At 36.9% G+C, this 144179-nt stretch overlaps 1 long non-coding RNA gene and 2 pseudogenes across 1 annotated transcript; 2 read left to right on the top strand and 1 right to left on the bottom strand.

Moving 5' to 3' along the window:
* The first annotated feature begins 47685 nt into the window (after positions 1 to 47685).
* On the top strand, positions 47686 to 49211 carry LOC149164538 (uncharacterized; annotated as a pseudogene).
* A 6485-nt stretch (positions 49212 to 55696) lies between these two features.
* On the bottom strand, positions 55697 to 108119 carry LOC149164536 (uncharacterized). The gene is made up of 3 exons (XR_016260265.1): positions 107922 to 108119; positions 107565 to 107646; positions 55697 to 55802 (listed from the first exon to the last, which is right to left on the bottom strand). It is a non-coding gene; the product is annotated as an uncharacterized LOC149164536 (long non-coding RNA).
* On the top strand, positions 79940 to 81537 carry LOC149164537 (uncharacterized; annotated as a pseudogene).
* Positions 108120 to 144179: the final 36060 nt, after the last annotated feature.

Genomic DNA, 144179 nt, shown 5'->3' with positions numbered 1-144179 from the left:
GAGAATTTCTCAGGTTGATAGGGAATTATTGCAAGTTTGTTAAGAATTATGGGAGAATAGTGGCACCTCTAAGCTCATTACTGAAGAGAAATGTATTTTCTTGGACTCCAGAAGCAACGAAGGCCTTTGAACATCTTAAAGAGACAATGTGCTAAGCACCGGTCTTAGTTACAATAGACTTCACAAAAACTTTTATTGTGGAATGTGATGCTTCAAGAAATGGAATTGGTGTTGTTTTAATGCAAGAAGGAAGACCCATTTCTTTTGAAAGTCATCCAATCAAAGGAAAATATTTACACAAACCTATTTATGAGAAGGAAATGTTGGCAATACTACATGCACTAAAGCAATGGTGACCTTACTTAATGGGAAGACACTTCAAGGTAAAAACAGATCATGATAGTCTTAAATACTTTTTGGAACAAAGATTATCTTCATAAGAGTAGAAAAAATGGGTGACAAAGATGTTTGGTTATGACTTTGAAATCATCTACAAAAAAGGGAAGAAAAATGTTGTTGTAGATGCACTCTCAAGAAAGGATGAGGATGTGGAAGTATTGATTTGTTCCATTTCTATTATCCAACCTGAGTGGATAACCGAAGCAAGGGATGAATGGAAGAATGATGAAGAGCTATGGTCACTCATTCAAAAGTTGTAGCAAGATCCAAGCACATCTGATACATTTAGCTAGAAAAATAATTCATTATGGTACAAATATCACTTATATCTTTGTAAGAATTCCCAACTCAAACAAAATATTCTTTTGGAATTGCACACCTCTCCCTTAGGAGGGCACTCAGGATTTTTAAAAACTTACCATAGGTTCAAGAAGGAATTTTTTTGGGATGGCCTTAAATCTAATATTCAGAAATTTGTGGCAAAATGTTTGGTTTTCCAACAAAATAAAGTTGAGACAGTTAAGACCCTGAGTATGCTACAACCTTTAGCCATTCCAAGTCAGCGTTGGGAAGAGGTATCAATGGATTTTATCACAGGTTTACCCAAGTCTGAAGGAAAGAATGTCATCATGGTGGTAGTTGATAGACTTACCAAGTATGCACACTTTTGTGCATTATCTCATCCTTTTAAAGCCAGCATAGTTGCTATTACATTTATGGAAACAATTCAAAAGCTTCATGGAAATCCAAATATTATAGTAAGTGATAGAGATCCCATTTTCACTAGAAATTTTTGGATGGAATTATTTTCTTGTCTTGGTACTCAATTAGCTCATAGCTCATCTTATCATCCTTAATCTGATGGGAAAACTGAGATAGTGAATGAATGTTTGGAAGGATATCCTCGTTGCTTTGTATCTAAAAAAAGCCACAATGGGTCAAGTGGTTACCTCTAGTTGAATGGTGGTTTAACACTTCCTTCCATACTAAAACAAAAATAATCCCATTTATGGAACTTTATGGATATCATCCACCATCCATCACATCATCTTTAAGAGAAAATTATAAGGTTCAAGCAGTGGAAGATCACATCGAGCATCAAAAAAAATTTATCCAAGTCTTAAAGGATAACCTCACTCTGATGCAGAATCAAATGAAACAACATGCAGATCAACATCACAATGAAAAAAGTTTTGATGTAGGTGATTAGGTATTTTTGCAGCTACAACCATAAAAACAAATGTCTCTCAAACAAGCTAATAAGGATAATAAATTATCACCCAAATACTACAATATTTACAAGGTGTTGCAAGAGATTGGTACTATGGCATACCAATTGGAGCTACCTACATCTTCTCGAGTACACCCAATTTTCCATGTTTTATTCTTAAATAAGGTTATAGGTGACAAGCTTCCAATTCAAACAATGTTGCAATGAACTTGATGAAGAAGGAAAAATCATATTTGAGCCTAAAGTGTTTACGAAAACAAGAACTCGACATCTATGGAATTGATTAATTTCAGAGTATCTCATTAAGTGGAAGAACTTACCCGCTGAAGATTCCACATGGGAGGATGAGAATTTTATATAGAAGCATCTAGAACAACTCAAGCGTTGAGGAAAACACTTTTTTGAAGGAGAGGGGCATGTTAGGTCCTTATAATACTAGCGTATCACCCTTATTATTATGGTTGTACCCATGTAGCCCCCATATTGTTATTGTTGTACCCAATAGAAGCCCACTATTGCGATTGTTGTGCCCTTATATTATTATTGTTATGTAGGCTCTGATTATATTGTGAGCCCTTAGACCCCTATATATACAAAGGAGGTCTTATCATTTGTACCATCCAACAATTGTTCATTTATGTAATGTAAAGGAGGGTTCCCCCTTGAAGAGGATAATTTTTAATTTGTTGATCTATCTATTCGTGAGTTGGTTGCATAACAATATCTTATGCGTGCCAATTTAGGATTGATTAGTGATACAATCAAATATAGGATTTTGACTTCTTTGTATGTATGAAAATGTGATATGATTAAAACCATGTGCTATAATTTGTGCATTCAGAAAGTTAAATGCAAAGGGTCACGTACCCTAAAGGTTCTGTTTAACTACAAGAAAACAAGTTTGGAGTCAAGGAACACATGCAGGTGACTGATGCCTAGGTGGGAGGCATCAACCAAGAGGCCAATGAAGACATCATATTTAGCTTGATTATTGATGGATGATCTAATTCAAAGCTGATTCTAGTGGAGGGACATCAGGATAGGGGAGTATATGGCCCAGGTTGTTGCAGCGATATTTTGCAACCATTGAGAAGCACCATCAACAAACCTGTGGTGGTAAGCTAGATAATGATCCATTTGTGACACATGATGAAAATGAGGTTTTAGAATAAATTTGTGATGAGGTTATCATCATAAAAAATAATTCAAGGTGCATGCTTCTACATCATAATGCTGAATTAAGATTTATGGGTAGAATTTTTGAGGAAGAGCCCGTTGATGGGGTCCTTGAGACAAGTCCCATCTAGCTATGCTAACATATAGACACCTTTGAGAAGGAAACGTTCAATTATGTATGGGCCTTTCCATAAAGTTTTGAACTTTATTGGTCCTAAATCTTCTTTGGCGACATCATAGTGAAAGATTACGTCCTCATAGATGAATGAACAAGGGGTGATGTTGCAATCAAAGGATCCTTTTTTCCTCTTTTTTTGGGCTTCATTATGTTGGAGAGATTCTTGCCGACTTTCATCGATGTTTTCCAATTGTGCTAGCCTCTGTTCTAAAGGTGAGGTATTTTGGAGAATCTTGATGGTTGTGCGTAAGGTAGGGATCTCGCACTTAATAGGAAGTACGACCTTGAACCCGTAAACTAAATGGAAAGGTGTGAACACCGTGGATGCCTTGACCAATTTGTGGTATGCCCACAAGGTTGAGAAGACCATGTGATGCTAATTGGTTTTGTGATTGTTCACCATATACTGCAACATTGTTTTGAGGACTTTATTGACAACTTCTACCTGGTCATTATACTAGGGGTATTATAGAGAAGAGAACTCATAGGAGAAGCCCACGAGTTGGGAAAATTCTTGGAAAATCACGTTCTCGAAGTGTTTACCATGATCCAAGACCAACTACTTAGGGACACTAAAACAGGTGGTAACATGGTTAAAGAAGAACCATGTAGCGGTATCAATGGTGTTGTTATAAGTAGGCATGGGTTCTTCCTACTTGGTAAAGTAGTTGAATGTGACCACAATGTACTTATGCCCACCTTGAAAATGTGAGAAGGGTCCTTTTGTGATTACCTGATGCAAAGGAGCTGGTGGCACTCATTCTTAATGGGTATAATGTTCGCATCGCTCTCACCACTTGATGGCATCAATGCAATCATAGAAGCGAGTAGGCCAAAAATATCCAACACGAAGGATCTTTTGGGTAGTGGCGATACTTGAGAGGTTGCCACTACATGCTCCGTTATGGCAGTCATTTAGGACCTATTTGAATTCATCAATTGCAAGGAAAGAACGTAATATGGTTTACAGTCCACAATGATGTAAAACATCTCCTATGAGGAGATAATGAGGGGCTTGATAGCAAATGGGTGATCAATCAGTTCACAAGAGGTTTGGATTGAGCTTCTAAGTTCGAAGAAAGAGGAGGATATCCTCATACCAGGGGTCATTTTTGGATATGACGAATAGGTATTCATTGGGGAAAGCATCGTTGATAGGATACCCTTGAGAATCTGAGGGGAGGTACGTAATTTTTTTTGCAAGAATAAGAGATTTTTTACTTTTAGGGGAAGCAAATTTTAAGATGAACTCTTGCAAAATGACTACCCATATAACATACTTATGGTTCATCATAAGATGAGTGAGCAAGTATCTCATTGTATTAATTCTCACGATTACGGTGGTAGTCCGCAAGATTATGTAATATCGAAGCTTCTATACTAAGTGTACAAGGGCTAAGGCAATTTTTTATATGGGCTCCTACTTTAAAGCAAGCCTAGAGAAGCCCTTGATTATGTAATAGATGACGTGTTCCCTATCATTTCCTTCTTGGACTAATACCCCCATGATGGTGACCTTTGATGATGAGAGGTAGAGGGTACAGTCCTTGGCGTGGTCAGGTGGCTAATAAGTGGTTCTTGTGATAATGTATATTTCAAGACCTCAAATGATTTTTGAGCTTCTTAATCCCACTGTAAGGGAATGTGTTGATGAAGAAGGCACAAAAAACCATGCACACAAGTTGCATAATTAGGGAGAAAGTAGCGTAAGAAGTTAACCTTACCTTGCAAGATATGTAATTGCTTTAAATTTCTTAGAGGTGGGACTTCTTGGATGGCCTGGAACTTTAAACGGTCAACCCTAATGCATTGTTGAGAAGAAATTAATCCTCGTAGTCATCCTACACTTATGCAGAAGACACACTTGAGGGGGTTCAAGTGTAGGTTATATTGTTGACACCTTTGAAAAATTAGGCAGAGATCTTTCAAATGTTCTAAGAATTTTTTGGATCGTGCCATGAGGCCATCCAAATAGGCTAGTATTAGTTGAGACAAGTCATGGAAAATATAATTCATGGCCTTTTGGAAGGTGGTGCCAACATTGTTAAGGCTAGAGGGCATGATACAATAGGAAAACGTGGCCCATGGGGTAGTAAACATTGTTTTGTACCAATTAGTATGTCGTATATGAATCTAGTTATACCCTGAGAAGCCATAGATAAAGGATAAGGCTTTGTGCCCAATGCAAGCATCGACTACGTGATCCATGAAGGGCATAGAGTAATTGTCTTTAGGACATGCTCTGTTCAGATCTCTGAAGTCAGTAAAAACCTAAATAGTGCCCTGTTTCTTAATGACAGGTACAGGTTTAGAAACCGAATATGTGTAAGTGATAGGGTAGATGAAACATACATTATGAATTTTGTCAATTTCTTGTTTAATTGCTTCTAACTTGGAAGGGTGGAGCTAATGTTGCATTTTCCTAACTAGGTAAGGATCAGGCCATGCGTTGATGTGGTGGTCCATGAGTGTAGGACTAGTTCCTAGAATTTTTGAATAAGACCATGCAAAAATGTCCCTATATTCTTGAAATAAGGCTTTGTAAGAAGCCCCTTCTTTTAGAGAGAAATTTTCCCTAAGATAGATTTCTTTTACCATACCGGGCTTGGTGGAAATATCTACCTTGACTGTAGGTGAGATATTTCACCTGTTCCCTTCCTCAAATGCATGTGGTGTGGGGATGGGATTTTTTAACCAATCTACCTATCCTGGTGGTAGGAAGTCCTTTGTTTCTACTGTGCAAATATTGTGATTTGATTTTGTAGTAGGTGTGAACACTTTTTTGGGTAAAAAGAAAGATCAATGATGCATGGAATCCCAATATTCAGGTTTTGTCATAGGCTCTAAAATATCTTCATCTAAATGAAAAAGACAGTGTAATGGTGCTAGAGGTTATGGGAGGTCATGAGGATGAGATTAGGACCTGGAGGTGTTGGTTTACCAACAAGACAATGATTCAATTTTTGTTGTCGTAGAGCCCGGTGACGTTGAAAATGCATAGAATGCATGGGTCTACACAGTCAGGGGTGGTGCAACCTTCATAATTGGTGAAGCGATCTAGAAACTAAGAAATTATGAGAAGACAACAAGAATTAGGGTTCCTATGGACAAGAAAATGGATCATATGTGGTGTTTGGTGTCATCAACACCAAGTAGTAGGGGAATTTCCCTTATGGTAGCTTGATCATGAGTGGGAGAAGATTCAAGAGAGGGTGTTGGCATCCTTAGGAGCCAAGGAATATTCCTTTGTGGGAGGAGGTATTTCAGGAATTATATGAAGCAAACGTCATTGGATGCTACGCAGTCCAAATATTTGCAACATTGGACATGTCTTTGAATTATGAAAGGTGTTGGTACAAATGTTGCAAGGGTGTGCTTCATGTAATGCAGGTCCCATGCCAATGAAATACATGGTTTTGTGTAACAACATCTCCCGTGGTTCATGACGATGATGGGTGGTTGTTGCCATCTGGTGGGGCATTTTTTAAAGGTGTGTGCCACCTATTGATCTTAGTAGCAGCGGTATGGGAAGGGTTTGTGGTCTTGACGTGAGTTTTCCACAAAGCTTCCCTTGCTTCTTGAAATTGAGGGAGGTATTGGCAGTCCTGTGTATGATGGACTTGGGAAAAAATGTAACAATGGTTGCACTTACGTCAAGACTGGTTTGAACAAACAGGATAGGAAGGTGGACCAATGAGAGAAAAGGGTCCCTGTTTCTATTCAACTCTCAGCATTGATTAATCTGATGGCCTGATCTGTTACATAGGCCATAGGAGTGGGAAGGATTTAGCAAGGCTAATGTGGGAAGCTTTCCCATCCTATTGGAGACTAACAATAGGTGAGAGGTAGAATTACAATGGGCACAAGGATGAACCGAGTGCAAATCTTCTACCTCAAAGGCACAATAAATGGTTTTATATACCTTGTCAATAGTTGAATTGGTATGAAATGATGGTGTGGCAGTGTTGGTCTAATAGAGGGCCACCAATGCATCCTGATAACGAGGGAGATTAGGGCAATTGTGGGTGCAGTGACCATGTGCGTAAATAGTGCATGGTTGGTTGGTCTGTAAGCCTTTATTACACGATGAGGTGGCTTTGTCTCCTAGAGGTGGAGGTGGGGCCACTGTCTTTTGTGGGGCATGAAGAAGAGCCTTTAACTCCTCTAGTTTTAGGCACTATTTGGTGGGGTTCCTAGACATATCACGTAATGCACAGGGCAGGGGTACCCTGGGAGAGGAAGTGGCTAGGATTTCAACCTTCTTAAGTTTATTCTTGTCCTTTTTGTTGGCACCTGCAGGTGCCATACAGTTAGCCGGACAAAATATATAATGGTTGGAGGGGTACCAATAGGGATCAATCCAGATGAGGCAATGTTTGAACTTGTTGATATGGCTTGTGGGGCGATGGATATCTCGAGATCCATGTTTGGAAATGTAAGTGTTTCCATGATTTTGTGTGAGACAAAACCAAGTGGGGGATACAAGAAAGGTGTTTGAGTGATTTCATATGGAAAGAACATTGAGTCAGTAGTTAATGTGCTAAGTGTGTCCTGAGTTGCTTCGTGAGAATGGGGTGTGCTTGAAAAAATCATCATACATAAAGGGCCTATGGGCATAGGCTAGATTACATATGGGTCTCCTAGATATGTGCTTAGGAGTGATGATGCCTTGAACTTCCTTAGGCCTACTTCAATCAAAGATGGGATCAAATATTTGTGGGACCCTACGAAGGGTAATATACCATCAAGGGTGGTGAATTCCCTTTTCTCATAGTATCTAAGTTGATCTATTGTGATGATATTCCCATCATGTGTGAACATCATGATGTGAAACAACAATGATGCTACCATTTTCATGGCATACATATAACTATGACCCAACAGGATGTTGTAATCTAGTTAGGCATCGAGGACTTCGATATCGATAAGAATTGTTTTGCTGGTGAGCTATACCGGGATGTTCTAAAAGGTCCTACAGGGGCTGAGGGTTGCCCGTTGTATGCCCTATGTGTAATGGGTGAAGAAGTTAGCTTGGGAGATCCTATTTTGTGACAAACTAAATTTAACATGATATAGGTAGATTCCCCCCATCAATGATGCAATAATGGATGGTGATGATCTAGATGGTGTCTAGGATCAAGAAAGAAACTATAGATGGAAGTCATGGTGTAGAATTATCCAAATAAAAATCCATCAAACATGAATTAGAGGGGTGGATTACGACTAATGCATAAATAATGGCTTTTTGTTAGGTTGGGTAGGTTTGCAAAACCTATAACGATGACATGGTAGAAGGTGACTATGTTAAGTCAGTAATGATGCTATAGTTGTGATTTTCCTTTCAATTATGGCCCACATAACGTACTGGAAGTTTGATCATCTATGTGATGGTTTCGAAAGGGGGTCGCGGCAATCTCAACAGTGTCATGGTGGTAGCATTAGTTGAGGTGGAAGGATTGGTTTCTGGAGGGGTTAAATAATCTCAGTTTCGTGTTTGTAGGAGAACATCCTCTCTAGCTACAAAAATGCCATGATTGGTTGGGTCACTCGAACTGCCCCCAATTGGAATTTGATACCAGTGGAGGGTGGGATCTTGTTGGGTGGCTACTACTCCCTAGTGTAGGAAGGATTCTACATGACTACAGGTTGTTGGTTTAGACCTCCCTACCCTATGGTTTCTCTCATCCTCTTCAACTCTAGGAGTTGAGGGCAATGATGGGTGTAATGCCCATATTCCCCACAAATAGCACAAGAATGATTAGTCCTTAAACTAGTGGTTATGTTTTTCTTTTGGGGTTTTTTGTTATTCTGTCCTTGGTTCTAGTTTTGATTAGGGGGATTTCCTCCAGCCGGTACCCGCAAAGATCGTTATTAGTTGTTTCCCCCTACTTAGGTTCCCCTTTTTGTTTTTTCTTTCATTTCTTCTTGTTGGAATTTGAAGGGTTTGTTGTGTTCAACTATTCAAATCATTGTTGTTGTTGTGGGAAAGAAGGTTGCAAAAAATTAACCCTGACATTAGGCTGAGCCATGGGGTTGGTCTGCTGGGATGCTAAAAAAGGGTAATAAGGGTTCCCTTATCTTGGGTTAGCATAAGTGGTTTGGGAGGTGGACACCACCTATGAAACCCATGGAAGGTACTAACGAACCTGCATGGGAGGATATTGGTTACCCTGAATGTTAGAGTATTGGTTACTCTACATGGTAGGGTTCTGAGAGGGCATAAGATGATTAAAATGATATCACATGTTGGGTGGAATTTGAGTTGTAAGTTGAGACCCATATGATGGGAAATGGGTTTGTCCATTATACATGTTTCGAGACTATTAGAAAATGTTTTCATGTAATCGAGGGGCATTGGGTAGGACGTAGTCAAGGTACCCTCACTAAGTATAAATGAGCTCAAATTTGTTGAGATTTACTGATAGCTTCCTTTTCTATTTGGGGAATGGTGGTGGCCACATCTTTTTCTATTGCTGGCACAAGAGATTTTAGAAAAAAGTTGAGGGGGAGGCCTTTTGTTATGTTCACTTTACATAGGCTATGAAAATTTTGCCACTTATATAAATGTTCTGAAATATGTGTGAAACGCATTTGCCAAAAGTGGGTGAGTAGCTCTAACCTAGTACCATAGCAAACTGGGAGCTAATAAAAGGTGAGAAATGACCTAGCTAAGGAGTCAAAGGTTCTATGGGAACCTGAGGCCTCGCTTACATACCATTTCCTCGTAGGACTAGTGAGGGTGTGTTGAAAGAGTCTCAAGTGAACTGAGTCACCTATGATGCTATTGGATGAGCTCCAAATGAAAGGTCATGATATGGTTTCTAAGATCCTCCCCCTGTTTTCCTTTAAATTATGGTATATGAGAAGACAGCGTGGTTGGCATAGGGAGCCATTATAGATTATGTGCAATGGGATTGTTTGTAAGTTTGCTTAAATATGGGATATTCAAGGAAGAAATAAATGAGATTTAATTTTTATTCACCATGGTAAAACAATTTTGAAATGCGGTGTGAAAGGGGTCCATTGTGGGGAAGTATGCATGGGAATACCCAGGAGGGTAGTGTTTGGACTCCCCTTACGGGTAGTAAAGGGGGTACCTTGGGGGGTAGGGGTCCAAATCAAGGTCTCTCCAAGAAATATGAACCAATCATAGTGGCTAAATGATGTCTTGTCTACCAAAATGGTCAAAGAACTGGCACAACTCTCTACAATGGGGAGAGGTTTTGAAAATGGCTAGAGTGATGGGGTATTGTGGGGTCCCCTATGGTGTCTGATGGAGTGTGTGACACTGATATGGTGAGAGAGGATTTTTTACAAAATCAAGTAAATCACATACATAAAATAAATCCAAAATAAATGGTTAAATGTCCCTTTAACTTTATGTTATGTAATCAATCAAACAAGAAAAAGGTTTTTGTTCATTTGTGTATGATTAAAAATCATAAGAGACCTATGCGTCCTTTCCACATAAAAGTAACTAGGCATTGTGATGATATATTTTGGACAGGTACTGGGGCTACATCTTAAAAGTACTAGCGATGCTTCGAGTAGCGAAGAAGAAACCAAGGTATCAAGAGGTTTTAGTGCTTCCCACACCTTAACCTATTGGGAAAATATGCCCTAAAATTTTGGCCACTAAGGTTACCTTCATCCCATGGGGGTAGTTGAGTCTTGAGATTCTTGGTAGTCAATCAATAATGTGGAGCCCTAGACGAGTTGAGTATCCTCGTTTGGAACCGCACACATTGAGACCTTAGCTTAACCCCCTCTGAACCGGGTTTCTGGCTTGCCTGGATATTATTTTTCGTGGGATTATGAAGTATATTAAGCACCCTAAAATACAACTTCTATGTTTCAAAGATGTAAAATTACCATGATGGCTTATGGAATGCCTACCCCTAAAGGTACTAACCTGAACTATTCATTCTTTTGGGGTCCCTGTGGGGAATTTAATGTGTTCATGTTACGGTTGCTTTTAGAGAGTCTTAATTCACTTAGGGTGTGAAAATGTAAGCTAGAATAAACTAAGGACAAAAGCTCCAGAAAGTGGATACCTTTTGTGCAATTAAAATAGATTAGTGTTGTAGTGTAAAGTGTGTGCAAATGAAATAGTGAGAATACAAAGTGTGGAGTGATGTGGATATGCAATGATAATTTACAAACTGCCCTAATTACACTATGATATGCTTGTTCCTTGCAAGAAAATAAATAATGTGTTGATGATGGGCCACTTAATTCCTTCCTAATTATACTATGTGGGCCTAAAGGGAGATGGAAACCTAGTTCTTTGAGAAATATTTTAGATGCAAGCGCTCAATCATCACAAGGATGAAAAGGAAGAAGGGGCTACTCCCTTTCTTTAATAACACTTGGTCCTAGTCTCAATACTAATTTTAAATGAAGTAAAATATTTGGTTAGTAAAATGATACATGGATTTAATGCCACTTACATTCCGCCTAATTAAGCTATGCGATGTGAGTTGTTAAATGAGAAAAAAAAAGTTAAAAATATATGTGGATTAGGGCTACTTACTTTGCTCCTAATTAAGCTATGTTGGAATGAGAAAAATAAGTTGAAACGATATGTGGATTATGGCCACTTACTTTCCTCATAATTAAGCTATGTATGATAATTGTTGTTGGACACCTAATCCTCTAAAGGTTGGTGTGGAAGCTGAATAGTTTAAGGAAGTCCAAGAGAACTTGGAATACGAAACCAAAGGTCATATGAATGTACTATAAATGTATATTCTTGTCAATAATAGATACACTCTCATGCTTATCATTCATCTTCTGTTTCTGCCATGTATGTGTTTAACATGGTATCAGAGCAGACGTACTCCTATCCTGCTTCAATTTGAGCCACTAGTTTTGTGTCATTTCTCTGTGTGTCACTTCTACCCTCTACTCATTAGAATTGATGCCATACCCTCTCTGCTACTCAGAATTATTATCAGCAACCGTTTATCTTTTAGATTCTGCCTTGAAGAGCGATCTATCTGATCATTTGCGTGTTGGCCTGACAAAAACGCCTCTGTTGATTCTTTGAATGCTCAACGCTCATTATGGTAGCTTTGCGCTCAAATAAGGCCTGGTATGATTGTCCTCTCTACAAAATATCTACTGCTTGGCATGAAATGCGCTGCTCTGTAAACCAACGCTCCTATCTTCAATAATGTTGGTATGACTACTGCGAACTAGACAGGTTTGCATAACTCGGCATCTACGATCGACAATTGTATTTCCTTTTACTATTGCTTGTGTGCTCTTCACCTAAATCTCTTTTGTAGAATAAAAAATGCATGAAGAAAGGCTCAACTGAATTCATAGAGAGTTGAGGAAGATATGATACATTTAAAATGTCGATGGAGTGTTGTCCCCCAAAAATAGGTTATCTCTAGCGAAGAAGTGAAGCGTCATTCATATATATATTAAAGCTTCATTCATATATTGAGATTGAGAGCCTCGTAGGTTGTGAAGAAGTCACACTCTGTCAATATTTGAGGTTGAAATAAAGAGTCATAAAAAGGGAATTTCAGATGCATAGCGTCTCCGCTCTTAGAGAAAACTATAACAAATAGGAGTCGGCATGTGTTTGGTCAATTTAGTGATGTCTAAATTGCTACTTTTAATTGTCAACCCGGGGCTCGTAAGCTGATGAAGTGAGGTGTACTATATGTACTTAGATAACCTTTTCTAAGTCTTTTGTCATTTTTATCTTTTTAGTGTGTTTTTGATTATATTTTTCCTAATGTGATGGAGATGTAATGAAGTGAGTGAATGTGTGTGTTTGTGGCGACTTCTAAATGATTTCTTGGAACTTAAAGAGTATTCTAAAGAAAGCTTGAACAATAACTGAAATGAAATCAAAGCTTTAAAGGAAAGTCAAGGCATCAAATAAAAGACCAATGGCATTGGCCCAGTACCTTTACTGCTGATGAAAATGAAAATGAAAATGACATCTATATTAACTCAATTAAAAACAAGAACAACTACTTTAACTCTGCAATTAAATCTTAAGTAATGTAAAATCTTGGTGACAAATCACACCACTTAATTTTCCCTTAACCTTTCTGCCTTCAGCTGGATTGATCATGTAAGAAAGAGTTATGAGCAAGTTAGCAATGTGAGTCTTAAAACAAAATAAACCAAGCTGCACTAAGTGATATTTTGGCTCCACTTAAAGTTAGTTGATTATGACAAAAAGAGCCATCAAAAGATGAACAACTTGATAAGCTATGAGCAGAAAGTAAAGTGCAAACTAAAGTAATGATACTAATGAAAATCAAAAGTAAAGATCAGCAGTCTAGATAAGATGATCACAAATGCCACTAGTTGTAAAAAGATAAGAAAGAAAATTGTCCTGGGCTCCTAAGAAATCTGCAAAAACACACTGATCAGTCATGAACAAAAGTGCAGAAATGTAAATCAGCAGAATTCAAAGTTTATGTACAGCTATTATACATGTTTGAAAAGAAATAACATTGCAGCAAATGAAAAGACATATATACAGCTATTATACATGAAATCAGAAAACAAAATGCAAGGGATTAAACTACTATACAGTGGCTGTAGCAAACAGGGGCCCTCTGCCCACTTCAGCCAATCCAAAGAATAGTTATACACTTAGAAAAAGAACAATCTTCTCATGTATTGATTGCAAGTTTGAAAATACAGTGGGGAGCTCAAAATGATTACAAAAAACAACTAACTATCCAGCGTTCAAAGACGCTTTATTTATACAGAGGAAATCAAACTACTTAATCGAAATTTCAGCTATTCAAGAAGCTATGTCAAAACACGTAATCTGGCTGCGTCCTCAGATTTAGGCAATGGTCATTGTGGGCATTCAATCCGCTTTTGGATTGGTGTCTCCCACTGTCTTCGTGCCTGAGGAAGGTACCACGTGCTCCAAAACAGAACACGCAGAGCCGTGCCACCGCCAATGACCTCTAGTTGACCGGATTTGCCTCTGCGTTGACTACGGGTTTTTATGACCAGTTTGGGTGAGCTGGAGGGACACACACCATGTCCTTGGTTCCACCAACTTGCCCATGTGTCTCTTCTTCCTGGAGGACACCTGGAACATACCGTTTAAGAAAACAGCTGCAGAAACCTTGTGTGAGCTGCGGAAACCCTGTGTGAGCTGCGGAATCGCAGCACTTTGAACCAAAATTCTAAACCAACAACAAGTCATTAGCATAATTAGCAAACCATGTAAAAAGTCCTAAAATACAATGATTTAAGCAATTTGATGGAGGGAATGAGAGACAAAAGGAGGAAATGAATAGGAAAAGGAGGCTGAGAGGATGTGTGAAGAAGTGCAGGTCTGGGGCTCAACATACCCCCACTGTGAAGGTGTTGCATGTCCTCATGCAACCAAAACTTTGTCATTGTTTTTCAGTCCATGTGCTCAGATGCTTCTGCCAAAACATCCAGCCTTCTTCTCTTTCTCCTTGATGCCAAAATGGTCCTCGGTTTCTTGACTAAACACCTGAATTTCAAATTGATTAGTGCCCTGCTCAGCTTCTTGCACTTTTTGTTCAACTTTTTATTCTTCTTCTACCACAGTCCTAAGTGAAGCATGGTATTGTCATGGACAATCTTGTCCACCTTGCTTTGTTCTTTCAATGCTTCGTTTTCTTGTTTAATATGCCGGTTCAGGACTTCTAGCTCAAACACCTCCTCTTTTAAAGATTGGACTTGTTCCTTAAGAGGCAATACAGTGCTTGGACCTGCAACTAATTGCTCCAAGGTCTCCAAATAATTGTATGGCTCCTGCTGGTCAGGGTCAGTTTCAGGTGTTCTTCTCGGCCTAAACTCGAATTCTTGAGGATTGTTTTCTCTCTCTTACTGAAAGGGACTTTCCTCTCGTGGAGGACTTGGCTCAATAACTAGCTGAATTGGAGTCTTTTCAGGTGTGCCTTCTCCCAAATCAATGAAATGTGATTGTTTTTCCTTAGTCACACTCATTTTTTCTTTAAGTCTACCGCTTCTTCTCACTTGTACATTAGTGCTCTTTTGCTGACTACTCTGTTTTTCTTTTTGTTTCTTCTTTGAGAGGGCAGTAGCTTGGAGTTGTACTAGTCTATCAACCAAGGTTTGATAATCTTCTTCTATTGAAGGTTCAGGTGATGGATATGATTCTTGAACAATTGTTTTCCCTTTATCCTTTTTCTGTTTCTTAGTTTTATCTCTCTTTTCCTCTTCTTCTTGAGCAGTTTCTTCAGTTTCTTCTGTAGGAGGATCTTGGGCTGTAGCACCCCTTTCTCTTCTCCTACTTCTTTTTGGGACTCTAGGGGAACTGCTAGAGGCTTCATTTACCTCTTGGAAAATGGTTTCTGGTTAGAAACTTTTCCCATGTATCCTTGTTACTCTTTAACTGCTCTTCTATGAGGATTCTAATTAACCCGTGATGATACAAGTGAGATTCAATATGGCCTACATGCTTTTGGACAGTTAAACTCATTTTCTTTAGGCTTGCTAACATAAAATAGGGTAAATTGAGGGCATGGCCATCCATGAAATTCATCATAATTCTTGCATGGTACACATACATAGTGCCAAAGCGGCCCTCACATGTGATAAAATTTTGAACAAGTAACAATAATGCAGTCCATTCTTCCTTAATGACATGTACAGGAATTCCCTTAGTGAATATTGAAGTGTCCATACCTGGGTTCTTAAGCATGTCTTTCCATCCTTGGTCTTCCACTGTTCTGTTCTTAAACCATCTTTCTCCTTTTTGAGGTAGAATGATTGTTGTGGCTATGGTGTTCTCTGTTACTGTGAACTTCAGGTCTCCCACTTCCACGGTATTTCCATTGAATGATCGAGCAAATGCCTTCGTTACCTCCTTATTATACCCTCTGAATTTCTGGATAAACTTCAGTCATTGTGCTTTCTTTAATGCTTCCTTTGTCTGTGGATACCCTTCTAAATACTTCGGACCCTCAGGTTCAGCTCTAAGCAGCTTCCCCATCTTCGGCTTTTCAACTTCGGCTGAAGCTTTGACTGCGTGAGAATGGTCAAGGATGATGCTCATAGGAAAAACAGGTGGATTACGGCTGTAAGTGGATAGCCGTAATGTAATGCGAGGTGTATTGCATAACAGTAGTCGGGGTTTGAAACAGAGAACAGAGCTGTGGAGTTTGCAGCGTAAATGAGAGTGGAAGTGGTGTGAGTACGAGAGAGTAGAAGACAAACACGAGAAATGAGTTTGATGCATGCGGAGATGGAGTGATAAGTGAACGGAATAACGGCCGAATCCTTGAGAGTCAGGTGGCTTACACACATGTTTAAACATTGGCTGCGGAAATGACAGTAAGGAGAGCCGTGGTACATTGGGTTACGTCACAGAGGTACGGCCAGTAATGGAGGAGCAGCCCCAACTCGAGTTTTGAATTAATGATGATGAGGGAACCGTTAGAAAGGTATGAGGTGGATGAGGCATGATCGTGGAGAAGGAGTGGGATGATCTTGCCGAATCATTGCATTTAGTGGCTCTTTCCACGATTTAATAACTGTACGTAAAATGACATTAAATTGTTGTTGGGAAAAAATTTTGATCATACCTTCATAGATTTGCCTTTTGTTGATTAAGGTTGCTGACCTCTTATTGCTTTCTTATCTTGCAGGTGCCTCCTATCCTTGCTGCCCTTGGTGATGTTGATACCTCTGACCGTGATTTTGAAAACAGAGTACTGCTGCTATAGAGATAGAGTGATGTTGGCTGCGGAAACTGGTGCGAGCTACGGAAACTAGTGCGAGCTGCGGAAACTGAAACAACACCCTTCTGTCTATACCAAAAAGTAGTTAGAGAAGACTTAACTAAATGAAATAGTCCTGAGAGGGACTTTATTGGTGAAAATGAAATGAGATGAATGAAATGGAATGAAAATGAAGTGGAATGGAGATGGAGATGGAAGTGAAGTGGATGAACTGAAATGGCAAATGAAATGGAAAGAGAGAGAGAGATTTTTTTTTTTATTTGGAAAATATAAAGTGTCAGGTGCCCCTGATTTTCACCTTATATTTGTTGTATAAGACTGCCATTTCAAGATTGGTTTTCAGGCTTATACAAAATATTTTTTTATTTTTTTATTTTTTTCAACTGAAAGAAAAAAAGATTAGGCTGATGGAGGAGAAGGGCTCTTCTCCACCAGCCTCATTGCAGAATTTTCTTGAAATACTTTGACAAAGTCCTCTTTTGAGAGTGGCTTATGATAAATTTTCAATCGGTGGCCATTCACAATGAGAGGAGTTTGAAGATCATCAATAGTCTTGACTCGAACTGCTCCATTGCTAAAGACTTCATCAATCTCATATGGTCCAAGCCAATGAGTCTGAAATTTTCCTTTGAAGTCTTTAAACATGGAATCAAACAGTAATGCCCAATATCCCTTTTGAAACTTTTTCTCTTTGATATATTTATCATGCCACTTAGCTTTTTGGTGCTGAACTAGATCGGTCCTTAAAATTTCATCTTGTCTTATTTCATCTAGCTCATTCAGCTGCTCCATTCTGTGCTTTTGGGCTTCTGATAGATTCATCCCCAATTGAACTGCCATCTTGAAGGTCTTGACTTGAAACTCAATGGGGAGCAAGACTTCTTTCCCATAAACAAGTTCATAGGGAGAATGTCCTGTTGTGTTCCTCGATGTAGTTCTATAGGCCCATAAGGCTTCAGGAAGCCTTTCTGCCCAATCTCTTCTGTGGAGATGAACAGTTTTGGTGATGATGCTCTCAAGAACTTTGTTTGTAGATTCCACTTGACTATTTGCTTGCGGATGGTATGGAGTAGATGTTCTATGCTTGATTTTGTATTCTTCCATCAGCTTCTTCATCAAGTTAGATGTAAATTGACTTCCCTAATCTGTCACAATTTCTCTTGGGACACCAAAACGAGTAAAAATATCCTCAAAAAGAAATTGAACAACTGAATTTTCAGTGGCAGAAGGCAATGCCTTTGCTTCTACCCATTTAGTAACATAATCAGTACAAACCAATATATACTTCTTTTGCTTAGATGGTGGGTTAATGGGTCCAATGAAATCTAAAGCCCATTTTTCAAAGGGTTCGATGCATACCTGTGGCTGTAATGGCATTTCATTTGAAGGAGTTGGTCTCCCAACTCTTTGGCAGTTGTCACACCTTTTGACATATTGTTTTGCATCTTTGAAGAGAGAAGGCCAATAATATCCTAAAGAAAGGATTTTATAGGCCGTCCTCTTGTCAGCAAAGTGTCCGTCGCATGGTTCATCATGACATGCCTTAAGGATGTCAGGCATTTCATCTTCCCGAACACATCTTCTGATCACACAATCTAGCCTTGTTTTGAACAATTCATTAGAAATCCATGAATAATGTGAACTCTCCTGAATAATTTTCCTTTTCTCATTAGGAAATAAGTGTGGAGGTAGCTTCCCTGTAACCAAATAGTTAGCAATATCTGCATACCAAGGAGTTTTAATAGTTACTGCAAACAAGTATTCATCTGGAAACTTATCCTCTACAGGAGAATCTTCGTTAGTATTTTGGATTCTAGACAAGAAATCAGCTACTGTATTTTGTTTCCCTGGTCTATCTAACACAGTAATATTGAATTCTTGTAAAAGTAAAAGCCATCTTGTAACTCTGCCATTAGTAACAGGTTTGTTCATAAGATATCTAATTGCAGAATGATTAGTATGGACAAAAGTTTCATAGCCAGTTATATAGTGTCTAAACTTGTTGATTGCATGAACAACGGCTAAGAACTCTTTTTCAGTCACAGTATAATTTAACTCAGTAGGAGTCAAATTTTTAATGGTGTAGTAAATGGCATAAGGCACTAAATCCTTTTGACCCAACACAGCTCCTAGAGCTATATTTGAAGCATCTGTAGAAATATGGAAAGGAAGTTTCCAATTTGGCCCTCTCAAAATGGGTGCTTCAGATATCCTTGTTTTCAAAGTTTCAAATGCAGATTGACAATCAGGATCCCAATTGAATTCACAGTATTTTGTAAGTAATTTGAAGAGCGGAGATGCTATCTTGGTGAAGTTTTCAATAAATCTTCTATAATATCCAGTAAATCTAAGAAAACTTCTAACATCTTTTTGACAATTTGGAATAGGTAACTTGGAGATGACTTCAACATTTGATCTATCAACTTTAATTCCATCTCCTGAAATATGATGTCCTAAAACAATCCCTTCAGTAAACATCATAAAACATTTTTCATGACTCAATGAAATATTTGTTTCTTTACATCGTATAAGGACTTTTTCCAAATTTTCTAATGCCTCTTCAAATGAATTACCATAAACTGTAAAATCATCCATATAGACCTCTACACAATCATGAATTAGATCAGAAAAGATTCCTAGTACTGCCCTTTGAAATGTTGCAGGTGCATTACATAATCCAAAAGGGAGTACTCGGTAAGCAAAAGTTCCCCATGGACAGGTAAATGTGGTCTTATACTGATCTTCAGGTGCTACCTGAATTTGATTGTAACCACTAAAACCATCCAAAAATGAGAAATACTTTTTGCCTGCTAAAGTATCTAATGCTTGATCAATAAAGGGCAAAGGAAAGTGATCCTTCAAGGTTGCTTTGTTCAATTCCCTGTAATCAATGCAAACCCTCCATTTACTGTCCTTTTTAGGTACTATAACCAAAGGAGAAACCCATCGGCTATCTGAAATGGGGTAAATGAAGTTGACATTAAGTAACTTTTGGAGTTCTTCTTTCTCTATCTCCCTAAGGTTTGGATTCATCCTTCTTTGAGGTTGTCTGATTGGTCTACTATTTTACTCAATGTAGATGTGATGAATGCAAGTCTTAGGGTGATGAATTGAAGTAGAGCACAGCTGATATTCAATCCAAATTCATCGAACCTTTTAATGACCTCCTCATATCTTATCTAACACTTGGTCAACCATTCACTTTCAACGTGTTCATACATGTGGTTTTTCAACATAGAGACCCCGTGGGTGTTGGTCATTACTCATGACCTAGAAACTTTGGTCTTTATATCCTAGAGGTGCCATCATGATCTTTGTGATGTGGGACATAACCTCCTTTATGGCCGAGCCAACATAGAGGTAATATTAGGTGTTGATAATATTATATGTCACAAACAAAAACCTTTGCACACTCCAATGTTAAGACCTAAAAGTGTAATGAACATGGGCCATGCCTTAAAATACTTGTTAAAAAAATGTTAAAGGCATTTTGAATGATGATATAAATACCACTAAGGTAAATGAACTTCTCAAAAGCGTGATCCATTGTGTGCATGAGTAACTTCCAAGACTTTAATCTTAGGTATGTGAATGACACTTTCTCAAATGTATTTAAAAGCTTAGCATGCAAATTGCCTCAATTTCATAATGACTATGCAGTTGTCATGCCTAGAATTGAAATTATGATTGCATCTTAGAGAGAGAAGAGATCAACATTATGCTATGGAAATCACAGAAATCCATCCAAACCTATTGCAATCAAATAAATATGACCCAATAATGCCAAAATGATCTTATGGTGTGTTATCAATTCCGCAACATGTTTGTGGCAATGTATCTAGAGGGTAAGATAATGTTAAACAACGTTGGGGCTTTATTCAACAATCTAGGGTTTTAGGTGTGCATGATTGTAGGTTTTAACCCTGTACAAAAATTACCTGCATACGAATTCTAAAACACAAAAAATAAAAATGCGAGAGCATAACACATAAAACACATATACACAGAGATTTCCCACTGGATCCCAAAACCGGGATTACCAGCTTGATTTTTCATTATGTTCCTTTCAATGTTACAATACATATTTATATATGTTGAAGCATCTAATACCATGGACCGAAAATCCATCACGTCCAAAACCATGGACCAAAAACCATAGGTAGGTTCGCCCAACCTAATATAGGGTCCAAAATTTTTTTTCCTGGGGCGCTGCCCCATACCCCGAAGAGGGGGCTACCCCCCCCCCCCCCCCCCCCCCCCTCAAACCCCCCAATGACCCCACTACTACGCAATCGGTACAATGAAGGGGGGGCTCTGCCCCCCCTCTAACCCTTCGGTTCATTACGTAGGTTAGTCGTGGAAAGAATATAACACAACCCAACATTCTTCCACTTGTTGTTTTCTTTCCACAGGGGGCCACAAGAGAGCTTAGTCATTTTTCTAGCCCTGAAAAAGCCCATTGTTTCTCTACACCAAGAGAACTTCTCAGAGTTCACAGATTTTGTCAATGCATCTGCAGTATTCTTCAAAGTTTCCACCTTTACCAGCAACACCTTTTTCTCTTCTATCATATCCCTCACAAAGTGATATTGAACATCAATTTGCTTTGTCTTTGAATGATAAGCAAGGTTCTTTGCCAAGAAAATTGCACTTTGGCTATCACAATCTATCCTTATAGCTCCCTGTACTAACCCCATACTTGAACACAATCTCTGCAACCAAAATTCTTCCTTACTTGCATGAGCGGCTACCATGTATTCTGACTTTGTAGTTGATAGTGCCACTACAGATTGTTTCTTACTCATCCAACTGACTGCACCTCCAAATAGGTTAAAAACATACCCACTTGTAGACCTTCTTTGATCCAGATCTCCAGCCTAGTCCACATCAACAAAGCCATGAATATCCAACACTCTGTCCAATCCTGGTCTTCCTTGGTAGCACAAACCATAATCATTAGTGCCACGCAAATACCTGAAAACCCGCTTCACTGCCGTCTAGTGTTCCTTCCCTGGTTTTGACATAAACCTGCTCAATACTCCCACAACATGTGCAATGTCTAGTCTAGTACAAACCATTGCGTACATCAGGCTACTGATTGCACTTGCATATGGAACACGGGACATGTCCTCTTCCTCTTCTTGTGTCTTGGGACACTGTCCAGCAGATAACTTTACACCTATAGGAATAGAAACCTTCACCGGTTTACAATCCTGCATATTAAACCTATGCAGTATTGGCTCGACATACTTCCTCTGGTTTAACCAGAGCTTCCTCTTTGCCCGATCTCTTTTAATTTCCATGCCCAAAATATAGTTTGTAGCACCAAGATCTTTCATGTCGAATTTGGAGGACAATTGGGTCTTCAAATCCTAGATAATTTCTTTGTCATTTCCAACCAGCAACATATCATCCACATACAAGACAAAATAAATAACACGGTCACCAGTTAATTTAAAATACACACAATGATCTGCTTTGCTTTTGGTGAAGCCAAGTCCCCATATAAATGTATCAAATTTCTGATACCACATCCTTGGTGATTGTTTTAACCCATATAGTGACTTCTTTAACTTGCATACCAATTCTTTCTTACCCTTCACCATAAAGCCTTCAGGTTGTTTCATGTAGATCTCCTCTTCCAAATCCCCGTGAAGAAATGTTGTCTTCACATCCACCTGTTCTACCTCAAAATCAAAAGCAGCAGCAACATATAAAAGTAATATAATAGAAGTTACCTTGGCAATAGGAGAAAAAATATCACCAAAATCAATTCCCGACACCTAGGAATAACCTTTTGCTACCAACCGAGCTTTGTATTTCTCCACTTTTCCTTCTGCATTTGTTTTCTTCTTGAACACCCATTTGCTACCAATGGGTTTCCTCCCAGCGGGAAACTCCACCAGATCCCAAGCCTCATTTTTGTGCAAAGATGCCATTTCATCAACCATGGCCTCTTTCCAGAGTTTTCCATCCTCTGAATCTACGGCTTCCTTCACAGTTCTGGGATCAGCATCAGTAATAGATAAAGCAAAATTTAAACAAAAAGCAGATGGACTATACCTTTCTGGCTGCCTTCTTTCTTGAACTAATCTTTTTACACCTGGAGTTTGTGGCTCTTCATCTTCTGATTCCTCCTCTGTTGTAGAGTCTGATTCTTCCTCCTTTAGCTCAAACTCTATCTTCTCAGGTTCCTTTACTTGGACTTCATGTTTAATAACATCTTTCAAATCTCTGAACACCACATCTTAGTTGTACACAACCTTCCTTGTTTCTGGGTTCCAAAGCTTATAACCCTTTAAACCATCCTTATACCCAATAAAGATGCACTTTTCAGATTTACTATCCAACTTGGTTCATTTCTCCTTTTGAACATCTACATATGCATCACATCCAAATACCCTCAGATGTGAAAGAGAGGGTTTCTTACCAGTCCATACCTCTTGTGGAGTCTTATTCTCCAACGCTGATGAAGGTGATCTGTTGACCAGGTGACATGTTGTCTCCACCGCCTCTGCCCAGAATTCTTATACTAACCCAACACCATTTTGCATGCTTATTACCCTTTCCATCAACATCTTGTTCATTCTTTCTGCAACTCCATTTCGCTGAGGTGTATATGGAGTAGTCTTCTGTCGTGCTATACCACACTTTTTACATAATTCTTCAAATTCCTTAGTGCAAAACTCTCCACTGTTATCTATCCTCAACACTTTTATCTTCTTCTCTGTTTGGTTTTCCACCAGAGCCTTAAATTCTTTAAACCTGTCAAAGAATTCAGATTTCTTCTTAAGGAAATATGTCCATGTATTCCTTGAGAAGTCATCTATAAATGATACATAATACACAGACTTACCCAGTGATGGAACCTTCATAGGTCCAAACACATCATTGTGCACAAGCTCTAATATCTGTTTCGCCCTCTTACCACTAGAGGGGAAACTCACCCGATTATGCTTCCCATATACACAATTTTCACATAAATCAAAATCCAGAGAGCTATTACTCATACCTTTACCATGAAGTATTCAAAGGCCCTTCTCTCCAATATGTCCAAGCCTTTGATGCCACAACATGGTCTTCTCTCTAGAGACCACTAGGTTTTCTGCTCCACTTTCAGGAACCACAGAACTGTTGCACCCATCAACAACAGTGCTACCTTGTAGCTTGTACAGTGTTCCAATCCGAACTCCCCGCATCAATACCAGTGCTCCCCAAACCATCTTGCGGGTATCCTTCTCGAACACTGTTTTTACACCTGCATCATCCAGCTTGCTTACAGAAATTAGATTTATGGCCAATGCAGGAATATGCAAAACACCCGGAAGTGTTCTAACCCTTCCACCTTGCAACTTCAACTTTACTTTTCCGTGACCAACGATTCTAGCCTTCCTATCATCCCCTAAGAAGACATCACCACCATCGTATTTCTCATACTCGCAGAACCACTCTCTATGGGGAGTGAAGTGAAAGGATGCACCTGAGTCAATCAACCATGCCTCATGATCTACATTTATACTTGAAGAAGCCAAGTACACATTCCCACCTTCATTTGAGGTGGTTTTCGCCTCTACAGAAGGAGCATCATCAGATCCATTTCCTTTATTAGGAGCTTTAGATTTACAGTCCCTTTTGTAGTGCCCTTCCTTTCCGCATTTCTAGCACACCACCTTTATAGGTTTTCCTGGAGATTTAGATCTCCCTCTAGATTTAGATCTCCCACTCGATGACTTATTTTTGTTTCTGTTCTGAGATTGTCCTTGTACAGACAAGGCATTACCATTCTAGCTCTCTATATTTTTCCGTCTCATCTCCTCCATCAGCAAGGATGAGACTATTGCAATAACCAGACTATCCCACGAATCTGGTAGAGAACACAACAAACTGATGCAGTTATCTTCATCTAAAATTTTAATATCAACAGACGCTAACTGATGTACCACAGTATTAAATGCGTTCATATGCTCTTTCACTAAGTCTCCATCTTTCATCCTCAGGTTATACAACTTTTTCTGCAGGAACAGTTTATTCACCAAAGACTTAGATTGGTACAAAGTCCCTAACTTGTCCCACAAAGCCTTTTTCGTAGCTGCCCTTGATACATTCAGAAATATTGAATCTAAGACACACAATCATATTGTGCTCTTTACCTTCCGATCCAACTTCTTCCATTCTTCATTGGACACTCCCGTTGGTTTAGTACCCAGATCTACCGTGATCCACTGATCTTTATCCACTAACAGATCCTCCATCTTGAGTTTCCACAACTGAAAACTCTGACCATTAAATTTCTCAATCTCTATCTTTCCACTACTCTCCATATTCTTTCACCACCAGAATCGATCCCACAGATCTCCCACTAAACAAGGTCTACCACAGGCCCGAGCAAAACCCCTCAGCAACAAAGGCGTCCCCTTGAAGCCAAAAAACTCTGATACCAAATGTAGGTTTTAACCTTCTACAGAAATTACCTAGATACGAATTCTAAAACACAAAAAATAAACAATGTGAGAGCATAACACATAAAACACATATACACAAAGATTTCCCACTAGATCCCAAAACTAGGACTACCAGCTTGATTTTTCATTATGTTCCTTTCAATGTTAAAATACATATTTATACATGCTGAAACATCTAATACCATGGACTGAAAAACCATCGCGTCCAAAAACATGGACCAAAAACCATAGGTAGGTTCGCCCAACCTAATATAGGGTACAAATTTTTTTTCCCAAGGTGCCACCTCGAATCCCGTAGAGGGGGCTACCGCCCCCCTTGTCACCCCCCCCCCCCCCCCCCCCCGCTGCGCAATCGATGCAACGAAGGGGGGCTCCACCCCCCCTCTAACCCCCTGGTTAGTCGTGGAAAGAATATAACACAACCCAACAATGATGAGGATAAAAATGCATAAACCCTAATGAATTTGAAAGAGATGAGGATGATGGTGAGACGAAGTCATCGCCAAAAGGTAATCCCATAAATCCTAATGCTACTATTGTGATCATGCTTTGAGATAACATGAGAAGGTGAAGATGATAAGAAACCTAGGAAGTGTTTATTAATTCAAAGTAGGGATGGACCTTCAATCACATATGTCTAGGGTTACAAGGATGCAAAGGGAGCATACAATTTCCGCAAACCCTAATGCCCATGCTAAGGTGTAGGACCAATCAAGAACCTAGCGGAATATGTTCTACATTGACTCTCACCATGATTTCATGTGATGCTAATGAGAATGTGCCCCTAGAGGCATGTGAATTAGGTTAAACCAGGAAGGGGATCACTCTTTTGACAATCTAGGGTTTCTCCCAATCCCTAATATGGTCAATCATAAGGAAAGCCAAATTGAATTCATGCTCTTCCAAATATAGGGCCTTTACTAATCACGGTGCATATTGTGGAAATATAAGTTTCAAAATCATGGGAGACTCTTAATACATCAATGAAGAAACAAACTATTATGAAACTAGCTCAAGAAAAGATAGAAAATATAGATCAATGCCTTAGAATTCAGCCTCTTCGAGGGGGAAACCTCCTTTACATTACATAAATGAACAATTCTTAGATGATTCAAATGACAAAACCTCCTTTCTATATATAGGAGTCTAAGGAGTCACAATATAACCCAGCCGACCTAACAATAATAATATAAAGCCACAAAAATAACAATAGAGGGATTCTATGGGGCACAGTAATAACAATATGGGTATAATAGGGGCATAACAATATTAATAAGGGATGCAACTACAATATTAATGGGGTAATCACTAGTATTATAGGGACCCAACATGCCCCTCTCCTTCAAAAAAGTGTTGTCCTCAACGCTTGAGTAGTTCTGGATGCTTCTGTATAAAATTCTCATCCTCCCATGTGGAATCTTCAGCGGATAAGTTCTTCCACTTGATAAGATACTCCGAAATTGATCGATTTCATAGCTGTCGAGTTCTTATTTCTGTGACTGCTTCCGGTTCCAATATAATTTTTCCTTCCTCATCAAGTTCTAGCAATATTGTTTGAACTAGGAGCTTGTTGCCTATAACCTTCTTTAAACATGAAACATGGAAAACTGGGTGCAATCGAGAAGCTGCAGGAAGCTCTTAGCTTGCTTGAGGGACATTTGCTTATATGGTTGTAGCCGTAGGAATACCCAATCACCTACATCAAAACTTCTTTCACTGCGATGTTGATATGCCTATTGTTTCATTCTATTCTGTGCCAACACGAGGTTATCCTTTAAGAGTTGCAGTACTTGTTGTTGATGTTCGATGTGATGTTCCACTGCTTGAACCTTATAATTTTATCTTAAATATGATGTGATGGATGGTGGCTGATATCCATAAAGTGCCATAAATGGGGTCATTTTTGTTGCTGTATGGAAGGAAGTGTTATACCACCATTCAGCCAGAGGCAACGATTTGACTGATTGTGTCTGTTTATTAGATACAAAGCAACAAAGATATCCTTCCAAACATTTGTTTACTATCTCAGTTTGCCCATCAGATTGAGGATGATAAGATGAGCTATGAGCTAACTAAATACCAAGACAAGAAAATAATTCTGTCCAAAAATTTCCAGTGAAAATGGGATCTCTGTCACTTACAATAATCTTTGGGTTTCCATGTAGCTTTTGAACTGTTTCCATAAATGCAGTAGATACTGTACTCGCTTTAAATGGATGTGATAATGCACAAAAGTGTGCATACTTAGTAAGTTTGTCAACTACCACCATGATGACACTCTTTCCCTCAGACTTGGGTAAACCTATGATAAAATCCATTGAAACCTCCTCCCAACGTTGGCTTGGAATGGATAAAGGTTGTAATAGACCCAGTGTCTTAATTGTTTCAACTTTATTTTGTTGGCAAACCAAACATTCCACCACAAATTTTTGAATATCCGATTTAAGGCCATCCCGAAAAAATTCCTTCTTAACCTTGTGGTAAGTTTTTAAAAATCCTGAGTGCCCTCCTAAGGGAGAAGTGTGCAATTCCATAAGAATATTTTGTTTTAGTTGGGAATTCTTACAGAGGTATAAGCGATCTTTGTACCATAAAGAATCATTTTGCCAGCTAAATGTATCAGACGTACTGTAATCTTGTTGTAACTTTTGAATAAGTGCCCACACTTCTTCGTCATTCTTCCATTCCTCCCTTGCTTTGTTTATCCAATCTAGTTGGATAATAGAATGGCACATAACAATGCTTCCACATCCTCATCCTTTCTTGAGAGTGCATCTGCCACCACATTTTGCTTCCCTTTTCTATAGATGATTTCAAAGTCATAACCCAACATCTTTGTGACCCACTTTTTTTGCTCTTCAGAGGATAATCTTTGTTCTAAAAAGTATTTAAGGTTATCATGATCTGTTTTTACCTCGAAGTGTCTTCCCATTAGGTAGGGTCGCCATTACTTAAGTGCATGGAGTATTGTCAAAATTTCCTTCTCATAAATAGCTTTGTGTAAAAACTTTCCCTTGATTGGACGACTTTCAAAAGCAATGGGTTTTTCATCTTGCATTAAAACAGCACCAATTCCATTTCCTGAAGCATCACATTCCACAATAAAGGTTTTTGTGAAGTCTGGTGTAGCTAAGACCGGTTCTTGGCACATTGCCTCTTTAAGATGTTCGAAGGCCTTTGTTGCTTCTGGAGTCCATGAAAATGCATCTTTCTTCAATAATGTTGTTAGAGGTGCTACTATTCTCCCATAATTCTTAACAAACTTGCGATAATACCCTGTCAACTCGAGAAATCCTCGCAGATGCTTTATGGATGTGGGGATTTTCCATTCCTTAATGGCTTTAATTTTGCTAGGGTCTACCTTAACTCCTTCATGAGATACAATATGACCCAAATATTCCACCTCTTGTTCTCCAAAGAAACATTTGGATCTTTTTGCATATAATTGTTTCTCCTCCAATAGTTGTAGCACCCTGTCAACATGTTCATCATGATCCTTCCAAGACTTGCTGTAGATTAGTATATCATCAAAAAATACTAACACAAATTTTCTAAGGAATGGTTTGAAAATGAAATTCATCAAACCTTGAAATTTTGAAGGTGCATTGGTAAGGCCAAAAGGCATGACCAAAAATTCATAATGACCCTCATGAGTTCTAAATGTTGTTTTTGGAATGTCTACAATCTTCATTCTGATTTGATGATATCCTGAATGAAGATCCAACTTGGTGAAGTAAATTGATCCATGCAATTCATCCAGTGATTCATCAATTACAGGAATGGGAAACTTATCTTTAATAGTTAGCTTGTTGAGCTCCCTATAATCTGGACACATCCGCCATGATCCATCCTTCTTGTGCACTAATACTACTAGAGCAGAGAAAGAACATTGACTCGGTTAAATTATACCAGCCTCTAGCATTTCTGCAGCCATACGTTCAATTTCACTCTTTTGGGCAAAGGGATATCTATACGGCCTTATGTTTGGAGGAACACTTCCTGGAATCAGATGAATAGCATGATCATGATCACGAATAGGTGGGAGACCTTTGGGAGTCTCAAATACCTTGGAATGATTATTCAATACTTTTTGGAGATCTGGAGAAATAGATGATTCCAATGTGGAAACATCTAGCAAACATAATTGTGCAATTACACCCCTTTGTTCCTTTTTTATAAGCTTTGTCATACCATTACAGCTGATTATCTTTCCCAGTTTCCCTGCAATACCCCTTAATTCAACTTATTTTCCTTCCATAGAAAATTTCATGAAAAGTTCTTGAAAATTAAAAGCTATTGTACCCAAGGATTGTAACCATTGGACTCCTAGTACAACATCAGCACCTCCAATTGGAATGGAAAGCATTGGGCTAGTGAATACATATTCTCCCATGGATAACTTGATATTATGGCACTTTCCAGAGAAATTTATTGTTCCTCCATCTGCAACCATCACTTGACACTCTAGTGCTAGATATAAGAAGCAATTCAATTATTTTGCTACCTTACAATCAATAAAATTGTGGGTACTTCCTGAATCAATCAACACTATTACCTTTTTCTTCTTGATTTGTCCTTCTATCTTGATGGTTTGAGGAGTGGTAATTCCAGCCAATGCATTACAAGATATGGTTAGATTCATTTCTTCTTTATCTAGGCTTTGTTACTGGAGTATATCCTCTTCTTTTGACCTTTCTTGCTCCTTTTCTTCTTCCTCTTCACAATCTATGTAGAATAATTTCTTCTCAGCACACTTATGACCTTTAGTGTATTTGCTATCACAACTGTAACAAAGCCCTTTTGCTTTTCTTCCAATTGTTGTGGTGTCAACCTTATAGGTTGTGGAAGACTAGGGGCAACAACACTTCCATCTTTATAGTTGTGAGTGGTATGCTTCCTGGTTGCCATAATTTTACTTTCCATTTTTCTTGCTAACTCGAATGCCTTCTCTAATGAATCAGGTTCCCAAAGGCGAACATCATGTTGGATATTATCCTTTAAAGTCCCTATGAACACATCAATCCTATGCTCCTCTGGAATATTTTTTACCCTTATGTTCAATTTTTGGAACTCCTCAATGTGCTCCATTATTGAACCCTTTTGTTTGAGACTTATCAATTGGCTAAAAAAAGTGTTGCTTTTTGTATCCTCATAATGTGCTATCAATTCTTCCGTGAAAATTGCCCAGGTGATAATTTGTTTATGATATCAAGGCCATTGATACCATACAAACTGATTTGGTTCCAAATATAAAGTTTCAATACGTACCTTTTGTGTGTTTTGCACATTATTGAGATCGAAAAATTGCTCCATCTATAATATCCATGTTGCGGGATCCTTGCCATCAAACTTCCTCATATTGATTTTTAGAATATGGTGGGTCTTTGATCCCACATTAGAGTCTATGAAATCATGATTAACATTTCTTTTGTTCGCATCATGAGTTTCCTTTACAACCTTTTCACCATTAGTAAGTATTTCTTGTAGAAAATTTGCCAAAACTGTCTTCAAATCTGCCATGTCTGTCTTCAAATCGGCCATGTCTCTCTTCAAATCTATTTTCAAATCATCCATCTTAGCTTCCATTCCCTTTATCTTAGATTCCACACCATTTATCTTAGCTTCTATTAGCTTTTGTGAGCGTGACATTTGTTGCACTTGTTCTTGTAATTTTGATATATCATGTAGCGTTTCTTCCTCTTCTTCATGATTCATGCTAGAGCTTTCAGGTTGCTTACTAGGTGTTTGCATTTTCTTTCCTCGGGGCATCAGTTATTGATAATAATGCTCTACTATGCCCTTTGAATTCCTTCAAAACAAATTTTCAAACCAATCTTAAGCAAAAATTTAAAAGAATCTACACACCTTTTTTCACTTTGTATGAGCTAGATATTGCCTCTGATGTATCTCTGTACTTTTGGATCATCCAGTTCTGGAATTGCAACCTGCAGTAGCCCTCTATGTCCTCTTTGCAATGCCACCAATTTGATCCAAATTAGATTTTCCAAGGAAGAGTTATGCAAAATCTCCCACAGTGACCTGATTATAGACTAGTTCAGTAGAGCTAACTTGTATGACAGGCCACGAGTCACTGTTTCAACCTCTGGCTTTGAAAAACATATACAAGAAGATAAAATCCATCCTCTTTTTGTACCTTCTTACGAAATTTCAATCTGATTCCCAGAGCGAAAGTTATGACAATTTTCCCCAGGTCACCTATTTGGAATGTAATTCAGGAGTGTGCAGAAAGACCAACTTCCTCAGATCATATCTCCACAAATATAGCACGAAAATCTCTAAAATTCGGACCCGAGATATAGCGTGATTTCTTCTCAAATGGGGTTTTTTTTTAGCTTTTGAAACTTCGCAGAAAAAATGTTATAGCGAAAATTCCACGATGACCTGTTTGGAGCAGTGAAACCCTAGAATCCAAAGCTCTGATACCAAATGTTATGAAACCAGCTCAAGAAAAGATAGAAAAGATAGATCAACGCCTTAGAATTCAGCCTCTTTGAGGGGAAACCTCCTTTACATTACATAAATGAACAATTCTTGGATGATTCAAATGAAAAAACCTCCTTTCTATATATAGGAGTCTAAGGAGTCACAATATAACCCAGCCGACCTAACAATAATAATATAAAGCCACAAAAATAACAATAAATGGATTCTATGGGGCATAGTAATAACAATATGGGGATAATTGGGGCACAACAATATTAATAAGGGATGCAACTACAATATTAATGGGGTAATCACTAGTATTATAGGGACCCAACACAAACCTTCAAAACCTTAATGCAATCATAAGCTCATTATCTGAGACAATACATTATGTGTGAATTCAATATGTGAAGCGTGAATCAGTACATCAACATGATTTGATAAGAAGGGTCATGGTGAGAGTAACCAGTTGAAGGCCTCATCAAAACCCTAATAGCTTGGGGCGAGGAATGGGGGTCCCAAAATTTTCGATATGGCCAAAAATTTTGTTTGTTGTTGTAGCAGATACAACAATTGGTGAACCACTAGCAGATTCCATCATCTCTGCCAACATCCCTATAATAGATCAATTCTAGATAATAATGTAAGAGAATATTGAATAGTTACTATGGGCACCTCTTGTGTTACCTTGACCTTTACAGATATGCCTTCCCTTTCTGTCTCAGTTAGGTCTTTCTAGTCAGTAAACACCCAATTAGAAGTTCATGCATGCCAGTAGTTAGTGATGATGTAGAGAATAAAATAGAGGGTTGTATCTAGAGTTTTAAAATCGGTTTCTGGTGTTGCTTCATTGCCAGCAGGCTTGGACAGTACCCTAGTGGAGTCACTTCAAGAAATCACAAGCATTGCCCCACTTCCAGCGAGCATGGTGAGTACCCCGACGGAGACGTTGCATTACATTTCGTTAGGTATTGTGAGTCTTGAGATGATTGACACAGATATCTTGTAACTTGAGTAACTAGGATCCAAGTGCTTCTAAGCCTTCAAAATCACTTGGGATTACAACTAGCCTCGGCCACAGCAACCCTTAACATGATTGGCTTTTTACCCACAAGGTTTTGAACCGATAACATTTTCATCATTGAGTGCCTTAACAGAACACCCTGTCATTGTTTATTCTATACCCATGATCATGTAGGTGACCATTTTAATTAATTGAATGTTCCGTTCTTTTTAAGTATAGCAACTCTACATTATACTACTCTATAATTATTTGCACAAAAATTATATTGCTATCAAATACTTTTTTGCATAATAAACAGGTACTAAGGAACAACATTCTATATTACGCTTGTTATATTTTAAATATTTTTCTTAACTTTTATTATAATTTATTTTTTATATTTTTCTAATGTATTTTCATTTTTTTTAATTGATTTTTTATATGTATTTTTTTTAATCATTTTCTATATTTTTTAACTTTTGAGTTAGTGAGATTTTGTTTGGAACAATAAGATGGTTAGATTTTTTATTTGTTTGGAACCTACCATGTAGAAATTTTGTTTGTAAGTTAACCCGATAATGCAATATAAATCAAAGCAAAATACTATAACCTACTTCTACTATCAAAGTTTTCTTTGCGGAAGCTTAAAGATCGAGTTGAACACATATAACCATAAGAAGAAGAATCAATGCACATAAACACATGAAAATACTTTGGGGAAAGCCTCAGCTAAAAACCCCACTATATGTATTATCATACAAGGTGGAAATACAACCAATTAAATTTTTTAATTATTTATATATTTATTTGGTCCCTTATTACAACTAACTTCCTATTAAATTAAATTATTTATATATTTATTTTCGAGGTTAGAACCCTAGTCCATTTTAGCCATTGGCCTAGCTAGCCATTGGAGGCTTTGCTCAAGCTATTTAACATGCAAAGCTGGATGTGGTTCTTCAACTTGTCCTGACGATGAACCACATTGGCTGGTTCAAAACGCGTCAACAAATGATAGATCTTGTGATTTACGCCGAAAAATCTCTCATAAAGGTGGAAATACATAAGAATTATACAAAGCCTTAGCTCTCACAGCTAGCCAGCTCTCAGTACAATCCTCACAAATGCTCACAGGAAATCCTGGCTTCTCACAAGCCTTCCTCTCTACCCTCCAAGCTCCTATTTCCTTGCGATGTTCCTAGTGGAGGATTCTCACCTCACCAAGTGGAACACTACTCTCACACACTATCAGAACTACGCAATCCTCTAGTGATTATCTCTTCTGCATGCTTGTGGTTTATCAACTAATAGTACACTATCCTTGACATTAATCTCAACTCGGTCTTTCTCTGAATAGACATGCATGAGTTTCTGATTAGGGAATCTTTAGTTATCTGGAGTACACTAGTTGAGTGCATGCATGCATCAATTGACTGTTAACTCTCTATTAGTTCCTCAAATAGTTTGGAACTAATTTAACTGGACTTAACTCAGTAAACTGAGTTAATTAATTACATATCAATCTTATGTCCTTAATTTAAGGCTTATCTCCTCAATTTAAGGGATAACTCTTGCATGACTTCAGAAAGACTTCTAACTTGAATTTCTCCAACTAATTAAGTCAAAATAACTTAATTGATTATTTCCAAGTAGTTGGTAAGACTAAATTTGATTTTTAATTCACTTTTTTAATTCAATGACAAATTAAAATTGGAATATCTGGATTCTATTTTTATCATATCTTATTTCTATTTTCAACACCCCCTCTCAACAAGAAAGGAATTCAACTCGATCTTGATCGTGAACCTTTGGAATGTTATGCATGCAACACTTCTCTCTAGTGTTGTTGCTCCAGCAACTCCAGAAACAAAAGAACATCCAACCTAAATCAGTATGATGCATCTGTCATCAAAGTCTCTGACTGCTATTGCTTCTGTCAATTGAAAACTTTGCGCTTCTACTGACTCTGTCTTTCTGCACTGTTTTCAATCCTTCTTTGCGCTTTTCAATATCTGACTGCTCTAGCCTCTGTCACTTTGATCTTTGACTGCATCAATCCCACTAATTCCTCCCTCTACTATGTACTTTGGGCTCCTGTAGCAAGGTACAATCCATGAGATAAAACCTCTCAATGGACCCTGCACAATTTCAACCTTCTTGGGACTATCACTTCACATCGCTCCACTTCACACCTAGAAGTAGGCTGCATGTGATCCCTCTACCCACTTGGATCGAAATTCCCCCCTAATGGAGGTATCTACATGAGTGGATCTCTTCACCCGGTCTCCTCTTTGCTTTTCCAATTGTGGCTCCTCTACAATTTTCTGAGACTTCTTCTAGGATTGCATGTCGAGGTAATTTACTCTCCCTCTCAACCACCAAGTCTCTAACATTTGCTTTGCTCCTCAAGGCTTTGCATGCATCTTGAACTTCAAGAGCATACAGGTCTTGACTCATGAACCGATCTGTTTCACTTGTCGCATGGTGATATGTCTAAGGAAAACCTTTCCCTTACTAAAGACAATATCATAGCCTTTTTCCTCCAACATCGTGACCGATACCAAGTTCTTCTTCAATCCAGGCACATACTTCACATCTATCAAGGTGATAGGAGCTCCATGCTCCCTTCGAAAAGCAGTCGTTCCCACTCCTGAAACACTATACCTTTTGTTGTCACCCATCTCTATGCGCATCTTGAGGTCTTTCTCCTCCAAGGTACTGAATAAACTTTTATCACCGGTCATGTGGAATGAGGCTTCACTATCAAGATACCAAACACAACCCATCATTGATGACACCATGCATGTGATGAGGGTAAAGTCCATTTTGAATTGAGAGGCTAATGCCTCACCTTCTGATCGTACCGAGGATTCCTTCTTGGACTTCTTTGATGGGCAATTAGTCGCATAATGTCCCATCTCAATTGAAGTATGATATGAATTCGATTTGCACCTACAACCCCGAACTTCAAACTTTGAATTCTCTTCTCAGTATACTGTTCACAGCTCCGATAAACTTGGCTCTAATACCATGTAGAAATTTTGTCTATAGGTTAACCCGATAATGTAATATAAATCAAAGAAAAATACTATAGCCTACTTCTACTATCAAAGTTTTCTTTTCGAAAGCTTAAAGATCAAGCTAAACACATATAACCATAAGAAGAAGAATCAATGCACATGAACACATGAAAATACTTTGGGGAAAGCCTTAGCTAAAAACCCCACTATCTGTATTATCATACAAGGTGGAAATACATAAGAATTATACAAAGCCTTAGCTCTCAGTAAAATCCTCACAGATGCTCATAGGAAATCCTGGATTCTCACAAGCCTTCCTCTTTGCCCTCCAAGCTCCTATTTCCTTGCGTTGTTCCTAGTGGATGATTCCCACCTCACCAAGTGGAACACTGCTCTCACACACTGTCAGAACTGCACAATCTCTAGTGATTATTCCTTCTACATGCTTGTGTTTTATCCATGAGAAAAACACATGCAACTGATAGGACATTGTCCTTGACATTAATCTCAACTGGGTCTTTCTCTGAATAGACATGCATGAGTTTCTGATGAGGGAATCTTCAGTTATCTAGAGTACACTAGTTGAGTGCATGCATGCATCAACTGATTGTTAACTCTCTATTAGTTCCTCAAACAATTTTGAACTAATTTAACTGGACTAAACTTAGTAAACTAAGTTAACTAATTACAACTCAATCTTATCTCCTTAATTTAAGGCTTATCTCCTTAATTTAAGGGATAACTCTTGCATGACTTCAGAAAGACTTCTAACTTGAATTTCTCCAACTAATTAAGTCAAAATAACTTAATTAATTATTTCCAAATAGTTGGTAAGACTAAATTCAATTTTTAATTCACAATTTTAATTCAAGGAAAAATTAAAATTGGAATATCTGGATTCTATTTTTATCATTTCTTGTTGTTATTTTCAACATGGATTACATGTCGGGCCTTCCTTCTACTAAGCATGGCAATGGCTGCCTTTTCATGGTCTTCGATAGATTCTCTAAGACGCCATTATGGCGGCCTGTAAGAAGAGTATCATAGCAAAGGCCATTGTTAAGCTCTTCTTTTAGAGAGTGTGGGTACACTTTGGGATCCCACAGTCCATCGTCTCTGATCGAGATAGCAGATTCCTAAGTGAATTTTGGTCAAGTCTCTGGTTGATGCTAGATACAAAACTCACTAAGTCCACAACTTTCCATCCAAAAACTGATGGCCAAACATAATTCGTCAATAGGATGACCGTACACATTTTGCGCATGTACAACTAGAAGAATCCATGCACATGGGATGAAAGCCTCTCCTATTTCTAGCACATCTACAACAGAGCTCTCCACAGCTCAACGGGCCACGTCCTCTTTCAAGTAGGGCTGGGATTTCAGCCACTATGTCTCATTGATGTGGCCATACCATTTGCAGCTACTTAAGGCAGATTTGGCTCATGTCGATTCCAAAGCCGACAGGGCTAACAACTTCATTGAGTGCATTCAACACATCCTCTAGTAGCTCCATGATATATTGGATAGAGCCAATGCTAAGTACAAGAAGTGCCATGATCAGCATCAGGTGCCACACAAGTTCCAGGTGGGCGACAAAGTTTGGCTACATTTGCAGAAGGAGAACCGCATTGGACCCTAACGCAAGCTTTGCCTGCTCTGATATGGGCCATACACCATTAACAAGGCTATAAGGGACAATGCCTTTGAGCTTACAATTCCACCATTCCTTGGTCTACACCCAATGTTCAATGTTGACTTCCTTCAGCCATACTTTCCACCATTGCTGGACACATCCAATGTTGCAGAACAACTCACACCAATAGAGCTAAACCCATACTGCATGGAATATGCCACAACTGGACTAATCATGGACACACAGATCAAGAACACTTGCCAACAGAAGATCCAACTATATCAAGTTGTTAAAGCTGGCCAACTCCTTCACCAAGGTAAGTGGCTCACCACTGACGAAGTTCAGCAGAAATTTCCCCAACTCATGGAGGCACTCAACGCAACGAGGACCATTGCTTCCTAAGGCGGGAGGAATGATCTACATGGATATTAGTGGCCACACACTTATTTCACTTGGACCCCCAACACTATCTCTTTCAGTTTTTCAGTTTCTTTAATTGTAACACAATTTACCATTTTTGCCAGTTTTTCGGGTCCTAGCCTACCAGAGCCATTTTGATGCCCTAAACGACATTTTTAGGGAAAAAAGAGAGACCAAAAATATCCCAAATTGACTTGCCACTTTATTTCAGCCTCCTCTTTGAAACGAGGTATGATGATAGCCAAATGGAGATCGTATGCCAAAGTTATGACCCCGGGAAGTTGATGTGCCAATTTACCCAAACGAGGCCCACAGTTTTAGCACTTCATCTCCTAGGGTTAAGTTTTTGGATGTTTAGGGTTTTCCATTGTTTCTCAATAATAAATAGGCCTTTGAGCCTCATTGTAACATAGTTCAGAGGCATGTAGCCACCACATCTCTTCTCAGAGATAAGCTACCATCGCCCGAGCTAGTTTATTTCCATTCTATTTGTAAGAATATTTCAGTGTTCTGATATTAATGAAATGAAGTGTTATTTCTGCTGCATTATTTTTTATTTATGGTTATATGTGTATTTGTTGCATTCTTTTTTAAGTTCGTATCAAAATCGATGATTGGAAGCTTTCTTTAGTTACCCACATGAAGACAAAATATCATGCATGCAGTAGGTTTGCTATGAATATTTAAGTCAAGCCCAAAAGAAACTCATGTGAATGTAGTCCAAATGATACTTAGATATCTACAGGGAACCATAGATTATGTCTTATGGAATCCAAAGGAAAAAATCCTACTGTCATAGCTTATGCAGATGCAAATTGGGTTGGAAGAGTTGACATTAAGAAGAGCACCAATGGGGTGGGCCTAATTAGTTAGTTGTCTAGTCTCCTAGCTTAGAGAGAAACAAACATTCATTTCTCTATCCAAAACTAAGGCACAATATATTGCAGTAGTATCATGTCATACCCAAGTCTTATGGATGGACCGAAATCTCAAGGATCTTTAATAAAATGGTAATTAGGCTATACCCATCATTCGTGACAATAATAGTGTTATCAATATCTCAAAAAAATCATGTTAGCATTATAAAACAAAGCACATTCCTATCACATACCATTTTCTTCAAGAAAAAGTTGATCAAATTGTTCAATTGGAATACATTCCAACAAAAGTAAAATTTGTAGAAATATCTACCAAATGTCTAGCTAGAGAAAGTTTTGAATATCTTAGACATAAAAAGGCCATAATTTCTTCCTCACAAAGGGGGATGATTCACTAATTTCAGTTAAGAAGAATGTTGATAACAAATAGAGTTCATCGAAAGACTCCACATTAGCATAGGGGGAGGATATTCCCTTCACCATTGATGTTAAAGGGTGATAATAAGAAGATATAAGGAGAAGATCACTCAACATCCAAAGAGAAAATAATTACATAAATTTTGAGGTCAAAAATGGGCCTCAAAACAAAAATGTACAACCAAAATAAACTTTATAAGAAATAATAGGATTCAAGATGATGATGTCAACCATGAGGGATGATTCTCCATTTTTGGAGTAATAAATTAAAAGTATTAAAAAGATTAAAAAATAAAAAAATAAAAAAACTATATTTTCAACTTGTATTTCCAGCTTATCTCCCCTACGATTTTAATTAAATTTCAAGCAATAGCACTTGTTGGATGCATAATTTATTTTCTTGGCCAATGAGTACCCATGTTGCATACTTTCAATGGACCCTACTACACAAAAAATGAGAAATACATGAAAAACGTGATTGCAATTACGTTTTTCATGTATTTCTAATTTTTCGTGTAGCAGGGTTTATCAAAAGTATGCAACATAGGTACTCCTTGAATGAGGAATTAAATTATGCATCCAATTTGGGTGTTCCCTCTAAAATTTTATGATGTAATCTAATCTTATTTTATTATTTCCACTATTATTTTATAATATTCTTTATGAGACCCATTTTATACCTCAACATTTCTTTTAATGAGGGGGAGTACATTCTCCAAATAGATAGAAGGTGTCTAGCCCAAGATCATTAATGACTAATAGACATCTGATGGTATTTGAATCAATGCCAAAGGGGGATATTGTTTGATTTTTCATTGATGTTAGTTGCAATTTCATTGATGTCATAGTCCAGTAGAATGGGATATTAGTGTCAAGTTCAAGGAGATCTTGTTGAACATTCATGATTGAAGTAAAAGTAGTCTATTGGTCAACCTATCTTTGCATGAATTTATTTCAATTATTGTGATAAGATAAGCATGAAAATGGTTGGATATATATGCCTTTCAAATTGCTTGTATGGCTGTTACAAAACCTCCCAAGAAATGAAGTCAAAAGCAACTTTGAAGTGAAGACAATTTAGTAACGACTTCAAGGCAATTGGGCATATAGATTCATCAAAGGATTCATTGAGGCATCTATGCATTTGGTAATCCCAGATGCATCAAAACATTTATTGGGTGAATGAGGCGAATGTGAGATTAGTTGTATTTATCCAGGCTTTGAGGTCATCTAGGCATTTGGGCCTCTAAGGTTGTGCTCACTATTCATATATTTGGATCAAAGGGATGTTGATTTAGGTAGATTTATTTTGGCTTTGAGGTCCCTAGTACAGATAATACCTACATCTGGTAGGTGAGGATGGCATGGAGATAGTTGGTAGGTACACATGGTGGAAGTGGAAGTGATGATGTGGCACCCTAAGGTGAGGACACTTGATACGTGGATTTGAGATTTTTGGGTGGTCAAGTGACCCTTTTTTGAGTGAGACATGGAAATTATGTGTTATTGATGTAGCATGATAGGTGTAGAGGAACTGAAATGAAAATAGGGTGGCAGTGTTTTGAGACTTGTGCTAGGGAGCAATTTTCCAAGGCTCTGTAGTTTTAGCAATTTTGGTTGATAAATGAAAGAGTTCATGTTTTCTTATTATTGTCTATCATACTTCTAGTTAAGGTTAGACAACGTTCATGATTAGGTAGTAAGTGGTGAGAAGTAAATGTAGATTTCCTCATCATATGCAATAGGAAAATTTGACAACATGTAATGGTTCCATCCCTTGGATCATCGTTGAGGGAAGTTGTAACCAATGAGCAGTGAACAATAATAGATTGCATAATCCCATCAACAAGGGAACATTTCATTTTGAATTCTCGATCTAGCGGAAACTGATAGAAAAAGATTTGAGAACATCAATTTTTATTCATTAAATGACAGAAAGTTGACCCCCTAGTCTTTATTATAGTTCATATGGTCAATGGGGACTAATGTCGTTTCATCGTCATCAATTTTAGCTAGATCATGATATCTATTAGTGTGCATTAACAAGTTGTGAGTTATTTAATTACATATACAATAAATTGTAACCCCCATCACACCCCCCCCCCCCCCCCCCCCCCCCCACCCATCCCTCTTTTATTAAAGTTTTGATAGTTAGATGTACCCCAAAGTGTCTTCATTTTTGTTGATGTTAATCAAATCATTTAGTGAACTTTAGAAGTTGGTGGTTGTTTAACCTCATAACCTAAGCACCTTTGGGGCTTTAGCACCCAGTCCCAACCCTAAGTTGTGAAGTGCATAGTGTCAAAGTATTCGGTGCTGAAGTCAAATGAAAAGATACTTAGGCATCCAGGGATTAGCCCATAAATAGCGTCGACTACTACACTAGAGAGGCAACATAATAAGAATTTGATCTCAACACTCAATCTTATAGAATGATGGTGAATCCCCTAGAATTGGGGATAGTCTTAAAAGCAATCCAAGTATCTGAATATCTAGTAATACACTCAAGTGGACCTAGACCCAAATTCACTGAAGCATTCAGAAAGGTGGTCACACCGCGTGGTTTCGTGAATATAAAGTTAATCCCCTGAGGTTCCAAGCAGCTATTAATTTTAATCCTATCCGAGCTATCTAGATCAGATCTCTAATAGAAGATATTGAAGTAATACTCAAGGTTTTATGGATGGTCCTATATGGAATTTCATCCTTACTATGAATTTGTTGATATAGTTTAGCATAAATAAGCCAAAAAAAATTGGAAGTTGAGTGTGAACTCGATCAATTGAGATAGAAGTATTTTTTTCTTGTGTAATTGTTTGTTGTGGTTCCATGGTATGGAAGATGGAAATAAGTCTAAGACATAAATTTTATGGAAGACATGTGATCACGGAAGAGGTTAAAAGATAAAGTCAAGGAATACATGTGAAGCAATTCAATCCAAGTGCAACTAAATGCTATGTAATCTAGGAGCAACATACAAGGATTGTGGATGAAACTAATTTGAGGATATATAACGTGGAGTGATGTGCAACACAAAAGAGTAGCATAAAACAAAGCTAATGACGTAAACGAAGAATTTAGTTAAGCCCTTTTAGTTGGTTTGAGTAAAACATTTCAAGGGGTTAGTTCTTCCTTATTGTCGGTGATAATAAAACATTTCAAGGGGTTGGTGCCTCTTTCTAGTCAATGGCAGTGAAACATTTTAGGGGGTTGGTACCTCCTTCTAGTTAGTGCAAGCATAGCATTTCAAGAGGTTGGTGTATTCTTCTAGTTGGGGTTAAAAAACCAATGTAACAATAGATTAATGCCAACAAGACCATTCATAATAAAAAAAAGTTTTGATATATATTTTCATGTTGTTATCGTGATTGATATTATATGTGCATTCAAGTGTTTTGATTGGTTAAATTTGTCCATTATACTAATTCACCCCCTCCCCTCTCTTAGTATAATCATATTTCCAACATTATGTTCAACTTGTTTTAGATTTGGAATCACCATAATCAATCTCATTTACATTTTAGTATCTATGTTCACCATTTTGATCACTAGAATCTCATAATTTTTGTTGAATGTAACATGTATCCAATACATTTTAGTTAGAATTAATGCTTAAATGTTTGTTACATATTGTTAATTGTTGTGAGTCTTTAGGTTAGTTATTTTTAGTTAATTTGTTAAATGTAACCTGTATCCAATTCATTCATTTTAGTTAGAACTAATGCTTATATGTTTGTTACATGTTGTTAATTGTAGTGAATTTTTAGATTAGTTATTTTTAGTTGATCAAATCCAGTTCTATCCGATCTAGTTTAGTCTGTAATCCATTCTCATATATACTCATATATAATCATTGTATGATCAATACAAATATAGGGAGATTTATGTTTAATTTCACTTAGTACGAGAGCTAGAAGGTCGTATATTTGATAAGCTCGATCCCAGATCTTAGTTGAACTTATGTCTCGGATCTATGTATGATTGTTAACACAAAAGTGCTTTTAAGAAGATTTTTTCTGTAAAATAAATAATATAGATGCTAAAATACTTTTCTCCATTTTTATGTGATATGGAAGGTGGTCGGTAACATTTTTCATGTTCGCACATTGTCTCATGGCCACTTTTGATTACCATGACGAATGTTTTTCAATTTGATTACCATGACACGTTTCTTAAACTGTTACAGAGACGACGGCTGAAGATTGGAGTTTAGTATTGGAAGGGTTGCTGGCCTTGCTTGCAATCATTGCAGTGGACATAACTCTATCAGTTTTACTGGTCAATAGATGCCTAAAACTTATATATCTGATGCTCACTTTGATCTGTGAATTTATTCTACTAGCCTTTTGCATTTGTCTTCCTTTACGGCGTCTTGAAGAACGGAACCAAGGAAATGAAATTCCAGACATCGGCAATCGTGGACTCACCAAGATAATGATTTCGTGGGCTATCTAGCTTTGTTGGTCGTAGTGGTGGCTAAAGTCATTGCATTGTGCGCAGCATGTAGAAGTCAGGACAGAAGTTGAGAGGTACGTTTTGGACTAATGTTTTTACAAGTTTGATATAATTAACCTCCCTACGATATATTGATAATTAAGAGTTGAGATTTGATATTTTTTATTTTATTATATATAATATATATATATATATATATATATATATATATATATATATATATATATATATTGTGAGATAGAGATTTGTTTTAATTAAAATTTATCCCCATAGAAGTTTAAAAAAATAACCTTTTTGTGCTTCATAGTTTTTAACATGAGATCATTTTCTTACCGAATTTCGTTATTATGATATCTCTTAAATTTTATTTAGCTCAATTATGATTATGTAATTATATTGATAGATATGATTATTTGGAGATTTTTATAATTTTAATTATTGATAGATGTGATTATTTTGGAGATTTTCATAATTTTAGTTTAATTATCAATAATTATTAAATAGATAATAAAGATATTATTTTTTTGGGATTTGACTACATTAAGTAAGTCATTTATCTATGGCCATTTCCATGAGAGGTAGTCGTAACTGACTAATTTCTCATGATTTTTTGAATAATTCACTCAACACTCATTGCATCAGGTCATCTATGACCATTTCCATGAGAGGTAGTTGTAACTGACTAATTTCTCATGATTTTTTGAATAGTTGACTCAGCGCTCATTGCATCGGGTGATGCTCACAGGGGTGAAGAAGTGGGATTGAAACTAGTGAAATGAATCACATAGCGTCAATCATCACTTTCGGGGCTTGCACCCAGTAACCAGGACTTCCCGGGAGGTCAACCATCTCAGATCGCCTCTGGCTCAAGCGTGCGCTTAACTGTGGAGTTTTCCACATAATCAAGCCCACTTAGCTTGTTACCCCATTTGCAAAACCTTAGCAAGTATTGTGCCTCATGAACCATTCAAGTAGAGTTCCGTTCACTCTTTTTGAATTTAAGTATAGGGGTTTTCGTAGTGCATTATATTAGATATCATTTTTTTGGGATTCAGCTGCATTAAGTAAGTCATTCATCTATGACCATTTCCATAAGAGGTAGTCGTAACTGACTAATTTCTCATGATTTTTTGAATAGTTCACTCAACACTCATTGCATCAGGTGATGCTCAAGGGTGAATCACAAAAAAATGATATCTAATATAATGCACTCGAAAACCCCTATACTTAAATGGATAATAAAGATTTAATCTCCACATAATATTCTAGAATATTCGTAGTAATATACACAATCAAAAGTTGAGATTTATATTTAAATTAGTTTTACTCTTTTCACCCTTTTAATTAAATTAATTAATTAAAAAATGTCATATGAACACGTCATGAAATGAATTATAGATTTTTACATCGATATACTATAATATTAACCTATAATATTATAACAAAACCTATTTATAAATTAAAAATTTATATAAAAAATAAAATGCTAATAAATTTTTATGATTAATTTTTTTTTCCATATTTTTAAAAATATATATATTTAACTTATATTAATTCTTTTTATTCATATAGTAAATTTTATAATTCTTATTATAAATCCTAATTTACTGGCCATTTAATTTTTATATTCAAATTAACATCACCTAATTCTTATTATAAATCCTAATTTACTGGCCATTTAATTTTTATATTCAAATTAACATCACCTCAAATTAGTTATCGTGATTTTCCTAACCGTTTGTGCTAGTTTTTATATGGAAATTGGCATTCCTTCAAAGATGTATTTTGTTAGTTACTTATCATGCCTTTCCTAAACTCCGTTCTTCATGTAATTAGGATTATGCAAATTTTATGTTGAAATTGGCATTGTTGTGCTCAACAATCCCTAACATTGAATGCCAAGTAAGTAGATGTCTCGAATATTGAATGCTAAGAGAGCAGATGTCCCTTCAATGAGATATTTGTTACATATTTTAAATATGATCTTTCAAATATAATTTTTCCCTTTAAGAATTACCTCGAACATAAGTTTTTCTCAATAACCTGTCCCAACCATAATAACTCTCATAATTCGATCTAAAATGTGAAATATGTCAAACCTTACGTGTTTAGATTTACACACCGCAAACTCTCATATCTCGTTGTCAATTGTATCATTTATGTAAAATTCATAAATATTGATTGTATACGCTTAAGATCATTACATTCTACACTTAAAACCTTCACCTTTACCCTATTTGTCAAGAAACCTAAGTGCACATTCAATGTGAACCAAAATTTTAAAATAGCTATTACTCTTTCTACGATGATACAAACAAAAGTTATAAAAAAGAAATGTGTTAGAATTGGTAAAAAACAAGGCCCATTAAATGGAAGGTGGTGTTGGAATTAATGGAGAAAGCTAAATTTAGATTACTATTATGATGATGATAGGATTGAGACTCTAATCTTAGATCTTAGATCCTACTATCTAGGGAGTGGTTGAAACCACCCTGATTGTGTGAAAGCCTATATGTACTAGGATGTTGAAGATAGATTGTGTATTGTGTATAGTGCTTGGGCACTCTCCATGTATCTCACCTAAAGAGCCATTTAATTAATAGAATATTCAATTTTTATCATGGTATCAGAGCTTCAGGGTTGTCAATCTTGTAAGCCGAGTGGAGAGCGTGACTGAGGCAAAATCATCGCTTGGATTGGAGGGCTAAACGCGCCAATCCCACTGTGGAACTATGCACTTTTTTATTTTGTCAGTCGTCGCAGATGTGAAGTGTACAGTTGCGAAGATCTTCTCGAGACCGTGGTGTATAAGAGCGCCGACTGTGCAAACAGAAAACAAGGCTGCATGTTCAAGGAAGGCGGTGACTGTGCTATCGCCGATGATTGAAGACCAAATCTGTGGGGAGTGCATGGAGAAACAAAGCCGCACGGAGCTTCTGATCCGTTGTTTACTTCTGAAGTGTTTTGGATTAAGTAGCAGCCCGATTTCTTAGCTGCGTGATAAGTTTTTTCAAGAAGATTTGCATCTTCCATCGAACTTCTACAACGCATTCTCCCCAGCAAGGCCCACACCTGTTTTTCCTGGTAGCCTCCATAACCTGTCTCAGGATCCCCTCCGGACTGCACCGTGTGTGCTGTGGCTGCTCTTCATCTTTCATCTCGAAGCAGGTGAAGTTCACAACTGTTCAATGTTTCTTTGACATGCGTGCATGACTGTGTGGGCAAGCACTTTAACCTGAGGCACCCAACTTACAAGCAATCCCGGATCTTTGATTCGTTCTTCAAAGCTACCAAGTAAAACTGTAGGCTTCCCATCCTTGATGTCTGAGTGGAGAACCCACAAAGAATGTGATGAAAAATCCACGTATAGCCAGCAGCTGCGCCAACTTCATGAGAGCGTTAACATGACCTTGCACAGGAAATGGCAAAATCATTGTGTGGTAGTTGTGGTGTGGTCAAAGTGAGAAACCTCTGATCTGCACCCTAGGCTGAGGTTGCTACGGTCTACCAAGAAAGTTTTGTCTTGATTGAGGCCAAACAGTCTGAGACCGGCACTGCGTTGATCATGGATTGGTGGTGCCGCATGGATTCAATTAATGGTGCCTTCGATCATTGTAGATTCATGGTGTCATGGATTGGTAGATCTGCCTCTGGGTGTAGCGTAAAAGAGTGAAAATCACTGCAGGATCGAAGGAGGGCGGTCGATTGCAGAACGTTGGTTTATGTTTCAGTGGTAGCTTGCTCATCCATGTGGCAATGTTTCTCTCGTAGAAAATTTTTCCTCAAAATTTAAGTGTTTGAGAAACTTAAGTTGCAAGTTGTGGAGATCCCAAAACTAATTCAGTAAATTTTCTTGTAAGTTATTATATACCGCAGAAAATGAATTTTTTTTTTTTCGGTGATTTGAACCCATCTTTAGAAATATGTGCATCAGAATTAGATATTGAGAAAGCTTGTTAGAGGTCGTTTAGTTGCTCGTCGCCAGAGCTGAGGGCACTAAAACCTATGTGGCACAGAAGCCACAGCCTACAAGGTTCTATAGTTGAAGAGCTTCCAAAGGGAGAATTTTCCCCCCTACATGGTAACCGGGTTGTTGGAGCTCATTAGAGGACTGTGTGGAGCCGAAAAAATAATCTCGAAGCGAGATAAGATGGACTTTAACAACATGTCTATATTTTTAGATATTTTTGATTCTAATGATGATGATTTTTTCATGTGGGCATTCGGAGGCATTAGCATGGGCAGTATGTTTGAGTCAGAAGAAATTTTAGAAAAACAATGTGGTTCTGTTGATGACCACGAGAATCAAGAGGCACAATCTGTTGTGCAAGATCCTAAGCTTGAAGACACACGAGCTGACCTTCAGGAAGGGTGTAAAGAGGAACAAAGTGTTGAAGATCAATGGGACGAGCCACATGAAGCTGATTACAAAGACGTGGCAGAAGAAGACAAAGCTGGAGAGAATTTAGATTATGATGATCTCATTAATATTTCTGTGTGTGCAGGTGTTACATCAATGAATGATGAAGACATCATAGCTGACTTTCAGATGGTTGACACCGGAAATAGTGAGGGGGAAAATTCTCCTATCCAACCTGTCACAATCTTGTGAAGGGCGAGAATAAGAATTCAAGCTTTCCATCACTGGGGAAGAAATGAGGTGAAGAGATATCACTACCTCATGGCGAGGAAAGCAAAGATGAAGCCTCGACTCGAGATGAACAAGTATGGGCTCTGTTGCAAGAAGACAAAAATGAAAACCTTTATTACCAAGTTGTTTCATTTTTTAATTGTGAGCATAGGTGAGACTAGACCAACAGGCATATGTTATTGTTCAGTACCCTTTCTCCATTAAGCAGGAGTGTTCGAATGAATGGAGAAAGCTAAACTTAGATTACTTTTATGATGATGATAGGATTGAGACTCTAATATTAGATCTCAGATCCTACTATCTAGGGAGTGGTTGAAACCACCTTGATTGTGTGAAAGCCTATATGTACAGAGGTGATTGGATTGCAATATTGTGCAACAGTCTCATAGGGTGAAGGAAAAAGAAAGATTGATTGTATAATGAGGGATTTTGGCATCTATTATCTCAAGGTACGACAAGAAGTCCCCACTCTCTGATTTAAGTAATCCTCTCAACAACACCATCACCGTAGTTTATGGAGATGCAGATCAGTGTAGAGATTTCAGTCAATTTGAGAAAAGTAGAAGCAGAAGAAGCCTATATAGGTCTAGTATAGAATACCGGAGTGACAAGGCATGGGAAATGAAAAGATATCAAGCTATATTAAAGGAATTTTCTTGCGATTCTAATTATTTCAGTGATTTCCAATCCTCTAAGACAACTTCTGACTTAACCAACAAAGAGGCCAAAGTTGATTGTCCTTATTTAACTTTGACACATACTTCTAGCACTCCCAGAGTTAAGATGCTTACAAACATTGAATTAGATGATTTGAATGGGTATCTTTATCTGGGATTCAGTTTCAATTATGAAGAAATGCCTGAGCTCTCAATACCTTGCTAGCCTTGGAGTTATGTTATGCAATCGGCAAACAGTTTCAAGATGACCACCATCAGAAATTTTGTCTTGTGTCTACTCTTGATAAAAGGAAATATCCAAACAATGAGGGATATTCATAATCTCCTATTGCCAAGTGGAAAATCTCCATCACAAGAGATGATCCCTAACAAGTGAAGGAACAATTGAAATTTTGGGCTCAAGTTGTGGCCGATATTGTTCATCTTTGTGGCTAATACTTAAAAAATGAAAGCAAAATCTCTATTTGAGGCTTAATCTGTGAGAGATTGTCATATTTTGTTGGAGAGTGATGAAGTCTAGTGATTTCCATTTCATAGATATATCTATGGTGCTGCTAGAAAACTATATGACCTTTACATTTGCAACAATTTATTCTTCTTCTTGTATCAGGAATCCTCCTTTACTCCCGCCCTTTATTACTATATCAATTGACTTGTAAATGTGTTCCTATAATTTTTTGTGAAAAAAAAATTAACATTTCAAAAATCAAATATTTAGTGATATGATGCTTATTCCCAAGAAAGTTAATTGTTTTGAATCTTGCACGTTCTTCCAATTCAACAATAATGATAGAATAGCTAATTTTTTTCCTATTTAAGATATTGCTACAATTCATATTTCAATTAACTCTTCTTTTGGACACTGTGCAGATGACTTTCCTGGAAAAACACCTCAATACCTATCTAATTCTCCCGAATTTAAGATGTTCAATATATAGTTGATGTGAAATTTCAACCACCGCCATCCTATCCATTTCATCTTGGAAACCCTCTTGAAGCTCCATCATCACCTCATGTATCTCTGCCACATCTTCTAACTTCCCAACCTGATCACATAATTCTTTAAAGAGTGCTAGCTCAATGGAAGAGCACCTAATTTATATGTAGGAGGTTGGTGGTTTGATTCCATTGTGCCCTAATATGAATTAATCAATGATATTGTTGTTTATTTTTAATTAAAAACATTTTATATTGATTTATATCAATGGTGAGATATTTTTCTGGATTCATTGTTTTATATTGTCTTTAAAAAGACGAACGACATATTGTCTCTATAAAGACAATATGTCTTTAATCCAAATTATTGTCTCTGAAAACAGAAAAATGAAATTGTCTCCTAAGAGACAATAACACTTGTGCTATATATTGTCTTTTTAAAAACAATTTTTTAAGACATTAATTTGAGACACTCGCTTAAAAGCAATATTTAAGACAATATACAAGTTTCTTTTTGTCTCAAGTTAAAACAATTTACCAAAAAATTGTCTCAAATATTGTCTTAAAACCCCTTGTTGTAGTATCCACACCTCACACTCTACTTTACACAAATCGAACGCTTTTTGAAATGAAAAGAATTATTATTGCCCCTTGTTATTATTATTAAGTGTCTTACCGAAACCTGGTGGGTCATTCACGCACAAGTGCACAAGTTCATCAATAGGATGGAATGCTTTTTTTTATAAGTGAGCCTTCATGCACATAAATGCTATATTGCTTAATTCTAAGACATAGCCAGCCCATGTATGCCATCTCGTCGCAAGTCCTAAAGGTTTAGGTCTCGAGAATCATTCGGTTCGGTGTTTTGACTTCACAAATAAACGATCAACCATGTGCTTCTCACAGACATTGGAATTCACATTTTCTCCCTTTTATGATCTTGTGTACTAAACATTTTTATGGCATATTAAAAAGTTTGCATTGGTTTTTGTTTGTGGTAGCCTTGAATTTGTTACTCTTTGATTATTATTTTTTGTGATGGTCACGTATTCATTATCCTTGGGTAGTTATTGGCCTTTTTAATTAAGCAAGAATATTGAATTGTGCAGGACTTCGGTGGATATTGGGGCAACCACGATTAATTTTACGTTAAACCAAGTGGGTGGACCAGCAGCGGCAGCATAGAAGCAGCAGAGAAGCAGCATAATTTCCTTTTACGATTAAAGTCACATGACTTAAAATAATGGACAAACGGAAACTAAAGTCACGTGACATGAAAAATAATGGAGAAACAGATTGTTATTTAGATGTTTGATTAAATAATGGGAGAAACGGATTGTTATTTAGATGTTTGATGTAATTAGAGATTAGTTTTTTTTATTTCTGTGAATTAGTTCTAATTATCTTAGTCTTATTCATATTTATAAAGATTTAATTAATTATGTTAATTCAACTAATGTATTCTTAGCTGTGAGAAGCTTCTGGGTCTACAATCCTGAAGTTTGCCAATTTTTATCTTCTTTTCTTTCTGGACATAAACATAGAAGATAGTCAGGACATTTTGCAGGAGAAGCCCTGAATTTTGATCTCAAAAATCTCAAGTTATTTGTGTCTATTGTTGCGTTGTCTACTGAAATGGATGATGCTAATACATGGTTTGTGGACTTTGAAGTGTCGATTCATATGACATGCAATAAGGACTCGTACAAAAACTTCAAGGAAATTAGAAATGGTGTAAACATCTACCTTGGAGATGATCATGCATATAAGACTATGGGATATGGAGATATACCCATGACTTTACCAAATGGTAGCATTAGATGCATCTATAATGTTATGTATGTACCTGGGATCAAGAAAAAAATGATCTCTATGTCTACAATTACATATCAGAACCTGAAGGTTGAATTCTTTAAAGCACATTGCATAGTGAAAGATTAGTTGGATCACTGCAAACCAGTTGCTTCAAGAGTCAGAGTCGGAGGCTTGTACAAGTTTGATGTTAACAGCAAAAGTCATCATGCAGTGACTTCTACAACTATGTCAATAGAAATTCTTTGGCATCACAGGTATGGTCACATCAATTATCATGATTTATTGTTGCTGCAGAAACAAAATATGGTTGAAGGTCTCCCTATGCTAAAAATAATATGTTGCTTGTGAAGGCGGTGCGTTAGGTAAAATTCACAAAGATGAATTCCCTTCTAATTCTGGTAGGAGAATAAGACATGTATTAGAACTTGTGCATTATGATGTTTGTGGACCAATGCAGACTAGATATTTAGGAGGAGCCTGTTATTTTCTGTTGTTTATTGATGATTGCATAAGGTACACATAGGTGTACTTCCTCAAGAAAAAGAGTGATGTTTTTTAGTACTTCAAAGAATTAAAAAAAAAGGAGAGAAGCATACAGGGAATTTTATAAAGATTCTCTGCTCAAATCAAGGGGGAGAATACATATTAGGGAACTCCATCAATTACTGAAAGGATCATGGACTAGTGCGACAATTCACAATATCGTACAGTCCAAAGTAGAACGATGTTGCAGAAAGGAAAAACATGACATTGGTGGAGTGTACATGGAGTATGATCAAAGGTAAGAACCTCTCAAATAATTTTTGGGCAGAAGCCATTAGTGTTGTTGTTTATCGAAATAATAGAAGTACGACGAGGTATCTTGATTTCAAGGCTCCATTCGAAGCCCTGTATGGTTTTAAACCAACGATTGATCATTTGAGGATATTTGGGTGTAATGCCTTTGCACATATTCCAAAGGAGAACAGAAAGAAACTTTATGCTAAAGGTATCAAATGTATTTTTGTAGGATACTGTTTAGAATTTAAAGCATATAAAATGTTTGATCCATCTACTGACAAGTAGAGATGTAATTTTCCATGAACAGGTAGATGAAGGCAATAAGGATAACGACTATGAAATATGACACATTCTTCCTGAAGTTGATGACAATAAAGCAAAATAAAAAGCAGAAGACAGTGAGAAACAAAATCTTGGGGAGGAATCTAGTGATGTGGACATCATCACCAGTCATATCCTAATCATAAATGGAGAAGTACTTTCAGAGAATACAGGTGAAAGTAGTGAAGCACGCAGGAAATCTATTCGGCAGATTCGACTACCTGAAAGGTACAAGGACTATGCTCTCATGACCAATGATTTGAATGTCATAGAACCCATGCATTTTAATGAAGCTATTGAATATGAAGAGTGGAGAAAATTTATGGATGAAGAATATGAATCTATAATTAAAAATAAAACCTCGGAATTGACTGAAATTCCTAAAGGAAAAGAGCCCATAGGATGAAAATGGCTATACAAACCCAAGTTTAAAGAAGATGGAAGTATAGATAAATATAAAGCTAGATTGGTCGCAAAAGGGTACTCTTAGAAAGAGGGTATTGATTATGAAGAAACACTTGAACCTGTATCTAAATTGAACACTATTAATTTGTTAATTACGTTAGCTACAAAGTATCATTGGAATTTGCACCAACTAGATGTAAAATCTTTTTTTTTTAATGTTGACTTAAAGAAGGAGGTGTATTTGATACAACTTGAAGGGTTTGTCAAAAAAGGGCAGGATCATTTAGTTTGTAGATTAAGGAAAGCTTTGTATGGGCTGAAACATGCAACTAGGTCATGGTATCAAAAGATAGATTCTTTATTTTTCCAGTAGGGTTTTATGAGAAGTCAAAGTGATCCAAATTCGTATACCAAATTTGATGCAAAGGGGTATGTGGTGCTGATTACTTTATATGTTGATGACTTAATCATTACAGGAAATTCAGTGAATTTAATTAATGAAATTAACATGCAGATGTCACAAGTATTCGAGATGAAAGATCTCAGTGAGTTGCATTACTGTTTAGGCCTTGAAGTTTGACGAGATGTTGGTCAGGCTTTTGTTTCATAGGGAAAATTTGCTAGAGAAGTGTTTAAAATGTTTAATATGGATTAGTGCAAAGATACTTTTGTTCCTATGCAATAGAATGTGAAGTTTCATCTTGATGATGGTTCAAAAGAGGTTGATGGTACATTTGACACACATGTAGTTGGAAGTCTGAATTATCTTACTACCACTAGACCTGATATTGCATATTCAGTTAATGTGCTGAGTCAATTTATGACCAGACCTTTAAAAATCCATTGGATAGCAACGAAAGAAGTACTCAGGTATCTTAAAGGTACAATTGGTTTTGGTCTTAAATATACCCATTCATTTGGTGTTAAGAGGATAGGTTACTTATATTTAGATTGGGCCAGTAATCCGGATGATAGAAGATCTACTGCAGGTTATGCATTCAGTGTTGGATATAAGATTATTTCATGGAGCAGCAAGAATAACCCAACTATATCTTTTTCATCTACAGAGAGAGAATATAAAGCTTTTTGCGCAACAACTTGTGAAGTTGTTTGGTTGAGGCGAGTTCTTCAAGATGTTGGAGAAGAACAAAAGCATACTATAGTGATCAAGTGTGAAAACCAGAGCTCAATCAAGTTGGAAAATAATTTGATTTTTCATGCAAGGACAAAGCATGTTGATGCCCAAATTCATTTTATTAGAGAAAAGATATAGTCTAAGGAAATTTTTATTGAATATTGTAATACTTGTGAAAATGTTGCTGACATTTTCACAAAACATTTGAATCGTTTAGAGAGGCGCTAGGTTTGGAAATCAATCCTTTCTCCATTAAGGGGGGAACTTGAAAATCACGGAGAAACAGATTTTTGTGTACATGTTTTCTTCAATTACGAATTAATTCCTAATTTCTAGAAATTAGTTCTAACTATCCTAGTCCTATGCATATTTATAAAGATGTAATTGATTATGTTAATTCAATGAATGTATTCACAGTTGCGAGCAACCTCAGGCCTCGACTCTTAAAGTTTACCAATTTCATTTATCTCTTAGTCTTCCTTTCTTTCTAGTACATGAAGGTTGTTAAGGTTGATGGACAATTTTGTGGGGGATTGCAGAAGGCATGCAACTTGATCATTTCTGCTATTTTGAAATAATATCATCTCCCCCAAAATGCCCCATGTGTTCAAATATTCCCCCAAGAGAATGAATACCCAATAATATGGTACATAATGCAAAATTTATCGACCGTTCATCAATCTTGTTAACTTGCATCAATCTTGTTCACTTGGAATCATGTAATAACTTTCATTTCAAGTTTTTGGGTAGTTTAAAATATTCATGTAAGTTTATAAGGCATGGCTCGGTTTGAGAATCACGTAATAACTTTCATTTCAAGTTTTTGGGTACTTTAAAATATTCATCTAAGTTTTCCTTTTCAATTAGATGCACGTGGTAAGGGTGGAATGCAGTGGATATATCTCCTTCGCATTACTATCCAATGCATCCACATTGCCATTTCGGACGAAGTTCAACACGCGGAGGTACTTCGCACTCATCACAATGAATGAATTTCCTCTGAAATGGAAATTCGAGCACTACAGAGAGAAATGTGAACAAAATGGCTTTAAATGGATCTCGACCCCCACACCCTTACGTGTATTAGAAAAATATGTGACAGTATTTTATTAGAGCAATGTTTAAATATTAGAGCATTTGAGATGTTTTCTTCTATTTCAAAGCTAATAGCTCGAGCGAAACAACGAAGCCAATCGATATAACAAACCCCCAATTCTTTTATTAGATATCATTTTGGGATTCAACTGCGTTAAGTAAGTCATTCATGTATGACCATTTCCATGAGAGGTAGTCGTAACTGACTAATTTCTCATGATTTTTGAATAGTTCACTTAGCACTCATTGCATCGGGTGATGCTCACAGGGGTGAAGAAGTGGGATTGAAACTAGTGAAATAAATCACATAGCATCAATCATCACTTCCGGGGCTTGCACCCGGTAACCAGGACTTCCCAGGAGGTCACCCATCCCAGAACTCCTCTGGCTCAAGCGCGCTTAAACCCCCAATTCAACAGGGAAACCTGAAACCATACCCGCAATGAAGCTTTCAGAAAAATCTGATGGCACAGGACTTGTAAGGAATCCATCTCACCCTGATTTGATATTGAACGAGCGCCCGCCATTGTTGCCTCTCACTGCAAAAATGATAACCAAGGAAAAATATGATAAAGCATGTAGAGATAAAGAAGCAAAAATGATGGAATGCCATAACAGAGAGCTCAAATCCGGAATCCATTCTTTACAGGTAGGTTCTTCTCATTCTCATCCTAAACAAATTCCTTGAAAAAAACAGAAACAATATTAATATAGTTGAAAATGCGATGTGGTTGAAAATGATGATATGAAAGTGATTTATTGTGTGCTCTTAAAGAAAAGTTGAAAATGGTACACTAAATGAGGTATATCCAAGCAGCCACCAACTCGCAATTGGTTCATATTGTACTTTTTTTACACCTAGATAAATAGTTTTATGGCCCATACCGAATGGGCAGCTGCATATTTGTTATGTAACTTTTACTTAGTCTCTTTGAGCTAATTCTTTAACCAAATGCATCTGTGCTTATATAAAGGTATGGAACTAGTTTTCTCCATAAGCCTTTGGTGTTACATAGTAGTGGAAATAACATGTAACTCTTTTTCTTCGCATCTATATTGCCATTTTGGAGGAAATTCATTGTGTAGAATGTGGAGCTTGAACAACGTTGATATAGTTGAAAAGTTGAAAATGTTATAGGGTTGAAAACGATTAGTGTGAAAGTGATTTTTTTGTGTGTTATTGAAGAAAAATTGAAACCAACACACTACAAGAGGTTTATCCAAGAAATGACCAAATAGCAATTTGATCATATTGTATCTTTTGACACCTACATAAATAGCTTTATGGCCCATAGAAAATGTGCGGCTGCATATTTGTTAGGTAACTTTTACTTTGTCTCGTTGAGCTCCTTCTTTAAAAAAATGCATTTGTGCATATATTAAAGGTATGGAACCAATTTTCTCCATAAGCCTTTGGCATTATTTAGTAGTGGAAATAACATGTAACTCTTATTGTCTAGATCTGCATTGTCATTATGAGGGAAGTTCATTGTGCGGAGCATGGAGGTCCTCCACACTCCACACAATGAACTTCCTTCAAAATGGAAATAAAAAGTTTGAGCAATGTAGAGGGGTGTAATGTGAAGGAATGTTATCCTCCACATACTCCACACTCTGCACAATTAACTTCCTAGTTTGAGCATTGAAGAGGAGTGAAATCAGGAGGAGATCTATCCTCCACATTCCAAAAGATAAAAAATAATGTTGAAATATTTGAAAATGTGAACTAGTTCAAAACAATGAGTATGGAAGTGATTTCTTGTGTGTTCTTGATGAAAATTTGAAAACGATACACTACAAGAGGTCTGTCCAAGGAGTGACCAACTTTCATTTTGATCATATATATATATCTATCTATATATATATATATATATATATATATATATATATATATATATATATATATATATTTACATCTACATAAATATTGTTATGGCCCATACCAAATGGGTGGCTGCATATTTCTTAGGTAACTTTTACTTTGTCTTTTTTAGCTCATTCTTTAACAAAATTCTTTTGTTCTTGTATAAAAGTATGGAGCCAATTTTCTCCATATGCCTTGGCATTATATAGTAGTGGAAATAATGTGTAACTCTTACGATGTGGATAAAGGGAATATGTTATTTATGAGTGGAAATAACTTGTAACTCGTACAATGAGGAGAAAGGGAGTGCGGGGAAAGTCAAGGTCATTGGATTTCTATGTAAAAATTCATGAATCCAGCATAGTACAGAGGTGCATAGGTTAACTTCATGAGTTTAGAAGTGCGAAGCTTTGCACAACTAGAGAAGCTAACTCTCTTCCACACAATTATTGTAACACATAAATTGAGGTTATTGATTGTTATTTCTTATCTATGATTTTGGGAATATTGAGGTTATTACCATGAATAGGTGGAAGGCACACATTTTGTTTACAAAAATGCAGAGTGCATAGGTGTGGAGAAGTGTGTTTAGCGATACCTCTATAGATGAATTTTATTATGCAGAGCGCGAAGTTGGTGTGGAAGCGAGAATAATGAAAGATTATGGAAACAAAACATCCTTGAATAAAGATAAAATGCAAACCTCACATTGTCTTAATCAATTACTTAGTGGTAGAGGTATGGACTATGTTGCATTGTAGCTATTAATATTTCTATCCATTGCTCTCGCTAGAATTCGTATTATATAAACACATTATACCATTACAAATAAAAACTTGAAGTATATGAAGAGGCTAAATTTTAATTTTTATCATGCCTTGAGTTCATGATGCAAAAACTAAGTGGCCAATTATACACTAGTACCTTTGGAAAAAGTGTGATGATGTGGACCAAATAAAAAAGAAATTTGAAATCATTTAAATTTTATTAAAAAAATGAAAAAGTTTAAATGCTTGCTCTAAACATGAGAAGGGACAACAACTATTTCATGTGATCTGTTGTCAACTATTTCATGTGATGTGTTGACTCCAATATAAGTGTAAGTAGGTCAGACATTGTAGGCCATTTCTTCTCTGGAAATGGAGGTATTTGTTCTACTAAATTTAGATTACATTAGTATTTGGATTCAAATAAAATTTATAAAATTGGTATAACCATGTGAAGAATATGATCAACAGAGGAGAAAAAATGATTTTTTTAGTATTTAAACACTAAAAAATAATTCACAATAAAGGACAATAATATACACAATAGTATATATTAGAGTTGCGGAATTGTAACTCAAATTCTCATTCCTTGAATGCCTTGAGGGTAAAAGAATAAATGGACCCAAAACAATCATGGAGTATCCTCTAGAAAGATCATGGATAATTATCTAATATGATCACATATAATTTTCTAGAAGGACCTTTGAGAATGATAATTATGGTTATGCTAATTTTAGCTTACACGTGCACCAATAATTTTACTAAATTTAGGCTCTATTGGAAACTTCTAGAAACTATCAGCCAACTAGGAGTATTTACCACACTCCAAGACTCCCCCTTAATTACAAACACTACCAACTAGGAGTATTTAACACACTCCAAGACTCCCCCTTACTTACAAACACTACTACATGTTGGTCTAAGTCTTCGCTAGGATTACACGTAATCAAATTTTGTTTTTTATTTATTAATTATTTTATACTTTTACATGCTAGTGCACATTTTTTTCATATCTATGTTGTATAAATGTTTTCTCCAAACTTTGTATTCTATAGAAACTTTTTTATTCTTTTTTTTCTTTTCAGTCTTATTCTAGTCTTCTTCTTCAATATTTATTCTTCTTCAATGTTATTTCCATCTGGTTATTCTTATATATCTACTTTTACTTCAACTACTATTGATTGAATTGTTTAATAAACCTTTCTAAGATAAAAGAAAACATCATTTTCTTTCATCTTCTCTTCTATTGTTGTAATAGCTTCAACAACTCTCATTGTTACTTTAATTTTTTTATTCCTTTTTTTTATGGTCTTTATGATGGATTTTCCATACTCACTTTCCTTCTCATCATAATTGGGCTTTCTGTTGAAACTATAACTAGGTTTGGTATTCATAATGATTGTACTTGTATAAATATTTATTTTCATATAAAAGCAAAAAGACGATACTTTTTACTATTATTTTTATTATCAAGCATGTTCTTCATGCTTTGTTTTGGTAAAAAAAAAGTTTTAAAGGGTGTGCTTATTGTGACCCTTGTGAAAAAGAAGAAAAATTGAATTTTTGTAAGTGTTATTTGTCCTTCCTAGTTGCCAATTTTTCCCATGAGGAAGGTAAGTCCGCCTACCCAAAATACATGTCCTTTCAGATGCAAGAACAACTATATATTGGAACCTATCCTCCAACAATTGGTAACCAATTCAGTGATCTTTTGTGGAAAAGTAATTCAGGTTTGTCGTAGATCTTGAGGTACATATGCAAGCTACCTATGGAAGATTATGAGGCACATATATTCAATTTTCTGACGCACATATATGCAATATTCATGAGGCACTTGATTGAGCATTTTGTAGCATATGAACAAAATTCTAAGGCACAAATATATGAGCTTTCTAAGGAACCATACTTCTGAAGTATCCAAGTTATTTGTGGTAGCATTTTTCTGTGATTATACAAGCTTCCAAAGAGACAAAACTTATGGGAAAACTTATGGAATCTTGATATACCTCATGTGGACACTTATTTGGAGGGTTGACTTGGAAATTGGATTTTCTAGTAAGTTAGATGTGACATGGAATTCTCTTTTCGATGAAGAATATATAAGGAAAGGATTAATGGGTTTTAGCCTTGTGGTTTTTCCCTTAGCCTCTAGGATAAACTCTTGTGTTTCTTGTGTCTTATATTTGAATGATATTTCTTGATGAGTATTAAATAAAAACTAAGAAGAACACTAAACATATTCACAATCAATTACCATGTTTAGAAATTTTCTCTTATATTATAATTTCAACATGGTATGAGAGCTAGTGAAATGATTTGAATATTGAATCTATGGTCTGAGTAGAAGCTTGAAGTTTTGAATAGTTTTGAAGGGCCAATATTACAACTCTATGGTGTGATGTTTTGTGAAATCTATAAATCTAAATAGTATTTCTCTATGAAAACTAGAAATATATCTAAGTTTGTAAAAGAACCATAAAAGGAATATAGTAGTGTTCCTTACTTAAGTTCCTTGTTTATGAAGTAAGGTTTTGTATAAATATGACTTTATAAATAAGACATTCATCTTCTCTCAAGAAGAACTTGTGTATGCAACATATGAATTATCCATCTCTAAAATGCATGAAGTACCCAAGCAAGATAAGAAGGTCGAAGTATAGTAAGATAAACAGACATTTGTATCCCCTTGTTGAAGGAACAAATGAAGGACGAAGTATAGTAATAGTTTCTATAATGTATTCTTTTGTTTATTGTAGAAAATGCTAGAAATGATGTGAAGGAAATTGATATTCAAGTTTTATATGTGAACCCTCTAGTATACTACACATTGCTACATAATTTTTTCATCCATAAATTGATATCAAAGCACAACTATTGTACTCTATTATTTGGTGGAGTATAGGAACATGACACATGTTGATGTGTATGAATATCAATATTGATTGTGAAAAATTGGAGTGCAAGGATCAATCAGTGACTATTACTAGACATGATTTTTGGATAGAGAAGGTTGCTAAGAGGGTGTTTATTGGAGAATATTCACGCATCTTATTTTATATGACTGTTATATATAATTTTGTTTAGAACAAGTTCAAATTGTAATTTCGATGGTGGGGTGAGAGAGGTCCTCTTGATTTTTCATCTTCAATCTATGGATATGAGATTGAAGCCTTCTTTTGAGTGAGATATCTCACTCTCTTTTTCTCCCTTCATTTAATACGATGAAAGAAATCCAACACTTTGAAACTTTATGGGTTTAGACATTTAAATGTTTCCAACATTGTGATAAATTTGGCCATGTGAAAGATCGCTATTTTAATCTTCACCCTCATAAGAATTGTGGAAAACACATTGATCATTCAGATAAATTCTCTAGAAATAAGACTCCTACAAGAAAATAATTCACCTTGGATCAATTTCTTCTTGGCAATGGTATTCAACCACCAAGAAGAAATATCGGTCATACCTTAGAGTTCAATCTCAAGTATTGACACGTCTTGTAGTGGATATATCTTCATCTTCTAACATTGTATCTAACAAGGGGGGAATTTATGATGAACTACTAGATTTGAATATATGTCAAGCAAGCTCAAGCCATAGACTTAACCAGAGCCAATTGCCAAAGCCTAGAGCCAAAATTAGTCATAGTCATATTTAAAGTTATAACCAAAAATAAATCATGCTCCATGAGTGTGTTTTTGGTTGGTGGTCATCCCTAAAACACCATTGGCAGAAAACTTATGTTTCTGCTACATCAGTTTCGGGTCATCTTTCAATCATCACCAAACAACCCTTCCACTTCACATAAGACTTCGGTTTCTAATTAGATTCAGAACTATTCTAGAAATTGCTTCAAGTTTTAGCTCCAAAGTTGGTGGTCATCCTTAAACCACCACCGATGAAAACCTTGAGTTCCTCTACCTCATTTGTTTTGTATTCTTCCTTAAACCACCATTTCAGAGATCACATTTAGTCATTAGCTACCATGCATTTTTGTATTTTAGCTCTCTTATTGGACTTACATATGCCCCTTTGGATTAAGGGGGGAATGTTGGGCATGTTATATGTTAGGGTTTGTGTGGAGGAATTCCAACAGTCACAAAAGTCCAAGAGACATATTAAATCACAAGATTTATCCTAATTCTTCCTATTAATTTTGTGTGTTTCAACAACAAAAACAATTTACTGCAAATGAATGATCTCATTGCAAAGTTCTTTGGCTTCTTTCTTATCACAAAGTTCCTACAACCTTCTACAAATATTGATAACACCAAGTTGAAAAATGTATTTGTACTGGCCACAAAAACAAATTGCTATAAAACAAGGCTAATGATAACAAAAACAACATTACATATCCAGCTACTATACAAAGGAGACCAATACTCGCGAGTTTGAATGCCCAACCAATAAGCAATCTTTTCATAGCCGCCAATTATAAAGACACTAAATACATTACACTTTGAACCAAATAAACATGTGATCATTCTTCAATCATTTTAATAGAATTTTATTTTTTTTAAATCCTTAAAACCTTAAAATTTTAAGAATTATTATTATTATTATTAAAAAAAAACATTTTAATTAAAATAACTTTTCATCCTGAATTTTTGGGAAATGTGAATACCGCATCCACATAAACCTCCAATGTCAACTCTAATAAACAATTAAAATGTATACCATGATGCTCCAAAAAAAAAATTGAGTGACTACTTATATAAATGATAGCAAAGTGTTGTTCTAACAAAACAATGGAGATGCCCACAATGAGAGGGCATATCTTTATATGTCAAGGAGCATTGCTACTTGTACCCACCGAACAGGTCCCCCAAATGTCATCTCTTTTCAGTATGTAGTCAAGAGGCTCTTAAGTTCCCTCGAAACAACAAAATTGACCCAATATCTCAACGTGTTCATAATCGTGAAGGGTTGACGCTAACCTATCCTTTGGCATTCACAGTGAAAATTTTGCTACAGTTCTCCATGGAAATCGTTGAGCCAAATCGATGTATGTCTAGTCGAGGGCATACCAAATGAGCCAATTCTTGGAGCTATGTCTGTACAGTAAGGAACCACTAAGAGTGTAACCTAATTTTCAATGGGAGGGACTAACCTATCATAGAGCTCGAATAATTGCATCGATAGAATGTTGATATTTCTTAACAGAGACTTCCCAGAGATTTGAAATTCTTCAGCCAAGCCAAAAACTAATGAGGGAATACATTATTAATTTGCAAATAGTACTCCAGCCTAACTATTTTCCAACACGATGTCCATAGCCTACAACGTTGAGTTTCAAACAAGCCTATGATGTTATCATTAAGACAACAATAATATCCTCAACCATTGGCGCTAGTAATAGGCTCGAGACTAAGATCTCGATTGTTCCTTGTGGAGTCTAAGGATCAATACAATGTGATAACAAAGGTTCATGCAGGAATGGTGCTTAATGAGCACATAACGATAAAAAGCTACATAGGTGAAACTGGTCGCTCCCTCCAGACAAGGCTCAAAGAACATGGCGCTGATATCAGAAATGGAAGATCTCGTACCTCAACATTGGCGGAACACTCTTTGAAGGCTAAACACCATATTTGCCTAGAAAGCGCATCCATTATCGCAAAAGAGGAACATTATCAAAGACGAAAGATCAGAGAAGCTCTTGAGATTATTAAGCATCCTCAGAATCTGAACAGAGACAATGGTATGGAAATTAGCGGAAGCTGGCTCCCCTTGATAAAAGAAATTGGAAGTCGCCATCCCATCCCCAGGTAATGTATCCCTCTGGTATGTTGTCCCCTCTCCTTTCCTTTTCTTATTCTATTTTTACATCATTAGACTTTAATAATAATTTAATTAATATTTTATATTAGTTAACTATAAATATTAACTATTTATAATTACTAATATAATTTAAATATATTAATTAAAAATTTAATTTAATTTATTTAATAATTAATATATTAATTATTATATTAATTAACTATTATATTATTTATTTAATTTTCATTTTATATTAAGTATTAATTAATTATCATATAACAATTGATTAGTCTTATATTAGTATTATATTAATTCTATTAGCTATTATATTAATTAAAATTTGAATATTAGTTAGCTATAAATATTAATTATTAATTTATTAATATATTAATTAATTATTATGATTAAAAATATTATTTAGTTAATAATTATTATTTTACGAGTCATCTATAGATACTAATCTCCTATAATTTAATTTATTTAATAATTTTAATTAATACATTAATTAATATATTAATTAATTAATTAATTATTATAATATTTTTAATCCTCATTATATAAGAATAATTAATTAATAACAATTGATCATTATTATGTTAATATTATCTAATTGATATTTGAATTATTATATTAGTTAGCTATAAATATTAATTATTAATTATTAATTATTAATTATTAATTATTAATTTGATTATTATATTAATTAGTTAATATGACTTAAACCTATTAATTAGTTAATTATTATATTTGTTACCTATTATCCTAGTCATTTAAATTTACTAATATCATTTGTATTATTTACTTTATATAATAATTATATTAATATATCAATTAGTATATTATTAATTAATTATTATTATATTTAATTATTAATATACAATAATAATTAAGTATTTATTATACAATATTAAATAATTATTTATTTATAACAATTAATTTATTATAAAAATTAATTATTTATAATAATTAAGATGAATAAAATTAAAATAAAATTTATAAAAATTAAAAATAATAAAATTAAATTAAAAATTAGAGCCGACTCTTTGTTCTTCCTTATTCTTCCTCATTAGTATTTATTAGGGTTTCTTGCTCTTCTTGCTTCATCATTCTTCAACCCTGATGATGGATCCCACTTGGGATTTGAAACGTTGGTATAAAGATGTTCAAACTGTGGATTCTCCGATCACTGATTCAAAAAACAAAAGCCACAGATCTCTTAAATCCAAAATTATCGTGGTGTTGAAGATCATAGACGTTCAGAAATCCCAATGCAACTAGCAATGCAAAGTGGATTTATTGAACCAAAATTTGACGGAAAGGTAAAGGAGAGGAAACTTAAAATTTGCACTAAAAACAATAGCACTAGTTGCGACTCTTCAATTGATCACACAAATTTAGCTTTTCACATACAACTATCCATAGAGTTTCGACTCTTTCCTTTTAAATACACTTGATTTGACTTGACTTGACACGATTACAATTAACCCACATAGGGTATTTATGATTTTCAACTAGCAACTCACTCAAAATAACTTCAACATGCAAACACACACTATATTCTTTTTTTCACAAAATAAGGCTGAACTCAAAATCACTCAACTCGACTCAGTTAAATCACACTCTAAATTTGGACTGCATTTAACTCAACTTATCTCTTCATGCATCACTCAAATTGGATCTTACTAGATCTTCATGCGGAAGTAATTATTATTTCCAACACTCCCCCTTAATTACGACCGTATGACTCAACATAACTCAACAATAGGCTTACAATATAAATTACCTCAATCATCAGTCAAACATGCATGCTAATCTAAGTCTCAACCATGTTTACAAAGTCTTAAAACTTTAACTATTTTTTTTTTTTCTTCTAAATTCTATATCCTTGAAATTGCTTCATTCTTTGTTGCACTTTCTTGCTGTAGGATTTCTTCACTTGATGTTGCTAAAATCTGTCTTTGACTTGTCTTGAATTTGTTCTGAAAAACAATCTAATCATGTCGTCTACACCTTCCTCTTCAAATATTCGTTCAATCATGGACTGTTGTCACAACTCTTCATCTTCAAATTGTCTTGTTTCCACTGTTTTTTGTGCTTCATATTCCTAACTTTCTTTCTGCCATATTTCTTGATATTGGAATCTTATCTCTTCTGGACTCCATCACTCAAAAATTGTTTCAATGCTTTCATCTTTATCTTCGAAAACATCCATCTCTTTCACTTCACTTTTATCATATGGTACTTTTTCTTTTCTTGTACTTTGCACACTCAAGATCAATGTTAGAAATACCTTCTTTATGCTCTACATTGAGAGCTTCCTTTTCTTTATCTTCTTTCTCTCAATTCGTTTGTTTTGTCATTGCATCATAATCTTCATTTTCTGCCTTTTTACCAACCTTTGTTGCTGCAAACATGTTGTCTTCCACTTGGTTTCTAAACACAAGTGGGCTTCTCACCACATAACAACATATCAATAAGCTTTTTTTTGTTGTACTATATGTAACCACTCATCACTAGTTAATGGTTCTTCATCAAATTTAACATCAACATAATTTTCATCCACTTTATTGTGGGATATACGAGCATGCATTTTCTCATTAAAAATTTCAACTTAACTAAATTCATCAGTGGCGGCTAGATTCACCAATTCACATCTCACTTTGCAGTCATCATCCACATGTATTTTATCACTGTAGGATTCACAATGATCTGCACCTTTCACATTACAATGGAGTCCTTGAGAATTAGGATGATCTTGCTCTGCTTCAGACATAGAGGCTTCGACTTCCCTCTCTATAATTTTTGTTACACATTCTTCTTCCATATGCATGCCTGCATAATGGGTTTTAGTTTTATAGTCTTCATGACCATCATCCACTTTTGAGTGAGATTCTTCAAGCTTTGTTATCTTCTTAAATCCTTTCTCATCTACTCTAAGATCTGCCACTGACTTAACAAATTGTGACACATCTTACTGTTGCATGTCACTCACCCTTGCACCAAATTCTTCTTCCAGGATCTTCCATGCTTCCTCCAAAGTTGTAGCTTTTGTTACCTTGCAAAAAAGCTTCTCACCCAATCTCTGTTTTATAAAATCCAGTGCTAAAGCATCACATACTTCATCACATGGGCTATTAGACTAGTACTCAATTAACTCTTTAATTCGAAGAAAAGTTAGCATTTTGATAACCCAAAAATTGAAATATTTATTAGTAAACATAAGAAGTGCTAGCAGATCCACGCTACACCAATCACCCTTGATCTCTCTTTTGTCTTCTACTACACTTTTCAGTTCCTCGGCTCAGGCCTGAAATTTTGTAATTATGACAAGGATCTTTGTCTCTTCTTTTTTCTAATCTGCTTCAGTTACGCCTTGCGACTAGTGATTGTTGTCTTTCCTCTATCTTATAGCTACTTTCTTGATTGCATGAGGTTATCTTCCATATTCCCCCCCAAAGAAATATGATTTTTAATATGTGCCCCCATAAAACATAATATTCAGCTAAAAACCTATGTCATACTTGGCAAAACAAGAAAATTTGCAAATGAACAAACTTTTCAAATCCATAAACTCTCTTTTCAATAAAACCACGTTGATTTTTAATGCTCCAAAAATAACCACTTTCTAGAAAATACTACTAAACTCTTTAATCAGATCGATGCCAAACCTTTAAAATTTTCTTGAAAAACCCTTGATAAATTTTCTATTTTTCGAAAAACCCTTCTTTTAAAAACTTTATAAACTCCCTTTTAACAAAGCGCTTTTATAATAATCGTAGTGTAACTACAATTTTTTTTGCCCTGAAAATCATGGAAATTCTGGCAAGATTTTGATAAAATCCGGAGGGATATTTGTAAATCCACTTTACGCTCTCAAACTTCAAAGTTTTGGGTGTCCCAGAGGTTTTTGATGATGTTGAACCCATTTCCACCATCAAAAACATGATTCAAACATTGTAAGTGCAAGATTTTTGGAAACTATTTTGCCCGGATTCCAGTCACTTTTGGCTAGCCGAGCAATTCCTCCACCTTGGTAGACAATTCTTTTATAAAAAAATTTCAAAAAACTTAAAATATTTTTTTATTATCACTTCATAGATCTTTTGAAATGTTCAAAGAACAATACATGTATTCTATTTTGCTACCATTTTTTACCTCCTAGAAGTAGTGTTTTTGAAACAAATCCACCCCCTTTTTCGCTAATGCCCAAATAGATGATTTTGGGATTGAGTTATTTTCTCAAATTAGGTCATGCTAAGTTGTATGAGAGGAATAATTATATTTCCAAATTATCTTCCAAATATTCAACCCTCCTTTGAGCAACCACCACCAAATCTTTGCTTTGAGAGTTGTAGTCATAGTAGCTGGATCATGGAGCCCCAACTTTCCCTTGAGCATAGGCCGGCATTAAGTATCTCAAGCCATCAAGGACCACTTATTTTCTAGACAAGTTCCAACCCAAAGAAAAGATCATTGAATTCTACAAAACTCTTGTATTATAGAGGATGGTGCCATCATTATAGAGCACATGTAGGTAGCTAAAGCTTCTAGGACCGATTTCAAGAGCACTAATCTTCCAGCTATGTTAAGGGATCTAAATATCCAACTTGTTCTGAAACTTTGATAGGAGCTCCTCCTATATATTCCATTTAGTTGTGGTTGCTCAAAGGAGAGCCTAATATTTGAAAGATAATTTGGAAATATAAGTATTCCCCTCATGCAACTTAGCATAACTTAATTTGAAAAAATAAATAATAAGATCTCTTACTTCCCCATCAATAATTTATTAATAAATTATTGATGGGAAAGTAAGAAATCTTCTTCAAAAATAATTTAAAATTATTTAAAATCATATAATATATATTGATTATTAAAAATTTTAATGCTATGTAAAAAAATTATAGATAATTTTTTTTTTTTTTGGTATAAATGTGAGCAGAATTTTGAAGTAAAAATTATTAATTAAAATTTAAACAATTAAATCAGAAACAAATTTGTTTGAAAAATAAGCATTTTATTATTATATTAGAGTGTGTGTAAAAGTATTATTTAAAAGACAAAAGTTGAATATTTATTTTATTAATTTTGATAAACTTAAATATTTTTTATTAAAACATAAAAGTTGCGTTCATTAAAGAAAAAAAATATCATCAAATTATAATGATTTATATAATTTAAATTAGGAAAAAATAAATTATAATGAAAAAGTTGAATCTACAATTCAATAATAAGTGTGGTTATTGTAGGGTTATTTTAGTTTTAGAAAATGAAGTATTTTGTGGAGCTATCTAGTATTTTATGGTTATTTTATTTCTAGAGAATGAATTTTTTTTAGGATTATTTGGTATGGACTATGGAAAGGAAAGGAAAAGGGTCATCTATGGAGAGGAAAAGAAGAGCAATTAGTTTATTATTTTATATATTTATAATTTATTATTATATAAAAATAAAAAATTATTATTTGCAATTAAAATATTTGCAATCTAAGTAGATTTGGTTTTGTGAACAGGGGATTTGAGAAGAGGGCTTTTCATACATCATAAAACAGTGATTATAACAAACAATTTCAATCTACAGAGAATCAAGAACAGGTTACCGAGTTGATATTTTGGTGCATTTGGGGATGTTTTTGTGTGTTGGGTTAATGTTATACTGTTTGCAGCCAAAGCTTGTGTTAGACTTTATTCTATCAAAGGAATGATAGCCAAGGACAATTAGTAGCCATGGTCTTGATTCAAATTTTATAATAGAGTATATCAAATAAATATATAAATGCGGTATTAGATATTTGAAAAGTTCAGTTCAAATTATATATTCTATTGTAATGTAAATGTTTTTTTCTATATTGGAGTAAGTTTGATTAAACATATTATTAGAGATTATAATTTTTAAAAATGGGTTTTGGATAAAAATTGTGTATTACCTATCCATATTATTTACATTACTTCACTTATACTACATATTGTAAATTATTTTTTCTTAACCAGGCAAATAAATTTGGGATGAAAATACAAGAATATGTTAGTGAAATTAGCCTATAACCAAATTTTTTTTGCCATCAAAATTAACTTTGTAAGATATGGCCACCTTGAAGTCTCGTGCCCATAGGAGTCGAGCACAATGATCAATGTCATGACTGGTGGTCTGCTGATGTAGTTTGAAACATTATTGGTGCTTCCCTTCTTGTACTTAATATTCAAAAGGAACTGTTGGAAGTATGTGGACCATTTCTAATGGCAATCATCTTGCAATTTCCCTTTTGTCTGTATGAACTGCAAAGGGCGGTGGTCTATGTGGATTATCGTTTCCTTCCCCATAATGTAATGGTTCCATTGATGACATACCTGCATAATGGAATAAATTTATTTGTCGTAAGTGGGATAATTTCGGCCTATGTCTAAAATTGTCTCACTGTGGTAAGCCATTGGATTCCCGTGTTGAGTAAGAACTGCACCAATAACATAGTCAGAGGTGTTTATCTCAATCTCAAATGGTTGCTGCAAGTATGGTAATGTGAGCACTGGTGCAGAGTAGACGCAATGCTTCAACTCGGAAAACACCTTCTATTGGGTTTCAGACCAAAAAAACGTTTCTTTCGCTCCTCCCTTGGTGATTTGACTTTAAGGCCAAGTGATATGAGAGAACCCCAACATGAACCTGTGGTAGACATTAGCAAGACCCAAAAAGCTGCGAAGCTCTGTAAGAGTGGTTGGGACTAGAAAATCCCAAATGACTTGTATCTTGGTTGGGTCCACATGCACACCCTACTCATCAATTATGTAGCCAATATATTGAACCTGGGTCATGCCAAAAGTGCATTTCTCCAAATTGGCACACAACTTGTGTCGTTGTAGGGTTTGAAGGACATGTCGAATATAGAAGAGGTTCTCTTCCCAACTCTAGCTGAAGATCAAGATGTCATCTAAATACACCACCACGAATTCATTGGTGAAGGGTCACAAGATGTCATCCATCAATATCATGAAGCTTGCGGGGGAATTCATAAACCTGAAAGGCATGACCAACCATTCGAAAAGTCCCTCCTTGGATTTGAAGGCAGTCTTCCACACAACGGATGGGTTTGATAGGCACCTGGTGATAACTAGACTTCAAGTCAATCTTGCTGAAATATTTGGCCCCCTTGAGTTGGTCTAGAAGGTCATCAATCCATGGGATTGGGTACCTATTCTAGACAGTGATCTTGTTTAGCACTCGATAGTCAATAGAGAGTCTCCAGGTCTCGTCATTCTTCTATACCAATATAATCGGGCTCCCACATGGTGATGAGCTTGGCTTGATGTGCCCTTTCTACAACAACTCCTCAATATGCCTCTTGATCTCATCGTTCTTCCGAATAGAGCATCAATATATCGATCCATTGTGTAGCGGCAAGTCCGGGGTCATATCGATGGAGTGCTTGATCTGAAAGTGTAGAGGTACCCCTGTAGCTGAGGTGAAATTGTCCCTGTACTCCTCCACGACCTTGTCCATCTACTGCTACTATGAGGAGGAGCCCTGTCTGGAAGTCATGGCCACAACCTTCTTCTTGCCCTGAGGGAAATCATAAGGAAAAATAAATTTTCTAGTTTCGGAAATGATCTTATTGCATTTCTTTGCAGTGATCAAAGAGATGGTAGTAGGCGGGGCTACCTCCAGTATCCTATACAACTTATTGCCTAAAATAATAATCACAAAGCAAGGTTTAGAATCATATGCATCATGTCACTTCCACAAGTATGGTTGTCCTTATAATATATCACAAACTTCAAGAGGAGCAACATCACACAGTACCTCATCCGTGAAGGGCTTGATGTTGTAGGGAAGGCAACACTATTGGCTGATGCACAGATCTCGTCCTTGGTGAAGCCAACAGATGGTGTATGAATGTGGATGCGTTGTCGTCAATAGGCCTAACCGCATCACAACCTCTCTTGAAACGAGGTACTTTTGGCTCTCGCTGTCGAAAATGAGCTGCAATGGAGAAACTTTCACCCACATCTGTGAGTGGAAGAGGCATTCCCCCTCCTCTGGATCTTCAGGCTCATTCTTCTGGATCTTGGTGGTGGCCACGGTGCCACTGGGTTCCAAATCAATGATTTGCTTCCCTTTGTCATTCCCCTTGTCAGGTTCTGGCTCAGAGTCAAAACATGTGTCTGATTCAGAAGCCTTCAGCTTAGCCACCAGTGACAGCTTGGCCCGACACTCACTTGTGTTGTGAGTGGAGCTCTTATGGAACTCACACCATTTTCCTGTGTCCTTCTTTATCTTTGTGGTGTTGTTATTTTCTTTCGACTTCGATGGGTTGTCCTGGGTCACTCCACCTTAGCTTTGGTCTTTTCTCTATGGTTTGGTGACACCTTTTCCTTGCTTCAGATTCCCAAATCCAAAGTCCCACTTCTTCTATTTAAACTTCTGCTCAATCTTGACAGCATATCAATATATCGTGTCGAGCGAGGAGATGTGCAGGAACTCCATCTCGTCCTAGATGTACTTGTGTAGACAACCACAATACATGAGTACCAAATGCAACTCAGAATACTTGATACCCAACTTCCTACAGAGAGTATGGAAAATATATGTTAACTATAACACACATTAGGGGAATTTTGAGGTCTAAAATGGGTCTCCTAAGAAAAATGTACAACCAAAATAAACTTTATAAGAAATAATAGGATTCAAGATGATGATGTCAACCATGGGGGATGATTCACCATTTTTGGAGTAAAAAAGTAAAAAGATTAAAAAATAATAAAATAACAAAATTACTTTTTCAACTCGTATTTTCAACTTATCTCTCTAAGGTTTTACTCAAATTTCAGGCGGGAGTACTCGTAAGATGCAAAATTTAATTCCTCATCTAAGGAGTACCTATGTTGCATACTTTCGATGAACCCTGCTACACGAAAAATGAGAAATACATGAAAAAAACCTTATTGCAATCACATTTTTCATCTAGTAGAGCCCATCGAAAATATGCAACATGGGTACTCTTTGAATGAGGAATCAAATTTTTCATACAATGAGTGTTGCTGCTCAAAATCTTAGTAAACCCATAGGGTGATAAGTTGAAAATACGAGTTGAAAAAATAGGTTTTTCTTTTTTCCCTATAAAATTGGATTATGTAATCTAATCTTATTTTATTATTTCCACTATTATTTTATAATTTCCTTAGGAGGCCCATTTTAGACCTCAAAATTCCCCTAATCTCTTGGTCCCTTCCTTGTCGAAGAGTGGTCCACTTTATGTATTTATCTTCATAGCTCCATGCAGGGTACTATTGTTCCTTGATGGCATCTTGGAAAGAATCTGAAGTGGGTGCGGTTGAAAACAGTGATGATTCCAGCTCGTCCTTTTGTTCATAGTAGGCTTCCCACCAGTTCTTGACATGTAGGGCATCTTTGAGAAGTGAAAAAGTAATATTTTCACGATTCGAAAAGTCATGAATTGAAAAATATCCTTCCAATAGATTCAACAATTTATTTACGACGTCTGCATCCATCTGTCCCTCAAATACAAGAATAACGAAGTTAACATGTACCTTAAAAAGAGTGGTGCCTCCAGAGTGGTTTTTGGATGAAGATGCATCGCTTGTGGGTAGTCGTCGAATGATCTGGGAAAAGTTATCCATCATGACATTCCTCTATTGCTCGAGGGCTTCCTCGAGAAATATTTTGAAAGGATCTATTGCCCCCTCGTCTTTCTTTTCTTCCGCCATGGTAGGCCGTCAGGGTTTGCGAGGCTGGTCTTGCAAAGGTTCAACCAGATCGAGCCCTAACTCCTTATACCCTGACCTCGTTGGGGACATGCAAAGAAAAATAGAGAAAGAGCATACCGCTCTGATATCACTAATCCGAACATAAACAAGAACACAAAAAATTACACATATAACCATAAATACAAAATGCAGCAAAAATAACACTTCATTTCATTAATATCAAAATACTAAAATATGTTTACAAACAGAATGGAAATAAACTAGCTCGGGCGACGGTAGCTTATCTCTGAGAAGAGATGTGGAAGCTACATGCCTCTGAACTATGTTACAATGAGGCTAAAAGGCATATTTATTATTGAGAAACAATGCAAAACCCTGAAAACCCAAAAACCTAATCCAAGGAGATGAAGTGCCAAAATTGTGGGCCCCGTTTGGGTAAATTGGTACATCAACTTCCTAGGGTCGTAACTTTGGCATATGATCTTTGTTTGGCTATCATGATTCCTCGTTTCAAAGGTTCTGAAGAATAAGTCAAAATCTAGATACCAAGCCAACTTGGGACAGTTTTGGTCTCTCCGTTTCCCCTAAAAAAGTCGTTTAGGGCCTCAAAATAGCTCCGGAAGTTCAAGACCCTAAAAACTACCAAAAATAGTAAATTATGCTACAATTAAGGAAACCAAAAAACTAAAAGAGAGTGTTTGGGGTGCAACTGGAATAGGTAGGTGGCCATGAATATCTATCTGGATCATTCCTCCCCCCTTAGGAAGCAATGGTCCCCATTGCGTTGAGTGCCTCCATGAGATGGGGAAACTTTTGCTGAACTTGGTCCTTGTTGAGCCACTTGCCTTGGTGAAGGATTTGGCCAGCTTTGAAAACTCGATATAGATGGATCTTCTGTTGGCAAGTGTTCTTGATCTGTGTGTCCATGATTTGATCAGTTGTGGCCTATTCCATGGAGTCTGGGTTTAGCTCTATTGGTTTTAGTTGTTCTGCAACGTCGGATGTGTCCAACAATGGTGGAAAGTATGGCTGAAAGCGATCTACATTGAATACTGGGTGTAGACCAAGGAATGGTGGAATGTTAAGCTCGAAGGCATTGTCCCCTATAGCCCTGGGGATGGTTTATGGCCCATGCTGGGCGCAGGATCGCCAAATGGAAGTTTTGGGGCTTAGAGAGTAGATTTTGGTCAAAAATTGTAATTCCGATGTAAAGACTCTGCATTTTGTGGGCGCGGAGTGTGTAGCTTGTAAAAGAGTCATAGGGTTGTCCACCCTTAATTTTGTTATTGTAAATTCAGTTATATAGATCTACCCATGGTCCGCAGACCATGGGATTGTATAAATAGAGCTAGGATTTAAGTAGTTTGATAGCATAGTGGAAGATGGACATATGATGTATGCGAGATAGACTTGAAGTGTAAAGTCTAGTTTTGAGTCATAGTGTAGGGGAAGGCTCTTCAACGGAGTGCATGGAGGCCTAGTAGTCCACAGTTGAATGCGTGGACCCCTGCAACTGTGTGCGCAGGGCAAGTTGAGGCTGTAAGAGTTGGAAGTAATAATTAAGAGAAGTTTCATATCATTTTTGCGTATTTATTTCCTGTATTATGCATTGAATATATTGGGTATGAATTGCACTTCTACTGTTTATATGATGCATGAATGTATATAATTGTGTTGATTAAGTGAATGCAAGATAGAATATATGTTTACGCAAAAGTTAACTAAGATCTGTTAAGAAAATAAGTAAAATACGTGGTGTAGTTTGGGGAAACAATGAAGGTCACTTCCATAGCAACGCGAAAGCATCTCAGCCCTTGATTAGGGTTGCGTGAAAGACAATTATAACAAATCACGAAGGTATTGAAGATTAGAACAGTACGTGAAGTGACCTATGCGAAGGTAGGTCTAGTTGGACTAAACCGACATCACTGAGTTCTCAAGGGTGCAGAAACTTGGTTCCAGCATCCCCCCATACTGCTTCAGGTGAGACTTCAGTCCGCGCTCCACGGGCCGATGCCAAAAGGGCCAATAGTGTAGGGATTTGTTTGTCTAAATAACTCCAAACCTAGGTCAAGCCCCCTCAAGCCAAAAAATGGTTCTGTTGCCAGGACTAGAATCTGCATAGAGATCTCTGATGTCGTATCATTGGAATCCAATTAAGAAGGAAATTGAAGGCTGGTTGGACAGAAGAATTCACGAGTTCACAACACAAGAGAACAGGAACATGCGACAGTCAAAAGAAGAGTGGCTAGATTACTACCTATACATGGAGATCCATGAAATCTTCTTCGTGTCCTTCCCTACTGAGCTATACGAGTGGATCCCAAAGCTAGCAGATAGCCAAGGAAGGTGGAAACTTGACGGTCATATTGTGTGGACCCCAGAGTTAGTGCGAAGGTTGGAAGCATCAGAGGATAAGATCACGCATGTCGTTGATCACTGGATTGATCAGATTATAGGAGGATTCATTACTGAGTTCACGGTCGACACCTGAGTCAGCTATAACGAAGCAAAGTGATGCTTTCTCAAAGGACCGCGAGGTGAATACGTAAAGTCTTTTAATACTTGGATTAAAATGCTATTGTGTGAAAAGAGGGTTATGCAGTTACCTTGATGTTCGGGGCTACGCAGAGTGGAAAAGCTTGCAGGAATGAAGGAAATAAGGGACCAAAAAATAACCCCTTGATTTCACCTCCACGAGGGGACGAGGAAGAATGCGCAAAGGTCTCTCCGCGAAGTGCGATTCATCTGATAAGGCAAAGAATTCCACGAATGCCACCTCCACCCACATGGCCACTAGCTTCACCACCATCACCTCCATCTTCTCCTGTACCACCTCCACCACCACTGCAATTTAATATGGCAAGAATAGTGAAGTTGCATGTGTTCAAAGGATTGGGAAATGAGGATCTAGACCAATTCTGGTTTATTATATGGGAAGCACAAGGAGTTATAGATGACAATATAAAGAAAGTGACACTAGTTAGCACTCTTCATGATCATGCACTGACCTGGTATATTAGGCACTCCAATGATAATCCAAATATGGAAATAGCGGATATCCAAAAGGTGCTAAATAAAGAATTTAGCAGGCCAAAGTCTGAAGCACAGTCAATCATTAGATTCAATGAGATCACGATGCTACTAGGTGAGACTCCTTGGGAGCTGGATCAGAGGCTAAAATGCACAATTCACAAAGCTAATATGAATCTGATGGATGGACAACATCGTGAGTGGTTTGTAGCTTCGCTAACATGACATTTAAGGAGTTCGCTATCGCAGCAGAAGATAGCAACTCAAGCAGAGGCCTTAGAGATCACGATGAGGCTACACGACACCTCGATGCAGGATCCCAACTTGGGAGTTCAGCAGATCCACATGCAGCTGAAGAATTTATGCCTTGAGATGTAGAGTTTAAAACCGGATAGGACAGTGCGACCAAAAGTGCGTGAAGAGGTATGGTGCTTAAAATGCAAGGGTCAGGGTCATGACAAGGACCACTACCTAGTTTTCACAAATTACCTCGCAGGAGGAGGACTGATGCCTTTAAGGATGGAAGCGCAAGTAGTACCTAGCACGACACCTACTTTGTGGTGCGTGATTTGTTAAATAGCTAGAAAACATGCCATGGAAAACTGCCACTTGTTACAGAATTATACACAAAATTCACAACAGTTGTTCTGCAACTTTTGTAGGTCAGTGGGACACGATGAGCGCACTTGTAGAAGCTATGAGTTAATGATGGATAGAACTCCAACCTATAGGGTTCAAGCCAAAAAGCGGCCCCTTGACTAGAATGCAGGAATGGCGCGAATAGGATTTCAGGGGCACAGACGAGGCCGAGGCGGAGGAGGACCTGGAAGAAGTCGCGGACAGTTGATATGCTACAATTGCGAAGGGCTAGGACATTATGCCCATGATTGCACGAATCCAACATGCACGCCGTGTTTGTATTGCACCTTGTTTGATCATGAGACATAATATTGTCCTACGCTGATAGATAGGATACGCGACAAAGGAGCGCTATCGCCTCCCCCAACTTAGAACATGTAGATGATGAGGTTTGAGTTGTGCGAGGAAGATCCGAATGAACATTGTGCTCTGAAATGGAATTGCGACGGGAGATGACAAAGGCAAACAACCAGAAGATAGTACTTGGGTTCACAAAGCTCCTGTGAAAAAAGCGGAGTCTGATATGGAGCGCACTTGGGAAACCTTCATGGAAGCTAAGGAGAGCTTCGCTGATGCCTCCACTTCAGGAAGCAAAGACAGACCAGAACCGGAGATGGACCCATATATTCTCACAACATTCCTAAAAACATGTATGAAGTTACTATGTGATGATAAGGCTGTAAAAGGATTACAGGAACTCATTAACAGATGCGCTGGGACTGCGCCAAGAGAACCGCGCATAGTTTGGAAGATTGGAAAGCATAAGACAATGACGAGAAGAGAAATGAGGCTAATCACGCAGATCAAAGAATATGAGATGGATCAATTCATCATGGATTTAGGATTGGATGAAAAATTTTTGCTGAAATAGACATGGGAGCGAATGGGGAGACCTGTGCTGCAGTGGTCTCCAATTTAGCTAAGAATGGTGAACCAGCAGAAAATAATACCCATGGGGCAATTGCAAGGAATAACTGTGGATATTGAGGGAGTGAGCGCGTTGACAGACTTTGAAGTGATAGAGATTTTGGATGATAGCATTCCCTACCCCATGCTCTTAGGAATTGACTGGGCCACTAACATGAACGGGGTGATTAATCTGAAGAAGTGCAAGATGATTGTTCAGAAGAAATCACTGCCCGTAATTGTACCCCTGGACCCTGCCGAAGGATCACACTATATGGAGCCGGTGCATGACTATGAAAGTGATGATGATTTGGACTGCATCTACAAGATAACAGTGCGAGAGCAAGGCTGGGTAAATCCCACCATGGATGGGTGGATTTCATGGGAGTGTGAGAGCTCATGTACTTTGAATGCTGATGAGGAGATAGAGCGATGGTAGAATCAATTACATGAAGTAGTATCAGAGCTTCAGGGTTGTCAATCTTGTAAGCCAAGTGGAGAGCGCAACTGAGGCAAAATCATAGCTTGTATTGGAAGGCTAAACACACTGATCCCACTGTGGAACTACACACTTTTTTATTTTGTCAGTCATCGCAGATGTGAAGTGTACAGTTGCAAAGATCTTCACGAGACCATGGTGTATAAGAGCACCGACTGTGCAAACATAAAACAAGGGTATGTGTTCAAGGAAGGCGGTGACTGTGCTATTGCCGATGATTGAAGACCAGATCTGTGGGGAGCGCATGGAGAAACAAAGCTGCACAGAGCTTCTGATCCGTCATTTACTTCTAAAGTGTTTTGGATTAAGAAACAGCCCGATTTCTTAGCTGCGCGATAAGTGTTTTTCAAGAAGATTTGCATCTTCCATCGAACCTCTACAACGCATTCTCCCCAGCAAGGCCCACACCTGTTTTTCCTGGTAGCCTCCATAACCTGTCTCAGAAGCCCCTCCGGACTGCACCATGCATGTTGTGGCTGCTCTTCATATTTCATCTCGAAGCAGGTGAAGTTCAAAATTGTTCGGTGCTTCTTAAACATGCGTGCATGACCGTGTGGGCAAGAAATTTAACCTGAGGCACCCAACTTACAAGTAATGACCGATCTTTGATTCGTTCTTCAAAGCTATCCGGTAAAATTGCAGGCTTCCCATCTTGGATGTCTGAGTGGAGAACGCACAAAGAATGTGATGAAAAATCCACAAATAGCTAGCAGCTGCGCCAAATTCATGAGAGTGTTCTTGCGTAGGAAATGGAAAAATCACTATGTGGCAGCTGTGGCGTGGTCGAAGGGAGAAACATATGATCTGCTCCTGAGGCTGAGGTTGCTGCGGTCTACCAAGAAGGTTTTGTCTTGATTGAGGCCGAGCAGTCTGAGGCCAACACTACCTTGATCATGGATTGGTGGTGTCGCGTGGATTCAATTGTTGGTGCCTTTGATTGTTATAGATTCGCGGTGTCATGGATTGGTAGATCTACCTCTGTGTGTAGCGTAAAAGAGTGAGAATCGTTGTAGGATCGGAGGAGGGTAGTCGATTGCAGAACGTTGGTTTACGTTTTTAGTGGTAGCTTGCTCATCCATGTGGCAATGTTTCTCTTGTAGCAGATTTGTCCTCAAAATTTAATTGTTTGAGAAACTTAAGTTGCAAGTTGTGGAGATCCCAAAAGTAATTCGGTAAATTTTCTTGTAAATTATTATATGCCACAGAAAATGCGATTTTTTTTTTACTTATTTGAACCCATCATCAGAAATATGTGCATCAAAATTAGATATTGACAAAGCTTGTGAGAGGCCGTTTAGTTGCTCATCGCCAGAGCTGAGGGCACTAAGACCTACATGGCATAGAAGCCACAATCTACAAGGTTCTACAGTTGAAGAGCTTCCAAAGGGAGAATTTTCCCGCTTGCGTGGTAACCGGGTTGTTGGAGCTCATTAGAGGATCGTGTGGAGCAAAAAAAAGAATCTCGAAGCGAGATAAGCTGGACTATAACAACATGTCTATATTTTTAGATATTTTTGATTCTGATGATGATGATTTTTTCGTGTGGGCATTCGGAGGCATTAGCATGGGCAGTATGTTTGAGTCAGAAGAAATTTCAGAAAAACAATGTGGTTCTGTTGATGACCACGAGAATCAAAAGGCACAATCTATTGTGCAAGATCTTGAGCTTGAAGACACATGAGCTGACCTTCAGGAAAGGTGTAAAATGGAAAAAAGTGTTGAAGATCAATGGGATGAGCCACATGAAGCTGGTTACAAAGACGTGGCAGAAGAAGACAAATCTGGAGAGAATTTAGATTACGATGATTTCATTAATATTTTTGTGTGTGCAGAGGTTACATCAATGAATGATGAAGACATCATAGCTAACTTTCAGATGATTGACACCGGAAATAGTGAGAGGGAAAATTCTCCTATCCAGCCTGTCACAATCTTGAGAAGGGCAAGAATAAGAATTCAAGCTTTCCATCACTGGGGAAGAAATGAGGTGAAGAGATATCACTACCTCATGGCGAGGAAAGAAAAGATGAAGCCTCGACTCAAGATGAACAAGTATGGGCTCTGCTGCAAGAAGACACAAATGAAAACCTCTATTACCAAGTTGTTTCATTTTTTAATTGTGAGCATAGTTGAGACTAGACCAACAGACATATGTTATTGTTCAATACCCTTTCTCCATTAAGCGGGAGTGTTGGAATGAATGGAGAAAGCTAAACTTATATTATTGTTATGATGATGATAGGATTGAGACTCTAATATTAGATCTCACATCCTACTATCCAGGGAGTGGTTGAAACCACCCTGATTGTGTGAAAGCCTATATGTATGGAGGTGATTGGATTGCAATATTGTGCAATAGTCTCATAAGGTGAAGGAAAAAGAAATATTGATTGTATAATGAGGGATTTTGGCATCTGTTATCTCAGGGTACAACAAGAAGTCCCCACTCTCTGATTTAAGTAATCCTCTCAACAAGCCAACCACCGTAGTTTATGGAGATACAGATCAGTGTAGAGATTTCATTCAATCTAAGAAAAGTAGAAGCAGAAGAAGCCTATATAGGTCTAGTATAGAATACTGGAGTGAGAAGGCATGGGAAACGAAAAGATATCAAGCTATATTAAAGGAATTTTCTCGCGATTCTAATTATTTCAGTGATTTCCAACCCTCTAAGACAACTTCTTACTCAACCAACAAAGAGGCCAAAGTTGATTGTCCTTATTCAACTTTGACACATACTTCTAGCACTCCCAGAGTTAAGATGCTTACAAACATTGAATTAGATGAGTTGAATGGGTGTCTTTATCTGGGATTCAGTTTCAATTATGAAGAAATGTCTGAGCTCTCAATACCTTGCTAGCCTTGGAGTTATGTTATGCAATCGGCCAACAATTTCAAGATGACCACCATCAGAAATTTTATCTTGTGTCTACACTTGATGAAAGGAAATATCCAAACAATGAGGGATATTCATAATCTCCTATTGCCAAGTGGAAAACCTCCATCACAAGAGATGATGCCTAACAAGTGAAGGAACAATTGAAATTTTAGGCTCAAGTTGTGGCCGATATTGTTCATCTTTGTGGCTAATACTTAAGAAATGAAAGCAAAATCTCTATCTGAGGCTTAATCTGTGAGATATTATGTCATATTTTGTTGGAGAGTGATGAAGTCTAGTGATTTCCATTTCATAGATATATCTATGGTGCTGCTAGAAAATTATATGACCTTTACATTTGCAACAATTTATTCTTCTTCTTGTATCGGGAATCCTCCTTTACTCACGCCCTTTATTACTATATCAATTGACTTGTAAATGTGTTCCTATAATTTTTTGTGACAAAAAAATTAACACTTCAAATAAATCAAATATTTAGTGATATGATGCTTATTCCCAAGAAAGTTAATTGTTTTGAATCTTGCACGTTCTTCCAATTCAACAATAATGATAGAATAGCTAATTTTTTCCCTATTTAGATATTGCTACAATTCATATTTCAATTAACTCTTCTTTTGGACACTGTGCATATGACTTTCATGGAAAAACACCTCAATACCAATCTAATTTTCTTGAGTTTAAGATGTTCAATATATAGTTGATGTGAAATTTCAACCACCGCCGTCCTATCCATTTCATCTTGGAAACTCTCCTGAAGCTCCATTATCACCTCATGTATCTCTGCCACATCTTCTAACTTCCCAACCTGATCACATAATTCTTTAAAAGGTGCTAGCTCAATGGAAGAGCACCTAATTTATATGCAGGAGGTTGTTGGTTTGATTCCATTGTGCCCTAGTATGAATTAATCAATGATATTGTTGTTTATTTTTAATTAAAAACATTTTATATTGATTTATATCAATGGTGAGATATTTTTATGGATTCATTGTTTTATATTGTCTTTAAAGAGATGAACGACATATTGTCTCTATAAAGACAATATGTCTTTAATCCAAATTATTGTCTCTGAAGACAGAAAAATGAAATTGTCTCTTAAGAGACAATAACACTTGTGCTATATATTGTCTTTTTAAAAACAATTTTTTAAGACATTAATTTGAGACAGTCACTTAAAAGCAATATTTAAGACAATATACAAGTTTCTTTTTGTCTCAAGTTAAAACAATTTACCGAAAAATTGTCTCAAATATTGTCTTAAAACCCCCTTGTTGTAGTATCCACACCTCACACTCTACTTTACACCAATCGAACCCTTCTTGAAATGAAAAGAATTATTATTGCCCCTTGTTATTATTATTAAGTGTCTTACCGAAACCTGGTGGGTCATTCACGCACAAGTGCACAAGTTCATCAATAGGATGGAATGTTTTTTTATAAGTGAGCCTTCATGCACATAAATGCTATATTGCTTAATTCTAAGACATAGCCAGCCCATGTATGCCATCTCATCACAAGTCCTAAAGGTTTAGGTCTTGAGCATCATTCGGTTCGGTGTTTTGACTTCACAAATAAACCATTAACCATTTGCTTCTCACCGACATTGGAATTCTCATTTTCTCCCTTTTATGATCTTGTGTACTAAATATTTTTATGGCATATTAAAAAGTTTGCATTGGTTTTTGTTTGTGGTAGCCATGAATTTATTACTCTTTGATTATTATTTTTTGTGATAGTCATGTATTCATTATCCTTGGGTAGTTCTTGGCCTATTTAATTAAGCAAGAATATTAAATTTTGTAGGACTTTGAAGGATATTGAGGCAGCCACGGTGAATATATGTTTCAGATTTGAAAAAGCTCCTTAAATCCTTTCTCTCCATGTGGTTTTGATCCTTTATATACTGCCATATCTGATGGTCCCCATATGAATTGCTGTACATATATGTTGGATGAATATAATACAATCATATAGCTTTTTTTCGTGCTGAAAAAAACTAAAGTCACTTGAAAATGATGGACAAACAGAAACTAAAGTCACGTGATTTGAAAATAATGGAGAAATGGATTGTTATTTAGATGTTTGGTTAAATAATGGAGAAATGGATTGTTATTTAGATGTTTCATGTAATTAGAGATTAGTTTTTTTATTTCTGTGAATTAGTTCTAATTATCTTAGTCTTATTCATATTTATAAAGATTTAATTAATTAATAAGAAATTTGAAATCATTTAAATTTTATTAAAAAAAAATATTTTAAATGCTTGCTCTAAACATGAGAAGGGACAACAACTATTTCATGTGATTTGTTGTCAACTATTTCATGTGATGTGTTGACTCCAATATAAGTGTAAGTAGGTCAGACATTGTAGGCCATTTCTTCTCTGGAAATGGAGGTATTTGTTCTACTAAATTTAGATTACATTAGTATTTGGATTCAAATAAAATTTATAAAATTGGTATAACCATGTGAACAATATGATCAACAGAGGAGAAAAAATGATTTTTTTATTATGTAAACTCTCAAAAATAATTCACAATAAAGGACAATAATATACACAATAGTATATAATAGAGTTGCGGATTTGTAACTCGAATTCTCATTCCTTGAATGCCTTGAGGGTACAAGAATAAATGGACCCAAAACAATCATGGAGTATCCTCTAGAAAGATCATGGATAATTATCTAATATGATCACATATAATTTTCTAGAAGGACCTTTGAGAATGATAATTATGGTTTTGTTAATTTTAGCTTACACATGTGCACCAATAATTTTACTAAATTTAGACTCTATTGGAAACTTCTAGAAACTATCAGCCAACTAGGAGTATTTACCACACTCGAAAACTCCCCCTTAATTACAAACATTACCAACTAGGAGTATTTAACACACTCCAAGACTCCCCCTTAATTACAAACACTACCAACTAGGAGTATTTAACACACTCCAAGACTCCCCCTTAATTACGAACACTACTACATGTTGGTCTAAGTCTTCGCTAGGATTACACGTAATCAAATTTTGTTTTTTATTTATTAATTATTTTATACTTTTACATGCTAGTGCACATTTTTTCATATCTATGTTGTATAAATGTTTTCTCCAAACTTTGTATTCTATAGAAACTTTTTTATTCTTTTTTTTCTTTTCAGTCTTATTCTAGTCTTCTTCTTCAATATTTATTCTTCTCCAATGTTATTTCCATTTGGTTATTCTTATACATGTACTTTTACTTCAACTACTACTGATTGAATTGTTTAATAAACCTTTCTAAGATAAAAGAAAACATCATTTTCTTTCATCTTCTCTTCTATTGTTGTAATAGCTTCAACAACTCTCATTGTTACTTTAATTTTTTTTATTCCCTTTTTTTATGGTCTTTATGATGGCTTTTCCATACTCACTTTCCTTCTCATCATAATTGGGCTTTCTGTTGAAACTATAACTAGGTTTGGTATTCATAATTATTGTACTTGTATAAATATGTATTTTCATGTAAAAGCAAAAAGACGATACGTTTTACTATTATTTTTATTATCAAGCATGTTCTTCATGTTTTGTTTTGGTAAAAAAAAAAGGTTTTAAAGGGTGTGCTTATTGTGACCCTTGTGAAAAGAAGAAAAATTGAATTTTTGTAAGTGTTATTTGTCCTTCCTAGTTGCCAAGTTTTCCCACGAGGAAGGTAAGTCCGCCTACCCAAAATACATGTCCTTTCAGATGCAAGAACAACTATATATTGGAACCTATTCTCCAACAATTGGCAACCAATTCAGTGATCTTTTGTGGAAAAGTAATTCAGGTTTGTCGTAGATCTCAAGGTACATATGCGAGCTACCTATGGAAGATTATGAGGCACATATACTCAATTTTCTGAAGCACATATATCCAATATTCATGAGGCACTTGATTGAGCATTTTGTAGCATATGAACAAAATTATAAGGCACAAATATCTGAGCTTTCTAAGGAACCATACTTCTGAAGTATCCAAGTTATTTGTGGTAGCATTTTTCTGTGATTATACAAGCTTCCAAAGAGACAAAACTTATGGGCAAACATATGAAATCTTGATATACCTGATGTGGATACTTATTTGGAGGGTTGACTTGGAAGTTGGATTTTCTAGTAAGTTAGATGTGACATGGAATTCTCTTGTCGATGAAGAATATATAAGGAAAGGATAATGGGTTTTAGCCTTGTGGTTTTTTCCTTAGCCTCTAAGATAAACTCTTGTGTTTCTTGTGTCTTATATTTGAATGATAATTTCTTGATAAGTATTAAATAAAAACTAAGAAGAACGCTAAAAATATTCACAATTAATTACCATGTTTAGAAACTTTCTCTTATATTATAATTTCAACATGGTATGAGAGCTAGTGAAACGATTTGAATATTGAATATATGGTCTGAGTAGAAGCTTGAAGTTTTGAATAGTTTTGAAGGGCCGGCATTACAACTCTATGGTGTGATGTTTTGTTAAATCTACAAATCTAAATAGTATTTCTCTATGAAAACTAGAAATATATCTAAGTTTGTAAAAGAACCATAAAAGGAATATAGTAGTGTTCCTTACTTAAGTTCCTCGTTTATGAAGTAAGGTTCTGTATAAATATGACTTTATAAACAAGACATTCATCTTCTCTCAAGAATAACTCGTGTAAGCAACATATGAATTATCCATCTCTAAAATGCATGAAGTACCCAAGCAAGATAAGAAGGTCGAAGTATAGTAAGATAAAAAAGACATTTGTATCCCCTTGTTGAAGGAAGAAATGAAGGACGAAGTATAGTCATAGTTTTTGTAATGTATTCTTTTGTTTATTGTAGAAAATGCTAGAAATGATGTGAAGGAAATTGATATTCAAGTTTTAAATGTGAACCCTCTAGTATACTACACATTGCTACATCATTTTTGCATCCATAAATTGATATCAAAGCACAACTATTGTACTCTATTATTTGGTGGAGTATAGGAACATGACACATGTTGATGTGTATGAATATCAATATTGATTGTGAAAAATTGGAGTGCAAGGATCAATCAGTGAATATTACTAGACATGATGTCTGGATAGAGAAGGTTGCTAAGAGGGTGTTTGTTGGAGAATATTCACGCATCTTATTTTATATGACTATTCTATATAATTTTGTTTAGAACAAGTTCAAATTGTAATTTCGATGGTGGGGTGAGAGAGGCCCTCTTTGATTTTTCATCTTCAATCTATGGATATGAGATTGAAGCCTTCTTTCGAGTGAGATATCTCACTCTCTTTTTCTCCCTTCATTTAATACGATGAAAGAAATCCAACACTTTGAAAATTTATGGGTTTAGACATTTAAATGTTTCCAACATTGTGATCAATTTGGCCATGTGAAAGATCGCTATTTTAATCTTCACCCTCATAAGAATTATGGAAAACACATTGATCATTTAGATAAATTCTCTAGAAATAAGACTCCTACAAGAAAATAATTCATCTTGGATCAATTTCTTCTTGGAATGGTATTCAACCACCAAGAAGAAATATTGGTCATAACTTAGAGTTCAATCTCAAGTATTGACATGTCTTGTAGTGGATATATCTTCATCTTCTAACATTGTATCTGACAAGGGGGGAATTTATGATGAACTACTAGATTTGAATATACGTCAAGCAAGCCCGAGCCATAGACTTAACCAGAGCCAATTGCCAAAGCCTAGAGCCAAAATTAGTCATAGTCATATTTAAAGTTATAACCAAAAATAAATCATGCTCCAAGAGTGTGTTTTTGGTTGGTTTTCATCCCTAAAACTTCTGCTACATAAGTTTGGGGTCATCTTTCAATCATCACCAAACAACACTTCCACTTCACATAAGACTTTGGTTTCTAATTAGATTCAGAACTATTCTAGAAATTGCTTCAAGTTTTAGCTCCAAAGTTGGTGGTCATCCTTAAACCATCACCGATGGAAACCTTGAGTTCTTCTACCTCATTTGTTTTGTATTCTTCCTTAAACCACCATTTCAGAGATCACATTTAGTCATTAGCTACCATGCATTTTTGTATTTCATCTCTCTTATTGGACTCACATATGCCCCTTTGGATTAAGGGGGGGAATGTTGGGCATGTTATATGTTAGGGTTTGTGTGGAGGAATTCCAACAGTCACAAAAGTCCAAGAGACATATTAAATCACAAGATTTATCCTAATTCTTCCTATTAATTTTATGTGTGTTTCAACAACAAAAACAATTTACTGCAAATGAATGATCTCATTGCAAAGTTCTTTGGCTTCTTTCTTATCACAAAGTTCCTACAACCGTCTACAAATATTGATAACACCAAGCTGGCAAATGTATTTGTACTGGCCACAAAAACAAATTGATATAAAACAAGGCTAATGATAACAAAAAAAACATTACATATCCAGCTACTATACAAAGGAGACCAATACTCGCGAGTTTGAATGCCCAACCAACAAGCAATCTTTTCATAGCCGCCAACTATAAAGACACTAAATACATTACACTTTGAACCAAATAAACATGTGATCATTCTTCAATCATTTTAATAGAATTTTATTTTTTTAAATCCTTAAAACCTTAAAATTTTAAGAATTATTATTATTATTATTGAAAAAAAAACATTTTAATTAAAATAACTTTTCATCCTGAATTTTTTGGAAATGCGAATACCGCATCCACATAAACCTCCAATGTCAACTTTAATAAACAATTAAAACGTATACCATGATGCTCCAAAAAAAATAAAATTGAGTGGCCACTTATATAAATGATAGCAAAGTGTTGTTCTAACAAAACAATGGAGATGCCCACGATGAGGGGGCATATCTTTATATGTCAAGGAGCATTGCTACTTGTACCCACCCAACAGATCTCCCCCAAAATGTCATCTCTTTTCGGTATGTAGTCAAGAGGCTCGTAAGTTCCCTCGAAACACAAAAACTCACCCAATATATCAACGTGTTCCTAATTGTGAAGGGTTGACACTAACCTATCCTTTGGCATTCACAGTGAAAATTTTGCTACAGTTCTCCATGGAAATCGTTGAGCCAAATCGATGTATGACTAGTAGAGGGCGTACCAAATGAGCCAGTTCTTGGAGCTATGTCTGTACAGTAAGGAACCACTAAGAGTGTAGCCTAATTTTCAACAGGAGGGACTAACCTACCATAGAGCCTGAATAATTGCGTCGACAAAATGTTGATATTTCTTAACAAAGATTTCCCAGAGATTTGAAATTTTTCAGCCAAGCCAAAAACTAATGAGGGAATACATTATTAATTTGCAAATAGTACTCCAGCCTAGCTATTTTCCAACATGGTGTCCATAGCCTACAACGTTGAGTTTCGAACAAGCCTATGATGTTATCATTAAGACAACAATAATATCCTCAACCATTGGCGCAAGTAATAGGCTCGAGACTAAGATCTCGATTGTTCCTTGTGGAGTCTAAGGATCAATCCAATGTGATAACAAAGGTTCATGCAGGAATGGTGCTTAATGAGCACATAACAATAAAAAAATTATCGTGGTGTTGAAGATCATAGACATTCAGAAATCCCAATGCAACTAGCAATGCAGAATGGATTTATTGAACCAAAATTTGATGGAAAGGTAAAGGAGAGGAAACTTAAAATTTGCACTTAAAATGATAACACTAGTTGTGACTCTTCAATTGATCACACAAATTTAGCTTTTCACATACAACTACCCATAGAGTTTCAGCTCTTTCCTTTTACATACATTTGATTCGACTTGACTTGGCATGATTACAATGAACCCACATAGGGTATTTATGCTTTTCAACTAGCGACTCACTCAAAATAACTTCAACATGCAAACACACTATATTTTTCTTTCCCAAAATAAGGCTAAACCCAAAATCACTCAACTTGACTCAGTTAACTCACACTCTAAATTTGGACTGCATTTAACTCAACTTATCTCTTCATGCATCACTCAAATTGGATCTTACTAAATCTTCATGCGGAAGTAATTACTATTTCCAACACTCCCCCTTAATTATGACTGTATGACTCAACATAACTCAACAATAGGCTTACAACATAAATTAACTCAATCATCAGTCAAACATGCATGCTAATCTAAGTCTCAACCATGCTTACAAAGTCTTAAAACTTTAACATTTTTTTTTTGTTTCTTTTAAATTCTATATCCTAGAAATTGCTTCATTCTTTGTTACACTTTCTTGCTGTAGGATTTCTTCACTTGATGTTGCTAAAATTTGTCTTTGACTTGTCTTGAATTTGTTCTGAAAAACAATATAATCATGTCTTCTACACCTTCCTCTTCAAATATTCGTCCAATCATGGACTGTTGTCACAACTCTTCATCTTCAAATTGTCTTGTTTCCACTGTTTTTTGTGCTTCATATTCCTAACTTTATTTCTGCCATATTTCTTGATATTGGAATATTATCTCTTCTGGACTCCATCACTCAAATTTTTTTTCAATGCTTTCATCTTTGTCTTCGGAAACATCCATATCTTTCACTTCACTTTTATCATATGGTACTTTTTTTTCTTTTACTCTGCACACTCAAGATCAATGTTAGAAATATCTTCTTTATGCTCTACATTGAGAGCTTCTTTTCTTCATCTTCTTTCTCTGCATTCTTTTGTTTTGTCATTGCATCATAATCTTCATTTTCTACCTTTTTACCAACCTTTGCTGGTGCAAACATGTTGTCTATCACTTGGTTTCTAAACACAAGTGGGCTTCTCACCACATAACAACATATCAATAAGCATTTTTTGTTGTACCATATGCAACCACTCATCACTAGTTAATGGTTCTTCATCAAATTTAACATCAACATAATTTTCATCCACTCTATTGTGGGATATCCGAGCATGCATTTTCTCACTAACAATTTCAACTTAACTAAATTCATCAATGGCGGCTAGATTCACCAATTCACATCTCACTTTGCAGTCATCATCCACATGTGTTTTATCGCTATAGGATTCACCATGATCTGCACCTTTCACATTACAATGGAGTCCTTGAGAATTGATATGCTCTTGCTCTGCTTCAAACATAGAGGCTTCGACTTCCATCTCTACAATCTTTGTTACATATTCTTCTTCCATATGCATGCCTGCATAATGGGTTTTAGTTTTATAGTCTTCATGACCATCATCCACTTTTAAGTGAGATTCTTCAAGCTTTGTTGTCTTCTTAGATCCTTTCTCATCTACTCTGAGATTTGCCATTGACTCAACAAATTGTGACACATCTTACTGCTGCATGTCACTCACCCTTGCACCAAATTCTTCTTCCCGGATCTTCCATGCTTCCTCGGAAGTTGTAGCTTTTGTTACCTTGCAAAAAAACTTCTCACCCAATCTCTGTTTTATAAAATCCAATGCTAAAGCATCACATACTTCATCACATGGGCTATTAGACTAGTACTCAATTAACTCTTTAGTTCGAAGAAAAGTTAGCGTTTTGATAACCCAAAAATCAAAATATTTATTAGTAAACATAAGAAGTGGTAGCAGATCCACGCTACACCAATCACCCTTGATCTCTCTTTTGTCTTCTACTACACTTTTCAATTCCTCAGCTTGGGCTTGAAATTTTCTAATTATGACAAGGATCTTTGTCTCTTCTTTTTTTCAATCTGCTTCAGTTACGCCTTGCGACTTGTGATTGTTGTATTTCCTCTGTCTTATAGATACTTTCCTGATTTCATGAGGTTATCTTCCATATTCCCCCGCAAAGAAATATGATTTTTAATATGTGCCCCCATAAAACATAATATTCACCTAAAAACCTACGTCATACTTGGCAAAACAAGAAAATTTGCAAACGAACAAACTTTTCAAATCCATAAAATCTCTTTTCAATAAAACCACATTAATTTTTAATTCTCCAAAAGTAACCACTTTCCAGAAAATACTACTAAACTCTTTAATCAGATCGATGCCAAACCTTTAAAATTTTCTCAAAAAACCCTTGATAAAATTTTTATTTTTCGAAAAACCCTTCTTTTAAAAACTTTATAAACTCGCTTTTAACAAAGCGCTTTTATAATAATCGTAGTGTAACTACAATTTTTTTTGCCCTGAAAATCATGGAAATTCTGGCAAGATTTTGATAAAATCCTGCTGGGATTTTTGTAAATCCACTTTAGCTCTCAAACTTCAAAGTTTTGGGTGTCCCAGAGGTTTTTGATGATGTTGAACCCATTTCCACCATAAAAAACAATGTTGCAAGTGCAAGATTTTTGGAAATTATTTTGCCATGGATTCCAACCACTTTTGGCTAGCCGAGAAATTCCTCCACCTTGGTAGACACTTCCTTTATAAAAAAATTTCAAATTTTTTTTTTTTTTTTTTTCATTATCACTTCATTAATTTTTTGAAATGTTCAAAGAACAATACACGTATTCTATTTTGCTACCATTTTTGACCTCCCAGAAGCAGTGTTTTTGAATCAAATCCACCCCCTTTTTTGCTAATGCCCAAATAGATGATTTTGGGATTGAGTTATTTTCTCAAATTAGGTCATGCTAAGTTGTATGAGGGGAATAATTATATTTCCAAATTATCTTCCAAATATTCGGCCCTCCTTTGAGCAACCAACACCAAATCTTTGCTCTGAGAGCTGTAGTCATAGTAGCTGGATCATGGAGCCCCAACTTTCCCTTGAGAATAGGCCGGCATTAAGTATCTCAAGCCATCAAGGACCACTTATTTTCTAGACAAGTTCCACCCCAAAGAAAAGATCATTGAATTATACAAAACTCTTGTATTATAGAGGATGGTGCCATCATTATAGAGCACATGTAGATAGTTAAAGCTTGTAGGACTGATTTCAAGAGCACTAATCTTCCAACTATGTTAAGGGATCTAAATGTCCAACTTGCTCTGGAACTTTGATAGGAGCTCCTCCTATAGATTCCATTTGGTGGTGGTTGCTAAAAGGAGAGCCTAATATTTGAAAGATAATTCGGAAATATAAGTATTCCCCTCATGCAACTTAGGATAAGCTAATTTGAAAAGATAAATTAATAAGATCTCTTACTCCCCATCAATAAATTATTAATAAATTATTGATAGGAAAGTAAGAAAGCTTCTTCAAAAATAATTTAAAATTATTTAAAATCATATAATATATTGATTATTAATTTTATTTTTTATTTTTTATTTTTTTAACTATAACGGTTATGGATAAGAAAGTTTATTAGAGGAGGCGCAGGATCGAACTCAGGATGGCTAGGGCTTTTATCCTCAGTGCCGCTGTCACAGGGCATACCACTGAAGGGGCAGCAATCGCAGGGAGTCCCTGCACGAATCCGCGCATCAAAATAACCGAATCGATTTCATTGTCATGGATCTGGTTCCCCTCTGCGACTGATCGGTCCTCGGTGGCAGATCAATACTTTTCCATGTCACGGACGAGGCCCCATCATCTGCTCCAGGGGTTTGCTTACAGTGAGCCGTTTTCTTTTCATGCAACAGGGCATGGCATGGTCGACGCAGCTCACCATCGCCCAGATCTACAATCAGAAACACAGTACCAAATCGATTTTGAGCTTTTAATTCAGTATAAAGGCTCGAAAGATGCGATCTGGCCGGAAGCAACCGCGGGTGAAGGAGACAAACAAAATGGGGCGCCTCTACATCCCATTGGAACAATGAGGGGAGGCACAGTCCTGATGTCTGAGATCTTCCCTGCCCAGGTAGGGTTTGGGCCTGTTCAAGCACACCCTAGACCTACAACGACTACACCTGAAAAGGCGCTGATAGGAGGCATAAACCCCAGGGTTGCCATGAATCCGCCAGATCCAAAAATCAAACCAGTAAATCTGGACCTGGATAAGGTAGACTCGTCAGATCTGAAGCAAATTTTTATCAGATCGACAGAAGGCAGACACGTTAGTGTGCAGATCAGGAATGGGATGAGTGTACTGGAATTAAAAAAAGAGATCCAGATCAAACTGGGAACTCCAGTAGCATACCAAAATCCGTTATTTTCAGGAATTTGTTTGCAGGACCAACACACACTCCAGCACTACAGGGTTGCAAAGGATTCAACCATCATTCTCAATCTGAGACTGCAAGGTGGATCCAAGGGAGCCTGCTCAAAAACTACAGGTACCTTTCGCGATGCAGTCAAAGGGAAAGAACCTCTAAAGGGGAAAGAATCTACAGCTGTCACTCCCCCAGGGCAGTATATTGTAGATCAAATGCCGGAGAGCCCCTCTATCTCCATGGACATACCAGAGGTAAATAACATATTCTCAGATCTACAAAAAATGTAGTTATTTGTAGATTCAATGGTTTCTGGCCTAAAACTGATGCATTATACCAATGGATCCACACGGTTTGGACAAAAAATTGCCAAATCTATCTATACCCTAAGGGGTTCTTCATAGTATGTTTCCACACAGAAGAAGAAAAGGAAAAAATTCTCAACCAAGGGCCATGGTTCTGGGGCAGTGCTGGACTTTTTGTTACTCCATGGTTTCCGGATTTTGATGCCAACACCATGGTGGTATCAAGGATGCCAGTATGGGTAAGTATGCATAACCTTCCATTACATTTCTGGCACTCAAAGGCTTTAACAGCTATTGGAAACACCCTCGGGAAAATGTTAAAGATAGACGCAGAGAGACATATAAAAGGAATTTTTACTTTTGCCAGAATATGTGTCAAGGTAGATCTCAGACGAGGACTACCTGAAAGCATAACTCTGAACTTCAATAATTCACAGTGGAAACAATCTTTGGACTATGAGAATACAGCTTTCAGATGCAGGGGATGTCAACAAACGGGTCATTTGTACAATGCATGTCAAAGCCTCAACAAGAGCAAGCCACAACAAAGGAAACCCAAAGGATGGCAGAATATAGATGATGTTGTAAAGAAGAGAGATACTGAAAAGAAAGAACATAATACAGCTCAGAATAAAGATCAGGACAATAAGGAAAAAGAGATTAATGAAGAAAAGGAAGAAGATCTCCAGCTGGAAATAAGTGGAAATAAACGAAGTCACAGTCCTGAAGGATCAGATTCAGATAAGGAACAACAAATGAACACAGAGGAAAACCAGCTCGCTATTATTGCCTCCATGCACAACACTGATGGATGGCAAAAAGTGGAGAAAAAGAAGGGTCGGAAGACTTAGGTCAGCTGTTTTTTATGGATTGCTCTTCGGATATCTGGAGAGCTTTTTTCTTTTTATGCTGGTAGGCAGGATTGTACCCTGCGGGCTGTATGATCCATTTTCATGCAGTCAATTGAATTCTTTATGCATATACTTGTAACTTTTTATTTTAAATAATAAAAAGTTTGATTTTTTTTCTTTGGAAAAAAAAACTGTAACGGTTATGAATTTTATTTATTTGAAAAAGATAGGAGGGGTCTTTACCAAGGCAGCCCCAGTTACAAAGAAAACATCCAGTAAATTCAGCTATTAAGTTACAGCATTTTCAAGGGATTTGAAAGAAATTAGAGTCGTTTATAAATAGCTTCCCTTTCATGAGTGGGCATCCTTTGTTCGCCATCTGGTCCGCTTCGCCATTCATATTTCTAAGAATGTGGTAGAACTTGTAGGAGGTGAATTCTTGAAGGACTCTTTTCAATCTGCCCAGGATTTTATTGAGACTAGCATTGCTGAAAAGATCCTCCGTGTTTAATTTTTTTATTAGAATCTCTGTGTCTCCAAAGACTTGGAGGTCTTTAACCCCCTTTTCTCTTGCTATGTGACAAGCTTTAAGGAGGCCAAAAATCTCTACCTGGTTGTTGGTTTTTTGGCCTAAACCCTAGTAGAAGCAATCTCTTGAATTCCCATCTGAAGAGTAAATGACCCCTCCAGCACCAGCATTCCCAGGGTTTCCTTTGGAGGCCCCGTCAAAGAAGATTGTGGTGATAGTTTTGGATCTCCACCAGTTTATGAAAAAAACTTCGGGGTCCCTTATTCGCCATTCCGGATTTGCTGTTTGAGGAGTGGGAAGGAACTTACGAGGAGAAGGCTCAAGGGGGCAAAGCCATCTCCTTTCTTCAGGAAGGAGCACTGGATCTTCTTTGAAGAACTGCTGTTGGGCTGCTTCCAAGAGGAATGCTTTAGCTTTAACTGCAACCTGAAGAGGGGAGTGTCTTTTTCCATTAAAGATTTGATCATTACGGGCCAGCCATAGCTGCCAGCAAACAAATTTGGGAATTTCTGTCCAAACTTTACGCCAGAAGGATTTGGTGGGGATGCTATGAGGATAGACATTGCTCCAAGAGGCGAACAGATCAACAACAGTGCTCTGAGGGAAAGCAGGAATCTGCAGATCCAAAAGAGTGAGACCCCAAACTTCCTTAGCGAAATTGCACTCTAGAAATAAGTGTTGGGCAGTTTCAAGGTTGCTTTTGCATAGCTTGCACCTATGAGGCCCTGCAATGTTCCTTTTCTCTAGATTGCCACCTATAAGAAGTTTGTTGTGCACTAGCGTCAAAAAAAAGAAATTCACTTTAGGGAGAGCTAGATTGTCCCAGACAAGTTTCCAAAAGGCCAAGGAATGACTACTGTTCTTTGGTTCCTAAAGAGCTTTATATCCTTCTGCTGTGGTGTATGTGCTTGACTGTCCCCAAGCCCAGCCGTCTTTCATATGGCGATTTTCAGGTGTGGAGGCTTCTAGCAGTTCGACAAGCAGATTTTTTTGGGGCTCTAGCCGAGCAGGGAAGCCATGGAAATCCCAACCGGCCCATTCTCCCCGGCGATCCCAGACCGAAAGGTCGTATAGAATGTATATGCCTGCGCGCATAAGCCAATCTCTGATGTTGGCGATGTCCTCGTTCCCCTCCAGAGGATCGCTCCCCATAATTCTGTCCTGCCACAATTTGATGCATTTGCCATTGCCCGACACTCTATACAGAATTTTTTTAAAGAAAATACTGCTTTTACAGCAGAGTCTCTAGACATGCGTGCTATTAACAGAGGGATTGAATTGCAGGTTTCTGAAGGACGAATTGCAGGCGTATTTTGACAACAACGTAGAGCTGATCGGATGGTTGGGCTCATGTGCCATTTTCCATAGGAGCTTTCCTCCCAACGCCAGATTAGCCAGGGAAGGATCTCGAATTTGGAGGCCTCCCTCTGCGATCGGTCTTTTAACCAGATCCCAATTAGCTAAATGCATTTCGTTTTCATTTCCTTTCCCTCCTTGCCATAAAAAGTCCCTTAGAAGTTTAGATATCCGCTCCATAACATTTCTGGGGGCCAGTAAGAATGCGGCTTGGTAAATTGGGAGCACGGACAACTGAGACTTGATTAAAATGACTTTGCCTCCTTTGGTTAACCAATAGCCACCCCATGCGGCTATTTTTGTTTTGATTTTACATATGATATCTGTCTAGAGCGACCTTCTCTTGGCTCCATTTGTGATAGGGAGGCCAAGATATTTAATCCGGTCCCATCTAGCATGGCCTCTGAACCCCAGGAGGTTCGAGATGCTTATGAGCTCCTGTTGACCTGTGTTCCAGCTATAGATTTCACTCTTTCGCTCATTTACAAGAGCTCCTGAAACTCTACAATAGCTTTTTAGGACCGAGTCAAAGGCTTTGGCAATTCTGGAGGACGTACCTCCGAGGAGAAGTGAGTCATTTGCAAAGAGCGCATGATTCAGAGGGACGACATCTGAGGAGGGTTTGAGACCAGGGAGGGAGCCAACAATTCTTTCAACTGTGAGTTTTCTACTGAGGGAGTCGGCCATTAAGATGTACAGGAAGGGAGAGAGAGGGCATCCCTGCCTAATGCCTCTCCGGGCTTGGAAAAAATTTGAGGGATGACCATTGACAAGGGGGGCGATCCATGTGTTATTGATGCAGGCATTTATAAGCTGGAAAAAATGGGGAGAGAAGCCAAAGGAGAGGAGAACCTTGATGAGGAAAGAGAAATTAACTTTGTCAAACGCATTCGCCATATCTAATTTAATCAACATACCTTTCTCTTTTCTCTTTTTACTGGAGTGGATTGTCTCCTCGACTTGAATGACATTGTTGAGGATATGCCTGCCTTCCACGAAACCACCTTGGGGACTGGAGATCAGCCTTTTGAGCAGAGGCTTGATCCTATTTGCTAACAGTTTGGCCAGGATTTTATAAGATGCGTTACAAAGCGATATGGGTCTGAATCTAGCAAATGTTTCTGGATTGGAATCTTTGGGGATTAATGCTAGGTAAGTGGAGTTGGTTCCTCCGCCGATCTTAGCTTTTCTCATAAACCCCTTTATCATTTTCTGGAGATCTATTTTGATGATATTCCAACAGGCTTTATAGAAATGAATCGTGAATCCATCTGGACCCGGGGCCTTATCTGATTCCAAGGACCAGATAACTTTGATGATTTCCTCCTCTGTTACCTCGCTGGTGAGAGTAGCGTTGTCTTCAGATCTGATTAGATCAGGAATGTTCGAGAGGAAATCTGCTATTTCCTCCTCAGAGGCCTGAGTTCCCTCGCTAAAAATATTCCTGAAGTGACTACTCACAACAGCTTTGACTTGGGTGAAGCCTTTCCTGACGTGGCCCTCTGTTGTCTTTATTTCTTAGATGTGGTTCCTGGACAGCTGAGCTTTATATTGTCTGTGGAAGAAGGAGGTGTTCCGATCCACTGCTTTTAGCCACAGGCTACTGTATTTGATTCTCCAGTATTCCTCTTCTTGTCAGAAGGATTGGTAGGTTGAGCATTGAGCCTTTATTTCTTGTTCCAGAAGATCCGTTGTAATCTCTTTGCTTTCCATATATGTTTCCAGGGTCTCCAAAGTATACACCACTTCTTTCCTTATGTTGGTTGGAGTAGGGACTAGTTTCCTTATCCACTCCTTCAGGGCTTGTTTTGTGGCCTTAAGTTTTTGCTCCAAAACAAAACATGAGGACCCTGAGAAGGATTTGGCCCAGGCTTCTTTTACAGTATCGGTAAAGCCTTCTCTCTCAATCCATAAGGGGCTGAAGCAGAATGGAAGAGGGCCTTGATCTTCTTCATCTTCAAGGAGAAGCTGGATCGGCTTGTGATTAGAGGTTAGCTTAGGTAGAATTTTGGTTTTGATTATCTTTTTATTCATCATAAGGGAGCCTTGGACCAGATTTCGATCCAGGCGGGCAGAAATATGATCCATCCCAGATCTGTTATTTGACCAAGTGTAAAGGCCTTGAATGGGAATGAAGTCTAATAGGTCCCATTTCTAAGAGAGATCTTCCACAAAGGCCAGCATAGGATCTCTGCTGTTGGAGCTGCCCCTTTTCTCTTTTGATTTCAAGACTATATTAAGATCACCAGCTATTATAATATTACTCGGATTATGCTGTTCTAAAAATGCTGAGAGGGAGATCCAACATTCTCGTTTTCCAGAGTATGTGACAGGGACATAAAGATTAAATAGAGAGATAGACAGCTTACTTGCACAATGTTTCAGCTCTGTGAAGATCCAGTGCTGGGTTTCATGAGATTTTTTTAGAAAAAATAAATCTTCTGTCCAAAGCTTTGTCAGCCCTCTGGAAGATCCCCTTGAACTTACTGCTTTTCCTACGCTTTTCTTCCATTTTGACTTGCTAATGTCTAGAAGGGCTCGCCTTTCTATCTTCATCTCTTGGAGCATGAGGATGTCTGAGGGTTCAATTTTCAGGAGGTCCATGACTGCTTCAATTTTAGTGTGGTTCCCCAATCCTCTGCAGTTACAAGAGACGAGCTTCATAATTTACTTGAGGGGGGGGATAGGGCCTCCATTAGAAGGCCTTGGTCTGGTGTTTCTTCCAATGGACATTTCTACGGTGGACTGGCTTCCTTGGACTTTGAGTCGTTCAGCCTCCTCTGCCCTTAGTTCCTTGCGGGATTTCCTGCCTGCTCTTTTGGAGGGACGCTCGAAGGCTTCATCCTCTTAAGATCCTGAGCTATCTACTAGTTTTTTCCTTGTTACTTCCGCATATGATGGGTTGAAGGGGCTACCTTGTGAGGCCTCAACTTGTATAGCTTCTTCCCCTTCTTTTGTTGGGAGGAGGGACTTCAACGTGTTCCTGATTTTCCTGGATCAATCCTGCTGGGTTGATATGAGTTTTTTCTAACTCGTTCGGGGTTGCATCCTTTTCTTGATTGATCTTGGAACTGCCTGGAGCTCCGGAGGTATGCCCTTTGCCATTTCCCTTTTTTTGATGGGCAGTTTTTTGGACTACTGTCCATTGTTCCTCATTTATTTTGTCCGCCTGCTCCTCTGCCTTTTTCTTGCAGTGCTTTGCAAAATGATTGTGACCATGGCAATGTCTGCATTTAAATGGGAGCTATTCGTAATCCAATTCATGTACGTGTGTCCACCCAGCAACAGTGAGCTTAATTGCTTCAGGCAAACCCTCTTCTAGATCAACTTTTACACAGATTCAGGCACATGAGTACTGGTCTTTTCTTGCAGCTTGATCTATGTATTTTCCAAGAGCGTTGCCTATGATCTGGAAGGTTTTTTGGTTTCAGCAGTGGAAGGGCAGATGGGGAAGTCGCACCCAAACCGGGACAGTGGAGGGAACGTCGTGGGAGGGATCAAAATCAGGGGACCATTTGTTTAGGTACAGGCCTTGCGGTCCCATAAAATAAGGGCCATTTCTGAAGATTAGACTTCTATCATCCGGGTTTTCGAAGACGAATACGAAGAATCCTTTGCCCACAAAATAGCTCTTGACCCCCTCTTTAATCAAGGGAGACCAATTTCTTTGAGTCCATTCCTCCATCGACTTGGGGGATGGCCAGAGGCCTGTAAACTGGCCTATTAACCCTCTCTCAGCAAGATTCAAAGCAACTTTGCAAGTTTCTTCTTCAGGAAGGGCAACCGTGGGGATAGAGTCTAGTTTCTTGACAAATTTCTGCTGACTAGCCGAGGGAGGGCGCTTCGAACTTGCGGCTATCATTGCTTTGAACGCAGAAACCTCCTGAGGCGGGTTAAGGGGAGGGGCATAGCCAGCGCTGGACTCCATGGGAGAGTCACTGCTGGACTGTGCGGAGCTACATCCGCGGGGCCACGCAGGCCGACACTCGAAAGCCCAAACACACCGCTCTCACAGGCAGGCAGGTCTTTTGTGTGAATCTCCTCGGAGCACCGTCGCCTGAGAAGAGTCCTCCAATGCAGCACCAGAGGGTCGAGGCTGGCTTGCGGCCAAGGTCGCAGAGCAGGGACAGACCGGTTGAAAAATTTTAATGCTATAGATTTATGTTAAAAAATTATAGATAATTTTTTTTTTTTTATTTATAAATGTGAGCAGAATTTTAAAGTAAAAATTATTAATTAAAATTTAAACCATTAAATTAGAAACAAATTTATTTGAAAAATAAATATTTTATTATTATATTAGAGTGTGCGTAAAAGTATTATTTAAAAATACAAAATTTGAATATTTATTTTTATTAATTTTGATAAACTTAAATATTTTTTATTAAAACATAAAAGTTGCCTTTATTAAAGGAAAAAGAAATATATCATCAAATTATAATGATTTATATAATTTAAATTATGAAAAAATAAATTATAATGAAAAAGTTGAATCTACAATTCATTAATAAGTGTGGCTATTGTATGGTTATTTTAGTCTTAGAAAATGAAGTATTTTGTGGAGCTATCTAGTATGGATGGGTGGAGATATTTTATGGTTATTTTATTTTTGGAGAATGAAGTATTTTTTTTTGGGATTATTTGATATAGACTATGGAAAGGAAAGGAAAAGGGTCATCTGAGTATGGAGAGGAAAAGAAGAGTAATTAGTTTATTATTTTATATATTTATAATTTATTATTATATATAAAAAAAAAAATGAATTTATTATTTTATATATTTATAATTTATAATTATATAATATTTTTATAAATTGAGTTGATTTTATTTTAATAATTTAATGTTATATAAATAAATTAAATATATTTAATAATTAATATATAAAATAAGTTTAAGGAGTAGTGTAATGTATAGATGAAATATACGTTTAGATTGTTGTTGTGTGAAATCATGACAAATTATATAAAAAAAAACATACTATTTTAACGGAGAAGAATGAATGAAACCAGGATTTGACTCACCTCGAATGCCTGATGTATGTGATCCCTTATCTTCCCAATAAGAGAAGCTTTTCTGTGTGGAAGTACGAGCTTTGACATAATAGAGAGAACTTGGTGACTCTCCTCCTTGGATTTGTCAATTCTACAACCTTTGAGTTGCAGCAATATATCATTATATTTGGTGAAGAAGTCTTGAATTTTGTCATAGTTTCGTGGATCCAATGACAGTAACTCCACTTCAAGCAGATGTCCTTTCATCTCATCCTATTTCCCGTAGAGTTCTTCAACCTTTTTCCAAATCTCATTGGGAGTATTGTAGGCAGATAGATGAAACTGCAACTCTGGGGAGATGCACATGCATATGGATCCGTGGGCCTCATCCATGCGGTTGAGGTACTTGGATTTCTCTATAGTTGAAGTGGGTTCCACTTCTGCAGCCATGGTAATCTTGTACAACCCTTTTTGACGAAGGGATCGAACCATTTGGTCCTTCCATTCGTGATAGTTTTTACGGTGTTAGGATTGATGCTTTGGGAAACTCCATTTTTCTGTTGATCTTCGATCTCCAAGCTGTAATACCTGCAAAATAAAGTACTGGTGCGCCTTTTATCTAGCAACCTGTGGGCTTTGATACCATGTGGAGGTTTGCTATTATACCAAAACCCGGAGGTGTTGGTAAACGTTACAAACCAGTAACTAGGATCCCCAGGGTGGAAATTACAGATTCTATAGAGGTGTCGTGATTTTTCCAACACCCCCCCTCAAACACAACTCGAGGGAATTGAACCTGGGTCCAAGCTCTGATACCATGTGGAGGTTTGCCGTTACACCAAAACCCACAGGTGTTGGTAAACGTTACAAACCAGTAACTAGGATCCCCAGTGTCACGCCCCCAAACCTGTGGTAGTCTTTCAACCGCTTATGGTGAGGTGCAGCACCAACGAACACTTTCTTTTCACCAATACTTATGTTCATGGACTATGCCTTAACATTCGATACTTAATTTATTTTCGTTACCAAGTATTATTATGTTTCCTTTATACCAATGAACACCCATACACATTCATTATCATCAGCAATTATACATGAAGAACACAATTGCACAATATAAAAGGAGGGGCAACTCCCTGAACAATGAGTCTACCCGAATACAATATATTATATAGCTTTACAAAATTTACAAAGCTTTACAATTATACTTGAAAACACCAAGTTTCATACTTAGCCAATTTTACAAACAGGCCACACCTTCATGTGCCAACCAAGTTCCTTGCCCGAGTTGGGTGGGCGCGCCTCCACACGAACCGCCAACCGCACTCCTCAACCAAACTTCATTTACCGCTGCACGACGGGCGGGCGACCTCACTCGAGTCACCCTGCGTTTCCTCTTGCACGACGGGCGGGCGACCTATCCAAGTCACCCTTCACACTTTCGCACGGTGGGCGGGCGACCTCACCCAAGTCCCCGTTCGCCACCACTGCGTTTCACTTTGCACACCGAGCGGGTGACCCACCCAAGTCACCACCCATGCCTTCACTCGAACGTCGGGCGCCTTCACCCGCGCCATCACCCGATAACCAAGTTTCGTGCTTCACCGTGTGCCTTTGCCCAAGAACGGGTGCATCACAACCTGTTCTTCTTGCAACCTGCACCTCGCACTTCCCTTTGCTTTATCAAATGATCGAGTTCGTTGGTTGCCAATGCCTCCAACCTTCGCTGTATTTATATGTCTCCACGGACGGTTGTGCCACCCCTCGGCTGACCTACGTTTATGTGCCAACCGACGCCTTCGTTTGCCTTTGCGGTTGGTCGGCCCATTGACCAACACCCCGACTGAAAAATCCTTCCACCATTGGCCCGTTAAGTGAACGCCCTCGCTCGTTCACTATATATACATGCTCGCTCAACACTTTTCGCATGCGCCCAAGTGTTTGCTCTGCTGTTTTGTTAACCCGTGCGCTCAACTAAGTCGCACTTCGTCTCTGCGGTGATGCCTTTGGACCGCATGTCCTTATATCCTCCCCCACTTGAAATCATTGTCGTCCTCGACAATCATGCCACCTTGGTAACCATCATGTTATCAAGATTTTCATATCCGAACAGTCTTATCCATGATATCAACTCTTCCACATACTGCAAACATCCCTGCAACATATGTAGAACTACCATCTCCATCATGTCTCGTCCCGACAACCATCTGTCACCAAGCTATCCATACCAGGGCATACACCCCATCAGTATGTCATATATTGGAAATCATCTCAATCCATGATCATCAACCACCCTGTCACAATCTCCACATGCTGCTCCCCATCGTGGAAGGCTAGCCCTTCCATTTCAAGCTACATGCTTCCTGCAACATCTCGTGTCGATCTCATCATGTGTCGTCCTCATGTGAACTGTTGCCATGATACTCCAACATAATGCTAGCACATCTCTGCACATTTAGCTCCCTCATGTTTGAACTAATCAAGTGATCAGTCCAACTATCACACTCAAACCATGAGAATGCACATCCTCATGCCGCCATCAGTCGTTTCTCAGAACATCCCATCACATCCTCAACTCGATCAAGAATCCATCTCCATACAAGTGTAAGCCATGCACAGGTCCATGAAGTAGTCCTCATCTCATCTGCAACATGTTGTCCATGATGTTTGGTGCCAATGTGATGCATGAAATCAGCCGCATCTATCTCAACATCATCCATTTGCAAAACATCCATCCCCTTAAAGTGAAGAGATCATCTCATCAAAATCCCGACTCTCGATGTGCCACATCCAGGTCAATGAAGCAACCTCCATCATATCTGTATGTGCCATCCCTCAAGTCTGCCACATAAACAAATATAAACCTATCTCATCTATCCATGTGCTGCCCATGATCATAGATCAATCAACTCCCATGTGTTAAAGTGGTTAAGTCTCGGCTCAACCCATGCCCAAGTGTTGCCACCAAGGCATCATCATCGTTGTAACTCCATCACTCCAAAGTGTCTCATATCGATTCTCCACATCAAGTCACTTTTCCAAGCCACACCCATACATGTACTCGAAAGTATGCATCCCATTTTGCATTAAAGTCTCTGACCTCAGCGCCTCAATGCATCAGATCCTCCAAGTCCATCGTATATGAAGTCCCCAAAAGTCACAACCTCATGTCATCATGAGCTCCATAAGCCATCCCCAACCAACATCTCAGCAAGCATACAAGTCTTGGCCCAAAGGTCTCTGCAAGATGCCTCAGTTCTCCATGTAGTAGGAATGCTCCATAGTCTACTCACAACTCCATCCAAGTCCATGGCCTTGTTGTACTCAGGTGCACAACCTCTCCATCGGCTCATAAATAATAAGTATCCATGTCACACCAGCAAATCCACCTGCACAACATCCCTGCCTTGGCACTCCTCATTGGATGCCTATAAGTGACACCTCTAAAAGTGCTCCCGCATAATATCCCTGCATAACACTTCCATGCTCCATGTCTCCAACCTGATGTCCATGACTAAGTTGCCCATGTAGTCCTACTGAGTGGACCCATCACAACAATCGATCATCCTCATCCAAGTCTGCAATCTTTGGTCTAGTGAACTCGGTCACCCAACCTTATCATCATCACATGAGTTTCTCTGCCATGGCTCTCCCACTAAAGGTTCCACCAAGACTTTCTCTTGGTCTCGACCATGAGAAGTCCACTCAAGTCTCATCATACCTCAAGTGTGTGCCCTCCTCCAATCTGTCCATGAGTCATGCCAGGCACTTAGCCAATTTTTCATGTGGCTAAAGCATGACCCAATCCTCCGCAATGATCATCATGTTCCTCCCTTGTCACGTGCCTTTGTACCTTTTGCCACAAGGTCACAAACAACCCAAACAAGCCCTGCAATAACCAACAATCCTTGCTTCTCCATACAAGGTCTCATCATAGACATCCATGGTAAGATGCTCCCTTGCATCGACAAATTGACTTTACCCTTCCCTGCATACGGTTCATCTACCAAATGCTCAAATGAAACACAAGTATCAATAGTACTTACATCATCATCATGAGGCTCCTCCATGTGAGTATCCTCATTCATCCATGTCTACAAACTGCACGATCCTGGTCCAACTTGATCAATCTCAAGTTCATCCTCCATCGTTGTCACATCTGCAACATCCTCAATCATCACGGCTTCCTCTTCCTTGTTAGCACAATCTACAACTTCATCCTGCTCCATTGTCCAACCAAGTTGAAGAAGTTCGTCTTCAACATTCTTTTCCAACACTTTGAGTTTCTTTCGAATCTGGGGATTCTCTTCTTTCATCCACTTCAACCTGTATAAGGTAAGCAAGAGCTTCCCTTCGCATTCTTCCAAACCTGCCATGTCTTGTCGTTCAGCTTGGCCCAAGCACTAAGCTTCATCTCTGCTAAACCTGTTTCACCATTCACCATCTTTACCAAGTTCCTTGCAACCATGAACCAGCTCTTGTTCCACTTATATGTGAAACCTGCTTCCTTCACCTGCAAGTACTTTTTTCCACTATCATCAACTGTCAAGCTTCTTCAACCCTAAATCAGCTTCAAAACCATCTGCACTTCGTCACGAGCAACCCTGCTCTAATACTACCTATCACGCCCCCAGACCTGCGGTAGTTTTTCAACCGCTTATGGCGAGGTGCAGCACCACCGAACACTTTCTTTTCACCAATACTTATGTTCATAGACTACGCCTTAACATTCGATACTTAGTTTATTTTCATTACCAAGTATTATTATGTTTCCTTTATACCAATGAACACCCATACACATTTATTATCATCAGCGATTATACATGAAGAACACAATTGCACAGTATAAAGGGAGGGGCAACTCCCTGAACAATGAGTCTGCCCAAATACAATATACTATACAATTTTACAAAGTTTACAAAGCTTTACAAGTATACTTGGAAACACCAAGTTTCATACTTAGCCAATTTTACAAATAGGCCACACCTTCGTGTGCCAACCAAGTTCCTTGCTCGAGCTAGGCGGGCGCACCCTCACATGGACTGCCAACCACACTCCTCAACTGAACTTCGTTTACCGCTGCACGACTGGCGGGCGACCTCACCCGAGTCCTTGTTCACTACCACCGCGTTTCGCTTTGCGCGCCGGGCAGGCGACCCACCCGAGTCACCACCCACGCCTTCACTCGAACGTCGGGCGCCTTCACCCGCACCCTCACCCGATAACCAAGTTTCGTGCTTCACCGTGTGCCTTCACCCAAGAACGGGCACATCACAACCTGTTCTTCTTGCGACCTGCACCTCGCACTTCCCTTTGCATTATTGAATGATCGAGTTCGTTGGTTGCCAAATGCCTCCAACCTTCACTGTATTTATATGTCTCCACGCACGATTGTGTCACCCCTCGACCGACCTGCGTTTATGTGCCAATTGATGCCTTCGTTTGCCTTTGCAGTTGGTCGGCCCATCGACCAACACCCCGACTAACAATCCTTCCACCGTCGGCCCGTTAAGTGAACGCCCTCGCTCGTTCACTATATATACATGCTCGCTCAACACTTTTCGCACACGCCCAAATGTTTGCACTGCTGTTTTGTTAACCCGTGCGCTCAACCAAGTCGCACTTCGTCTTGGCGGGGATGCCTTTGGACCGCAGGTCCTTACACCCAGGGTGGAAATTATGGATTCTATAGACGTGCAGTGATTTTTACAACATTATGATCCCTTATTGTCTCAATAAACAAAGCTTTTCTAATTCATCAAGCATAATATTCGTAGTTATTATAATAGTGGACATGCTCCTCAACTAGCGGGAGTAAACAGAGAAGTGCAGCTATTAGAATATAAAAATTCAATCAATTACAATGTCTAATATAATTGGACATTCAATCAAATACAAACCAAACTCTTATATCTAATATGTTTATGTTTCAGAATTGTGTCGGCTACACAAATACTTTGAAGCAGGTATAAATAAATAAATCTACATAAATACTTTGAAGAATGTATAAATAAATAGAAATAGCTATGTTTGAATCAAGAACATGGCTACCAATTATCCTTGGCTATCATTCCTTTGATAGTATAAAGTCTAACACAAGCTTTGGCTGCAAACAATAGAACATTAACCCAACGCACGAAAACATCCCTAAGATGGACCAAAATATAACTCGCTAACCTGATCTTCATTCTCTGTAGATTGAAATTGTTTGTTGTAATTACTGGTTTAAGATGTATAAAAAGCCCTCTTCTCAGATCCCCTGTTCACAAAACCAAATCTACTCAGATTGCAAATATTTTATAAGGAAAATCAAAAGGCAGCATACGGCGGGGTTTCAGAAGTACAGATACGATAGTTTAAGTTCAGTATAAAATTATAAAAGATATATTTAATTTGGTCAGGGATGTATGAGAACTGAAAATCCCGATATTCAGATTCTGGGTTTGGAGGAAGGCTCGGAATGACTATGAAAACCTTGAGCGGTTGCGACTATTTTAAAGGGAGAAGAATGAATGAAACCGGGATTCGACTTACATCGAATGCGTGCTGTGTATGATCCCTTATCCTCCCTCTGCACCACCACCAAACTGAACGTCAGAATATTTATGCTCTAAACGCGGGAGTAAACCGGGAAGATTTGATGCGTGTCCCTTATCCTCCCTCTGCACAACGATTATGGTCAATGAAGTGAAGATTATTGTCTTACTGAAAGAAGAGTAAAGAGAGGGACTTACCGAGTCAATAGAGTGGAGCTTTTCTGAATAGTACAGAGGCCCTTACCGCAAAGTCATTGTCGTATCAGCTTTTAGTATCTGCTTGTCTGAAATGCGTCATTGTCGTACTGTAAACTCATGTAATCCAAAATGTAATCTTTAAAATTTAACATTTACAAATATCTGCTTTTCTGAATAGTAGACAATCTCATGTAATCCAAAATGTATCAGCTTTTAGAGAGTCCTTTACCGCAATCATGTAATCCAAAATGTATCAGCTTTTAGAGAGGCCTTTACCGCAATCATGTGATCCAAAATGTATCAGCTTTTAGAGAGGCCTTTACCGCAATCATGTGATCCAAAATGTATCAGCTTTTAGAGAGGCCTTTACCGCAATCATGTGATCCAAAATGTATCAGCTTTTAGAGAGGCCTTTACCGCAATGTCATTGCCGTATAGTAGAAAATGTGTCATTGTCGTATTGTAAACTCATGTAATCTAAAAGCTAAATCTAAATGTAATGTTTAAAATTTAACATTTAAAATTTTTAATTTAATGTAGGTTTTATTTAAAAATCAATCATTATATATAAACATAATATAAATTTAAAATATAAATAAATATAAATATAAATAAATAAGAGGTATGGTAAGTAAAGAAAACATTTTTTTATATTTATTGGAGATGTATGGTAAATAAACAAAAATTTTAATAAACTAGAGGTATGTTAAATAAATAAAACTTTTTTTTGTATTTACTTCATAAACCTTTCTATATTTAAAGAAAATAAAAAAAGAGGTTTTATTTAGGTCTATGGACCAAATACCATATTTATAAAAGAGCTATGGTAAATAAATAAAAATATATCAAATAGGATTAGAAATCAACATCTAATTATATACCAAGCCTATGGGCCAAATATCATGGTAAATAAAAGATATGATTTATAAATATAAATATAAATAAACAAGATGTATGGTAAATAAATAAAATCTATTTTTATATTTACTCGATAAGAGGTTTTATTTAGGTGAAGCTTATGGGCCAAATATTTATTAATATCATGCAAAAAAATGTTATTAACGCTAATATTAATATTGAAGGATTATTATTATTATTATGAGTAAATCTAATATTCATATTAGTATATTATAATATTAATATTATTACATTTAATAACTTTGGATTAATACAATATTAAATTTGTTATATTATAATATATATTAATATATCATGATATATATTAACTCTAGATATATATGGGAGGGAAGAACAAAGACATAGAGCGATAGAGGTGGAGAGATATGTGGAGTGAAAAGGGAGAAATGGAGATAAACTAAAGGAGAGGGGAGAGGAGGAATGGAGAGAGAGAGAGAGAGGGAGAGGAGTGAGAGAGGTAGAGAAGGGTAAGATAGGGAGAGGGAGACACAAAGATGGAGGGGGGAGAGATGGAAGGGGAGAGAGAGGGAGATAGTGAGAGGATTGGAGGGCAAAGAGAGAGAGATGGGGGAATAGAGAGGAAGGTCGGAGAGAAAGAGAGAGAGAGGATGAGAGAGGACGAGAGAGGGAGGGGTAGAGAGATGGAGTTGGAGGGGAAGAGAGGGAGGGAAGAAGAAAGGCATAGAGAGTGAGAAGTGGAGAGAGAGAGGGAGTGACAAAGGAGAGATGGAGAGAGAGAGTGTATATTTAGGGGTGAGATAAAGATGCAAAGAAGGAGAGATGGAGAGAAGAGAGAGAGAAGGAGAGAGAAAGAGAGAGGGAGGGACTTCTAATGATATTTGATTGCTTTCACTAGATGCATTCATTTCAATGTAGATGATTTCTAATCCTATTTGATTGCTTGCATTAACTACATTGATTTTAATGTAGATGATGATTTTTAATTCTATTTAATTTCTTGCTCTAGATGCATTTATTTCAATGTAGATGTTGATTTCTAATAATATTTGATTTCTTGCACTAGATCCATTGATTTCAATGTAGATGAATTCTAATCCTATTTGATTTCTTGCACTAAATACATTGATTTTAGTGTAGATGGTGATTTCTAATCCTATTTGATTGTTTGCACAAATGCATTGATTTTAGTGTACTTGTTGCTTTATAATCCTATTTGCTTACTTGCACTAGATGCATTGATTTCAATGTAGATGTTGGTTTATAATCCTATTTTCTTACCTGCCCAGATGCATTGATTTGAGTGTAAATGTTGATTTCTAATCCTATTTGATTGCCTGCATTATATGCATTGATTTCAGTGTAAATATTGTTTTCTAATCTTATTTGATTGTTTGCATTAGATGCATTAATTTCAGTGTAGATGTTGATTTCTGATTTGATATAATTGGATTTATGATGGTACATTAATTTTAAAGTGATTGGATTAAATTGTGTATTGATTTAAATGTAAGCACAAAAAAATATTAACAATGTACATTGATTTTTTTGTTATAGTAATTCACCCTATTAATATTGTGGAGAAAGAGAGACAAAGTATGATGTTTAGTACAATAGCTCGAGCTAAAGATTTAAATGGTTTACGATTTAACCTATCATTTTCATATAATCGATATGAATAGATGACAAAAGTAACAAGGGTGAAAATAAGAATAACAGAATAAAATAGTTTGAGATTAATCACAATGAAAACTATGTGTAATTGACTATATTCTTATTATTCACATTTTCTATCATTCAACAATATAGCATTGTCACTTTACAATAAAAAATTGTATTTCATTATTTTTCATCATTAAAGTTATTAATAATATTTATCATCTCAACAAACTGAGGTAACTAAGAAAATTTAAAATTAAAATGACCAGATTAATCTGAGACATATTTAGCATATTTAAAATGATTATATTAATATTAGATGAATTTACATATTATTGATAAAATGAATCATATGTTCGTTAAATTTTCTTTGGTCGCACATGACTGAAACCAACCTAGATCCATCTTAACTCTAGATCTATCAAGCACCGAGAGGGATCAAATCTCTAGAGGTGAAAACCTTTCATCAAGTTTTGCACTAAAAAAATAGGTTTGCGCCTCGAGAGATTTGATCCCTCTCGGTGCTTGATAGATCTAAGATGGATCTAGGCTAGTTCTTATTGGAAGGAAGCGGGTTTTTAAAATTTTCTCTATAAAAATGTCATAAGAAGTATATATATATATATATATATATATATATATATATATATATATATATAAACTAATTTCCTAAATAATTGTTGCGTCCAACACAAATTTTAATAAAAATCCTTCTCATTTATATATAAAAAACCAAAATTAAAATGAGTGTAAGTATGTATTTTGTACTATTTTTTACGATTATTCCTAGTCGGAAGGAAAAAAAAACATTAAAAAAACATGATTTTGAATTTTTCTTTCCTCTCACATGTTTCTTTAACCTTTTTCTCTCTCTAACTAAAAACTTTGAATTTATATTTCTTTAACCGTTTTCTCTCTCTAACTAAAAACTTCAAAAGTTAGACAACACCGTTAGTTACAGTAGATCTTCGAGGTTTTTCTATCTATTATTTAACGTTTCTGTTAATGGGTACTGGCCTTTATTAATTTTTATTTTGTATTGTTTTCGTCTCTTGCAGTATTTTGACGTTATTTGGGTGTAGAGATCCAGGTTGGTTTTTTATTTTAACATGATCTCATACCGTGCCTCTTCGAGGTGGGGTATAATGTATAGGAAATTCTTAACGACCATGCACTAAGCCAATCATTGGCTTAGTGCATGTCCACGTTGATGTATACAATAATGAGCCAACATTTTCTCGGTGTTTTCCAGTAACGTGAATTTCCTACATCTGCATGATATAGCATGATACATATCACACTTGGGCATGGCCATCGTTATGACAAGTAGATGTCATCCTTTATGCATTCAATGTCTCTCATCACCTGACATTTCAAATTCACTAGTCTCGCCCAAAAGTTTCAGAAATTTTGAAATTAAATTCTCGCACTTTCTATTGGTTCAGGTGAGGGTAGTGTCTAAGCTATAGGTTCATCAAACGTAGGAAGCAAAGTAGTGATGAAGGTTGCAAGATCGATCCAAAAGTTGTCTATTCTGTCCAAAAGCAGAAGGGTATCGAGAGAGAAAGCTTTGGTTGCCTGACGCTTCCAGCCCCCAAGTTACGACCGAAGATTTCTCAGTGAGACATGGAAATTATAAAGATGATTTGGCTCTGGAATTCTAGGAACAGGGACGGGTAACGGGTGGGGCGATGTGTTTGGAAGGGTGTCGTTTAGTGGAATTATCAACGACAGTGGAGGTGGAAGTTTAAGGCCTTACACCGTCATTAATGTCTGAAGTTGGAACCATCTCACTTGGCATGGATTCTTATTTAAGTCATGTTCTAGGAAGTCACATATAAATGGTCGATTCAAACCCTTATAACTCTTGCAATAGAGATAAAAATCAATAGACTTCGTAACATTAAAGAATGGTGGATTTTTGTGGTCGATTAATATCCATGCTCGGCAGCTTGTAAATCCATGTCAAGTGTGTTGTTTGCATTAGAAGTAGGTTCTTCGGCCATCAAAGTTGACTTGTAAAATTTTACAGCCATAATGTATTCGTTTTGGACGTTTCTTGGAATTTTTTTAGGGTTTTTTTTTTGGCCATATTTTTCAAGGGATTTAAATTCTAGAGAATGCGCATTTTACATATGAATTTATAGTAAAGTCATAATATTTGTACAAGTTTATTGCAAAAACTAGAAGCGAGTAAGCCCGCTGATGTGTTTACAACAAAGGAGAACATCCCTCTATTTACATTATTCATGTAGCTTACAACAGAGGAGAACATCTCTTTGTTTGTAATCTTCATTGAGTGATAAATGCAACACAGAGACAAAGCCCCAGAGTTTTGTGTTTTTTCAGCATAGCATGTCACAATGATCTGAGTTGACTCAACTCCCGGATTTAACCAAAATCTTTTACTTCCATGATGTGGTTAGAATTGCATTTAAAAGAGCATAAAGTAACATATATGCATGTTGTAAAGAAGAGGGAACATGACAAGAATCAGCAACATAAAACACAAGACGTTGATAATGGAGTTTGTCCAGGTGAGACTACGTCTCTGGGCCCCGGTGTCAAGATGGTGTAAGACGCTGCATTAAGTTTTGGAAAGAGTGATGATGTACATGAATGTGTTTTCTCTATCAGGAAAGGAATTTTCCCTCATGCAGGAATGGCTTCACGATATGTTCCACTGCAGGAACTCTCATTCACAAAATGACTCCTATCAACATGACATAATTTCACGTGTGATATTAATGAGCATCATGCCAACATGGCATGAAAGAAATATCAATTAAAACATACATGGCAACACATGAGTATCCCGTCAACATGACGACAAAGGGATCCCAATCAAAACATGAAAATAAGTGCATATCACATCAAGAAAAAAAAAGAACCCCCATCAAACATCAAACATGGATCTATACAACGCAATGCATCTCAAGCAAAGAGACAAATAAGTACATGATCACACTGCATATACCTCACATCAAGGAGTTATCTAAAGAAGTGGATGATAAATTGCAAGATCTGGATGTACCATCAATCTTGTGGCGTTGAATATCATGGAAATGACTGCTCGCACATTAAATGTTGACACCTGAACTCCACTTTGAAAAGTGCCTGAAAAATGGAATGATGAAATTGAAAATCTGATTACACCATTAGATTTGTGGCATCGAGTAGTGTAAAACCGACTGTCAAATGAATTCTGAGAAAGTGAAAATTTGGGGCTATAGGAATCTTTTAGATTCCCTCTAAATTCCTCAAAGATTCCCTCCTCTGGATCATCTGAAGTTCGGCTGCCCATATAAAAATTCTATCTATGCCATCAGGTTCGTGTCACTGAGATGTGTAGGATTGACATAAATTTTGTCCGATTTGGACACTGGAAAAATTTCGCCCTCCTGAAAGTTGGGCTCAATCATGGTTCTGCTTGCCTCTTCTCCACGCTCATGGTTCCACTTGCAATTAATTAAAAAATTGTCTCGAAAAGCATGTCAGGGTTCCGCTCTTGGTTCCATTGCTCATGGTTCTGTAGTGCGAGCTCCTAGCCGCTCTCCATTCCGCCATTTCTACCTCCGTGTGTAAATGAAGTGAAGGGTTATATAGACATTTTCGGGCAAAAATAACAAGAAACCTCTTGGGTGAGCTGGTTAAGGCAGAGGCAATGAGGCGGAGGGTCAGGGGTTCAATACCCGCTGACCCCCGCACTTGGAAAACCGTTTTAACATTTTGAAAAAGGTGTGGAGGTTTGTTTTACATATCCATTTAAACGGTTATGTATTAACGTTTTGGGCATGTTTATGGGTTTGTTGTGGGTGGAGTAATGTGGGATCGTCGTGTGGGTGGGGCCGGAGGAGCCTCCGGCCGTGGGTTCAACTCCCACTGGGCTCTTCATTTGTATATAGTATAGTGGGTGGGGGTGTGGGCCAGGTCCACCAGAGGTGGCCCACCCACCGCCTAGTTTGTTTTATATGTAACGTAATATGTAATGTTTAGTTGGAGGTTGGGGGTCCGGCGGGGTCATGACCACCGACCCATTTTAATTATTAAATTTGTTTAATATAGCTTGGGTTCTGATGGAGGTGGCGGGGGTCATGGCCCACCACCTATTTTATAATATTTTTTTGATTTTTAATTAATAATAGGACACTTAAACTTGGCCCACAACCAAACTTTGACTGGCTCTATCTCCTCCATACGATCTCGGATTTGAGTGTCGTTCACACTGTTGGAATGAGGGTGACGAGCACTTTGATCTGGTGCTAGTTTGGGAGCGATCTAATCAATTTGAATTTTAACCCTTTCTAAGTCTTCTTGGACTTCTACCCGTGTCTGCAGCCACCTGGATCAATCCTCGCCACTAAGGAGCTTTTGGTCCTTCAAAAGCATGAAAAATAATATGCAACTTCTCTGTACCCTGTCTACACTTACAAGTATCTGAAATGTCACCCTTCCTTCTCCTTCACCTTTGTCCTTCGGAGCCATAAGCGATGAGCTGACACCTGCCACCTCTGCAAACCTGTAGTACAATTATGCAAATTACATGCTTAATTTACATGACCAACTAATGACCCAAGCATCCCATACTTGCCATGAGTTTAAAACACATACTCGGTGGTCAAGTTTACATCAAAATGGAAACAATACCCCAGCTATGAAAACAGGGCCAAAATATCATTATTGCTTCAGCAAGTGATGAAAAACACATCATCACTGCAACACATGAGTTACAAAAATAAGGCCAAACACTATTGTTGCTTTGACAAGTGACAGAAACACAACATCACTTTCACAGTTTAAAAAATTGCAACTTTTCACTTTATTTTAATTTATAGATTCTTCCAAGTAGATTTTTAGCAGTGTACTACTTTAAGGTATTCCTACCTTTTCCCTAGGCCTTTTGTTTTTTCTTTGTTTTTTTTAAATATTCTTTTCTTTTTCTATAAAGCATAACTTCCTCTCTTGTTGTGCTGGTAAGAAGTCTTATAATAATGTAGTGTTCTTTCCGGAATATTTCCAAACAACTTATTTCTTAATTCAATAAAATAAAATATAATTACATCATCACATAGTTTCCATTCTCGCTTCCATAACCATTAAGTCCAACAATAATTTAGAAGTATAAAAATAGCCATGTATAAAAAAACAAGACATAGTGGTGCTACATCAATGTCATAGACAAGGAGATCAATGTCAGAGACTAGACGATGAAGTAGCTTCATTAAGAAAAGAACACGAAAAGAAAATCTCCTAGTTACAGGAGGCGACAAAAACTGAAGAATATGTAATAATCAAGGATCTTAAAGGTTGAACAAGCTGTTGTGAAGGACTTAAAGTAGAGATCATCTCTCTCAAATCTGAACTTTAAAAGTCAAACAAATAATATGAGGAGGTAGTTCAAGTATTTGAGGAACAAGAAAATGAACTTAAAAAGGAGATCATTGAGTTGAGAACTCAATTAGAAAAGACAAAAGGAGAAAAAGAGGTTAAGGTAAGTATACTAGAAGGTAAATTAGCAAAAAAGGATAAGCTATTGAAATTTCAAGATAGCTTAAAGATATTGGATAATTTTCTTAACATTAAAAGGTCTCCCTCCATTAAATATGGTCTTGGCTTTCATGAAACTATAAAAGGATAATCCAGTTTGCAAGCCTGCGTAAGAAATCTCAAGGTTAACAAAGAAAATTCTGGTAAAGTATCAAAAGGTTAACTAAACCAACAACCAAGAAAAGTGAACTTTCAAAGGAAATAATTTTCTCCTAACTATAAAAATAAAAATCCATTCACTCTAAATAATGATATTGAATGTTTTATTTGTCATAACTTTGGACAGATTGCATCCAATTTCAAAAGCAGATTGACACAAAGATCATCAGCTCCCAGGTACTCAAGTTTCTTTAAAGGATATTGTTTTACTTGTAATATGTTTGGTCACAAATCTATTGATTGCAATAGAAGAAATGTGAAGCATAAATATTATGATTCTCTTTCCCCTTTCTCTGGTCATGTAAGTTGTTACACATATAAAAAGTTTAGACATTTAGCAAAAGAATGCAAGAACAAGAAAATGGATTCATATAGACAACAAATATATTCTCTTCAAAGAAAGAAACCTGACAAGAAGGTTGTTATCAAAAGACCAGGAAACGATGGATCCACCAACACTCCACCTATTAAGCAGAAGGAGCCTTTACAAGGGTATTCACCCATAGTATTTTGACTATAATGTTTATTTGATCCCATCAACAAATACCAACAACATTACCAAGGGATTTTCCTATGGTATTGGAAAAGATTAAAATCTATATAAGGAGAAGGAGATCAAGGAGTTAATTGTGAAATGTAATGGATTATTCATGTGTGATCTATCTGAAATAGTTGTTCACCACGGAGCAAGGAGAAGGCTCAAATCTAAAATATTTGAAGATGTATTGAATATATGCTTGATTGATTTGATTGTTGCAGAATGTTTGAATTGCTAACAATGCAAGATATGTGGTTATAGTGGGGCTATGATCGGAATGTGTTTGCAGAGATCTGTGATTTTGATAGTGAAGTATGTAGAATGTGTGTTGTGTTTCCAGAGATAATTTGATTCAATAACTTAAGATTTTTACGTAGGTTTGCTTCTGGAATGTCATGTACATACACATATATGCTTAATATTAGTCACGTATTCATTATGAGATAATATGTTTTAGATTATTGCTTGCTCTAGGTTGTTTAACTATTGTTTTTCTGCCAATTGATGCATGGGTTGAGTTTTTCCTTGAACATAGATAATGACTTGCTAATATATTTTGGTATTCAGTATATTGAAATATGTACGTGGGTTTTATACATAGGAAGTGCGTATATACACAACTCTATTTAATGACAATCACATATATGTTATGGGGTTTGTAATTCTAGTTGATCATGGCAGTTGATTGATTCCTTTGTTTCTTTCATACTTTTACACATGAAATGGGTGTGGATAGGGCTGTGATGGCTTCATGGGCTATGAAGTTATGGTGTTTCGATCCTTTTACTCCTAAAAACCTAGATTTGGATCAAGCCAAGAGGATTAATTCCAAGATCTTATCAAAAGGGTGATGAAGAGGGAATATGGATATTTTCAAACCGTTTTAAAGAATCTCAAGGGGAAAACTATCAGTCTCTAGTATAGGGGTGTAGATCTTAAATAAAGAGTTCATAAAACCCTTGGAATAGTAGCTCATTCTCAAAATGTGTTATATGAGGGGAAAATTTTATAGGACTCTATGACAATGAAGGAATATGGAATTGTACAAGATTCTACCATTATCTTAAATATTAGGTTACGGGGTGGAGTGCAAAGTTTCAAGATTCTTCCATATATGGAAGTTGCAGATATGCGAAATATGTGTAGCTTCCGTATGTGTACGATAGATGCACATACATAGAAGATGCGCATATACGGAAGCTACACATATATGGAAGATGTGCATATACATAATTCACATATCTTCTATATATGCACATTCTTTATCACATATCTTCCGTATATGCACAACTTCCGTATATGCACAACTTTCGTATATGCACATATGAAGAAGTTGCACATATTCAAAAGTTGTGCATATACAAAAGATATTCGCAAATATGGAAGTTGCATAGATACAGAGGTTGTGTATATATGGAGGTTGAAGTTGTGGAGTTTTTGTATATGCGCATATATGGAAGTTGCACATATGCGGAAGTTGCGCATATACAGAAGGTGCACATATCTTTCGTATATGCACAACTTACGTATATGTCCATATATTTTATATATGTGTAAGTTCCCTATATGAAAATATCTTATGTATATGTGCAATTTCTGTATATGTTCATGTCTTCTGTATATGAATATATGTAGAAATTGTGTGTAACTTTCATAATATTCATATATGATAGTCTTTAGATATGCATAGTTTTTATATATGCGTAACTTTCGTATATGTGCAAATTCTGTATATATGCAAATTTCATACATGCACATATCTTCTGTATATGTGCATCTACTGTATATAGACAACTTCAAGATATGTGCATATAAAAAAGATATGCACATATACGAAAGAAGTGCATATATGGAAGATATGTGCATATACGGATGTCACACAATTTTATATATTCACATATTTTGTATCATATTTCTTCGATATATGTGCAAGTTTCATATATGCACATATATTTCGTACAAACACAACTTTCATATATGTGCATATATGGAATTTGCTTATATACGGAGGCTACGTATATATGAAATTTGAAGTTGTGCACAACTTTTGTATATGTGTAACTTCTGAATATGAAAAAATATAGAAGTTTCACATATACAATAGATGCACATATATAGAAGCTGCACATATATGGAATATGTGCATATACATAATTCATGCACAAATTCACCCACTGTATATGAACAATTTCCATATATACGCATATTTGTTTGTGCATATACGGAAGATTTACACATATACAAAAGACTCACATAGATGGAAGTTTCCCTATACAAAGGCTGAAGTTCTGCACAACTTCTGTATATACACATATCTTCCGTATATGTGCAACTTCTGTATATGTGTATATTTCCTATATTTGTGAAAATTTTGTATATGCGCATATCTTCCATATATTCACTTATATAGAAATTGTGCATCTACATAAGTAGTGCGTAACTTCTGTAATATGCATATATGAGAACCTCCATATATGCATAACTTTTGTAAATACGCACATCTTCTATATACGCACAACATTTGTATATGTGCATATATTATGTATATACATAACTTATATATATGCACATATATTTCATATATGTACATCTTTTGTATTTGCACATCTACTGTATATGTGCAACCAAATGGCCTGAATGGCCGCATTGACTACTCCTCTATACTCAACCTCTATTGATGATAGAGTAATAACAACCTAGTTCTCGCTAACCATCAAATATAGTCGGATCTCAAACTAAGTACATTTCTAGAGGTGGAATCCTTCTCTACAAATGGATATGGAGGAACAAGCTTCCTTTTTAGAAGTAGATGTATCAAATCCCATGTTTGGATCAAAGAACAAAACCAATATGGATTCCCTGAAACTTTAACATGTGTTTGATGATTAGATGCATCTCACATATATGCATGCATGGATTTAGGGATTCCTTTGTGGATGCATGCATGGTGTTATAAATGCTTCCTTGGATGCATGCATGGGAATTCATGGTGTTATAAATGCTTGCTTGGATGCATGCCTGGGAATGCATAGCTCTACAACTAAAAGTTCATGTGTGGCATCATCGAATTAAGACCTTGTCAAATTTGCACCATCAACATCATCAATCATAGATAGTAGAGGAATCAAAGTCCTCTTCTATGCTTTCGAAATTAGAGGAATTAAATTAAAAGTTTAAAAAAATAATTTAAATAATTAATATTTATAATTATTCATAAAACATTTTGACTCAATCAAATTACATAAAAATAAAAAATTAATTATTATAATCATAATTATAGTTACAATTAGTTATACTTAATAATTAAATCATCTTAGATCCATCTTAGCTTTGGATCACCATCCCCTATACATGTCATATATTCAAGGAACATTTATGTGACCTCACCTTCAAAGGAGAGAGGTCAAGGCCCCTTCAAAACCTTGTTATATATGCATCTATGGCATTAGTTGATGCTCTAGTGTGTCCTTCGTCCCTTATTGGTGGCTTGAGATTATCTTCCTCAATCATTTCCTTCTACTCTTGTCTTCACTCACCATGCACTTGGAATATGACCTAGTTGCTTGGGTGGGTTGCCTCCCATCCTTATCATTGAGTTTCCCCCTTCCATTGTTGGATTTTTTTGATGGAGAGGGTATAAAATCAAGGTCAATGATAATGCAAACTGATTGGGAAATTTTTATGGCATATCTCTTTCACGGGCACCTCATGCAACTCCCCTTTCATCTTAGTTTTGGTCCATGCGACATCAAAGAGTGTGTTTTTAGTGTGGTAGTAGTGGTCGCGATGCTTCAAGAGGAACCTCTGTATGCTTATGAGAAAATTCTTTAGTCTGTAGCTTCCATGCTAGCACACCCCCAGATATTAAGGAGGAAATCTATCTCATGGAGGGAAAAATTTGTCATGAAATTCATGTCATGGCTTCCATTTCATCTTGAATTATCGATACAAGTAATTCATGAGGCCTCCAAAATCATTATCTACATACTATTAATTTCTAGTGGCATATTAATCTACTACTAGAAAAAGTTCTAGTTGATAGGAGATAGTCCCAAGTCATTCTCTTACGTAGGCTAGATAAGCTCAGAGACCTTATGCTTGACATGGAAGGCTGACTACCTAGGCTTGAGATAGGCTCCCTACCTAGCTCTCCAATTCCTCTGCCATGCAATGTTGAGGACTATCCTATAAACCTAGATACTCTATTGTCATCCTGATGATCTTGAAGACTTGCAGTTTCATTTCAATTCTTGTTATTCAAACTGGCCCTTGGGGTTATAGTCATGTTTCTCTTTGACTCTCTGTTTAGTTTATTTTTCTTGTTGTCTCCAAATTTGAATTTCAATAAGGCTTCTAATTTTTTTCTCTTATTGCTAGTTTCCCCCCTCATGGGGTAGAAATTATTTTAAGCATTTTCTAGTCTTGGACACTTGTTAATTTTGTTAATTTTATACTCTTTTTGTTTAGTGTCTTTGGTTTGGTTTCCAAGACGGCAAGCCAAAGACACTAATATTTCTATATTTGATGTAAATATTTGTTATTACAATGCAAAAACAACTTTATAATAATAATAATAATAATAATAATAATAATAATAATAATAATAATAATTGATAATAAATATTTTCAGTTATTTTATTATTAAATTACAAATTACAAATACTATTAAACCTATAAATTTTAGTTATTAAGATAGGAATGTCTATTTTGGAATTAGATTTCCATAGTTTTAATTTAATTATCAATAATTAATAGGTGGATAGTAGGGATTCAAGCGCCAGTAAATATGTTTTGGTAGTCTTTAGGATAGAGGGTTTAGATTTATCTCAAAAGTAGTTATGTGCCTTTTACTTTTTAATTTAATTTAAAAATTTAAAAATTTAAATTATATATAGATAATGAGTTATGATTTCTTTGGCATATGGTATTGATAAAGCATGATATTGGCTCATGGTATTGTAGCAAGTCCTATTTATAGGTTAAGAATCTATATTAAAGAGAAGGTACATTTCCATGGTTAACAATTTTGGTACATTACTCTTCTCCTTTATGTTGATGACATCATTATTCTAGCCAGGAGGCATGACAACCTCAACAAGGAGCTTAAAATCCTCCAATATTATAGGTTCAAGATGTTTATGACTATTAATACTATCAAGACTAAGGTCTTGATAATTAAATCCAAAAAGATAAATTACAATAATATAATTTATGATAATAACTACTTAGAGGTAGAGCATAACAAGGGCGGATGAGAGCTTGAGCATCGGTGATAGCTACTCCTCTTACCCTAATTTCTAGTTCTGGTGCCCCTTTCGAGCTCTATCCACCGGCCCGTAACAGGGGTTGACTTACATTTCCCTTCCGACTGCCTCTCCCACTGCTTTCATTTAACTGTCCCTTTAACAACGTCGGCATTGGGACCGTTACTGGCTGTCTGGGAAACTATCATCTTGGCACATTTCCCTAGGCAGTTACCTCACGGGCTGTCAGTTTGCATGGAGGTGGATATTGTGGAATATTCTGAGGACCCTTTCGACTCAGTCCCCATCTGGACGGTCTCCCCGCCCACAGATGCCAATTTCATCTTCCAACATTTCTCTGGAGATTCCTCCATCTCTCGATGGTGAACCACGAGTATATTTGGTGTCAGACTACCCCGTCTTCCCTCTTCTGGCTCAGCAACAACACCAACTGATCGGTACGCTACCTCCTTCTCAGTCATTTTCTGGGATACCTGACGAGGCCATTTTCCCTCATGACCTTGATTTACCCCCACTCTCCCCAGTCTCTCTTCAGTTCATTGCATCCTGTCTTGACCCCTCCTCAGCCTCTTTTACTCAAAGTCACCTGCCATACCCTTCCCTGGGACATCTCTCTCACTACCCTTCCAGGCATCGGTGAAATACCTACATCCATCCTCCATTCCCTCATCTTCCACCCCTTATTCACTGATTTCTAACCCTCCCACCTCCAGTTATTTTGCGGACACCACTCCTCCTCTCCCGGACTTTGATGGGGATAGTCAGTTGGGTTCTGGATTTTCCCCACCCCCCACTCCACCTGATATCCATACTCCTAGAAGGTCAAGTCACTTGGCAAGACATTACAATGGGGTAAAGGCTGGGATAAAGAATATTTCCCTCACATTTGGCGACGATCTCCAGATGGGCGACATACTTGATACTTATGATCCTGTTTTGGTGGGTAGGGTCAGAGGCAGGGCATACTCAGCTGCTCATATGCGTCAATGGATATTGGAGATTTGGGGACAAGTACTCAATGAACTACCATCTGTGGTGACCCTTTCTCGTGGTTAGTTTACGCTATGTTTTCAACGTCCTGAGTTCATACCCTGGGTTTTATCTAAGCACTAGCATATTGAATCTGCATCGGTATTGCTCAAGCGCTGGAGTCCACTCTTAGACCTTGAGAGAGAACACTTAGGGGTGGGTTCTATATGGGTGCGTCTTCTAGGATTACCCCTCCACTTCTGGTCGGAAGATGTTTTTAAGAGAATTGGGAACGCTCTGGGTCGATATATGGACTATGATAAATCTTATATAGTCACAGGGAACATGTCCAATGCACGAATACTAGTCCACTTGAACACTAGAGAGGGGATGGAGGAGAGCTAGGAATTCCCAACAAAATTCATGCCTGCAATATGAACATAGCTCAATTTGGAATCTTTGTTTCTTGGAATTAGATCTTTCCCCTGTTTCGAAGACTTTGATTTCTTGGGTGGGATTGCTACCTTCTCTGGTGAGAATATCTGCAAGGTACTTCTTTTTACCTAATTCGTATATGATTTCAAAATCAAATCCATTAAGCCATAATGCCCATCATAAAATTCTTGAATTTCCTTGTTCTAATAGACGTTTTTTTCCATGCATTCTTTTCATATGCTTGAGATCTATTTTTACCATAAAACGGTCACTTTTCAAGAAGAGATGGAATCTCTTGATGTCTCTCTTGACTGCCAGAATTTCTTTGTGTGAGGAGGGATATTTTAATTTAGTATCTGAAAATGTCCTTGATGTGTAGGCATAAAATTCTTCCTTTTTATGTTGTTTCTGTAACAAAACTGCAACCCATACATGATTAGAAGCATTTGTTTCTAAAATCAAAGGCAAATTATCTTGTGGTAATGCAAGAAGAGGAAGAGTTTTAATTTTATCCTTGATTGCTATGACTGCTTTTGTCATGGCATATATCCATACTGCATTCTTCTTAAGCCTTTGTTGTATGACCTTTGTATATGCTAACTTTTTTTCATAGAAATTTCTAATATAGTTCAAACATCCAAGGAACTATTGAGTTGTCTTGATATTTGAAAACTGGTCTGGGAATTTTAACAAATTTTGCAAAACATGATCCTGTAACATTATCTTTTCGTGTGAAGTGACAAGACCAAGATATTTTATCTTGGTTTGAGCAATGACAAATTTGTTTGGTCTGGAGGACAATACTAAACCATGCTTATACACAAGCTCATAGAAGGCTTCAAGATGGATTTTATGTTCTTGGAGATCTTTGCTGAAAATTAATAAATCATCTATATAGACAATGACAACATTTAAATGTATGAATATATCTTCCATTCTTTTCTGAAATTCAGATTGTGCATTCTTTAAAACAAAGGGTAGAACTGTCCATTGTTATTGTCCGTTTGGGACAACAAATGTTGTTTTGAATCTGTCACTTGGAACAATTCCTAGTTGCCAAAATCCACTCTTCAGATCAATTTTTCTAAAAATGTTAGTTTGAGAAATTCTAGATAACAACATTTCTTTGTTTGGAAGAGGATACTTAATAGGAGAAAAGACATCATTTAGAACTTTATAGTTTATGACTCACCTCTTCTTTCCTCATTTTTGTTCTCAATTGTTGTTGAGATAGAAGGTTGGGCATGCCCATGGGCTTTTTGATGGTTCAATAAGACCTCTATCAAGCAATTGTTGAATTTATTGTTTGCATAACTCCTGTTCAGAAGGCCTCATATGATTTGCTGATGCCGTTTGTGGAGTTTGTCTCATACCTTCTTTGTATGGGAGTGTGATGAAATATTTTTCTCTGAACTAGAATGCATCAGGGTGTTCTGACATGAAATTTTGTTTGAGTTTGTCAAGCACTTCTTTTAAGACCTCAGGTGCATGGAGATCTACATTTTTGATGATTTTCTGAATTTTTGTGAGATCTTTAAGAGAAACTTCGATATCTTTTGCTTTTTTGTCAGGATCAATTTTTATGATAAAACTGCTTTTGGCTGCAACCTGAACTTTTGAAAGCTGGATTGTAAAAGTTATACTGCTCTTATCTACAATAATTGGCATATATTTTTGTACAAAATCAGGTCCTAAAAAAATATCAACAGCTGCATCATAATTGCATAATGTAACATACGTTACCAGATTATTCAACAGAATAGGAAAATCTGTAGCAACAAAATAGACCTTCACGATTTGTTGGTTGACCTCTCTGAATTGGATTTGTGTTGGCTACCAATAATATGATGGAATTTCTTTGTATTTGCAGCAACTGCTCATTGCACCTGTGTCGATTTGAGCATCTAGATGATAAAGTTTATAACCTTGTATTTTGATGCCAATTTGGATGACTAATCTATCTCCAATTCCACTAATGTCTTTTAATTCAGATTCTTCAATTTCTTTTTTGAATCTGAGTTTTTCAGATATTCAATTTCATAATTGGGTTCAAGTGGAAGTTCTGCTGCTTTAGTCATCATGGCGATTAACTGGGAGTTCAATTCATCAAGCAATTGGATATATTGCTTAATATCATTTTTTGTTGTGGCTATTAAATTTTTGTTTTTTCTGATCCTATTCTCAACGTGACTAATTTGGTCTTCTAGAGTCCCTCTAAGAGAAGTATAATTAGGAGGTAAATATTCTCTTTCTTCAACTGGTAAAAGGGTTCTGACAGGAGGAACATTCTTTTGTAATTCATTTATTCATTTCTAAAGCCTGCTTCTTGGGACAACTAGGTTGGGAGACAATTGATCAATATGTTGTTGAAGATAGCTGATTTCATTTGAAATGTTATATCCCGAGAACATTTTACAATCTGTTATGAATGTACAATCACTGTTTTCATCATCACTAATATTTACATCTAATCTTTGAAAATGCTGTGTTAAATCTTCATCATTTGAACTTGGGACATTTACAGAAGTAAATTGAAACAAACTTGCAGCTTTAAATTTGAACATAGGAAGTTCATAGATTTTTTCGACATCTATATTGGGTAGTGACCAATTTTGCTGAGGGTCAAATTCCTGCGAGACTATTCTTGCATTATAAATAGGATCTGATTCTTTCTTATTGAAATATTTCAAGAAAGCCCAACGTTTTTCATGAGTAGCTTTATGCTCTGAATTGTCTGTCAAACTATAATAATTATTAGCCATTAGAAGAACATAATAACTTATGCACCTGGAAAATTCTTGTAGTAGAATAACTTGATTAGTCGTAACTCTTCACGCCCTAACAACGCACTCCACGCCTTCCTCGACTTCAACGATGCTCAACAAGAGGACTTATCACAAATCACGATAACAAGAGATTTCACTAAATTCTTTTCCAAATACATAACATGTGAATGTCTCCAATACCACAATTACAAACTTTGTAGCATAGCGCAGAGCGTGTAGATCGACCTTAGCAAAGTCTTAAACTCAATGCATCCTAAGAGTCCCACCACTTTAGGTTCACATATGGATCAAAGTGCACATGTGCAGGTTTGTCGAACTCGACCTAACACAGAATGATAGAGAGCTTGTAGAAAGAGAGAGAGCTCTAGCGACTTGAATGCCCCGAATCGCAATACATTTTCTTCATTTATAGGATTTCAAGAGAGCATCTAGTCTCTTCTTGAAATCTGATCTCTGTCTACATAAATTGTACAAACAATAGATCTCAAATCTAAACTTTTCCATAGATTCTTTGAAATGTGGGTCAAGTCCCACCAAAAGTCGGAGAAGTGCTCCGAGTTTCAGATATTCGTCCAGATAGTTAACCTAAGATTTACATAGTGGAGATTCTTTATGGAGAGAACCCACTAAACACCAAAAGTAAGGATCATTATTGTCCTTAAAGTTTTACATAGTGGAGATTCTTTATGGAGAGAACCCACTAAACACCAAAAGTAAGGATCATTATTGTCCTTAAAGTTATTACATAATGGAGATTCTTTTTCGGAGAGAACCCACTAAACATCAAAAGTAAAATTTGTACAAGAGAAAAGAGAGATGCTCTTAATAATATCCTTTCGGACTACAGTCAGAGTCATATCCACTTGGAGGAGAATAGTCGTCTTTTTCCGAAGAGTCTTCATGGAGGGCTGGTTGGGCCCCACGAATAACTTGATCAAGCTAGTGAGGAGAAAATTGTCCAAGACAAGCGTAGAAAGGACTATACATGAAATGATGATCTAGCTGATCAGCTGGAAGACAAGTATCTCCAAAAAATTCTACAGCCAAATGGAACTCATTCTGAGTAGTGAGGTTGACTATTGTAACTCGGTGAGATAAACTAAATGCAAAGATGTTGTAAGCCAATGTCCCTTCCTATAATTCAATTTTGAGAAGATTGATCAAAGCTTTTGTAGAAAGATTTTTGATCTCAAATGTTTTGGGAGAAAACATATAGAGCAAAACTTCTAGCCAGGGGCTCCAAGACCTGTAATTGCTCATTATATCTTCACAATACATATACACATGGATTTTCTTGTATGTTCGAGAAAACTGGACCATGCCATAATATTCATACCATGTGATAGGAGGGTCATAAATATAAGTAATGTGCAAATTTCTAGTGTGGCTAAAATAAATATGGATATTATTTATTAAGTTCCAGTTGATGTCATATGCAAGTCTTCCATTCTGAGAATTATACCATTTGAACAAAAACATTTGTTGAACCTCAATGGGAAGTAATTTGATTTTAGTGACTAGACATTCCCAACAAAATTCATGCCTGCAATCTAAACAAAGCTCAATTTGGAACCTTTATTTCCTTGAATTAGAGCTTTCCCCTATTTCTAAGACTTTGATTTCTTGGGTAGGATTGCTACCTTCTCTAGTGAGAATATTTGCAAGGTAGTTTTTTTAACCTGATTTGTATATGATTTCAAAATCAAATCCATCAAACCATAATTCCCATCATAAAATTCTTGAATTTCCTTGTTCTAACAGACGTTTGTTTCCAAAAATTCCTTTCATATGCTTGAGATTTGTTTTTACCGTAAAATGGACACTTTTCAAGAAGAGATGGAATCTCTTGATGCCTCTCTTGACTACTAGAATTTCTTTATGTGAGGAGGGATATTTTAATTCAGTATCTGAAAATGTCCCTGATGTGTAGGCACAAACTTCTTCCATTTTATGTTGTTTCTGTAACAAAATTGCAACCCATACATGATTAGAAGCATTTGTTTCTAAAATGAAAGGCAAATTATCTCATGGTAATGCAAGAAGAGGAAGAGTTTTAATTTTATCCTTGATTGCTATGACTGATTTTATCATGGCATCTATCCATACTGAATTCTTCTTAAGCCTTTGTTGTATGACCTTTGTATCTGCTAACTTTTTTTCACAGAAATTTCTGATATAGTTTAAACATCCAAGGAATTGTTGAGTTGTCTTGATATTTGGAAACTAGTCTGCGAATTTTAATAAATTCTGCAAAACATGATCCTGTAAAATTATCTTTTCGTGTGAAATGACAAGACCAAGATAGTTTATCTTGGTTTGAGCAATGACAAATTTGTCTGGTCCGAAGGACAATACTAAACCATGCTTATACACAAGCTCATAGAAGGCTTCAAGATGGATTTTATGTTCTTGGAGATCTTTGCTGAAAATTAATAAATCATCTATATATACAATGACAAAATTTAAATGTCTGAATATATCTTCCATTATTTTCTGAAATTTAGACGGTGCATTCTTTAAACCAAAGGGTAGAACTGTCCACTGATATTTTCCGTTTGGGACAACAAATGTTGTTTTGAATCTGTCACTTGGAACAATTCCTAGTTGCCAAAATCCACTCTTCAGATCAATTTTTCTAAAAATGTTAGTTTGAGAAATTCTAGATAACAAGGTTTCTTTGTTTGGAAGAGGATACTTAATAAGAGAAAGGACATCATTTAGAACTTTATAGTTTATGACTCACCTCTTCTTTCCTCATTTTTGTTCTCAATGCTTGTTGACATAGAAGGTTGGGCATGCCCATGGGCTTTTTGATGGTTCAATAAGACCTTTGTCAAGCAATTGTTGAATTTATTGTCTGCATAACTCCTGTTCAGAAGGGCTCATATGATTTTCTTATGCCTTTTGTGGAGTTTGTCTCATACCTTCTTTATATGGGAGTGTGATGAAATATTTTTCTCTGAACTAGAATGCATCAGGGCGTTCTAACATGAAATTTTGTTTGAGTTTCTCAAGAACTTCTTTTAAGACCTCAGGTGTATGGAGGGCGGTCCTAAAATCACTATTTTATATCAGGGATGGATTGACTTGCAAGATTGGTAATGGTGATCTGATCTGCATTGGGTTGGACCCATGGATTGGCTGTGGGAATGCACATCGACTTCCCCAGGAGCTGATACACCATCTCACGACCGCAAGATTCTCTAACTTGGCACATATTGCAGATCTGGGCAACACTAACATCTTTAGACAAGCCTGGAAATCATTTGATACAATGGGCATCCCTCCCATATGGCAGGACAATTGGCACACATACATAAATTCACTTATGGAATCACATGTTAGGATATATGATGGGGATGATGAACTTATATGGGCATTATCACCTAATGGGAAATACTCCCCAATATTTGGATATCTACATATTTTTTCAGATCAAAAACCACTTTTATCTGACTGGTGGTGGACTTCTCTCTGGAAACTAAATTCACCACCTCGGGCTAAATGATTCATGTGGTGAATACTTTAGAATAAGATCCCTACTAGGGATAATTTACAAAAGCGCACCTTTCATGGCCAATCTTAGTGTGTTCTATGAAAACATGAAATGAAAACTGCTGATCATCTATTCCTTACTTTCCCTATTACTATCGTTATTTGGATCGAAGTTACAACGTTGCTACAAATACAGGCTCGTTGGCAAGGGGTGGATATCATGGAGGCCTGACATCTATGGTGGACAAGTGCTCACTCACATAGAATTCGTAACCTACCTATTTTGATTTGTTCGTGTATTTGGCTTCAAAGGAATAAAATCATATTCACCGACACTGTTCCCTGTTGGGCACTAGCCACTGCACATCTCATAACTTCATTTAAGTGCATCCCTGAGGATGCCCGTGAACAGATATTATGGGCTTGAAAACAATTGTAAGTCAACAGATATTATGGTATGGATTAAAAAAAAGTTTCTCTTTGAGACTTTAGTCACCTTTATTATTTTATATGGATGTGAAGAAACAAATGTGGTAGGATTCCAAACTCCAGTTAGATGCTAATATGATGCAAGATGAAAAATGTATTGTTAATTGCTGTACTCAAAGTTTGTGTCATGGATGTGATAATAGAAGTGATAAGTCTATCTATAAGTTCTTTTGGCATATAGTTGATGTTGATCATGAAAGTTCTTTTGGCACAACTCCCTACAATGAGGGGAGGTTTTGAAAACGACAAGAGTGATGGGGTATTGTGGGGTCCCTTATGGTGTCTAATGGAGTGTGTGAAACTGATATGGTGAGAGAGGAATTTTTACCAAATTTGTCAGACCAGGGGTAACTCCAGACTTGGCAGAAAAATTGATTCATTTATTTCATTAGGTAGCTATTGTTATATACATGAATGTGACTGATCAGTTCATCTTCTTGATGACTGTTCACATTCCAAATTCACCGAATCGGAGAGGATTAGGTGTCAACATTCCCCCCCTTAATCTGAAGGGATGTTGGTGAGTCCAAGCATCGTTCTGCATCTTTCAAGCTTTTCTCTTCCAAGCGCTTTGGTGAAGATGTCTGCAATTTGCTCATTTTTGGAACAATGACGAAGATGGATTGTTTTGGCCTCAACATGATGTCGGATCAGATGATATTTAGTACTGATGTGCTTTGTACGATCATGGAACTTTGGGTTCTTGGCCAACTTTATTGCAGAGGTGTTGTCAATCATGAGTGGAGTTGATTGTACTTGTTTTACCTGCAAATCTTCAAGAATTTTCCTGAGCCACACAATTTATTTCGTTGCTTCAGCTGCTGCCACGTATTCTGCTTCTGTTGTGGAATCTTCTAGAACTGATTGTTTGCGTGATCTGCAAGAGACAGCTCCTGATCCAAGACTCATAGCATATCCTGAAGTAGATACTCTAGTTTCTTTGTCTCCATCGAAGTCTGAATCAGAGTATCCAATCAAGCTGAAGTCATCCACCTGTGTATACTTGATTCCAAGGTCTTGAGTTCCCTTCAAGTACCTTAGAACTCGTTTTGCAGCAGACCAATGTCCCTCACAAGGCTTTTGCATGAACCTGGAGAGGATTCCAACAGTAAATGAAATGTCTGGTCTGGTAGTAGTGAGGTAGATGAGACTTCCTACAAGTTGTCTATACTTTGTTGCATCCTCAAATTCCTTTCCTTCAATAGATGTGAGCTTTAAGTTTTGTTCCATTGGAGTAGAAAGAGGATTGCACTCTGTCATGCCAAATCTGTTTAACAAATCTCCAATTTATTTCTTTTGAGAAAGAAATATGGATTTTGGATGTTGGGTTACTTCAATGCCAAGATAGTACTGAACATAGCCCAAACCAGTCATTTCAAAACTTTTTCCTAATTATTTCTTTATGGATGCAATATAGCTTTCATTGTTCCCTGTCATTAAAAGATCATCTACATATACCACAAGATATACAACTATTTTTCCAACTTTCTTGACAAATAAAGTTGCATCATCAAGATCAAAATGATTGAAGTTGAGTTTCAGAAGATGCTCAGTTAGTTTTTCATACCAGGCTCGTGGTGCTTGTTTGAGGCCATACAAGGACTTCACAAGTTTGCATACTTTATGTTCATGTCCTTTCGCAACAAATCCTTCAGGCTGGGACATAAAAACATTCTCTTTTAGATCTCCATTCAAGAATGCAGTTTTTACATCCATTTGATGGAATTTGCAACCGTTCTGAGCAGCTAGTGCAAAGAGTGTCTGGATGGTGGCCCATTTTGCTGTGGGGGCAAAAGTTTCCTCATAATCAACCCCTTCCTTCTGTGCAAAGCCTTTTACCACAAGCCTAGCTTTGTGCTTGTCAAGTGAGCCATCAGCTTTGTATTTGTTCTTGTAGACCCACTTGCAGCCAATTGGTTTGGTTCCAAATGGAGGATCAACCAGCTTCCAAGTGCCATTCTTTATGAGGGCATCATACTCCTTTTTCATCGCTTCTTTCCATTCATCATGAGAAGCAGCTTATTTGAAGGAAGTTGGTTCAAAATCTGTAGACAAGTTCAATTCACAATCATAAGTAACATCCATATCAACAGGTGAATTAGAGTCATCTACATCACCTCCATTTTGTCGGTTTGAATTTCTGGTTCCTGTTTTTCCAATTTCATCAGGATGAACACTTTCAAGTGTCTTTGTCAGCCACTTTGGGGGACCTTTCTGAGATGGTCCAGGCTGCTCTGTTGATTGAGTTGGTACTGAATCAAGATTGAGTCTCCCAATTCTATCAATTACATCACTTAAAGCATCATCCGTTGTTGGAGTTTCATGCAGGGGAGATTGTTCTTCAGAAGAAGATTCCACATGTTGATCTAGTATAGGAATCCCACCTTCAAGATGTGGAATCTGATTATCAAACTCTTGAAATGATTTCGATTTTGTGAATCTATCCAAGAGATCAAGTTGCCGCTCAACAACACTGTCAGATTTGGATGATTCAAGAAAAATGACATCTCTAGATACAACAAACTTTTTATTTACTTCATCATAGAGACGGTATGCTTTGGAGGTGTTTGAATACCCCAGGAAGATACACTTACGACTTCTAGCACCAAGTTTGTTTCTATGTACCTTTGGTGTCAAAGCGTAACAGGTGGAACCAAAGATCCTGAGATGTTTTACCGAAGGAACATGTCCATACCACAATTCATAAGGAGTCTTGTTTCTTATAGCATTAGATGGACATCTATTCTTTATATATGCATCACATAGAATAGCATCAGCCCAAAACGTTATCTTTACATTTTTGAAGAAAAGCATGGATCGTACCATATTCAAGATTGTTCTATTCATTCTTTCAGCTACACCATTCTGTTGGGGATTATAAGGAACAGTTGTTTGATGTTTAATCCCATGTTGGCGAAGATAGTGTTCAAATTCATTTGATGTATATTCTTTTCCATTATCAGTGCGAATAGACCCAATATGAGATTGTGCATCATTTTCAATCCATTTATGAAAATTCTTGAATGTTTGAAAAGCATCAGATTTGTTCTTCAATAAATAAACCCAACACATTCTGGTGTAATCATCAATAAATGTCATGATATATTTATTTCCATTTGCAGAAGAAACAGGCATTGGACCACATAAATATGAATGAATAAGTTCAAGATTCCTATGTGCTCTTGAATGTGAGTCATGAAAAGACTGTTTGCTATGCTTTCCTAGAATGCAAGCATCACATTGCTTATGTTTCCTAGGAATTGTAGGCAAACCAGCAACACCATTTTTCTTCAATAAGCGGAGACTGTCATAGTTTAAATGTCCAAATCTAGCATGCCATAATAAACTTGATGGAAGTGTACCTTCTTCATGATGAGAAATATATGAGAAATGTTGTGCATGAGCAGAGGTTCCTTGCAGTTTGAGAAGCCTTTCTTCTTCTATTCCCCTCATGACAAGTGAGTGGTTAGATGCTTTTCTTACCTCAAGCTTGCCATCAAAAATATGAATGGAGTGACCTTGCTGGCAGATGTGGACCAAGGACAGCAAGTTTCTCTTGAGCTGTGGGAGATATAGAACATGATCCAGAAGAAAGTCTGGAAGACCAGGCAGTTTAAGCCTGATTGTGCCAAGCCCTGATGGCTTGATTTTTGACTGATCTGCAAAGTATACTGCTCCATCAACATTGTTAGTGAAATCTTCAAAAAAATCTTTCCTATGAGTCATATGACAGGTTGCTCCTGAATCAAGCAAACAATCATTTTTCGAAGAAGCAAGTGAAGCATTAAACAAATCTTCATTTACTCCAATGTTACATTGTACGGATCCTGTTATAAAGTCCGTAGTATCCCTTCCAGTTCTAGATAAAGATAAAGAAGTAGATCCACCAGTATCTGAGCCAGATCGAGTTATTGACCTTTATAGTACACTTGGAAAGAATCTAAGCTATATCGAGTTATTTGCTGAGTAAATTGGATTTTTTGCATATTAATAATTTGCTAGCAAAAGGTTAATTACTTTACCTACCAGAAGCATCAGTGCAAGCAAGAGCAGTTTCAGTAGCACTACCTTGTCCAGCATCTCGGTTAATAATCATAAGCATATACAGTAGCATGGGCAGGAGCATATCCAGTTTTAGATCCTCCAGGTGCACAACCGGTAGCTTCAGTAGCAGATCGATATCGATATGCAGTCCCATCAATAGCTTCAGCATCCTCTCCAGTGCCAGTATCAAAGCCAGTAGCAAGCCAGTAAGCAAGTAGAAGAGCAAGTACCTCAATATAATGAGCGGATTCAGGTGCTTTACCTTTGTTTGCATCATCAGTTTTACCTTTCTGCTGGTTTCTTTTCTGCTCAATTTTGTCCCATGGTAGTTTGCATGTAGAAGCATCATGTGATCCATTTCGTTTGCAGCGAATGCAATGCATATCTTCTTTTTCTGCTTGATAATGTCTGCTCCCCCTGCCTTTGAAGTATCTTCCTCTTCCTCTTCGTCCACCTCTTCCTCTTGTATAATCTTGAGCAGGATGCTTTTCTTTATGATCAAGGAAAACAGTCTCTTCAGAAGATTCAGGGACTGTCTTATTTCCAAAGGCTTTCTCTCTTTCAACAAACTTTTTCACAAGAGAGTCAAAGGTTATATCTTTAAGATTTCCATTTGCTTGTAAAGACTCAAGATAATTGGAGTAAGTAGGATAGAGTGCCTTGAGAAAAGCGATAAGAGGGATATCCCGCTCAACCTTAGTGGATTTTATATCATGCATTATAGACTTTTCTTCAGATGCAAGAGCAAGAGGATCATTATTTTGCAGTTCAAGAGTGAAGAGTTTAATCATGAGTTGGACTACCTCAAGTGCAGAATGTGAGTCATAGAGTTCTTTCAGCTTTTGTAAAGCTTCGAAGGCAGTTGAATATGATGAAATATGGCGACTTACTTCTTCATTTACAGATGCTGCGATTAATGCATAGGCTTTGATGTTCTTGTTTTCCCAAATGACGAGCTCTTTGTATGATGTAGGCTACACTGGGTCATTGTCTCCTTCTCCGACACACACTCCTTTCCACAACTCATTGAAGATGGGGGTGTGTTTTATCATCCGGGACCATTCAGGATAGTTCTCCTTGCCAGTGAGAACTATTCCTACCATAGAGATGATTGAATGCATTCTGTGAAAAAAAAATAACTTCTGCTAATAGAATAATACTTCTAATGGCAAAAAGAATGTGCTTTTGTGGAGAAAAAAAACTTTTGCGGCTAAAAGAATGATTCTGGTTCTGCTATGCCATTTATATATTATTGACTATTGAAACAAATGCTGATAACATGCTACCACTGTAACATATATCACCACATATATATCACCGCATAAACAATTTGAGCGCTTGTGTTAAACGCTGCCACTGTAAAATATGAGCACTGTGTTGAACGCTATCACCGTACCATATATCACAACATATATATATCACATAAAAATCGAGCGCTTGTGTTAAACGCTACTACTGTAATATATATCACATCATATTCATAAGCAATTCGAGCGCTTTGTGTTACTATTGTAATATATATCACATCATATACATAAACAATTGAGTGCTTTGTGTTAAATGTTGCCCAAACGTCCGCGGGACATTGCTGGGCGGTCTCGAAAGAATATAGCATCCAGTAAAGATGGTGGGTAATACACCAGCCTAGCCCATGGGTCTGCCCAAACGTTCGCGGAATGGAATCACCTAAACTTAATGATGGCAAGCAATTTTGAGAGGTGGACAGTATGCCGCGGTTCGAAGAACTAGAAAAATGCTTGATTCAAACAATGCAAGGTTTAGCAGATAGCAAATCAAATATCAACTTCCAACGTTTACTGTTCCCCCACTGCGCTGGAAGTATTTTTCAACAACAATTTTTAAATCTTTGGAGCGATTCTTTACACTACAGTATGCCGCACTCACTGTCAATACAGGCAATACAGTGATAACAATGGCTCTATCACGGTACCATCTTTTCGAGTCCCCTCAAACAGCAGTCGCTTTCCCTTCAACCGCCACAATAGATCTTTGGCATCGAAAGCTTAGTGGACAGATGCGTTAATGGATAGAGCCCAGAGGCGCTGGAACGGTTTTGGATTCTGAGTGAATTCAGGGCAGCACAGGTGTGGCAGAATGACAGAGGCGTTTGAGGACAGAGCTTAGGTCAGAACGAAAGAGGACAACAGCAGAAATGAAGGGAGTTACAACTATTTTAAGAAGTGGCTCTTATACCATGTCAGACCAGGGTTAACTCCAGACTTGGCAGAAAAACTGATTCATTTATTTCATTAGGTAGCTATTGTTATATACATGAATGTGACTGATCATTTCATCTTCTTGATGACTATTCACATTCCAAATTCACCCAATCGTAGAGGATTAGGTGTCAACAAAATTAAATGAATCACATACATAAAACAAAGAAAAAATGAAAGGTTAATTTTCCCTTTAACTTTATGCTATGTGATCAATCAAACAAGAAAAAGATTTTTGTTCATTTGTGAATGATAAAAAATCGTAAAAGACCTATGTGTCCTTTCCACTCAAAAGTAACTAGGCCTTGTGATGATATATTTTAGATAGGTATTAAAGCTACATCCTGAAAGAACTGGTGACTTTTCGAGTAACAAAGAATCAACTAAGGTATCGAGAGGTTTTAGTGCTTCCCACACCTGAACCTATAGGGAAAAGATTCCCTAAATTTTTTGCCACTAAGGTTACCTTCATCCCACGAGGGAACATGAGTCTTGATATTCTTGGTAGTCAGTCAAAAATGTGGAGCCATAAATGATTTAAGTAGCCCCGTCTAGAACAACACATATTGAGACCTTAGCCTAAACCCTTCTAAATCGACTTTTTGGCTTGCCCGGGTATTCTTTTCCATGGGGTGATGAAGTATATTAAGAACCCTAAAATACAATTTCTATGTTTCAAAGATGTAAATGACCATGGTGGCTTATGGGATTCTTACTCCCAATGGTATTAACATGAACTATTCTTTCGTTTGTGGCCCCTGTGGGGAATTTAATGTGTTCATGTTATTGTTGCTTTTAGAGAGACTTAATTCACTTAGGGTGTGAAAATGTATGCTAGAATAAACTAAGGACAAAAGCTCTGAAAAGTGGATACCCTTTGTACAATTAAATTAGCTTGGTGTGTGGAGCGTAAAGTGTGTGCAAATGAAATAGTGAGCATACAAAGTGTGGAGCGATGTGAATATGTGCCCACTATTATGGTTTAAATATTTCCTAAACATTAATTAAAACTCCTTTTCCACCATCATTAAATAACACGACCCTTTGCAACCTTCAAACCTTGCACTACCAAAGCTTTCAAATCGGCTAAGGCACATCCCTTCTATGCATGGTGCATTATCCTCACATACACAAAGCGCTAACATTAGGGAGAAAAGGATGTGATGGGCGTGGGTCACTTTCAAAAGTCCCTTTTTTCCTATTTCTTGTTCCTCGACAACATGAACATATCTTCATTAATGTTGTTGTAAAGATCCTCGTACACTAGTGCGGCCTTGTAGTTGCCGTAATGATAGTTACTGTAAAGATCCTCGTACACTAGTGTCGCCTCGTAGCTTTCGACGACGGAGCTCTCCAGGCCAATGATCCAATAAGTAACCAGTGGGGGTGGGCCCCAACGCGAACACGGTTATCCAGCTTCCACAATCTATCCAACTCGGCCACGATTAACTTCCATGATGTAGACGGTTATCCCGCTTCCAACTTGCAGAATGTAGCCCAATTCAACTAACAAGGTAAGCTTAGATAAGCCTCTGCAATTTCCCTCATCTTCATCAACACCATTTCATCATCTTCATCAACACAATTGATGAGATCTCTTCTGTAGGAAGGTACCTCTCACACAAGAAACTACTCTTAGCTTTAGTAATTAACAATTATAGTTACCTTGTCACCAGCTAATTGACGACCATGCAAACAACCACATGCCACCAACCTGCAAATTGTCACACACAGATGTCTGACATAGGGGATGGATGGCTCCAATAAGCGACAGGTATAGCATTGAAACATTAATGCATTTTTGAAATTTCAAAGTGATTATCCTAAGTTTCATCAAAATCTTGCAGTCTCCCCTGCAATAATATAGCATTGAAACTTTAATGCATTTTTTAAATTTCAAACCGATTATCCTAAGTTTCATCAAAATCATGCAGTCTCCCCGGCAATAAGAGGTGCAAGCTGAAAGTTTGGGTAAAAGTTTGTTTGCAAGCATATTTTTTTTAAACATTGGTTAAAACATAAAATGTATTAGTTGGTCGAGGCCATTTAATATTACGTCAGCGTGTATCGATCGCAATTAAATTTCAAACCAATTATCCTAAGTTTCATCAAAATCATGCAGTCTCCCTGGCAATAAGAGGTGCAAGCTAAAATTCTGGGTAAAAGTTTATTTGCAAGCGTATTTTTTTCAACATTGTTTAAAACATAAAATGTATTAATTGGTTGAGACCATTTATTATTATGTCAGTGTATCGATCGCAATAGTCCCTGCTATGCTGATGACAGGGACTAATAACTAGCTTGCCATTGGGCATTTAGTGACCCTATGTCAACCCTTCCACCATATATCACCATGCCCGCTCCATCCGGATACGTTTCCACAATTTGACAACAGGAGGGGCCCGCAATGCCAACTTTGGTACATATGAAACCAATGACACCATCATCCATTATTTATGGCAGATGGATATACCATGACCATGATGCACCGAAACCACCCCATATCCACATACAATCTTCACATTCAGTGATTCATGTTTTAAATTTAAATAAAGAACCAGAGTTATTCGAATTTGCCTGCCCATTCTTACCTTTGGAATTTGTCGCTAAATCTTATATTTTGAATTTGCAGGGGCAAAGTATTTGTTTTTAATTGGCATATGATAGTTGAATATAGGGAGAGGGTAAAGGATAAAATCCCACCATCGGCTAATGCAACAATTATTTCTGTGATATTTGAGGGCTATAACTCAGCAATTATTTCTGACATATTCGAGGGGCTTGAATGTTCTTACACATGAACAGATGGATGTGAGGGATTTCAATCCTTGTATGTGTTTAATTTTATCATGGATTGATCTTCCATTGGAAAAATACTACTTACTTTTGGGCTCCTCCCTCTATCATATAGGTATTTTGATATCCCAAGATTCGTCTTTTGAGGAGGTTCAGAGTAGGAATGCAATCCAAAACCGATGAAACAGAGAATCTGATGAAGGTATATATGGAATTGCCCATTCAGTGCTAGATTTATATTAAAAGATATGGATCCAGTACATTCATCAGATGAATGTATACAAGCTCAGAGTCTCATCAGAAACATTCCACATACCAATAATATAGGTGACCAAAGCATGTTCTAGCCATCCAACTCTATTAGCAAGTAATGACCAGTTTCTAAGAAACGGGTTTCATAAATCACTCACTAGTTTTCAAGTGTAAGGTGTTCAACAAAATCACCACTATTCTTTCTTATTGGTTTGCTATTTTTTTCCGTTTGGTTACGTACATGGAACAAGTTTTAGCTATTTTCACTGGTTGAGGATTTTTTTAACTATATCTAACTATAAAAAAAACAAAAAATATGGATTCCTTATGCAATTATGAGCCGCCATAAAAACTCTATTATCTTTATTTCAGTTTATTCCATAGACATTTAGTATCTTTCATTATTTATCTCAGTTTATTTTAGAAATTCATTTATTACAACAGTCTAACTAAAAGATTAAATGACCTTTTTCTCATCATTTTGTCCGGTCAATTTTATCCAAAATTTTGGATAGTTTTTTAAAAATAGTAAGTTGTTTATCTGCAAAAAAAATAGTGATTTAGAAATTTCCATGAACATCCACAGATAAATATTTTGAAAATTTTATTTTATAAAATAAAATTCATTTTTTTCTTCTAAAAATTAGGTTTAAATATTAAAATAAAATAAATTTATATTAAAAATATTTTATTTTTATAAATTTATATTAATTGCCAATGGCTTCTTATTTCAGCTTAAGGTGGATGGGATCTGTTGACTTTTTTTTTTCAATTGATAGGCTGATTGATTCAAGGGAATATGCTTGCCATATGCTTAGTCTGAATGCTTATCAAGGGTTGTAGTGTATTACAAAGTTTGTTAGGTCGCATTGACTTTTAATAAATTTAAAAAATTAATTTCATGCCCAGTGGCTCTCGTCCACTAAGTGCCTAGGGATTTGAGATTATTTATAACATTCATTTATATATAAGAAAATTTTATTTAGCAAAATGGTCCATTACTTTTAATAAATTTAAAAAATTAGATTCGTGCCAAGTGTCTCCCGCCCTACCAATTTCATAACGATTTGATATTATTCCAATTCTAATAAGTTTTTTATTATTATTTATAATGTTCATTTATATGCAAGAAAATTTTATCAACCACATTAATATTTTTAATGTGGTTGTACTAGTTTTAATATATTAAGCTTTTTTGTAGTCTAAATTATAGATGAAATAACCTTTTTCATGACATTTTTTTGGTTAATATTAACCAAAATCTGGGAGATATTTTTAAAAGCTTGAGTTTAAGTTGTTTAATTGGTAGAATTCAAATGACTGAGTGCATTCAAAAATACATTTTAAACAACAAAAAATCTCATTCTTTATTGAAATTGTTTTGTCTCATTTAATAAAAAAGTCTATTTCATCTATAAGTTACACTACTCCTTAAACTTATTTTATATTCTAATTATTAGATATATTTAATTTATTTGTACACATTAAATTATTTAAAAAAATTCAACACAATTTATAAAATATTATATAATTTATAATTATAAATATATAAAATACTAAACTAGTTCCTCCTCTTCTCCTCTCCATATTGAGATAACTGCTATCGGGAAATCTAGTGTCCACTCGGATTTGCTAGTCCCACTAAGGCTGGTATCTATCTTAGAAACAAACAAACTAAAACCACTTTTGTTTTCCTTTATGCAAAGTAGATAAGAGTGGAATGAAGGACACCAACCTCAGTCTTGCGCTTGATTCCTTGCTTGATTCCACTCCTTTCTGACAGATCCTTGCCACTTCTCCTTCGTCTACCCAGCTTCAAAGAGCACCTGTGGAATCAAAACAGCATAATACTATCGAAGAATAGAGATCTACAATCATAAACAATATAGGACCAGATGTATATTGACCACACAAACGCATATATCATCAAACATACAGAAATGTGGAGGAAAACTTGAATAACTTTATTAATATCAAGAATAGGCAAAGAGGATTACAACCAATTGTTCTGACCTAGCGTCACCCTCCAACGTGAAAGCCCTTCTTTCACCTCATGAAAAACTTATATCACCCAACATTATGATATTCCAACAAGAAACCAACAACACTTCCTTACAAGATACAAAATTCCAGCCTCTAGATCTCTGGGATGAGGGATCCATATATAGATGATTGCAAGGGGGTGAGTCAGCTTCTGGGATTCTGATTAGTGTCCTCTCTCTGATAGTTCTTGATTCCACTTGGAGATTGATGATCTCTTACTCATCCCTGGGTGAATTCAGAGAGGCAAGTGTCACAGGAGAAGTTTCTGTAATATTCCATGATCATCCACCTCGCAAAATGCCTCTGCAATTTGTCTACTCTCGCCCATCACACCCCATAGAAGGGCTTTTCAGTATGCATCGCACCTTCTGTGTGCATTAGGTGGGATGCATCGCACTTTGACCATGGAGCAGGTGAGATGGTCCAGTTTTGACCAGTTCTGAGTAGTTTTTCATGGAGAACTTATGGGAGATGATGTAATCAACTGACCTTGTTCTTTTAGGGTATGGAACAACACTTTGAGGGACTTAGGATCCCTTGATTTATGGACATGTTTGATTGGGGTTGCAGTGCCCAAAAATTTCTATAACAGTTGCCCCCTAAAGCATAAGGTCGTTAATATTTGATGTCGGGTGAAATGCTTTATCATGAGGATCGGAAGTTTTTTTCGAGCTGGAAGACAACCTGTAATAAGATACAATACAATACATTATCTTCATAATATTTTTCATGATCTAGCTGAGGCGAGCATTCCCATGCTCAGCTTTATAAATTCATTTCCATGTACATAGGACAGACAACTATCTGTGCAGGAGACTGATGATTCTAATAGAATCATCATCCTTTGATTCAGATGGTCATCTGCGCAGCCACAATGTACATTTGATGTCTTTATTTTCCTGAATATATCACAGCCCGGATGGATGAAACTAGATTCGGGGTCTTCAAACTCATTCAACCTTCACTCGGAGTACAAGTCGATCCATGTGAAAGATGTTTTGGAGTCGAACATGGAAAGACATTTCCTGATTACCAGCCAATGATGTAAGCTGTTAACAGGCGCGAGAGGAATCACCGATAATGATGATGACACTCAGGGTACTACAGTACAATTTGTGTGGTGTGAATAAGTGACTTGGTGTCGAACACCATGCAAAATCTTTCGGTTGAAGGTCATTGATGTAAACCTGTCACCGGAAGTGAGAAACTTGCCATTGAGGCATGAAAGCTTCAAAGTACTGAAAGGGTTGTTCCTAAGTCGACTTCTTGGATAATAAGCTGATGTCGACAAGAAGCGACCCGCCGTAGGAGGGTCTTAATGAATCCCACATCTACAACATGGAATGGAGTAAATGATTTTGGAGGTGAAAACGATCTGATGATACAGGGTTCAAGGTGGCGGTCATGAAAGAATGGAGCGTGAATGTATTGTAGTAGATGAGACACAGGTGAATTCTCTGAGAGAATTCTCTTGAACATATCGGCGACATGGACATGATGGATTGGTAGCATTAACCCCAGACGTGGATGGTGTGATGGACCAATGGTGATATGACCAGTGAACGGAATTAACCCAACCCGACTCGGATGCGGAGTGAAAGTGTCATGTTCAAGAGCGACTTGCTACCAATAAAGTTTCTTCAATTTTTCTTCCCAATTTTTCCTTAGTCATTGCTGACCAGTACCTCTTTATTTTTTTCAAGCTTGAGGAGGATAACATATGCTTGTTCCATAATTTTCCCTTCGGGCAAACCCGTCGCTATATTTTAACGAGCCTAGTGACAATGAAACTCGTTCTTGTCTGTATGGACAAGTTTGTCACTATTCGGCTTTAACGAGTTTAACAACAAAGATAACTCAGTCCTTTTCAATTTTAGAGAGTCTGAAAGGGCATAAAGGAAACTCCAATAATCCTTTTTCGTCATATAATCCCTTAAGTCCAAAAAAGTATAAAATAATACAAAAGGGATGAATTTTCGGTAATTTTAACGAGCCGAACAAGAAAAGTGCTCGATCTTTTTGTGTAATAATCCCTCAGGTCCAAAAAGATTAAAATCTAGAGGAGGGATAGCACTTCCGGTCACTTTAACGAGCTGGAGAGGCCAATCACTCGACAATCTTTTCATATTTTACGAGTCAGTTGAAAAGAGCTTAAAGGAGACTCGTTTTTTGAGGAACGAGTGATAATTTCGGGTAGCAGTTGATTCCAGGTAAGCTTTGGATTTTTCCAATCACGACAGTGTCACAAGGATGGCTAACATGATCACTCTTCGCAGTTGTTCCTCAAAAGGGGTAAACAATCAAATGGAGGTGAATGATCGGCTAAAACAGAGTGGAGGTGAATGATCAGCTAAAACAGAGTGGAGGTGATGATGAGAACATGACCAGGGCTCAAAAGCTGATGCTAATGCATTCACAATGGTTATTTACCGGAAATTGGTTCATTTTTTAATGAGCTTAAACTCTGTG

Source organism: Pinus tabuliformis, chromosome 5_1 (assembly GCF_031772625.1).
Source record: "Pinus tabuliformis cultivar Carrire ecotype Pingquan chromosome 5_1, CPIR1, whole genome shotgun sequence".
Taxonomy (NCBI): domain Eukaryota; kingdom Viridiplantae; phylum Streptophyta; class Pinopsida; order Pinales; family Pinaceae; genus Pinus; species Pinus tabuliformis.
This window is presented reverse-complemented; position numbering and strand designations above follow the sequence as displayed.